The sequence below is a fragment of the Salmo salar genome, chromosome ssa24 (genome assembly GCF_905237065.1).
Source record: "Salmo salar chromosome ssa24, Ssal_v3.1, whole genome shotgun sequence".
Lineage (NCBI taxonomy): Eukaryota > Metazoa > Chordata > Actinopteri > Salmoniformes > Salmonidae > Salmo > Salmo salar.
Genome location: NC_059465.1, coordinates 29,293,556 through 29,426,648, shown reverse-complemented (window position 1 = coordinate 29,426,648; position 133,093 = coordinate 29,293,556). Strand labels below are relative to the sequence as shown.

The 133,093-nt window shown below is 44.1% G+C and overlaps 4 protein-coding genes, 1 long non-coding RNA gene and 2 other non-coding genes across 14 annotated transcripts in view; 3 read left to right on the top strand and 4 right to left on the bottom strand.

The window, feature by feature from the left end:
• The window catches only part of rfk (riboflavin kinase), a 17,698-nt gene extending 12,913 nt beyond the window's left edge, over positions 1-4,785 (top strand). Inside the window, exons 2-4 of the mRNA NM_001140512.1 lie at positions 297-448; positions 1,585-1,687; positions 3,388-4,785. Of these exons, the coding sequence (NP_001133984.1) occupies positions 297-448; positions 1,585-1,687; positions 3,388-3,539 (407 nt within the window). The 3' untranslated portion in view covers positions 3,540-4,785. The remainder of the gene's footprint in view (positions 1-296; positions 449-1,584; positions 1,688-3,387) is intronic.
• Positions 4,786-11,424: 6,639 nt separating this feature from the next.
• Positions 11,425-78,567, bottom strand: pcsk5b (proprotein convertase subtilisin/kexin type 5b). Of its 7 annotated transcripts, XM_045706948.1 has the most exons (38): positions 77,993-78,567; positions 69,566-69,670; positions 64,403-64,549; positions 62,688-62,831; positions 62,478-62,554; positions 59,957-60,045; positions 59,663-59,835; positions 58,126-58,338; positions 55,371-55,471; positions 53,683-53,786; positions 52,629-52,746; positions 51,319-51,507; positions 50,874-51,010; positions 50,545-50,670; positions 45,017-45,119; positions 43,779-43,972; positions 43,418-43,502; positions 39,251-39,354; positions 38,995-39,133; positions 36,669-36,755; positions 33,256-33,371; positions 28,992-29,094; positions 27,758-27,894; positions 24,978-25,178; positions 24,353-24,421; positions 16,909-16,951; positions 16,671-16,816; positions 16,357-16,560; positions 16,123-16,206; positions 15,661-15,856; positions 15,208-15,422; positions 14,746-14,988; positions 14,371-14,604; positions 13,997-14,174; positions 13,585-13,802; positions 13,087-13,193; positions 12,773-12,968; positions 11,425-12,492 (listed from the first exon to the last, which is right to left on the bottom strand). In XM_045706948.1, exons 1-38 carry the CDS (start codon positions 78,170-78,172, stop codon positions 12,077-12,079), a joined length of 5,721 nt encoding a protein of 1,906 aa, XP_045562904.1. In that variant the 5' UTR covers positions 78,173-78,567; the 3' UTR covers positions 11,425-12,076. The 7 variants fall into 7 exon arrangements, with proteins under 7 accessions (XP_045562904.1, XP_014027662.1, XP_045562905.1 ...); XM_014172187.2 differs by lacking the exon at positions 36,669-36,755 and having other exon boundaries at positions 77,993-78,566; XM_045706949.1 differs by lacking the exons at positions 64,403-64,549; positions 69,566-69,670; positions 77,993-78,567 and having other exon boundaries at positions 62,678-62,831.
• Positions 78,568-89,357: 10,790 nt separating this feature from the next.
• LOC106585693 (ubiquitin-associated protein 2) lies at positions 89,358-117,638 on the bottom strand. The gene is made up of 27 exons (XM_045706627.1): positions 117,501-117,638; positions 117,253-117,330; positions 116,984-117,094; positions 116,286-116,439; positions 116,076-116,162; positions 112,425-112,488; positions 112,074-112,165; positions 111,499-111,554; positions 111,337-111,398; positions 110,690-110,882; positions 110,342-110,588; positions 109,847-109,986; positions 109,729-109,803; positions 109,261-109,454; positions 108,933-109,155; positions 108,625-108,664; positions 108,407-108,536; positions 108,091-108,178; positions 107,790-107,976; positions 107,560-107,651; positions 107,282-107,329; positions 106,938-107,016; positions 93,739-94,089; positions 93,391-93,495; positions 93,043-93,116; positions 92,326-92,517; positions 89,358-90,055 (listed from the first exon to the last, which is right to left on the bottom strand). The coding sequence occupies exons 1-27, from the start codon at positions 117,594-117,596 to the stop codon at positions 89,963-89,965; spliced, it is 3,351 nt and encodes a 1,116-aa protein (XP_045562583.1). The 5' UTR covers positions 117,597-117,638; the 3' UTR covers positions 89,358-89,962.
• Positions 108,778-108,855, bottom strand: LOC123730465 (small nucleolar RNA SNORD121A). Its single transcript, XR_006761909.1, has one exon. It is a non-coding gene; the product is annotated as a small nucleolar RNA SNORD121A (small nucleolar RNA).
• On the bottom strand, positions 110,186-110,264 carry LOC123730464 (small nucleolar RNA SNORD121A). The gene has a single exon (XR_006761908.1). It is a non-coding gene; the product is annotated as a small nucleolar RNA SNORD121A (small nucleolar RNA).
• A 1,738-nt stretch (positions 117,639-119,376) lies between the features above and the next one.
• On the top strand, positions 119,377-121,700 carry LOC106585694 (uncharacterized). 2 transcript variants are annotated; one of them, XR_001324008.2, is made up of 3 exons: positions 119,377-119,943; positions 120,865-120,954; positions 121,038-121,700. It is a non-coding gene; the product is annotated as an uncharacterized lncRNA (long non-coding RNA). The 2 variants fall into 2 exon arrangements; XR_006761731.1 differs by lacking the exon at positions 119,377-119,943 and adding an exon at positions 119,977-120,510.
• Positions 121,701-130,668: 8,968 nt separating this feature from the next.
• The window catches only part of LOC106585695 (ubiquitin-conjugating enzyme E2 R2), a 7,854-nt gene continuing 5,429 nt past the window's right edge, over positions 130,669-133,093 (top strand). The window contains exon 1 of the mRNA XM_014172202.2: positions 130,669-131,664. Within this exon, the coding sequence (XP_014027677.1) occupies positions 131,488-131,664 (177 nt within the window). The 5' untranslated portion in view covers positions 130,669-131,487. The remainder of the gene's footprint in view (positions 131,665-133,093) is intronic.

Here is a 133,093-nt window from a genome sequence, read left to right as displayed (position 1 = left end):
ATTGCTTCGTTTTCAATGTCATTCATGGAATCCTAAAGGGATTCTGCTTCCAACATGAAAGATAAAAGCGTCCTTACAAGGTCAGGCAGAAATGCATTTGATGGAATGCGACTACTTGGTCAATAAGAATACTGTCAAGTTAAGACTATTGCCAGTGAAGTCAACCTTTACCCTTTTCAGACAAACATGGAAATACCTTTGTCCTTTTTTGAGTGAGTTAGTGATCAAATGGACACTCACTGCAGACACATTGGATTGATTGACTTAAATGTCCTTTTAATGTCTCTTCTGAACAGCCAACTTCCCAGACTCAGTGGTGGAGCACCTCCCTGGCGACATCAGCACAGGGATCTACTATGGCTGGGCATGCGTGGGCAGCGGAGACGTCCACAAGATGGTGATGAGCATCGGCTGGAACCCCTACTACAAAAACACCAAGAAATCCATGGCAAGTCCAGCTCGCCCACCCATGTAGTCTATATAAAAGTATTTAAGCCTATATACACTGGGTATACCAAACATTAGGAACACCTTCCTAATATTGAGTTACACCCCCTTTTGCCCTCAGAACAGCCTCAATTAGTTTTGTCATGGACTCTACAAGGTGTTGGACGCTATTCAGATTGTCATACTACCTTATACCGTACTACCTTATATGGTATTATCCCGGTATGATGTCATACTACCTTATATGGTATTATCCTGGTATACGTTATAGCCATCTCCACACACATTGCCATAGGGGTCGTCACTAGTTAACACAGCCACAAAGTCAAAATTGGCTAGCTTTTTAGACGTAATTTAAGGTTAGGGTTTAGACATAGGGTTAACAGTGTGGTGTTGGTTAGGTTTAAAATACATTTTTAAGAGCTACTGTAGAAATGAGCAGGGTTTAGCCATAATTATGACTGTGGCTTTGTTAACTAGTGATGACCCTGCCATAGACATTTTAGCGGAAGTAGTGCTGTGACTATGGCTTGTCAAAGACCTATGTCAATACATAGGTTTACAATACATAGGTTTACAATACATAGGTTTACAATACATAGGTTCGCGGACATTGACATAAGATGACACACACTGCGTTGGGGAGCCTTCCCTGTAGCTCAGTTGGTAGAGCATGGTGTGTGCAACGCCAGGGTTGTGGGTTCGATTCCCACGGGGGGCCAGCACAAAAAAAAAAGAAATGTATGCATTCACTACTGTAAGTCGCTCTGGATAAGAGCGTCTGCTAAATGACTAAAATGTCATAAGTAAAATGTAAGTAGCTTTATCTTTCAACCAGTGCACACATTGATTGCAGGTATTTGTTTAAAAAGTGCAAACATTGACATTTATTATCATACCTCCGGTATTTCAAAATGATTGTATACCTGCCCAACCCTAGTGTAAACATGCTTATTTGACTTGTATTGTTAGTGTTTTTTTGTGGTGTATATGAAGACTGTGATTTCTGAAGAGAATCAGACTTGGTGGTAGTGGTGACTGCTTTGTTTTCCTTAGTATATATGTTTATTGGGACTTGTAGTGGTCACATGCTGATGGTTATTGATTCAGATGTTTATTGATTGATGTGTATTGCAGGAGACTCATGTGATACACACGTTTAAAGAAGATTTCTATGGACAGATCCTCAGTGTAGTCATGGTGGGCTACATCCGTCCAGAGAGGAGCTATGACTCGCTTGGTAAGAGTGAGTACTGGTGTACGTGTGTGAGATACAGTACCAGTCAAAAGTTTGGACACACCACCTCATTCAAGGGTTTTTCTTTATTTTTACTGTTATTCTACATTGTAGAATAATAGTGGAGACATCAAATCTATGAAATAACACATTAAATCATGTAGTAACCAAAAAAGTGTTATTTAAGATTCTTCAAAGTAGCCACCCTTTGCCTTGATGATAGCTTTGCACACTCTTGGCATTCTCTCAACCAGCTTCATGAGGTAGTCACCTGGAATGCTTTTCTAACAGTCTTGAAGGAGTTCCCACATATGCTGAGCTCTTGTTGGCTCCATTTCCTTCACTTTGTGGTCGAACTCATCCCAAACCATCTCAATTGGGTGATTGTGGAGGCCAGGTCATCTGATGCAGCACCCCAACACTCCTTCTTGGTCAAAAAAGCCCTTACACTGCCTGGAGGTGTGTTGTGTTATTTTCCTGTGGAAAAACAAATGATAGTCCCACTAAGCGCAAACCAGATGGGAGGGCGTATCGCTGCAGAATGCTGTGGTAGCCATGCTGGTTGTGTGCCTTGAATTCTAAATAAATCACTGACGGTGTCACCAGCAAAGCACTCCCACACATCACACCTCCATGCTTCACGATGGGAACCACACATGCAGAGATCATCCATTCACCTACTCTGTGTCTCACAAAGACACTGCGGTTGGAACCAAAAATCTAAAATTTGGTCTCATCAAATGAAAGGACAGATTTCCACCAGTCTAATGTCCATTGCTCATGTTTCTTGGCCCAGTCTCTTCTTCTTATTGGTGTCCTTCAGTAGTGGTTTCTTTGCAGCAATTTGATCATGAAGGCCTGATTCACGCAGTCTCCTCTGAACAGCTGATGTTGAGATGTCTGTTACTTGAACTCTGTGAAGCATTTATTTGGGCTGCAATTTGAGGTTGGTACCTCTGCCGCAGAGGATAAGTTCATTAGTTAACTCTGGGTCTTCCTTTCCTGTGGCGGTCCTCATGAGAGCCACTCATCATAATGCTTTTATTTTTATTTAACCTTTGTTTAACTAGGCAAGTCAGTGCTTGATGGTTTTTGCAAAGTTCTTAATTTTCTGCATTGACTGACCTTCGTCTTAAAGTAATGATACTGTCGTTTCTCTTTGCTTATTTGAGCTGTTCTTGCCATAATATGGACTTGGTCTTTTACCAAATAGGGCTTCTGTATACCAACCCTACCACAACACAACTGATTGGCTCAAACGCATGAAGAAGGAAAGAAATTCCACAAATGAACTTTTACAAGGCACACCTGTTTTAATTGAAATGTGTTCCAGGTGACTACCTCATGAAGCTGGTTGAGAGAATGCCAAGAGTGTGCAAAGCTGTCATCAAGGCAAAGGGTGGCTACTTTGAAGAATCTCAAATATAAAATATATTTTGATTTGTTAAACACTTTTTTTTTTGGTTTACATGACTTCATATGTGTTATTTCATAGTTTTGATATCTTCACTATTATTCTACAATGTAGAAAATAGTCAAAATAAAGAAAAACCCTTGGAATGAGTAGGTGTCCAAACTTTTGACTGGTACTGTATATATCTATATCATACACACATACTCTCCCCCCCCCCATCCTTGTACACACACTGTAATCCTCAGAGACCTAAGGCAACACATTCTCACACCTGTCTCTGTTTTTGCAGACGCCCTCATAGCAGCAATCAACCATGACATCGAGGAGGCCAAGAGAAACCTGGATCTCCCAGAACACCTCAAACTCAAAGAGGACAACTTCTTTAGAGCCACCGCCAGCACGTCCACGACAACATCCAACAAGATCATGAATGGCCACTGACCTCTGAGCACATCACAACCCTGTCTGTTGTTCGACAACTAATGGGCTCTCCTGTACGTTATCCTCTGCTCTGCCTTTCTCTCTGTAATCACTACCACACCAATGGCCAATATGCCACTTATTCAGTCCTCTGTAGAGATTTTGTTTTGAGGATCAAATCTTCGTATCTGACCTGAAGCTACATTTAGACCATGGTTGTGTTCATTAGGGCACACAACCAAAAAAACGTTAAACGTTTTCTAATGGAGAATGAGTTTCTTTGTTGGACAAGTTTGGTGCCTAATGAACACGACCCAGTTAATGCAAGATAATGTGCAACTCCAGGAAGTGAATGTGATCTTTGTGTGTTGAGGGGGAACAAGTTGTCTCTCGTCACAAGCCCTGTACCATCAAACCACTGCTAATAGAAATGAATGCTCATTTTGTATTGGTTTAGAATTGGAGTTTAGTCTCAGCTTTGCCGTCAAGGTTTATTCATCCTTTTCGTATTCAGATGTATTAAAAATGTCTGCCTTGAAGCAGAGAAGTCCTCAACGTATCTTGCATGTAATCTAGGATAAATAATTGCATTATATACTTTGCTGAATTTATGTGCTTTATTTTGTTTGATGTACAGTATGGCTCGTTTTTTAAAATAATATTTTACTGTTTTTGTATACCAAATCTGTGGATGAGAGTATCTATTCCCTGTCCCTACCCCCTCAGATTTTGAGCTACATGGTTGGAGAAAATGTCAATGCAGCTTCAGCTTTCCGATGTCCTTCATTTGTATAGTCCCTCATTGGTCAAATCCAGCATTTTACCTCCCCAGAAATGAGGGACATTTTATTTAAGTTTTGTGAGGGAGAAAATAACCAAATGGGCCCACTTAAGTGTCTGACAGTTTCAACAATGTAGTTTTTACTGACTTAACCATGTTTGGACCCTAATTCCACTGATATAAGCAATGATATGGTACAAGAGGAGTAAGTCCAGGCCTCTGATTCTCTACAGATAGATGTGGTGGGCATTTATATTTTTTTTCTTTGTCATTTTCTCAGAGGACAGTATCGAGAGCATACATATGTAGTGCTTTATAGCAGCTGAAATAGCCTAGTTGTTTAAAATGAATTGTGAGTTAATGTGATTTGAGATGTACTGTATTTAAGAGTCTAATATTGGCAGAGGGGAAAATATGGCTATTCATAATATATTACTGTTTTCGTAGACAGAATCTGTAAATAAGAGACTATATTCCTCTCAAAAAGATATCCTTGTCTTTTTATTGCATCTGACCTTAAATTCCCCTTCATCCATACCATGCAGAAAATGTACTGTATGTAGTAAGCAGTTGATAGATGCATATGTAAATTGATACAATGTCATATTGAACGCTATGCAAATGACTGAGATAAGCATCTAGTCTCTAGCACCTAAAAGTCCATAGGGAAGGTTTCTGGTTAGAATAGTGACTCGGAGCACCAGTTATAGAAGAGGGGACTAATTATTTTGTTCCCCAGACCTATACACCTGACGGGTTGGCAGTACTGTGCCTTAATACCATAGAGGGACGCATTCACACACATATTGTCATAGCCCAACATATACATACATTTTCTCACAAACAAGCGCAGCAGAATCTGTGCTAATTGAAACCCAGGGCACTTCATTGTCTGTGACTAATCTGACTTTCCCTATCATCAGTTTGTTGTGTACAAGCACCAGGGAAGAGGTTTGGTAAAACGTGGCTTCTACTACATGTATTATCTTAGCATCCAACCATATAAAGATATTATAAGCAGTTATTCCATTAAACCAGTATACTTTTATCTTGTAACGCTAGCTATCACCATACTAATGTAGTAAAACATACAGTAAGCAAACACAACTCAAGAAGGGACATTTTAATGTTTCTCTGTTTTTCCCAGCTTCAGTTTTCAGTCTAATGGCATTACTCTGAAGGCCAAGGTCTGGTTAATGAGGTCAGTGTACTCTGTGGTAATTGTATAAATAATACAAACCTCCCCAGACCAAGAAGCAGCTTGTTTTGTAGCTTGTGTTTTGATCCTTGTGCCCTTTATATACATACTGTTCAGAGATGTTCTATAAATCAGTGTAGCTAGAAGCTCTCATTGAACTATCCAAAAACATGGCTCAAATTTATGATCAAGTAGGCTATGCATTAGTGTTGGATTAGGTAACTGTACTCCTCGAAGGCATCTGGTAGTAATAGTGTTGTAGGGTTGTTGCTCTCCAGTTTGGCACTGAACCACCACCCTCAGCCAACATATGATCTCATCACTAAACAAGGAAAACATCTAGCTCAGTTGAGACTGTGCTTAGAATCAGACAATGTCATGAACCAGTGTCACCTGATTCTTCTCCACTTTTGTTCTTCCATTTGTATTCTGCTTTTGTTTGTTCCTTTATAAAGTGTGTAATGGCAGAATGTTAATTGTTCCCAAAATGTGTTTTAGCTGGATAGGCCTCCTTGTAAATCATTCAAATTCTTTCCAAGTAACTCTTGGATTTTCCAGACCTCCAGTACAAGCTATTCTTTGTTATTTCAACTGTGATGACATACAGATTTGACAGTTCTTTTGTATGTAACAAAATCAGACCATGCAATACTGTAATTGTTGACGAAGTAACATGTCCTGAGATATAGTTTTGAATTAAAAAAATATGAGAAAGCGTAACTGTGTATTTTTGTCATCACAGTTAACCATGGGTCTGTGTTCAGGGACCCATTGTGTATGTTGGGCTCATCATTTTCAGAACCCTGCTGTATGATCCTGCTTGAAGTTTTATGGCTCTATTCAATCTATAAAGCTGAAGCGATGCGGCTTGAATAGAGCCCTTTTTCTTAATAAACATACAAACATGCATGTCTCGTTCTCTCCCTCTCGTTGCTCAAACTCGATCAGCTTTCAGTGCTATTGTAGATTTTATGGTGGGGTAGGACATTTCTGCTTCCTTGGAAATTGGGTTGTTGTAAGTAGTTTCTTTCCAGGAATTACACTACGTCCATTGATATTGAATATTGTTCCTTCAAATGCATAAAATATCACAACACAAGTAAATGTCTGGTTACATATGTAGCCTCGAAGGAGGGCCATGAGACAACACACTGTATGTTTGGGATAGCTTACTCTGTCAATAACAAGGGACAAGAAGTATCAAAGCTGTGTCTGAAAATGTTATTAGCCATCAAATCCTTGTTTTCTTAGTCCTGGTTTCCTCAATTCCTCTTTGGAGGAGGTCTGAGGGACAGGCTGGATTTTCTCATCCAATGCACTTTGGCCCGATTCCAACCCGAGTTAAGTGTGCATAAATGGAATGTTAATCCCTTTTATGCACTTTTCTTTCTGTGTATTCTGACCTTGAACTCAAGCATGAGAAAATCATGCTATTCACCTGCTTATTGTTGTGGGTGGAGATTGAATAAATGGAGGTGTGTTACAGCTACGCCGTATTCTGTCTGCCTTTGACTTAATTCCACCAATTCCGTGAGTAAACCATGAATAAGGTCTAGTGGAAAAAGCATCTACTTAATTTTTTTTTCGATATAAATAACAGCATTCTCCATGCACTTAACTTCTTTGAGGAAAAGATCATGATCATTAGAAAGCAAATTACGGACTCCTCTTTAAATCTGCGTATTCCTCCAAAGCTACGTTGTCCTGAGTCTGCACAACTCTTCCAGGACCTAGGATCAAGGGAGACACTAAAGTGTTTTAGTACTATATCTCTTGACACAATGATGAAAATAATCATGGCCTCTAAACCTTCATACTGGACCCTATTCCAACTAAACTACTGAAAGAGCTGCTTCCTGTGCTTGGCCCTCCTATGTTGAACATAATAAACGACTCTCTATCCACCGGATGTGTACCAAACTCCCTAAAAGTGGCAGTAATAAAGCCTCTCTTGAAAAAGCCAAACCTTGACCCATATCGAATCTTCCATTCCTCTCAAAAATGTTAGAAAAAGCTGTTGCGCAGCAGCTCACTGCCTTACTGAAGACAAACAATGTATACGAAATGTTTGAGTCTGGTTTTAGACCCCATCATAGCACTGAGACTGCACTTGTGAAGGTGGTAAATTACCTTTTAATGATGTCAGACCGAGGCTCTGCATCTGTCCTCGTGCTCCTAGATCTTAGTGCTGCTTTTGATACCATCAATCACATTCTTTTGGAGAGATTGGAAACCCAAATTGGTCTACACGGACAAGTTCTGGCCTGGTTTAGAGATGATCTGTCGGAAAGATATCAGTTTGTCTCTGTGAATGTTTTTCCTCTGACAAATCAACTGTCAATTTTGGTGTTCCTCAAGGTTCCGTTTCAGGACCACTATTGTTTTCACAATATATTTGACCTCTTGGGGATGTCATTCGAAAACATAATGTTACATTTCACTGCTATGCAGATGACACACAGCTGTACATTTCAATTAAACATGGTGAAGCCCCAAAATTGCCCTCGCAAGAAGCCTGTGTTTCGGACATAAGGAAGTGGATGGCTGCAAACTTTTTACTTTTAAACTCGGACAAAACAGAGATGCTTGTTCTAGGTCCCAAGAAACAAAGAGATCTTCTGTTAAATCTGACAATTAATCTTGATGGTTGTACAGTCGTCTCAAATAAAACTGTGAAGGACCTCGGCATTACTCTGGACCCTGATCTCTCTTTTGAAGAACATTTAAAAACTGTTTCAAGAGCAGCATTTTTCCATCTACGTAACATTGCAAAAATCAGAAACTTTCTGTCCACAAATGATGCAGAAAAATTTATCCATGCTTTTGTTACTTCTAGGTTGGACTACTGCAATGCTCTACTTTCCGGCTACCCGGATAAAGCACTAAATAAACTTCAGTTAGTGCTAAATACGGCAGCTAGAATCCTGACTAGAACCAAAATATTTGATCATATTACTCCAGTGCTAGCCTCCCTACACTGGCTTCCTGTTAAGGCAAGGGCTGATTTCAAGGTTTTACTGCTAACCTACAAAGCATTACATGGGCTTGCTCCTACCTATCTTTCCGATTTGGTCCTGCCGTACATACCTACATGTGCGCTACGGTCACAAGACGCAGGCCTCCTAATTGTCCCTAGAATTTCTAAGCAAACAGCTGGAGGCAGGGCTTTCTCCTATAGAGCTACATTTTTATGGAATGGTCTGCCTACCCATGTGAGAGATGCAGACTCGGTCTCAACCTTTAAGTCTTTACTGAAGACTCATCTCTTCATCTCTCCTATGATTGAGTGTAGTCTGGCCCAGGAGTGTGAAGGTGAACGGAAAGGCTCTGGAGCAACGAACCGCCCTTGCTGTCTCTGCCTGGCCGGTTCCCCTCTCTCCACTGGGATTCTCTGCCTCTAACCCTATTACAGAGTCACTGGCTTATTGGTGTTCTTCCATGCCGTCCCTATGAGGGGTGCGTCACTTGAGTGGGTTGAGTCACTGACGTGGTCTTCCTGTCTGGGTTGGCGCGCCCCCTTGGGTTGTGCCGTGGCGGAGATCTTTGTGGGCTATACTCGGCCTTGTCTCAGGATGGTAAGTTGATGGTTGAAGATATCCCTCTAGTGGTGTGGGGGCTGTGCTTTGGCAAAGTGGGTGGGGTTATATCCTTCCTGTTTGGCCCTGTCCGGGGGTATCGTCGGATGGGACCACAGTGTCTCCTGACCCCTCCTGTCTCAGCCTCCAGTATTTATGCTGCACTAGGTTATGTGTCGGGGGCTAGGGTCAGTCTGTTGTATCTGGAGTATTTCTCCTGTCTTATCCGGTGTCCTGTGTGAATTTAAGTATGCTCTCTCTAATTCTCTCTTTCTCTCTTTCTTTCTTTCTCTCTCTCGGAGGACCTGAGTCCTAGGACCATGCCTCAGGACTACCTGACATGATGACTCCTTGCTGTCCCCAGTCCACCTGGCCGTGCTGCTGCTCCAGTTTCAACTGTTCTGCCTGCGGCTATGGAACCCTGACCTGTTCACCAGACATGCTACCTGTCCCAGACCTGCTGTTTTCAACTCTCTAGAGACAGCAGGAGCGGTAGAGATGCTCTCAATGATCGGCTATGAAAAGCCAACTGACATTTACTCTTGAGGTGCTGACTTGTTGCACCCTCGACAACTGTGATTATTATTATTTGACCATGCTGGTCATTTATGAACATTTGAACATCTTGGCCATGTTCTGTTATAATCTCCACCCGGCACAGCCAGAAGAGGACTGGCCACCCCTCATAGCCTGATTCCTCTCTAGGTTTCTTCCTAGGTGTTGGCCTTTCTAGGGAGTTTTTCCTAGCCACCGTGCTTCTACACCTGCATTGCTTGCCGTTTGGGGTTTTAGGCTGGGTTTCTGTACAGCACTTTGAGATATCAGCTGATGTAAGAAGGGCTATATAAATACATTTGATTTGAAATTTGATTTGATTTGATTTACAAATTGATAGGATCTATTGATAAGAGCTAGATAAATGAGTAATCCATTTGGATAAAGGAATTGTAAATATAAATGACACTTGTTTTAGATATATTTTACCTTATAATCACAGGAGACATGAAACCAGTCATATGACAACCAATTAAAGCACACCAACTTTCCCATATGTCCCACATTAAAGTTTATATGCTGTGCCATTATGCAGAATAAAAATTGTACTGCCTTTTAGCTTGCAGGGATGGGCACTCTCGAATGTCTTAATTATAGGTAACTCCGACTTTCTCTGTTTCCTATTTCTATCATGTTAAATACCCCAATCAGTATTTACTGTCAGTAGGCCAAATAACATATTCAACTGCCAATTTACTGTAAGTTCCCTTCAGTTGGTATATAGGCTACATTTTTATATTTTATTATTTTCCCCTAACCCTACCACCCCTTCCCTAATTGGAGTAAACGAATGGACAACAATGGAATAGCCTACATTATCATTCCATTTAATTACATTGTTTTGTTTACCTTAATTTGCTTCCTCTGTAAACGCTGTCATGGCAAGTATGTTGTTGTTGCTGAGGATCATTAGTAACAGTTGATAATATAAAAAAAAAAAGAGGTTATGGAGCGGAGCTCAGACAAAGGCGTAACAGTTTGAACTTGACACGTGACACAATGCTTGGGTGTGTCATCACCCAGTTCCATAGTTAGTGCAGGTAATGTACACTAGTTAGTGCAGGTAATGTACTAATGTACACTATTCTCCCTATTATAATTCTATGTACACTAATCTTCCAACATTACGATGGGTTAAAGAACTGAATGTGGCAATTTTCAGAATTCATCAATATATTTCATGTGGAAAGACTCCAAACTAGTTTTTTCATGATTCATACGTAGTTTCCTAACCCTAAAATTTGCCAAAATAATCTACAAAATCAGATAATTTTTTTATCTACCAGTTGGTGTTAAAATGTGTTTCTTTTATTGAACCCGTTCTCTTACTGAACCCTTTCTTGATTGATTCTAGTCTGTGGACAAAATTCTAATTTAAGTTACACTGTATTTAACAGGGATGGTTTAAGATAAATGTATTGAAAACCCTATTGAATAACTTCACAGGAAAACACGTTGGCCAGCAAGTGGGAGGGTTTTCAGTGGTTGAATGACATTTATACAACACGCAACCAAGCCTGTTATACCTACCTCTAAGGTAAGTCTGAATACCAACTACTGAGAAGTCTGTAGGAAAGGTGTGCCTAAGAAAGGCGTAATTTCCTACAGTAAAGCGGGAATTGGGCCCTATGGGAAGAATTGAGGAAACAAGTAAGGAGGAAGCAAGGTTTAAACAGCTAGTAAAGTTTTCAGCCACAGCCCATGTTATGTTGAAGTGACCCAACTGAAATGCCTCAGTACATTTTGTGTGTGTTAATCATTTATGACAATGACTCAGCAGAATTCCAGAAAACATTCTCACAGTAACTCCAACTTTATTCAAGTAAACATTGATTCACCTCAACAAAGAGACAATTATCTTTCTGATTATTATAAATCAACACTACTCTTTCACATGCATGGGATGCAAAAACTCAGGGAGATGAAGTATTTTTATGAGCTCCAATTCTATAATCAAAATAAGTTACATAAAAATATGTTCACATCTATCTTACTGTCCCTTTAGCAGTGCATGGGTGAAACTGGATGAATCTCTCAGTGATGCGATCAGCCTCTGTCTCATTTGTCTCACAATATTGATAACAAAGTGCTTGGACTTCAAATGTGAACTAAAACAACAAACTAACCCTTAGAAGTCCAAATAAAAACACTAAAATGTCAAACCAACCTGCATGTCTAAAATAAATGTTGGAAATTCTGTGATTCATAGACGCAAATTTAAGGACTGACAAAAATCACAATGCATTACTTAAGAAATTCCCTCAAAGACCCTCATATTAAGTCATACTACTGTGCCAAATATTTAGATCTTCACTATTGAGGTCAGTAAACATTTTAGAGGTGTTTGTGTGTAAACATCTTGGGATACATCACTACTACAGAAGGTAATAAATATTGTATAAAAGTAGTGGGCCAGCCTGAGGGTATCTGGTTGTGTTTACATTCCTCTTCATCTGAAGGAATAGCTCTCGTCGTCATAATCCATCTCAATGTCCTCGTCTTCCTCCAGGAGTCCATACTTAAACTTCCGATACACTGTACCATCCTGACCCATATACACAATATCTTCATCATCCTCTTCCTCCTCGTCATCCTCAATGATGCGGTCACTGTAGTTGCCAAAGGAGGTAGTGGGGTCTAAGTCTGACCCAGCCCAGCCCCCATTGGCATCCAGCTTCTTGTAGCCATTGGCCTTCATCTGGGGTAAACCGGCGCCCGCTTTGGAGCGCAAGTGGAGGAACAGGAAGACAGCGGCACCCAGGGCTGACACCAGGAGCACGATAGCCAGGATGAAGACCTTGAGATGTCCCTCTGGCAGCTCCTCGATGCCCAGGAACACAAAGTTCACCCCAAAGACGCACTCCACTGGGGACGATACAGTGGGAGGTAAAGGGTCAAGGTTAGGGGTCAGTGAATAGTCACCACAGAAAGTATAGTGCTTTGATATTTATGTTGTAACTTGCAATATACATTTTGTTGCCAAGAGCACATTTGTATGCAATATACAACCACACAATACAGCATGGCTCAGACCTAGAGTCCAATTCAATCAAACCTGCATGGTGGTATTTAACCAGTAGCTTGCGTTCCCATGGTCAAATAAACCATGGGAACGTGCGGAGCGGAGGGGGGGGGCTTCGCTTACTTTGTGATGCCTGGCAGTCACAACACTCCCGGGGGAGGGGGCTGCCGTCGTGTCTGGTCTCGTTGCCGCAACAGGACAGACAGCGGCCGTCGTCAGCCAGGAGCTGGCTGGCTGGGCACACAGTGCAGTTCCACTGACCAGGACCCTTACAGTCCAGACAGGACGGGTCACACTTCTCACACTGTGGATCCGAGCCCTGGGAACACACATACATGCACAGATGATCAGACTGGGATGTTGAGTATTCCCAGTTATTGGGATAATTCCTGATTTTTAGCACCAGAACTGGAGAAGGAGGCCATAGAGGGAGTTACCCAAATAGCTGAAGCAGCGTAAAGTCCTACGAGACAGGGAGAGTCACATATCCCTCCAAAAAACCTGAAGCCCTCGAAGCACGACTTACAGAACAGGGCTCCCTCATCTGCAAACAGAGAACAGAGGGAGGAAGTCAACATTGTCATACTCACTAAGAAGTCAGTAGTGCAGCATTCAATATGGCACACCGTTTGTAATGCTACATTTAGTGAAAAACAGGAATTCTGTGCCACAAATTCAACATGCTTTTGTGGACGATCAAATGACCTTCCTACTCAACAAAGTCAATGGTGCTCGGCTCATATTACCATCACTACATCCTAGTAACTTTCAAGTCTGAGCTTTTACTAGATTTCAGTGATATCCATGCAAACCAGTGTAGCAGTTGACATTGCTATTCAGGTGATGCAGGTAGAGTGAGTTGATCTTTGCTACTTGTGTCTCTAGGTTGTCTCTCCCCTATTGCAGGTTGAGCGCGAGTTCCATTTGGCCTTTACCTTCGCAGGTCTTGCAGGTGGGGTGGCACTTGCGGCAGATTTTGGCTCTGGTGTCAGGGAAGTAGTTTGTGGGGCACGTCTGGAGGCATTGGCCCGACTGCTTCAGGTAGAGGTACCCATCACGGCAGTTCAGGCAGTCCCCACTGCCCCTACCCCTGCACTTGCTACACAACGGGTCACACCGGTCGCACGTCCAGGTGATGGTATTACCGAAGTGACTTACAGAAAGGGAGAGAAGTAAAGAACTTGTAACGGTTCATCACAAACGGTGAAGATGCCTGTTTCTGCTCATCTGCCAACTCCTTTTCCCACAAAAAAGCAGAAACGGACTGGCACCCTGGATTAAACTTGTCTGTAACTTATAAGTGATGATTGGCTCTTCAGACTTCACTGATGTGTGTGCGTCTCCTACCTGTCACCACAGGTCTCGACACAGCTGCGTCCCTGTTTGAACAGGCTGGGTTTACACGCTGCACACTGGACACTGTGGCGTCCCACACACGACACACAGCTGAAGTGACATCGCTCGCACACACGCTCGTCCCCATCACCATAGAAACCCACCGGACACTCATTCACACAGGTGTTGTCTGACGAGCACAGAAAAACCAACACGGTTAGAGGAAGAACACACGTCATATCATCTAACCACAGAACAACTGGTCATGTTCATTACGAACCAAACCATAAGAAAACAGACAGAAACAGGGAGAGACTACTTGGACTTGGTCCAATAAGAAACGCACGTTTTCATTCATTGTAACTCAGTGCTGACGGGTGACTCACTGAGCAGGAAGGTCTGTGGGTTGCAGCTGAGACAGTGCTCCTTGGTGGGCCCTGAGCAGCGGTGGCAGAGGGAGTGGCAGGTCTGGCAGTCGCCCTCCTCATCTTTGTAGGAGCGCAGGGAGCACTGACTGTAGAAAACACAGTGACCACTGGTGTCCTTTCGCATGTTGGGCCCACAGCTGAGGCAGGACGAGGGCTCGGGACCTGAGCAGGTGTGACACGACCTGTCGCAGTCTGAGAGACAGACGTCACATCTGTTAGACACAGCCTATCCGTTAGACACAGCACTATAGCTTCACAAAATAAATGCCTCCTATGGTAGGTTATGAGACCATCCAATGATGGTAAAATTAGTTGTGTGTATAACCCCAGTACCCTGGCACTCGGAGGTGGCTACGTTGTGGTAAGTGTCTGAGGGACACTGGGACAGGCACTCCCCGTTGTAGCGCACGGCCGCGGGGTGCCTGCACATATGACAGTCGTCTGAGTCAGGCCCGTCACACGATGCGCAGTCGGTGTGACAACGCACACACTCCTTCTGCTCCTCGCTGGGGAAGAAGCCCTCTGGGCAGTCATCTACACACTGGTCCTTATGTAGGAAGTAGTATTCCTCACACTCTGGTGCAGAGACACAGGGGGAAAGAGAACGCTAAATACAGATATAAAATGACTCCTATCGGTTCACTTAATATGGCCGCCATATTGAGTGTCATTATTTTTAATGACTGAATAGAGGAGATTAGAAAGAAAGTGGATCTTTTCGTACTGTGGCTGACGTCCCCGCCACCCCCTTTTACCCTGACCCCTCCACCTCTGCTCCCCGTGCAGCGGCCTTACCCTTACACAGGCCGTCCTGGCTACACTCTATGCAGTCGGGTGGGCAGCGTAGACACTCTCGCTCATTGGGGTAGTGCCCGTCGGGACAGTGCCCTCTGCAAGAGTGCTCCAGGAGCAAGTACTGGGTCTCACAGCTCAGGCAGTGGGTGGCGTTCCCCAAGCAGGAGGCACACTCTGGGGCACAGGGCTGGCACTCGCCCCCCTTAGGGTAACCCCTGCACAGAGGACAGGAGGGGAGAGGTGAATGGAGTTTTACGGAACGGAACTTGACTGCAAGTGGGGAGAAAACTATTCTAATGACATGATACAACAACAGAAAAGACACCTACAGCATTCTAGTTGGAGAGTGTGTGTAAGAGTGTACTGTGTGTGTATATGCATATGTGAAAGTCACAGATCAGTGTCAGGAGGAAGGGATGGAAAAATGGGGAAAGATTGATGAGTAGATCTGACCTCTGGCACTCGGGAACACACTGGTCGCCCTGCAGGTAGAGGTGTGTGTGTCCAGTCCGGCACCTCTGGCACCGATGGGCATCCTGGCACAGAACACAGCCTGGCAGACAGTCGTCACAGTGGCCCGACGTGGCATTGCCGAAAGTACCAGACGGGCACTTTGCCACACACACCTGGCGGGCCGTCAGAAAGCGCTCTACAGAGCCAGACAAGCATGCAGCTGTCACCGTATGCCACGTTTTGATTATTCTTCAATAAAGTCTGGTATTTTCTAAATGGAAAGTGTCACACTTCACCTTCACAATGGAAGCACACCATCAAACTACAGTAAAGATGACTTAAGAATGACTAAAACAGGTGAAAGCAGATAAATGACACAAGCAAACTCTGGCAACTACCCCCTGCCGAGGATAGAGGAGAACACAGCACTCAGATACTAAATACCATGCATTCAACTCTTACCTGTGTCACAGGTGTTACACTGTTCCCTCCCAGAGCCTGTGCATGTCTTACAGCTGGAGTGGCACTGCTCACATTCCCCCTGACCTGAGCAAATATTTATTCAAATAGTGAGACTATATTGCACTGGACAACCTTGGCAGGGGCCAGATTTGGCCCATGGGCCCACCAGTTGCAGACCCCTGAACTTATATGAAATGTTAGTTAAGTAAGTATGAAGGTCAGATGAGGTCTTACTGTTGAGGAAATGTTTGTCAGGGCAGGAAGCGGAGTGGTTGTCCACACACTCTCCGTTCATGTGAGTGAAGTCATCCTCACATGAGTCACAGTCGTCATAGTTGGGCCCGCCGCACGTCCGACACAGACGATGACACAGTTCGCATTCCTGACTCTCCTCGTCGACAAAGAACCCCTCCTTACACTGCTCCACACACTCTCCATCTGGAGACACACACACTCGTTTAATAATCAACCACATAAAGTGTGTGTTTTACTAACTGACCCAGTGGCACAACCCAGAGTTGAAATATCAACTGAATGAAAGGTCCTACCTGAGACGTAGAAGCCCTCCTCACACCAGTAGCACTGGGACTGATCACAGTTGGCACAGTGGCTGTCTTCACACTTGGCACATGTCATGGTATCAATAACACTGTAGGTCCTGTCTGGGCAGCTCGTGTGGCAATCAGGCCCCAACCTCCACAAAGACAGAGAGGTGAGCCACAGCACAATATCTCTACAGGCTGCAGTGGAACTGTCTGAAAGATGATTCAACAAGAATGAACTTACTGGTAGTACTCCTTTGCACAGGTGACACATTGCTTGGGGTTTTCTGTATGGAGGAAAGGATTGGTGTCAATCATTCATCCAAAAGTCAGTTTCACTGTCCATCTCATTCCTCACCCTGGCAGTTACTGGGTGCATCTCAATCATGTGGTGGATTCCACTATCAGTCTTCTCTTCATAATCTGCACTGAGCCAAAAACATTAGGCCAGGTGAAGGCAATATGGTGGATAAGAAACTTCCTGTGAATTTGCTCTCACCAGTTTTTCACATCAGTGAATGTGAAGGCAAGAAAACGAGGTGAGGAAGCCACTCCACACTATTAAGACATAACCAACAGCTATCATTTGAAATGTTCTCTTTTCATGCCAGCAGATGGCAGCCTAGCATCACAACAGACCAGGCAGTCGCCAGTCCTACACCTATCTGCCCACTGTGGGGATGAATGGGATCCACTTGAACATATCAATGCAGCCTAATCCTAAGGACCATGCCTTAGGACTACCTGACATGATGGCTCCTTGCTGTCCCCAGTCCACCTGGCCGTGCTGCTGCTCCAGTTTCAACTGTTCTGCCTGCGACTATGGAACCCTGACCTGTTCACCGGACGTGCTACCTGACCCAGACCTGCTGTTTTTAACTCTCTAGAGACAGCAGGAGCGGTAGAGATACTCTCAATGATCGGCTATGAAAAGCCAACTGACATTTACTCTTGAGGTGCTGACTTGTTGCACCCTCGACAACTGTGATTATTATTATTTGACCATGCTGGTCATTTATGAACATTTGAACATCTTGGCCATGTTCTGTTATAATCTCCACCCGGCACAGCCAGAAGAGGACTGGCCACCCCTCATAGCCTGGTTCCTCTCTAGGTTTCTTCCTAGGTGTTGGCCTTTCTAGGGAGTTTTTCCTAGCCACCGTGCTTCTACACCTGCATTGCTTGCTGTTTGGGGTTTTAGGCTGGGTTTCTGTACAGCACTTTGAGGTATCAGCTGATGTAAGAAGGGCTATATAAATACATTTGATTTGATTTGATAATCCAATCCAAACTATTCTCTCCACATTTCATATGCGGAGTTCACCAAGTTCAAACTAATCACAACCAGCTCAGCCCACAGATATCACAATAAAAGCAGAGACCACTTAATGAGTTCATCTGTCTCAGGACAATTAAAAGGTGTGTGACTAGATGGGGACATGTAAGAACAGGGCGCACAGTCATATTTACTGACCCTAACCAAGACTTTTAATGATAACCACTAACCAAAACCACCCAACCTAATTCCCCTCCCAACCATCAAAGTTGTCCAGGAAACACCGATCCCTGTCATCTCCTCAGCTCTCAGCAGCCAAAACATCCCAGGAGGAAAGACAGGAGCAACAAAAGCTCATTCTTCAGCTGTGCCCCATGGGGCATTCCTGGGAGACTCTTCCCCCAGCGCAGCACCACGCAGCTACACGGCTAGGCTAGCCCAGCCCAGGCCTCCCAGCACCCACAAGCCTCTACCTGCGAGAACAATTACTAAGAGAGAGCGGAGGAGAGAGAGAGAGAGAAAGACAGGAGAGCAAAGAGCCAGAAATCAGGCCTTCTGGCCCTGTCTATTTCACATCAGGGAAAAAAACACCTCATATAAATATTCATGGAGCATGCCAAGATGAAAACTTCCACAGCTTTTCAAAACATTACACACGCACACACACACACACACACACACACACACACACACACGCATCCGCACACACACGCATCCACACACACACACACACGCATCCACACACACACGTGATATGGCACATTCAGTAAAAGTCACACAAACACAAGCTACATAATCAAAGTCTCTGTGGGGTTGGTTAGTCGATCCCTCTGGGGAATAAGGGAGATGAAGTTTACAAGAGACCCAAAAGACTTCATTATGTGACTCCCGGTTCAGGTGCTATCGCCCCTTACAGAGCAGGCTGGGAATAGACTACAGAAATAGACTACAGAAATAGACTACAGTACCGTGCGCTCTGCTCTACGAGGTGTATGGAGTGTTTTTTAAGTCATGAAGAAAACTGTGGCCTGAGGGAAGGAGTTAGTGACAGACATCGGGGAGAGAAATTGTGTGGAGATTTAAGTACAGAGAGAGTGAGAAGTGATCTTTCACTCCCCCTTCTACTCTCAGCATCCGTACAGTTTGGAGAAGTTTCAGTTCCAATTGAGAAATGCACATAATCAGAACCTGCATGTGAAAAGTAGTGGGGGGGACAGGGGGGGCTGCTGCTGCTATCTCTTATCATGCTCAGTCAGGCTGTAAGGGGTCTTATCATGCTCAGTCAGGCTGTAAGGGGTCTTATCATGCTCAGTCAGGCTGTAAGGGGTCTTATCATGCTCAGTCAGGCTGTAAGGGGTCTTATCATGCTCAGTCAGGCTGTAGGGGGTCTTATCATGCTCAGTCAGGCTGTAAGGGGTCTTATCATGCTCAGTCAGGCTGTAAGGGGTCTTATCATGCTCAGTAAGGCTGTAGGGGGTCTTATCATGCTCAGTCAGGCTGTAGGGGGGTCTTATCATGCTCAGTCAGGCTGTAGGGGGTCTTATCATGCTCAGTCAGGCTGTAAGGGGTCTTATCATGCTCAGTCAGGCTGTAAGGGGTCTTATCATGCTCAGTCAGGCTGTAAGGGGTCTTATCATGCTCAGTCAGGCTGTAAGGGGTCTTATCATGCTCAGTCAGGCTGTAAGGGGTCTTATCATGCTCAGTCAGGCTGTAAGGGGTCTTATCATGCTCAGTCAGGCTGTAAGGGGTCTTATCATGCTCAGTCAGGCTGTAAGGGGTCTTATCATGCTCAGTCAGGCTGTAAGGGGTCTTATCATGCTCAGTCAGGCTGTAAGGGGTCTTATCATGCTCAGTCAGGCTGTAAGGGGTCTTATCATGCTCAGTCAGGCTGTAAGGGGTCTTATCAAATCAAATCAAATTTATTTTTATATGGCCCTTCGTACATCAGCTGATATTCTCAAAGTGCTGTACAGAAACCCAGCCTAAAACCCCAAACAGCAAGCAAAGCATGTGAAAGAAGCACGGTGGCTAGGAAAAACTCCCTAGGAAAAACTCCCTAGAAAGGCCAAAAACCTAGGAAGAAACCTAGATAGGAACCAGGCTATGAGGGGTGGCCAGTCCTCTTCTGGCTGTGCAGGGTGGATATTATAACAGAACATGGTCAAGATGTTAAAATGTTAAAATGTTCATAAATGACCAGCATGGTCAAATAATAATAATCATAGTAGTTGTCGAGGGTGCAACAAGCACGTCCGGTGAACAGGTCAGGGTTCCATAGCGGCAGGCAGAACAGTTGAAACTGGAGCAGCAGCACGGCCAGGTGGACTGGGGACAGCAAGGAGTCATCATACCAGGTAGTCCTGAGGCATGGTCCTAGGGCTCAGGTCCTCCGAGAGAAAGACAGAAAGAGAGAAAGAGAGAATTAGAGAGAGCATATTTAAATACACACAGGACACCGGATAAGACAAGAGAAATACTCCAGATGTAACAGACTGACCCTAGCCCCCCGACACATAAACTACTGCAGCATAAATACTGGAGGCTGAGACAGGAGGGATCAGAAGACACTGTGGCCCCATCCGATGATACCCCGGACAGGGCCAAACAGGCAGGATATAACCCCACCCACTTTGCCAAAGCACAGCCCCCACACCACTAGAGGGATGTCTCCAACCACCAACTTACCGTCCTAAGACAAGGCCGAGTATAGCCCACAACGATCTCCGCCATGGCACAACCCAAGGGGGGGCGCCAACCCAGACAGGAAGACCACGTCAGTGACTCAACCCACTCAAGTGACGCACCCCTCCCATGGACGACATGGAAGAACACCAGTAGGCCAGTGACTCAGCCCCTGTAAAAGGGTTAGAGGCAGAGAATCCCAGTGGAAAGAGGGGAACCGGCAAGGCAGAGACAGCAAGGGCGGTTCGTTGCTCCAGCCTTTCCGTTCACCTTCACACTCCTGGGCCAGACTATACTTAATCATAGGACCTACTGAAGAGATAAGTCTTCAGTAAAGACTTAAAGGTTGAGACTGAGTCTGCGTCTCTCACATTGGTAGGCAGACCATTCCATAAAAATGGAGCTCTATAGGAGAAAGCCCTACCTCCAGCCGTTTGCTTAGAAATTCTAGGGACAATTAGGAGGCCTGCGTCTTGTGACCGTAGCGTACGTGTAGGTATGTACGGCAGGACCAAATCGGAAAGATAGGTAGGAGCAAGCCCATGTAATGCTTTGTAGGTTAGCAGTAAAACCTTGAAATCAGCCCTTGCCTTAACAGGAAGCCAGTGTAGGGAGGCTAGCACTGGAGTAATATGATCACATTTTTTGGTTCTAGTCAGGATTCTAGCAGCCGTATTTAGCACTAACTGAAGTTTATTTAGTGCTTTATCCGGGTAGCCGGAAAGTAGAGCATTGCAGTAGTCCAGCCTAGAAGTAACAAAAGCATGGATTAATTTTTCTGCGTCATTTTTGGACAGGAAATTTCTGATTTTTGCAATGTTACGTAGATGGAAAAAAGCTGTCCTTGAAACAGTCTTGATATGTTCTTCAAAAGAGAGATCAGGGTCCAGAGTAACGCCGAGGTCCTTCACAGTTTTATTTGAGACGACTGTACAACCATCCAGATTAATTGTCAGATTCAACAGAAGATCTCTTTGTTTCTTGGGACATAGAACAAGCATCTCTGTTTTGTCCGAGTTTAAAAGTAGAAAGTTTGCAGCCATCCACTTCTTTATGTCTGAAACACAGGCTTCTAGCGAGGGCAATTTTGGGGCTTCACCATGTTTCATTGAAATGTACAGCTGTGTGTCGTCCGCATAGCAGTGAAATTTAACATTATGTTTTCGAATGACATCCCCAAGAGGTAAAATATATAGTGAAAACAATAGTGGTCCTAAAACGGAACCTTGAGGAACACCGAAATTTACAATTGATTTGTCAGAGGACAAACCATTCACAGAGACAGACTGATATCTTTCCGACAGATAAGATCTAAACCAGGCCAGAACTTTTCCATGTAGACCAATTTGGGTTTCCAATCTCTCCAAAAGAATGTGGTGATCGATGGTATCAAAAGCGGCACTAAGATCTAGGAGCACGAGGACAGATGCAGAGCCTCGGTCTGACATCATTAAAAGGTCATTTACCACCTTCACAAGTGCAGTCTCAGTGCTATGATGGGGTCTAAAACCAGACTGAAGCGTTTCTGATACATTGTTTGTCTTCAGGAAGGCAGTGAGTTGCTGTGCAACAGCTTTTTCTAAAATTTTTGAGAGGAATGGAAGATTCGATATAGGCCGATAGTTTTTTATAATTTCTGGATCAAGATTCGGCTTTTTCAAGAGAGGCTTTATTACTGCCACTTTTAGTGAGCTTGGTACACATCCGGTGGATAGAGAGCCGTTTATTATGTTCAACATAGGAGGGCCAAGCACAGGAAGCAGCTCTTTCAGTAGTTTAGTTGGAATAGGGTCCAGTAATCAGCTTGAGGGGTTGGAGGCCATGATTATTTTCATCATTGCGTCAAGAGATATAGTACTAAAACACTTTAGTATCTCCCTTGATCCTAGGTCCTGGCAGAGTTGTGTAGACTCAGGACAATGGAGCTTTGGAGGAATACCCAGATTTAAAGAGGAGTCTGTAATTTGCTTTCTAATGATCATGATCTTTTCCTCAAAGAAGTTCATAAATTTATTACTGCTGAAGTGAAAGCCATCCTCCATTTGCGAAGGCTGCTTTTTAGTTAGCTTTGCGACAGTATCAAAAAGAAATTTCGGATTGTTCTTATTTTCCTCAATTAAGTTGGAAAAATAGGATGATCGAGCAGCAGTGAGGGCTCTTCGATACTGCACGGTACTGTCTTTCCAAGCTAGTCGGAAGACTTCCAGTTTGGTGTGGCGCCATTTCCATTCCAATTTTCTGGAAGCTTGCTTCAGAGCTCGTGTATTTTCTGTATACCAGGGAGCTAGTTTCTTATGACAGATGTTTTTAGTTTTTAGGGGTGCAACTGCATCTAGGGTATTGCGCAAGGTTAAATTGAGTTCCTCGGTTAGGTGGTTAACTGATTTTTGTCCTCTGACGTCCTTGGGTAGGCAGAGGCAGTCTGGAAGGGCATCAAGGAATCTTTGGGTTGTCTGAGAATTTATAGCACGACTTTTAATGCTCCTTGGTTGGGGTCTGAGCAGATTATTTGTTGCAATTGCAAACGTAATAAAATGGTGGTCCGATAGTCCAGGATTATGAGGAAAAACATTTAGATCCACAACATTTATTCCATGGGACAAAACTAGGTCCAGAGTATGACTGTGGCAGTGAGTAGGTCCAGAGACATGTTGGACAAAACCCACTGAGTCGATGATGGCTCCGAAAGCCTTTTGGAGTGGGTCTGTGGACTTTTCCATGTGAATGTTAAAGTCACCAAAAATTTGAATATTATCTGCTATGACTACAAGATCCGATAGGAATTCAGGGAACTCGGTGAGGAACACTGCATATGGCCCAGGAGGCCTGTAAACAGTAGCTATAAAATGTGAGTGAGTAGGCTGCATAGATTTCATGACTAGAAGCTCAAAAGACGAAAACGTCATTGTTTTTTTTTTTGTAAATTGAAATTTGCTATCGTAAATGTTAGCAACACCTCCGTAAATGTTAGCAACACCTCCACCTCCGTCTTATCATGCTCAGTCAGGCTGTAAGGGGTCTTATCATGCTCAGTCAGGCTGTAAGGGGTCTTATCATGCTCAGTCAGGCTGTAAGGGGTCTTATCATGCTCAGTCAGGCTGTAAGGGGTCTTATCATGCTCAGTCAGGCTGTAAGGGGTCTTATCATGCTCAGTCAGGCTGTAAGGGGTCTTATCATGCTCAGTCAGGCTGTAAGGGGTCTTATCATGCTCAGTCAGGCTGTAAGGGGTCTTATCATGCTCAGTCAGGCTGTAAGGGGTCTACATGCACTTGGTTTTTAGCGCCACACTGATTGCTCACTTAATCTCCGACATTTTAGCCGATGGCATCGCGTTCCCGGAACAATAATCTCAAAGTCTGCTGCTTGTCTTTTAATTCTGAGGATTATAATTACCAGAAGTGGGGAGGCGGGCAGGGGGATGGTGAGGAAAGACATTCCACCCATGATTAACAACATCTTGCGTGGGCCTGTTTAAGATTTGACTGAACAAAACAGAATAATGCTGATGATGCATACCTGGTGTTCAGTTAGGGTACAGGAAATGAACATAAACTGCAGGTTCCCATAGGAAGGTTTTAGCAGTGTGAAAGGATCTAAGATGATCAGTATTATTGTAAAACTTCTAAGTATTAGTCTAAGGACTTGGGGGGGATCTGAGGCAGTCTAGTGGAGTCTGTAGTGGGGTTCGAAAGTAGATTGACTTGGACTTTCGTGACAAGTGTATACTTACTCTGCAGACATTTCTTACAGCCCTCCTCACAGTGCAGACAATCCTCATACTCTGGGTCCTCCACCTCACCTGTAGGATAGGTACATCATACATATATCACACACATCAAAGACTAATGGATCTATCAACACCGGCACCACCGCAGCCATTCAATACATTGCTTTAAACTTAGCTAGTGTGGATATTGGAGTCATTACACACTCATTGGACTATCAGACGCATAGTTACATTCATACCAATGCTATTTATGACCATCGCTGGATGGGAGACAGGTGAGATCGGGGTGTGGCGGCTTTACAGCAGCACTGAGAGGGTAAGGTGTTAAATGCAAAGTATTCTGAGGCGTGAGCTGTGGCAGGCTGCAGGGCCGTGCAGGGGATCAGTTTGGACATGTCTGACACATATGATAAGACTTTCCTTTCATCCTCCCCCCTCTCCCTTTCTCTCGTTTTAGCAGTTTTCAATCATGTCTCCCTCTCAAACATTCTCTGTCTCAGACTCAATCTTTGAAATAAAATAAAAAAACGGTAGAGTGGTAGAGCACAGAGGACAGAGGGAGATGAAAAGTGGGGGGGGGGGGGGGGGAGAAGAGAACAAGTTGTGTGTGCTTGGTGGGGTGTCTCACCTTCGCCACACTCCAGCGGGACACAGAGTCCGTCTTGGAGGTAGTGGGGGGGACTGCAGTGGAGGCAGCGGTCGAAGTCGGTGCACACAGTGCAGTTGACGGAGCACACCTCACACCGCTTCCGCCAGGAATGGAAGAAGCCCTCTGGACACACTTCACGACACTCCCCTCTATAGTAGTACCTGTCTGTCTGGAACTTGTCTAGGCCAGGCAGAGAGACAGACAGTCAGTTTCATTGGCAAAAACACCAGTACAAACACACAGACAGTGAGTCAGTGGATCAGACAGACAAAGACCTACTAAGGTCGTAATGTTGCTGCATTGAACTTTGTCATTTCCTTTATCTTCAAACGATTCAGACAGGAAAAACACAGCTTCATAGCAGTACATCCTACAACAGCTCCCTGGGCGCCTAGTGTGGCAGCCCCCTGCAACTCTCTAAAACCTGTATACTGTATGTGTGTCTTTCATAACACCGGCGTTATGTATGTGTGTCTTTCATAACACCGGCGTTATGTATGTGTGTCTTTCATAACGCCGGCGTTTTGGACTTCTAATCCCTTTTAAACATTGTGAGCTACAGACTCCTGGGTTGTACCATTGAATTTGTCTATATATTCTGCATCTGTAGAAACCAACCATTAGTCTGTGTATTATGAACGGGGGCTGAACTAGAGCTGTGTTTGTGAAACAAGGGCGAATCCTGAAGGAGCCTGGGCCCGGTCTTTTAACAAAAACATCTCTAGAGTCCTAATGGTTCGAGTTACAAACTATTGAAAGCAATCTATTAAAGCTGAGACTCTCACGAAGACGCTCATGTGACATGTTTTGCTCTATGACATAGTGTATATAACACTGTAATAAACTCACACAGGCCTCCCGAGTGGCATCGCAGTGCTAGAGGCGTCCCTACAGACCCGGGTTCGATCCCGAGCTGTATCACAACCAGCCTTGACCGGGAGTCCCATGGGGCGGCACACAATTGGCCCAGTGTCGTCGGGTTAGGGGAGGGTTTGGCCGGGGGACTTTACTTAGCTCCTCACACTCCAGCGACTCCTTGTGGCGGGCAGGGCGCCTGCAGTGTGTTTCCTCCGGCACCTTGGTGCGGCTGGATTCCGTGTTAAGTGGGCGGTTGTTAAGAAGCATGGTTTGGCGGGTCATGTTTCGTAGGACACGACTCGACTATCGTCTCCCGAGCCTGTTGGGGAGTTTCAGCGATGAGACAAGATCAAAATTGGGGAGAAAAAGAGGGTAAAACACCTACTTTTTCAAGGGTTGAGTAGGTGTGTCCAAACTTTTGACTGGTACTGGATATATATAACACTTAAAAAAAAAAATCACATAGTTGCTTTTACAAACTCCATACAGTTGTCACTAACTAGTTAGATATATATTTCTCAGTGAGCAAACTATTTCTGTACTTACAGCATTCATATCAATTCATTTTTGCTGGGGTCTCAGGACAGGCAGGGTTAAAAGCGGCTGTCAAATTTTGGTTGGACCTTGTGTGCAATTGACCAATAAAGTGATCTTAATATATTCCAATCAACAGTAACAACAGGAGGTTGAAAAGTAGAGATCTTTCTCAATTACTTCAGCATTTCTCTTTCTAAGATTTATCCCACTTCCTTTATGCACTCTTCCCCCCCTATTCCCCCCCTTCCTTTCTTTACATCTCTACCCTAGTATCACGACACCTTTACTTCTTTCTCGGAGAGCAATCATATCAAACTCTAGCCTATATTAGTCAATTATGTGATATTTCATTTAAAACATTCATTACTCCATCAGGAGTGAGATCATGTCAGTATTCTGAGGCAGTGGTTCCCAAACTGTGGGGCGCGCGAGGGGTCAACATGGGGGCACAGGGGTCCGGCTTTAGACTTACTCTTGAAAGTTGTAATAGTAGAATGCACAAGGTGAAAATTAGAAATTGGGTAGAGCATCATCAGTTCCTCTTGTCATGTCAGTCATTGCATACCTTCAAAAGCTATTTATAACTTGTAAATGTCCAGATCAACTAGCCCATGCCAGCTAACAATTGTTATAGCCCATTTTTAATAGTTTTTTTAGCCCATAGATATTGCTGTAATTTGTTTGTCACTCAAATATCACATGAATACACATTAGACGTGGCAAAATGTATAGAACTGCAAGAAAATTGCCATTAAAACTGGAACATTTTCTTTGCACCCAATGACAACATCTGTAGAATTGCAGAAAATAAGCTCTAAATCTGCAAAATCCTCTCCACCAACAAGAGGGGTGTAAACAGTTTGTGTCATGAACAGTGCTTGTGCCTGTAGAAACAGTTGTGGCGCGTGCGCAGAGGGGGCGCGGGATGTTCCCCAATGCAGGAAAGCCCCCACCCCCAGAGTGAAAAAGTTTGGGAACCCCTGTTCTGAGGTACTATGAATATAAGAGAACATCTTTGGAAAGCACATGAAATAGACACTGGGCCGTGGAGTTATTGTTTTGTCTCCTCAAATTCCAGACAGACTGGTTTTAAACGGAACCACATTTCTAACTAATTGAATGTGTCTGTGTGCATGTATTGATAGGGTGCCAGCTGCATAGAAATCTGGTGTTCATCTGCTCTCTATGCAGTCTGGCATGTGTGTCTTTCAGTAAGCCCTTTGTGTGGCTAGAGTCAGTATTACAGTGTTGACAGAGATAATACTTTCTGTCACACACTGTAAAAACAAAGCTATTACTATCGATATCATATTCTCCATTGATATTGTGGGTGCTTTATTATGGCTAAGAACTGATGATTGTACCTTTGTCACAGCTTGTGCAGTTGTCAGGTCCTCCATCATCACACTCCTGGCAGGTGTGGTGGCACAGGTGGCACTGCCTCTCCATGGCATAGCGCCCCCCCTGGCACCGGATTACACACTGCCCATCTTCAAAATACCTGGGGGATTATGGTTGAGAACACACATCACTTATGCACTGGATTTCATGACTTTATTACATCAGTATATAACATAATACATGTTAACAATTAACATTTCATGTATAATTAATGTACACTATAGACAATATACACACATTATCTATGAGAACACTGCAAACAGGGCATTATTGCTACATAGAGCATTATAAAGGGTTAATGAATGTATCAATTGTAATACATAGTATGAAGGTGTTCCATAAAAACTTTGAGGGTTTTGATTGAAGGAGAAGCAGAGTGGAAGAGTTAGTTGGACTTGATAAGGCAATGGCATAAAATCAGCACAGGTTATACATCCAGTTAGCGTTTCTAACAGCTGTGAACCGATTTCTTCATTCATTCATAATAAGCTTGAATAATTCTGGTTGTAATAACACTCCATGTAGCTATAATGTTTATGATGAGGTTATAGATGTGTGATGTATGCTGCATAATAGTTATCGTTACTCATTGTGTATCTACTATTACGTGTTTTACTTTTCTATTATTTATCCATTTTCATTCTCTCTGGATTGCTGGGAAGTGCCCGTAACTAAGAATTTCACTCTTAGTCCACACCTGTTGTTTCTGAAGCATGTTGACGAATAAAATCAGATTTTTGGATTAAAATAATATACACAATTAACATAAATGGTCAATAATATTGACATGGAAAGTATTTTGTATCTACAAGGCATGATCATCATTCATTAATATGTTTATTTCATTTCGTTTTGTCATGGCTTAATCTCGGTTACCCAGAAGTAAAATAATCGCGAAAATTGTCACTTCCCATTTACACGTGAATCTGTCCACGAGAGATTAGTCATGGCTGAACTTCCAAAGCAAAGTTTAATCAAAGAACATTGTGATGATAAATATCATCTCACTGACATTCAGTGGATCAAACGGTGCTCCAGGGTCGTATTCATTAGGCACCTAACAGAAGAAAACTGAAATGGAGAGGGACTGTCCAAACTTGTCCAATTCAAGACCCTTTTTCTGTTTTAGTTGCCATTTTGTGACAATGTGCACTAATGAATACGACCCATTCTAATACCCTTGTATGTCTGTCTTACCTATTGGATGGGCAGCTTATGCAGTCCTCCTTCTCAGGACCTACGCACTTATAGCAGGTGGCGTAACACAGGTGGCATTTCCCATGCCTGCTCAGGTACTCACCTGAAAACAGAGGGAGAATATACTTACACAACCCTACTAGGACTCAGGTCTCACACAACTGACACATACTCCACAGCAGTGGCCTGACAAATGTCCTTTTTATACTACTGAGCTCAGCAGAGCCGAGCTGCACTGCGCTGGCCTGGTTATGCATCCACCATAGTTGAAGCCACCTTCAACATAGGCACCAGGACAACATATCAAATGATACCATTCTTTAGGTCAGGTGAGGTCAACACTACTACTACTTCTTCTCATGCAGCTTTAAAAAAAAAAACGATTCTGCTGGTGAGTTTCTTTTCAGCATTGAAAAGAGATTTGAGGAATTAACATTACCTACCCCCTCCCCCACCTTAATTTCTATCAACACCCCCCACCCCACCTACATGTACTAGGACATGACTGACAGAGGGTGGGGGTGTCACAGCCCTCCGAGGGTAGCAGTGCGAGGTCGCTGACTGTGGGCTCTGGCTTTCTGTGAAAAGCCAAATTGTTTTCGCGGGCAAAACAAAAGCATCTCTTTGTGCTATCAACACAACGGGCAGATGCTCCCATTCAGACGAGCCTGGGCTGCAGCCATTCAAATAGCCCCCCTCTCCCCAAAACACAGAACGCAGGGAGAGAAACTAAACTCGACAAAAGACAAACGACTTCTGAATAGAACAGCTCAAAGAATAGAGTGAGGAAAGAATGTGTCACTTGGAGAGAGCCGGAGTTGTTGCAGTGATGGAGTTGGCTGACCTTGAGGGCAAACTGACAGCAGGAAAAGCATTTTGCACTGCCTGATATGAACCCTCGATACCAGACCTGGTTCATATTCATTAGTGCAGCATTTCCCAACGGTATACATTTTTTGTTGTAGCCCCTGATGATCAGTTGACAAGTTGAATCAGGTGTGCTTGTCTGGGGCTACAATAAAAATGTGTATGGTTTGGGGTAATCGAGGACCGGAGTTGGGAAATACTGCATTAGTGCATGCCTTAGCAAAACATTTTGCAATAGAAAACAAAAATTAGCATTTCTGGTAATCAGGTATTCTCTCCCCGTTTCAGTCCATTTTCTTCCATTTGGTGCCTAATGAACATTACCCTGGGTTCAAATAGTATCCATTTTCTTTCAAATACCACAGTGGTGCTGTGGTATTTGACCAAATACTAAATGACCAAATACTATCATTATATTACGTAAATTCTTGCAGGAACAATGTTGGGTGAGGAATAGGCAGAGGTTTATCATGTAACCAGGGTTGTGTTCATTAGGGCTCGCAACAGAAAACATTTCATAACTTTTTGCAATGGAAAACAAAAATGAGCATTTCTTATTGAAAAAGTCCAGGAAGTCTCTCCCTGTTTCAATCTGTTATTTTTCCATGTTCTGCCTAATGAACACGACCCAAATAAACAGTGTGGGACAATGAGGATGTTCACAATGACCAACAGAACTTAGCAGAAAATAAACAAAAATATTAACAGATTAACCATTTTAATTAGTAATAACATTGATATGTATAACATTGACACTGGTTTACAATATAAATGTGTGTGTGTGTGGGGGGGGTCTGACAAGACATGATATAAATCAACAAACTACTGACACTAATCAAATCTAAAGTCATCTTCAACAATGACCAAGAAAACGTTTCTGTTAACCAAAAGGATCAATCAATCTTTATTTCAATTAAACCACAATCAACAGTACAACACGACTACAGTAATACTGTAATTGTTCAAAAGGTATAAACCCACATTGAGAATAAAATTTGACACATTCTTTATTGGAATACAGTGTCGTATTCACCTCAGTACTCATTCTATAATGGGTTTCATGAACAGGGTTTTCAACCATTACAAAGTTGACTCCCATAGCCTGCGTGTTACAGAGAGACAGACTGTGGTCCAATTTTGCAGCACCAACCATTGTCTTGGATTCTCAGTCTCTGATGTTCTTTCAACCTGGGTCGTGTTCACCAGGGCAAGCAACAGAAAAATGTTTCAATACATTAATAAGTAACAGTCTTTTCTTCCATTGAGGAGCCAAATGAACACAATCTTAATGAAATGCACGCCCTTTGCTATAGTGTCATGGACATGTCTTGAATGTGTGGCAGCTAGCAAGGATAGATTAACATTTAAATGAAGTTCACCGAAAACATCGACCATATCAAAATTGTTTGATGATCAAGAAGATACAGTACCACCTCTGCTTGAATGCAATGACATAACCGTGCAATGTTGTGGAATAAAGCCCTACTAGTGCTGTTTGTCAGTGCGATGGCCCCATGGTCTCGTGTAGCAGTAAGATGAGTCTTGTTCATTAGAGCACGCAACCAAAACTTAAAGCATTTTGTCATATTAAGTGTTTCTTATTGGGCGAGACTAGGTCGTCATCCCCGTTTGTCAATTTTCATATGTTTTGTGCCTAATAAATACGACCCTGATTTATCTAATGTGGTCTTTGATAAACAGATCTGATCTTAGTGCCTGTCAAGGGCACCTGTAATACTTTCTCTCTCACAGACAACCTGAAAAATAGATGACAGTTTAGCAGTCAGGATTCCCTGTGGCACACAATGGATTCCCTGCGGCATTTAGAATGGGGACATGATTTTCCCACCTATCAATTCAAGTGTTTGCACAATCCTGCTGTGTGTGTGTGCGCGCGCGCATCCTGACTTGGCAGATAGCAAACGCAACCCAGACAGTTTTCACATTATTGAGTGAGCTTTAACGTTTATTTACAAACACAGCCGGGGGTTGGTACGTTCATCAGCTTTCACCTTCACATCGTTACTCTTGAGGAGGAGCAAAAAAACTGAAGTAAACACAGATTGGCAGGTCCCTCCTGCAAGCTACACATCCTATACTGGAAAATGGTACAATTATTTTGGCATCGATGCTTTGGTCACAAAATACCGACACATTATTTGTTTGTTTTTTTAGTAAGTCCCAGTTGCTACTGTCGCCCTGACCACATGTCCCAGTACAGAAAAAAGGTAGGTTTGTTGTAGTTCTGTCCTCACACCTCTGACGCAGTCCCTTAAGAGGCACAGATTTTCTTATAAATTATGTGACTGAGTGAGTGGGCTTGGGTAGAGGGGTGCCCCCCCCCGGCTCCCTGCGGGACCTCCCATCACCCTTTTAGCGAGCATGTTCTGCAGCACAGTTGCTGCAGCACTTTTCTCTGGCACAGATTGTTCTTTTTTACAAGCACACAGAAACTGCCTTCCGCCCATGATTCTTCATTTGCTTTCCACATACCAGGAAGAGATAAAGGGGGGGGGACGGACGGACAACAACAACAACAGGCATAGCCATGGGATTGGTCAGGACAGGTGGAGAGAGCCAAGTGATTGGTCAGGAGGGGTCAGGTGACAGAAAGTTTGGTTTTGATCCATCAGAGGTGTGATGTTCATCGGAGGGGAAAGATTGTAGTCCAGCAGGAATGATTGGATCCATGTCGGAAAGTAAAACAGAAATTTGGGGAAAAAGAGAAAAAACGTCAATTTCAAAGAGGGTCAATTTCAAAAGTCAAAACATGAAGTCATTTTTCATCAGAGATGACTTTGCACAGAAAAAGTGGATCACCAGTCTGTCATAACCTCAATTTGAAATGTTTTTTTTTTACTTGCAGTGCACTCTAAAACTAAGAGTCCGTTTTCTACAAGCAGAAGTAATTCATTTGTTTTGTAGTCAATAAAACACTATTGGTCTCAGTGGGTCATGGACAGACTGGGGATGACAATTTGAAGACAAAATCAGATCAAAAACCTTCATCATATCTCACAGACAAATGGGCCCTATAGGATAGGGCTGAAAAGGTTAGCCATATCAATGGAATACCAACAAGAGCATGGATATTTTCTATCCTAGGTTACAGTCTGAGGCCACAAGATCAACCTTCCATCTAGTGTGAGATATTGGGAAGGCATTGCAGAATCAGACAGAAGTTGCCTAATTTTAAACATGCACAATTTAGACAAGATGTAAAGGGAGATTGGTATAGATTAGTTAGGGGTGAATACATGAGCAAAGATCGTGACAAAAAGAAAGAGAGCACTGAAAGTTTAAACCCGCTGTTACCTGTGCAGTGACTGAGCAGACACTTCTAGAATGAGGTCCTTAAAGAGTCTATAATATAAATAAGAGGGTTTCTAGTACTCACCATCTTTGCAGATGGTGCTGACCACACACACTCCTGCCTCCAGGTTATAGCCATTCACACACGTGCTGCAGTTCGTCTCACCGGGCCCTGTGCAGGCATAGCAGCTGTGGTCACACCTGGGGTGGGGGGGTGGGGGGGTTAAAGCTATAGTTTAGGTCATAGTTGGATAGAGGCCGCACTTTCCACAAAGCGTGCTTGTCCCCTTTTCCAACTTTATGATTTTGGTACATCAAACAGGAGGGCTGACACGCAGATATCCTCCAGACCACATAGCGAGTAGCGTTAGATTAAAAAGGAGGAAGCGGCAGGTTTAAGGGACCGTAGGTATATGACAGATGTTGGAACCCTTTTGAAGATTATAGTCCAGTTTGAGGCAGTTTGACAGGATAAACATGCCAGGTTGTAGGGAGGAGGAAGTAAGGTGTGGAGTTTGTCCCAGACTTGTTTACATGCTGCTGTGCGTTTTGTTGCTAACCTTACTTGCTACCTGACAACGTTACGGTTTTTACTTTTAAATTACCGTTTATATTTTTAGTTTTTCCCCCTCACTCAACTTTTTCCACTCTGGACGCTTTATCTGGACATGGTTCGTCAAGCCCTCCAACAGCCGAAGCTAAGTAGTAACATTAACACGATGCCTTCTAATTGCAGTCGCTGTACTCATAATATACAGGAGAACGATCGCCTTACGGGCGAGGATAGCTATGCTGCAAACCCAGCTTCAGACACAATCATTAGGCAAGGGCAATTTCAGTGTAGGACAGGATGAAACAGCGTCTGTGCCACAAGTAAGTACAGATAGTAGTATACATCCACTCGCACGGTCCCCGCAGCCGGACAACTTTCTCATGGCTTCTGGAGGGAAATGCTGTAGGAATGCTCAACCGGTGTCGCTCATTCAGCCGACAGAAACTTTCAACCGGTTCTCCCCATTAAGCAGCGAGTCGGAGTCTGAGGCCGAGCCTTCTCTGGTCTCTACTCCTCCCGTTACGGGGTCTGAGACGCCAAAGGCTCCCACCATTAGCTCTGACAAACTGAAAACCCGATCATACACTGTTTACCAGGGGGCAGGGCTACCGACGTTAAGGCTAATCTGAAGATGGTGTTGGCTGAGCCCAAAACTGGCGAGTGTAGAGAGTCGAGAGATATTGTTATCCACGTTGGCGTCAACGATGTTAGGATGAAACAGTCAGAGGTCACCAAGCGCAACATAGCTTCAAAGTGTAAATCAGCTAGAAAGATGTGTCGGCATCAAGTAATTGTCTCTAGCCCCCTTCCAGTTAGGGGGAGTTATGAGCTCTACAGCAGTCTCACAACTCAATCGCTGGTTGAAAACTGTTTTCTGCACCTCCCAAAAGATAGAATTTGTAGATAATTGGCCCTCTTTCTGGTACTCACCCACAAACAGGACCAAGCCTGGCCTGTTGAGGAGTGACGACTCCATCCTAGCTGGAACCGTGCTCTCATCTTATCTACGAACATAGACAGTGCTCTAACTCCCTTAGCTCCACAATGAAATAGGGCGCAGGCCAGGCAGCAGGCTGTTAGCCAGCCTGCCAGCTTAGTGGAGTCTGCCACTAGCGTAGTGAGCTCAGCTATCCCCATTGAGACCGTGTCTGTGCCTCGACCTAGGTTGGGCAAAACTAAACATGGCGGTGTTCGCCTTAGCAATCTCACTAGAATAAAGACCTCCTCCATTCCTGCCATTATTGAAAGAGATAGTGATACCTCACATCTCAAAATAGGGCTACTTAATGTTAGATCCCTCACTTCCAAGGCAGTTATAGTCAATGAACTAATCACTGATCATAATCTTGATGTGATTGGCCTGACTGAAACATGGCTTAAGCCTGATGAATTTACTGTGTTAAATGAGGCCTCACCTCCTGGTTACACTAGTGACCATATCCCCCGCGCATCCCGCAAAGGCGGTGGTGTTGCTAACATTTACGATAGCAAATTTCAATTTACATAAAAATAACGACGTTTTCGTCTTTTGACATGAAATCTATGCAGCCTACTCAATCACTTTTTATAGCTACTGTTTACAGGCCTCCTGGGCCATATGCAGCGTTCCTCACTGAGTTACCCGAATTCCTATCGGACCATGTAGTCATCGCAGATAATATTCTAATTTTTGGTGACTTTAATATTCACATGGAAAAGTCCACAGACCCATTCCAAAAGGCTTTCGGAGCCATCATCAACTCAGTGGGTTTTGTCCAACATGTCTCCGGACCTACTCACTGCCACAGTCATACTCTGGACCTAGTTTTGTCCCATGGAATAAATGTTGTGGATCTTAATGTTTTTCCTCATAATCCTGGACTATCGGACCACCATTTTATTACGTTTGCAATCGCAACAAATAATCTGCTCCGACCCCAACCAAGGAGCATCAGAAGTCGTGCTATAAATTCTCAGACAACACAAAGATTCCTTGACGCCCTTCCAGACTCCCTCTGCCTGCCCAAGGACATCAGAGGACAAAAATCAGTTAACCATCTAACTGAGGAACTCAATTTAACCTTGCACAATACCCTAGATGCAGTTGCACCCCTAAAAACATTTGTCATAAGAAACTAGCTCCCTGGTATACAGAAAATACCCGAGCTCTGAAGCAAGCTTCCAGAAAATTGGAACGGAAAAGCCGCCACACCAAACTGGAAGTCTTCCGACGAGCTTGGAAAGACAGTACCGTGCAGTATCGAAGAGCCCTCACTGCTGCTCGATCATCCTATTTTTTTCAACCTAATTGAGGAAAATAAGAACAATTCCACATTTCCTTTTGATACTGTCGCAAAGCTAACTAAAAAGCAGCAATCCCCAAGAGAGGATGGCTTTCACTTTAGCAGTAATAAATTCAAGAACTTCTTTGAGGAAAAGATCATGATCATTAGAAAGCAAATTACGGACTCCTCTTTAAATCTGTGTATTCCTCCAAAGCTCATCCTGAGTCTGCACAACTGTCCCAGGATCAAGGGAGACACTCAAGCGTTTTAGTACTATATATATATCTCTTTACACAATGATGAAAATAATCATGGCCTCTAAACCATCAAGCTGCATACTAGACCCTATTCCAACTAAAACTACTGAAAGAGCCGCTTCCTGTGCTTGGCCCTCCTATGTTGAACATAATAAACGGCTCCACCGGATGTGTACCAAACTCACTAAAAGTGGCAGTAATAAAGCCTCTCTTGAAAAAGCCAAACCATGACCCAGAAAATAAAAAATAAACTAAATCTGCCTATATCGAATCTCCAATTCCTCTCCAAAAAATAAATAAAAAATAAAAAAGCTGTTACGCAGCAATTCACTGCCTTCCTGAAGACAATGTATACGAAATGCTTCAGTCTGGTTTTAGACCCCATCATAGCACGGAGACTGCACTTGTGAAGGTGGTAAATTACCTTTTAATAGCGTCAGACCGAGGCTCTGCATCTGTCCTCGTGCTCCTAGACCTTAGTGCTGCTTTTGATACCATCGATCGCCACATTCTATTGGAGAGATTGGAAACCCAAATTGGTCTACACAGACAAGTTCTGGCCTGGTTTAGAGCTTATCTGTCGGAAAGATAACAGTTTGTCTCTGTGATGGTCAACTGTACATTTCGGTGTTCCTCAAGGTTCCGTTTCAGGACCACTATTGTTTTCACTATATATTTTACCTCTTGGGGATGTCATTCGAAAACATGATGTAACTTGCAATGCTATGCGGATGACACACAGGTGTACATTTCAATGAAACATGGTGAAGCCCCAAAATTGCCCTCGCTAGAAGCCTGTGATGTTCATCGGAGGGGAAAGATTGTAGTCCAGCATAAGGAAGTGGATGGCTGCAAACATTCTACTTTTAAACTCGGACAAAACAGAGATGCTTGTTCTAGGTCCCAAGAAACAAAGAGATCTTCTGTTGAATCTGACAATTAATCTTGATGGTTGTACAGTCGTCTCAAATAAAACTGTGAAGGACCTCGGCGTTACTCTGAACCCTGATCTCTCTTGACGAACATATCAAGATTGTTTCAAGGACAGCTTTTTTACCATCTGCATAACATTGCAAAGATCAGAAATGTTCTGTCAAAAATGTATGCAGAAAAATGAATCCATGCTTTTGTTACTTCTAGGTTAGACAACTGCAATGCTCTACTTCCCGGCTACCCGGATAAAGCACTAAAACTTCAGTTAGTGCTAAATACGGCTGCTAGAATCCTAACTAGAACCCCAAAATTTGATCATATTACTCCAGTACTAGCCTCCCTACACTGGCTTCCTGTTAAGGCAAGGGCTGATTTCAAGGTTTTACTGCTAACCTACAAAGCATTAGGTGGGAGCAAGCCCATGCATCTTTCCGATTTGATTCTGCCGTACATATCTACACGTACAAGACGCAGGCCTCCTAATTGTCCCTAGAATTTCTAAGCAAACAGCTGGAGGCAGGGCTTTCTCCTATAGAGCTATATTTCTATGGAATGGTCTGCCTACCCATGTGAGAGACGCAGACTCGGTCTCAACCTTTAAGTCTTTATTGAAGACGCATCTCTTCAGTAGGTCCTGTGATTGAGTGTAGTCTGGCCCAGGAGTGTGAATGTGAACGGAAAGGCACTGGAGCAACGAACCGCCCTTGCTGTCTCTGCCTAGCCGGTTCCACTCTCTCCACTGGGATTCTCTGCCTCTAACCCTATTACAGGGGCCGAGTCACTGGCTTACTGGTGCTCTTCCTTGCCGTCCCTAGGAGGGGTGCGTCACTTGAGTGGGTTGAGTCACTGACGTGGTCTTCCTGTCTGGGTTGGCGCCCCCCCTTGGGTTGTGCCGTGGCGGAGATCTTTGTGGGCTATACTCGGCCTTGTCTCAGGATGGTAAGTTGGTGGTTGAAGGTATCCCTCTAGTGGTGTGGGGGCTGTGCTTTGGCAAAATGGGTGGGGTTATATCCTGCCTGTTTGGCCCTGTCCGGGGGTATCATCGGATGGGGCCACAGTGTCTCCTGACCCCTCCTGTCTCAGAATCCAGTTTTTACGTTGCAGTAGTTTGTGTCGGGGGGCTAGGGTCAGTCTGTTAAATCTGGAGTATTTCTCCAGTGTCCTGTGTGAATTTAAGTATGCTCTCTCTAATTCTCTCTCTCGGAGGACCTGAGCCCTAGGACCATGCCTCAGGACTACCTGGCATGATGACTCCTTGCTGTCCCCAGTCCACCTGGCCGTGCTGCTGCTCCAGTTTCAACTGTTCTGCCTGCGGCTATGGAACCCTGACCTGTTCACCGGTCGTGCTACCTGTCCCAGACCTGCTGTTTTCAACTCTCTAGAGACAGCAGGAGCGGTAGAGATACTCTCAATGATCGGCTATGAAAAGCCAACTGACATTTACTCCTGAGGTGCTGACCTGTTGCACCCTCGACAACTACTGTGATTATTATTATTATTATTATTATTATTATTATTTGACCATGCTGGTCATTTATGAACATTTGAACATCTTGGCCATGTGCTGTTATAATCTCCACCCGGCACAGCCAGAAGAGGACTGGCCACCCCTCATAGCCTGGTTTCTCTCTAGGTTTCTTCCTAGGTGTTGGCCTTTCTAGGGAGTTTTTCCTAGCTACCGTGCTTCTTCACCTGCATTGCTTGCTGTTTGGGGTTTTAGGCTGGGTTTCTGTACAGCACTTTGTGACATCAGCTGATGTAAGAAGGGCTATATAAATAAATTTGATTTGGAGTTTGTATGCGTCAAGCAGACTCACTTCCTGCAGGACTTGTTGACGTCGCCGTTGTCCGAGGTCTGTTCAGACATGTAGTATCCCACGCTGCAGGTGGACACACAGCGCCACTCCTCCAAGAAGTAGCCCTCTGCACACTTGTTACACGCCTCCATCCCCGTGCCTGCAGACAGAGGGAGACTGTGAGCAGTGCACAAACTTCACTTTGGGCAAAATATAGATTTTTACTTTGGTCAACTGACTGGGAGGGACCATCTTTACTTTATGAAGGGAGCTTTACCTGCACAGGTGGCACACGCTCGGTGGCACTGCTCGCAGGTCCTCCTGTGGCCATTATAGTAGGTCCCGGGGTCACAGGTCATCTGACATTTATTCCCCTGAAGACTGGAGAGAGCAATACACTGAATTACAAAGGCACACGTTAGTACACAACACACTTCACTAGCAACCGGTCCCTTTTTTCATACATTTGTCTCATACATCAAATTAAAATCATAAACTATACATTAGTCCAGTGGTCTTCAAACCTCTCCTCGGATGTCCTCCCCAGACATTTCCCAATTTTTTTGTAACCCTGAACTAGCTCACCTTGATTGACCTATTCAAGGGCTTGATTAGTGAACAAGTCGAATCAGGTGTGCTACCTGTGGAATAGTTCAAATACTTGGAACGGCTTGGGATCCCAGAGGAGAGGTATGAAAAAATATATATAATGTTTAAGAACAGCACTAAAGGTTCTAAACTAGGAGGTCTTCACGGATATATCCTAACCCGATTACCAGAGATCCAACCCAGTATCCGAACAGGTCCAAAATTATGTAATTGACCCTTGGATCCCAGGTCGGCTCACGCTCGGTGGACACTGACCTCGAATCGGTGTGAAAATATCCAAAATACCAACCAGATCCGAAATTATATTAGAAGAAAATATACAAAAAATAAGAATAAATCACCTCTATGCATGGCAATTTGTTCAGTCTAAAGCATTAATCTCTACTCCACCTGTCTGCCTCTTACCTTCGCTGGCTTCATCTCTTGCTATAGCGAACTTGCAACATTGTTTCAACTGGGCCCTCATGGTTTCCCGTGCCAATGAGCTCGGAACAGACAGACTATTTTATGACGTTTCCACTGGAGATATGGGATCAGCAACATGTTGCTATGTCACACCAGGGCAAGGAGGTTAAGCATATCGAGAAGGTGAGAATTGTGTCCTTTGTGAAGATAATCCTTCCACCTGACAGATGTGACATATCACACAGGTGCACCTTGTGCTGGGGACAATAAAAGGCCACTAAAATGTGCAGTTGTGTCACAACACAATGCCACAGATGTCTCAAGTTGAGTGTGCAATTGGCATGATGACTGCAGGAATGTTCACCAGAGCTTTTTCCAGATAATTGAATGTTAATTTCTCTACCAAACGCCACCTCCAACGTTATTTTAGAAAATTTGGTAGTATGTCCAACCGGCCCCACAACCACATGTAACCAAGACAGCCCAGTTTTCCGCCACACACGGCTTCTTCACCTGCGGGATCGTCGGGGGGAGGAGTATTTCTGTCTGTAATAAAGCCTTTTTGTGGGGAAAAACTCCTAATTGGCTGGGCCTAGCTTCCAAGTTGGTGGGCCTATGCCTTCCTACGCCCACCCACGCCTGCGCCCCTGCCCAGTCATGTGAAATCCATAGATTAGGGCCTAATGAATATATTTCAATTGACGGATTTCCTTATATGAACTGTAACATGTTGCGTTTATATTTTTGTTCAGTATATATCAAAAATAAAGATTAACAAAGGGAAAACTCAACGAATGCACACAAATCTGTGGGAGAAAGAAAACTTCTTTGCCACACACCTTTTTGTGTCAACATTTTAAATTAGGGATGCATTTATGAAAATACTAAGCTGTAGTGTAGATCAACTCTATTTTAGATAGGCCAACAACCAGAAAATGCATGTGAAACATTAACATTCACTGCCTGCCAGACAAGTCAATTCTGCTGGCATGCACAGCAATAAAGCTGCAATTTTAATCTTTCAAATCCATTTGAGTCCGATACAGACCCGACCCAATTTGGATCCGATTCACACTCATCTGACATATTCTGGGTCGGATCTGGTCCACCTCGGAACCGAATCGGATATACAGTGCATTGGGAAAGTATTCAGACTCCGACTTTTCACATTTTGTTACATTACAGCCTTATTCTACACACAATACCCCATAATGACAAAGCGAAAACATTTCTAAAAACCTGTTTTTGCTTTGTCATTATGGGGTATTGTGTGTGTGTTATATACATACATACATACATAGCTCCAAAAAATAAAGGGAACACTTATACAACACATCCTAGATCTGAATGAAAGAAATAATCTTATTAAATACTTTTTTCTTTACATAGTTGAATGTGCTGACAACAAAATCACACAAAAATCAATGGAAATCCAATTTATCAACCCATGGAGGTCTGGATTTGGAGTCACACTCAAAATTAAAGTGGAAAACCACACTACAGGCTGATCCAACTTTGATGTAATGTCATTAAAATGAGGCTCAGTAGTGTGTGTGGCCTCCACGTGCCTATATGACCTCTCTACAACGCCTGGGCATGCTCCTGATGAGGTGGCAGATGGTCTCCTGAGGGATCTCCTCCCAGACCTGGACTAAAGCATCCACCAACTCCTGGACAGTCTGTGGTGCAACGTGGCGTTGGTGGATGGAGCGAGACATGATGTCCCAGATGTGCTCAATTGGATTCAGGTCTGGGGAACGGGCAGGCCAGTCCATAGCACCAATGCCTTCCTCTTGCAGGAACTGCTGACACACTCCAGCCACATGAGGTCTAGCATTGTCTTGCATTAGGAGGAACCCAGGGCCAACCGCACCAGCATATGGTCTCACAAGGGGTCTGAGGATCTCATCTCGGTACCTAATTGCAGTCAGGCTACCTCTGGCGAGCACATGGAGGGCTGTGCGGCCCCCCAAAGAAATGCCACACCACACCATGACTGACCCACCGCCAAACCGGTCATGCTGGAGGATGTTGCAGGCAGCAGAACGTTCTCCACGGCGTCTCCAGACTCTGTCACATGTGCTCAGTGTGAACCTGCTTTCATCTGTGAAGAGCACAGGGCGCCAGTGGCGAATTTGCCAATCTTGGTGTTCTCTGGCAAATGCCAAACGTCCTGCACGGTGTTGGGCTGTAAGCACAACCCCCACCTGTGGACGTCGGGCCCTCATACCACCCTCATGGAGTCTTTTTCTGACCGTTTGAGCAGACACATGCACATTTGTGGCCTGCTGGAGGTCATTTTGCAGGGCTCTGGCAGTGCTCCTCCTTGCACAAAGGCGGAGGTAGCGGTCCTGCTGCTGGGTTGTTGCCCTCCTACGGCCTCCTCCACGTCTCCTGATGTACTGGCCTGTCTCCTGGTAGCGCCTCCATGCTCTGGACACTACGCTGACAGACACAGCAAACCTTCTTGCCACAGCTCGCATTGATGTGCCATCCTGGATGAGCTGCACTACCTGAGCCACTTGTGTGGGTTGTAGACTCCGTCTCATGCTACCACTAGAGTGAAAGCACCGCCAGCATTCAAAAGTGACCAAAACATCAGCCAGGAAGCATAGGAACTGAGAAGTGGTCTGTGGTTACCACCTGCAGAACCACTCCTTTATTGGGGGTGTCTTGCTAATTGCCTATAATTTCCACCTGTTGTCTATTCCATTTGCACAACAGCATGTGACAGCATTGTCAATCAGTGTTGCTTCCTAAGTGGACAGTTTGATTTCACAGAAATGTGATTGACTTGGAGTTACATTGTGTTGTTTAAGTGTTCCCTTTATTTTTTTGAGCAGTAATATATTTATTTATTTTTAATTTTTTTATTACTGGGTCCTGTTGGTGTATGATGGGAATTTCACTTAGGTTTGGATCTCAATTTTAGGATCAGAGAAGACCTCTATTCTAAACCTCATTCTGAGAAGTTGCTGCGAGGACAGGTTTCTGTGGTGAGCGGAGCTGAAAAACAACTGGACTGGGTTATATTGGCTCTGTTTCCCAGAAAGGATTTGTGTTTCTGTCCTCCCTCTCCTGTGAATGGTGAACAAGAGTGACTGTCTGTGGTCTTGCAGGCGTTCGGAAGGATTACTGCACGTGTTACCACACGCTGTCTCAGACAGCACTGAAAACTAGCAGGAGTAAGTCAGGCTGGATTCAAGACAATGTTTTGAAACACTTCAAAGTGTTTGGTTCTCATTAACTGACGCGCTTTGGAACTGCCCCTCCGAGGGCAAGTGTGGTGGCGGTGATAATCAAAAACTCCAGGGACACATGAAAATGTCACTGGACCGTTTAGTGATTCAACTACTACTACAGACCAGCAGTGTGGTTGTGTGTAGGGGGGCTAGAGGTGATGGGTTCAGAGAGAACGTGTTTGGCTTACCTCATCCCTGGTTTGCATTCTGTGCAGATATTAGACGTGGTGCACTTCTTGCAGTTCTCGTTGCATCTCCTGCACATGTTGGAATCTGTAACACGAAAGAAGACGTCTAGTCACATAGGGGCCAAAGAGGCATTGGAAGTGTTAGGGGGGATTGGTGTTGGGGTCGGTGTCAGCGGTGGGTAAGGGAGAAGAGGCGGAGTTTGAGGATGGTGGAGGGGAAGGGCGGATTCAAATCTGTGCCTCAAGGTTTCATACCTGGGACACCAGGTCATTGGTTGGTTTTCTAGCCAAATCAATCAACCAATTGCCTTCAAGGCACGTCAAGGCCCATATTAGAATATTCCTTGTGTGTGCGACTTGCCGTGGTCCAGATAGAAGCCGTCCACACAGCTGGCCACACAGTTGTTGGAGCCCTCGTTAAGGTGGAAGCCCGGTCTGCAGGTGGAGCACTGGTCGCTACGGCTACCAACACACATCTCACACAGAGATGAACACTTCTTACAGCGCTTCCTGTCGTCGCGGAAAAACCCGGATGGGCACTCCGACACGCACGTCCTGCAGCGGAGTGGAGAAAGAGGGAGAAGGACGGGACAGAGAGAGAGGAGAAATATGTTATCGGCTATTCAGGAACAGGCTAAAGGAAAGGAACGGAATGCTAGATTTTTGCACTCTGACCGCTGACTCTGTTTGAACAAGGTGATAAACCAAAATCCACTAGATTATAGAATAACAACCCCTCTCCCCTCATGGGAGCAAACAAAGTTCATGGCCTGAAATTATACGCCGCGTATATTTCCGTGCGTATCAGATTTGTGACTGCATAAGCGTGGGAGTGTTTGTGCGTTTCTGGACGGTGAACAGGTGCCTTCTTTTAAAGCACATCTGTTAGATAACTTCATAAACCGCCTTTGCCCCGTCGATCTCACGCTGTTTTTTAATAAATGTAAAACTGTGTGCTCCAAAACTTCTCCCACTTCAGAGCCCCCTCCCCCTCCACTCACATCCCCACCCGTTAGGCGAGGTCATCAAAGAGAAACATAGGGATATAATTATGAGCATTAGCGTCAGTACCCCCCCTTTCCTTCCACCACTCCCAAACCAGCTACATTAAGCACTCAGGGGTTGGAAGTAGTGGAAAAACATTGTATTCTTAAGATGGCTTTTACAACATAAGACAGAGGCACCTGCACACCCCTCTTGTTTATTAGTGTACTGTGTAATGTGCTCGCAGACATACGCAATTACAGTGGACTTAGATCTCCACTGCACACATTCACAGGTCAACCACCCCCTTTACACACACACACACACACACACACACACACACACACACATTTTGGAAAACGATTTGTTTATGGTACGCCTTACTCTACGGAGCATGGCCTTGTAAGAATGAATGGTTCTCACCGTGTGGCAATTGTCGGGTCACCACCGACTTCAATCAGAGCAAACGAGTGAGACAAGAGAGGCGCAATGTCCCTGACACTGCAGTCTTTTGACCAATCAGATCATCTGCCAATAACTGGGAAAAAGATCAGAATTGAGCTGCCTGTGTAAACACAGCCTATGACTAGGCAGCCAGAACACTGACATTCTAACCTGGTGTTGTTCTTGAACTTGAGGAAGTAATGGAGGCAGTTGATGCACTGGTGAGGTCCGGGGCCTTCACAGCCGTTCTCGTTGCACTCACTGTTACAGAGCCCTGGTGAAGAGGATATGTTATACAGAGCATTATGGGTACTGTAATACACCATGCTACGGGGGGTGGGGAGGTTAGTTGACTTTATGAATGAGAAAACTGGGTGCGACTAGAGGGAGGTGACTGGCATTCCAACCCATAATTCTACGTTCTGAAGAAACAACCATGTAGTGTGATGTTAGGGTGCATTGTCTGATGTGTACTACAGCGAATCACATTACCGTTAGAGAAGTAGAAAGTCTTCAGTGTCTTGTGTAATATTCTCCTATTGCTAGGTCTGTTTGAGTGAGTGAGAGTGTGGAAGGTGTTCCTGTTGTGCAGAAGGCAGGAGAGTGTTATGTCTAACGAGTGTAAAAAAGTTGGGGGTGTTTATGTTCTGCTATCATGGCTGTGGCTGATCACACTGGCTAATGACTATCAGCTGCCTGCTCACAACCCTGCAGGAGAAACCCAGAGGTAGAGAAAGGGGGAGAATAGAAAGAAAATGTGTACTTTTCCTACTAGCACAGACTTTGCTGATAAAGAAGTTATGGAGAGAGCTATAGCTATAAAAGGAAAATGGTTCAAGGTAGTGCGAGATAGTAACCATAGGAGGTACAGTGCACTTGGAAAGTATTCAGTCCCTGTTACAACCATTTAGTCACGGTAATTAGGCTTCTCCAAGCTCTGATGCTGCTGATGGTCATTAGTAGCCTACCAAACTTGCTAGCTGCCTGGTACTCGAAAATCTAATCAAACACTTCATGAGAGCCCATGAGCTCATATTGTGCAACACTTCTATAGGTTACGCAATTGTGTGAGAAAACTGATCTGGGGAAGGGTAACAAAAAAATAAAATCTGCAGCATCGAAGGTCTCAAGAACAGTGGCATCCATCATTTTTAAATGGAAGAAGTTTGAGATCTGTCTACAGTTGAAGTCGGAAGTTTACATACACTTAGGTTGGAGTCATTAAAACTTGTTTTTCAACCACTCCACAAATTTCTTGTTAACAAACTATAGTTTTGGCAAGTCGGTTAGGTCATCTACTTTGTGCATGACACAAGTAATTTTTTTCCAACAATTGTTTACAGACAAATTATTGCACTGTATCATAATTCCAGTGGGTCAGAAGTTTACATACACTAAGCTGACTGTGCCTTTAAACAGCTGGGAAAATTCCAGAAAATTATGTCATGGCTTTAGAAGCTACTGATAGACTAATTGACATCATTTGAGTCAATTGGAGGTGTACCTGTGGATGTATTTCAAGGCCTACCTTCAAACTCAGTGCCTCTTCGCTTGACATCATGGGAAAATCAAAAGAAATCAGCCAAGACCTCAGAAAATAAATTGTAGACCTCCACAAGCCTGGTTCATCCTTGGGAGCCATTTCCAAATGCCTGAACGTACCATGTTCATCTGTACAAACAATAGCACACAAGTATAAACACCATAGGAACACACTGCCGTCATACCGAGCTCGTGCTACTAGGTGACCTAAACTGGGACATCCTTAACACCCCAGCCATCCTACAATCCAAGCTTGATGCCCTCAATCTCACACAAATTATTAATGAACCCACCAGGTACCACCCCAAAGCCGTAAACACTGGCACCCTCATAGATATTATCCTAACAAACTTGCCCTCTAAATACACCTCTGCTGTTTTCAACCAAGATCTCAGCGATCACTGCCTCATTGCCTGCATCCGTAATGGGTCAGCGGCCAAACGACCTCCACTCATCACTGTCAAACGCTCCCTGAAACATTTCAGCGAGCAAGCCTTTCTAATCGACCTGGCCCTGGTATCCTGGAAGGATATTGACCTCATCTCGTCATGTAGAGGATGCCTGGTTATTTTTTTTAAATGCCTTCCTCACCATCTTAAATAAGCATGCCCCTTTCAAGAAATTTAGAACCAGGAACAGATAGATCTGGGGAGAACCAAGGGCTAACTGCCCTTAACGAACACAAAAACATCCTGTGGTGTTCTGCATTAGCATCGAACAGCCCCGTGATACCAAACTTTTCAGGGAAGTTAGAAACCAATATACACAGGCAGTTAGAAAAGCCAAGGCTAGCTTTTTCAAGCAGAAATTTGCTTCCTGCAACACAAATTAAAAAAAGTTCTGGGACATTGTAAAGTCCATGGAGAATAAGAACACCACCTCCCAACTGCACTGAGGATAGGAAACTCTGTCACCACCGATAAACCCACTATAATTGAGAATTTCAATAAGCATTTTTCTACAGCTGGCCATGCTTTCCACCTGGCTACCCCTACTGCAGTCAACAGCACTGCACCCCCCACAGCTACTCGCCCAAGCCTTCCCCATTTCTCCTTCTCCCAAATCCATTCAGCTGATGTTCTGAAAGAGCTGCAAAATCTGGACCCCTACAAATCAGCCGGGCTAGACAATCTGGACCCTTTCTTGCTAAAATGATCTGCCGAAATTATTGCAACCCCTATCACTAGCCTGTTCAACCTCTCGTGTCGCCTGAGATTCCCATAGATTGGAAAGCAGCTGCTGTCATCCCCCTCTTCAAAAGGAGGGGACACTCTTGACCCAAATTGCTACGGACCTATATCCATCCTACCCTGCCTTTCTAAGGTCTTCGAAAGCCAAGTCAACAAACAGATTACCGACCATTTCGAATCCCACCGCACCTTCTACGCTATGCAATCTGGTTTCAGAGCTGGTCATGGGTGCACCTCAGCCATGCTCAAGGTCCTAAACGATATCGTAACCGCCATCGATAAGAAACAATACTGTGCTGCCGTATTCATTGACCTGGCCAAAGCTTTCGACTCTGTCAATCACCACATCCTCATCGGCAGACTCAATAGCCTTGGTTTCTCAAATGATTGCGTCGCCTGGTTCACCAACTACTTCTGTGATAGAGTTCAGTGTGTCAAATCGGAGGGCCTGTTGTCCGGACCTCTGGCAGTCTATGGGGGTGCCACAGGGTTAAATTCTTGGGCCAACTCTTTTCTCTGTATACATCAATGATGTCGCTCTTGCTGCTGGTGAGTCTCTGATCCACCTCTACGCAGACACCATTCTGTATACTTCTGGCGCTTCTTTGGACATTGTGTTAACAACCCTCCAGACGAGCTTCAATGCCATACAACTCTCCTTCCGTGGCCTCCAACTGCTCCTAAATACAAGTAAAACTAAATGCATGCTCTTCAACCGATCGCTGCCCGCACCTGCCCGCCTGTCCAGCATCACTACTCTGGACGGTTCTGACTTAGAATATGTCGACAACTACAAATACCTAGGTGTCTGGTTAGACTGTAAACTCTCCTTCCAGATTCACATCAAACATCTCCAATCCAAAGTTAAATCTAGAATTGGCTTCCTATTTCGCAACAAAGCATCCTTCACTCATGTTGCCAAACATACCCTCGTAAAACTGACCATCCTACCGATCCTCGACTTCGGCGATGTCATTTACAAAATAGCCTCCAATACCCTACTCAACAAACTGGATGCAGTCTATCACAGTGCCATCCGTTTTGTCACCAAAGCCCCATATACTACCCACCACTGCGACCTGTACACTCTCGTTGGCTGGCCTTCGCTTCATAATCGTCGCCAAACCCACTGGCTCCAGGTCATCTACAAGACCCTGCTAGGTAAAGTCCCCCCTTATCTCCGCTCACTGGTCACCATAGCAGCACCCACCCGTAGCACTCGCTCCAGCAGGTATATCTCTCTCTAGTCACCCCGAAAGCCAATTCCTCCTTTGGCCGTCTCTCCTTCCAGTTCTCTGCAGAACTGAAAAAGCATGTGCGAGCAAGGAGGCCTACAAACCTGAATTAATTACACCAGCGCTGTCAGGAGGAATGGACCAAAATTCACCCAACTTATTGTGGGAAGCTTGTGGAAGGCTACCCGAAACGTTTGACCCACGTTAAACAATTTAAAGGCAATGCTACCAAACACTAATTGAGTGCATGTAAACTTCTGACCCACTGGGAATGTGATGAAAGAAATAAAAGCTGAAATAAAATCAATCACTCTATTATTCTGACATTTCACATTCTTAAAATAAAGTGGTGATCCTAACTGACCTAAAACAGGGAATTTTTACTAGGATTAAATGTCAGGAATTGTGAAAAACTGAGTTTAAATGCATTTGGCTAAGGCGTATGTAAACTTCCGACTTCAACTGTATCCATCTATGTGATGGGATGTATAGACATTTTGGAAAGTACGTGGATAGAATATTTTGTATATCTGTAGAATATATAGGATAGAATAGTACATATACAGTACAGCAATAGTTTAATAGGATGGCATTGACTAGAAGACAGACTCTTCCTAGAGCTGGCCGCCCGGCCAAACTAAGCAATCGGGGAAGAAGGGCCTTGGTCAGGGAGGTGACCAAGAACCTGATGTCGCGCTGACAGAGCTCCTCTGTGGAGATGGGAGAACCTTCCAGAAGGACAACCATCTCTGCAGCACTCCACCAATCAGGCCTTTATGGTCGAGTGGCCAGACCAAAGCCACTCCTCTGTAAAAAGGAACATGACAGCCCGCTTGGAGTTTGCCAAAAGGCACCTAAAGACTCAGACCATGAGAAACAAGATTCTCTGGTCTGATGAAACCAAGATTGAACTCTTTGGCCTGAATGCCAAGCGTCACGCCTGGGGGAAACCTGGCACCATCCCTATGGTGAAGCCTGGTGGTGGCAGAATCATGCTGTGGGGATGTCTTTCAGTGGCAGGGACTGGGAGACTAGTCAGGATTGAGGCAAAGATCAACGGAACAAAGTACAGAAAGATCCTTGATGAAAACCTGCTTCAGAGCGCTCAGGACCTCAGACTGGGGCGAAGGTTCACCTTCCAACAGGACAACAACCCTAAGCACACAGCCAAGACAATGCAGGAGTGGCATCGGGACAAGTCTCCGAATGTTCGAGTGTCCCAGCCAGAGCCCGGACTTGAACCCGATCGAACATCTCTGGAAAGACCTGAAAATAGCTGTGCAGCGTGAGAGGATCTGCAGAGAAAAATGGGAGAAACTTCCCAAATACAGGTGTGCCAAGATTGTAGCACCATACCCAAGACAACTTGAGGCTGTAATTGCTGCCAAAGGTGCTTCAACAAAGTACTGAGTAAAGGGTATTAATACTTATGTAAATGTAATGTTTTTTATTTTTTTATAAACTTACAAACATTTCTAAAAACCTGTTTTTGCGTGTCATTATGGAGTATTGTGTGTAGATTGATGAGGGGAAAAAAACGATTTAATACATTTTAGAATAAGGCTGTAAATTAAGAAAATGTGGAAAAAGGGGTCTGAATACTTTCCAAATGCACTGTAACAAGGTTGCAAACAGATAGGTAAAGAACAGAGAGCGGTAGGGAGAGAGAACTCCTGTATTCTGTCCTCCACCTCTTTCTTTAGTCCCTCCCTCTGTCATATTCTCCACTCACCATTGTACTCCTCAGTGAATTCTTCGTCTGCAGGGGGCTCGGCCGAACGGGGCTTGTCGCTGCGCAGGGAGGAGTACGGGTGCACGGAGGTGCCATATAGAACCAGGGACCACTCCTTCAGCTTACCTGGGGGGTTATGCCGCCCAGCATAGCATCAGCAAAGACAGACGAGAGAAAGGGTGAAAAATTACACATCATTGGTAAAGGTTTACTGCTACACAATATAACTCTGGTTGGTGAGTATCTTTAAGGGGATAGTTCACTTTTTTAAGCATATTTTCCACTGGTGCCGTCGCTTCTTTAGACAGGGCTTCTCTAGTCTACTGTACCTGGGACTTTCTGGCTGCGGAGCTGCGAGGGGGAGTCATGGATCTCCAGGATCCAGTCCCCGGCCGCTTTCTCCCCCCAGCAGTGAGTGGTCATGAACTCCCAGTTCTTAAAGCCCTCCATGGAGTGGTCAAACAACCTAGAGGAGACCACAAGTCAACCACACTTTTTCCTACAAGGGAGAAACCACACGGTTCGACCACAGTAGTAGAAACATGTAGACCAGTGATCTTCATGCCTGGTCCTGGGGAGCCACAGGGATGTGCAGGTTCTTCATATTCCGGTCCAGTACCAACACATCTGGTTAAACTATTTAACGGCTTAATGATTCGTCGAAACAAGTGTGTTAGTGCTGGGATGGAACAAGCCTTCATGCCAGGAGTGAAGAAACCCTGGTGCGTAGTGTAAGAGCGAGCGTAGAAGAGTAGAATTGAAGGGGAGGTTCACCTGTTGCCGAGCAGCTGGGACTTGGTTCCCGAGGGGGACGTGAGGTTGATTGACAGGTCACCGCGGCGCGGGTGTGTGATGGTGATGCGTACGACCACGTGCTCCAGGTAGATGACATGGTGGTTGGAGTTGTCAATGCAGCCAGTGGCCTTGTACACAGAGCGCACCACATGCTCCGGGCGGATCGTCCTGCAGGCAGAGGGAAGCAACCAATCAGGTGTCAGTGTCAGAGCAGTCACCCAATCAGAACCTTAATCTGACGTGTGAGAGGAATTGGAACCCACAGACACAGAGTAGGCGAGCCATGTGCTAGCCAGCTATTATGGATTATTGATGAATCTGAACCGTGGTTTTTTGAGAGCAGCGGGGACGAGTGATATCACAGCTTGGCTCCCAAACACTATGCCAGAATCCACGCCAGCATGCGTGTGGTTTGAGGTGTAGATCTGCATTTAAGTGTGCTTGGGACAGGGGGGACGGGACGGGGGATTGGGAGGACAAGACAAACCCAGATTACGACTTCCCTGGCAGTCTACAGATCTCATGGTTCTCTCCAATACTCCAAGGAGGAGATGGCCCAGACGTTACCAAATGCAATGGAGAGGCCAGCCAAGGGGTGTCTCAGTGCAGAGCCCAGCGGCTGGAAGATGACGTCCGGAGGACAGCTCCAGAGCAAAAATACAGTGTTGCCAAAACACACCCGGTGCTGCCTCACTTCACATACTACAAACACTCCCTCAAAACACACAAACATGATATGCTTCCCATAAGATTCCTATCATCCAGCCATCATGGGGCTGATAGATAGGGAGATCGACTGGGGAACTAGCATGAGGCTAATTGGTTCCATTCAAAGCCAGTAAACTAAACTGTGATTGGCTCGTCAATGTGTTCAACAAGGGCCCAATTAAGCGTCCAGCTGCACAGAAAAAAAAAACAAGCAGATCAAATTGAAAGGGCCTGTAAGTCATCTGGGATGTATGTGCGTGCATGTTTTTTGTGTGTGCGCGCGCACATTAGACCCTCCAGAACTAATGCTTGGCTGGCTCGCAGTGTGCAGGAGCTTGCACAATCCCATACATGTAGGTGCATGAAAACCTCTGGACAAAAACACACACCCAGGGAGAGAGTCAGTAGGCACGAAATGGGAAAATATTCTCCAAAACGGAGTGAAACAACTTTTTGCCCTGATGAACACTACCCTTGGTTGTTGTTTAATATAGTGTTGTAATGTATTTGTCAATAGCTTTGAACAGGTTGGTTGATTGGGTAAGGACAGGAAAGCTAGAGAGGCGTTGGTTGTGTAGTACCTGATCTGGCGGTCGGCACTCTCCACACAGATGTGCTGGGCGGGGACCTGCTTCCATCGCTCCGCCTCCTTTACCATAGCCTCCGCGTCCATCAGACCAAAGCCATACAGGTGGCTGACTGCAAGACACACCCACTCATCAGTCAATCCGAACCATTCAAAACATCAAGTCAATACATACCCCGACCCATATACATATCTATACAGTGTCTGTAGGAAGGCTGCACCACAATTACCACAAATGTGTTGCCTTACAACCTGGGTTGTTATTGAATTCAGATGTAAACATATCCCACCCCCAAAATATCTAGACAGTTTTAACATGTATAACAGCCTGAAATGTTTTCATTCGATAAGCATCTGACTTTCCTATGGCAGAGCTGGAGTCATTTCAACCAGAGGAATGGATAACGACTACAGGATTCTAGTTGACACAGGAGTGGATATTTTTACCTCATTTGAAACATAAGAACATTTTTTAAAGTAAAAATTGTGCAAGGGAATGGGTTCTATGTCACTGTATATGGCTCTGAGTCTATAGTTATTGATGTCATAGAACAAACAATTAAAACAGTATCACAGTTACATATCAATGTCAACCCAATCAACACAGCCAATCAAATATTGTTCCCTCACCCGCTGTTTCATTACGCTGTCACCCTTTTTCTAAACCTCCCCTCTCCATTTTCCTCTGGGTGACATGCTCCCCCCACTTCTCTCTCTCTCTCTCAATTTCCCATTGCTCTTTGAAACAGCCGCTTGGAAAAAGCCCAGACAGACTGGGACTGCAGCCTGGCTGACCCTCAATTCACATACTACAAACACACAAACCTCAAGCACACACTCTCTCTCTCTCTCTCTAATACACACACACACTACAAACACACGTATGAAACAAAGTGCACCACATGGAATGCCTGACAGGTAGTTGGCAGGCAGTGGGATGTTTTATGGTGAGCGACTGGGACAGTCAGGGGTATGAAAGAAAGGGGGGGGGGGGGGAGAGGAGAGTAGCTGAGGTGAAGGCAGGAGAGGAGGCAAGCAGTGTTAAGCACCGTTGTATCCAGCGGCATTGGTCTTCCAGTCAGGGGCATTGAGGTGGCCGGCTCGAGACGTCTTGACGATGATGTGCTGAACATCCCTCCACGACAACAGAGGACTGGGGGATAAATCACAAACACACATTGGTGACCAAATATACACAGACTTAACAGTGTGTGTGTGTGTGTGTGTGTGTGTGTGTACACACACATTTAAAGGTGAATGGATGTGTGTGCGAGAAAAAGAACGCGAGAGAGAGGGGGAGAAGAGAGCGAGATATGTCCATCCATCTCCCCTGTCTGATCTCATGTAAAACTATTACAAGATGGTAGCCATGTGTCCTTTGATGCAAAAACACATATTTAAAAAATTAAATATGTGGGTCACCAAGTTTCCCGGGAATCCCCTCATATGCCGACCAGATGCCTAATTTTTTTTCTCCGTCTCTCATCTCTCCTTCATCCTCTGGGCACAGCATTCCGGAACATTCTAGAAAAGTACTACTCCGCATGGATATATATTTTGTGGAATGGGGAAAACCTTCACAGCTACCCAACGGCAACAAACTCTTGAACACTAGTAGGACAGTATGTGGATGTGTTTCCCTTCCCAGGAGTCATCTGTCCGGACATCTGCCCAACACTCACTCTGGTCAAAGTAAAAAATAAAATAAAAAAAAGAATTCAAGTGAAAACTAGAAGTTGTTAGCCTGGGCGCCATTAATGGTGTAACAGTGTTGCTTCCTTCCCACTCTTTGCCCCAACCTTCGAAGCTTCATCACCCATTGTTCCACAAAAGCCATGGCCCTTGCAGAGCAAGGGATACAACTACTCAGAGCGAGTAACATCACCAATTGAAACGCTTCCAGCGTGCCCCACTAACTAGCTAGCCATTTCACACCGGTTACAATGGCATGTCAATTCCATAAGGACAGAGAGAGGTCTTCTGGAGGGGGAAAGCAGGAGAGTCCCAACTCCAATACCTATCCATAAAAACAGATTCATTGACAAACAAAACCAATCAATCAATAGTTTAACTCCACAACTCCATCCATAATTCAAGTTCTATAAATGTTTCATCATCATTGCCGTGGTGCACTAACTAGGCCATGGCACAGGCATCCTAACATCATTTGAACGCTGCCAGAGTGCGCATACACACAAACTGTTTCAACAGCTCGTTCGGTCCCCACAGACCCGACATCAAACCCAGCTGAATTCCTCAGCGAGCAGAGCGTCTCCTCTGGTGTTCTGACTGAAGTGTAATTATGGTATAAACATACAGGCATAATCTGAGGCGGAGGGAGGAAAGATAAGCTGGATTTCAAATGACAGAGCAGGCCTGCTGGCAGCCCCAGCTCCAGCTCCTCTCGGGTATGTTTATCAAAGTCGACTCCACTCTCTTTCATTCACCAGATAACCACTGATACCATCAGCAGCGCTCGAAGAGAAGTTTGTGTGTGTGTGTGTGTGTGTGTGTGTGTGTGTGTGTGTGTGTGTGTGTGTGTGTAAGTAAGTAAAAGGCAGAGGGGGGGGCAGCAGAGGACAAAAAGAGAAAGTGAAGAAAGGCAAACAGTCAGGAGAGAGAGAACAGTGTGACTGTGATAATGCAGGAAAGCGATGTGTTTGACTGGCTGAGTAAACTGACTGAACTAACTGCAGTGCAGTAGTGTGAGTCCCTGCATTAAGGTTAAGGAGCTTACTTAGCCTCCAGGGCCAGCGCGATGATCCCAGCTGCCATAGGAGCAGAGGCCGAGGTCCCTGTGTGGCTGTCGGTGCAGCGCTGACGCAGATCTGTGGTGATCTACAGAGGGAGGGAGGGATGGAAAGGAGGGGGGTTAAGTCCTGTGGATCAGGGTGAGTTTGAGGCACACCTGAGACTGCATACATTCCAGCTTTGATACTCTAACCTGCTAGAGATGACACGCACACACAAACCTGCTGTTCCCAAAGGTACCCAGGAAATAATTTCCTAGCAAAGAGGACCAAAGGGATTGGGAAATAAAAAAAATATAGCAAAATATATTTTAAACATTTGCATGTAGTCTATCTAGGTCTTTAATGTCCTCGTTTTAAAATAACAATCCTGTATATTTTTCTTAATATCTAAAATATATTCAGTCAGTCCCTCAATGACAGGAGAGAAAAGCTTGGTGTTGTGTGCCAAATCCAGTCAGTCAAAATAAAAGCCATCATTCAAACGGGATCCCTGGCTGACTGACAGGTCACTGTAGAGCTGGATAGGCCACAATTGTGGGCAACTGGGCATTTTTATACATAATAATTGCTCAATTAACTCAGGAACAACACCGGTGTAGAAGCACCTGCTTTCAAAATACATTGTGTCGCTCATTTGCTCAAGTGTTTCTTTTATTTTGGCAGTTAGTCGTATACAGCGTCTTCAGAAAGTATTTACACCCCTTGACTTTGTGTTGTGTTACAGCCTGAATTCAAAATGGATTACATTTAGATTTTTTGGGTCACTGGCCCATAATGTCGAAGTGGAATTAGGTTTTTCAAAACTGTAAAAAATGAGAAGCTGAAATGTTTTCAGTCAATAAGTATTCAACCCCTTTTATGTAAAGCCTAAATAAGTTCAGGAGTAAACATCTGCTTATCAAGTGATAATGATTTGCATGGACTTACTGTTTTTAACATATTTGAATGACTACATCATCTCGGTACCCCACACATACAATTATCTAAGGTCGAGCAGTGAATTTCAAACAGATTCAACCAAAGACCAGGGAGGTTTTCCAAGACCTCGCAAAGGGAACCTATAGGTAGATGGGTAAAAAAACAAAAAACGTTTTAATTGAATATCCCTTTGAGCATGGTGAAGTTAAACTTGGGATGCTGTATCAATACACCCAATCATTACAAAGACACAGGCGTCCTTACTAACTCAGTTGCTGGAGAGGAAGGAAACCACTCAGGGATTTCAACATGAGGCCAACGGTGACTAACAGTTAGTCATTAAACTCTGATAGAAAACTGAGATTGGATCAACATTGTAGTTACTCCACAATACTAACCTAATTGACAAGAGTGTACAGAATACAAATATTCTAAAACTTGGCAAAATAAAGTTAACACTTTGTATTGAGGACATACATTATGTTGTTTGGGACAAAGCCAATGCGACTCCCCATATTTTCAAGCATAGTGGTGGCTGCATCATGTTATGGGTATGGTTGTAATCGTTAAGGACTGGAGAGCTTTTCAGGATAAATTGTTATTTTTTATGGAATAGCACTAAGCCCAGGCGAAACCCTAGAGGAAAACCTGGTTCAGTCTGCTTTCCACCAAACACTGGGAGATTAATTCACCTTTCAGCAGGTCAATAACCTAAAACACAAGGCCAAATCTACACAAGTTGCTTACCAAGAAAACATTGAATGTTTCCAAGTGGCCAAGTTATAGTTTTGACTTAAATCTACTTGAAAATATATGGCAAAACCTGAAAATGGCTGTCTAGCAATGATCAACAAATAATTTGACAGAGCTTGATGAATTTTGAAAAGAATAATGGGTAAATGTTGCACAATCCAGGTGTGGAAAGCTCTTAGAGTTATCCAGAAAGATTCACAGCTGTAGTCGCTGCCAAAGGTGCTTCTACAAAGTATTGACTCAGGGATGTGAATACTTATGTAAATGAGATATTTCTGTATTTCATTTTCAATAAATTAGCAAAAAATCATTACGTGGTATTGTGTGTAAAATCTATTTAAATCAATGTTGAATTCAGGCTGTACCATAACCAAAAAGTGGAATAAGTCAAGGGGTATGGATACATACTGAAGGCACTGTATATGTACAGGGGGGACCGGATCCTAGATCAGCACTCCTACTCTGAGATGCTTAATGAATACGGGCCCTGGAGTGGTTCTGGGACATGAGGTACCTCCTGGTATGGTTGGATTGGGATTGAATGGGTGGTTTTTGGTTGTGTGTGCGCATGTGTGTGACTGTACGTGTTGAGTACTGGTCATGGTTCTGTGTGAGTCTATATGGCAGCGTAGGCCTGGCTGGATATTAGTCTCCCCCTGCTTAGTCTTCCGACCCTCTATGGGGAATGTGACAAGACACTGCCAGACAAGCTGGGACAGAAGGGCCAACTGTCACTGTGTCTGTCCGACTGTCTGTCCCAATGCACCCTGGGCCAGGGTGTCAGCCCAGGACACAGCTTGACCCCAACACACTGACCTCTTTTACCCAGCCTTGGGTTCAAAGGTCACTGGCTTTACAACTAAAGCCTGTTTGTCTGACTTTGCCCACACAGGAATTAGTTACATGTTAGTATGCCATCTAGTCGGCCTAAATAACACCACATAGCGGCATTAGCACACTTTCTCGCTCATACACACACACACTAGTTCTGTCCTCTCTCTGTTGTTGTGGTAAGAGTGGAGGAACATCCACATACACTTTATCCCTCCCCCTCAGAGACAGACTTACTATCTTCCGGTCATAGTTTTCTCCGCTGCTGTAGGTGGTGGTGAGGGTGGAGGAGCACTCCTCCAGGTACCAGGGCTTGCGTCCGCTCTCAGCGGTGCTGGAGATGGAGATGGTGTAGATGCTGTTGGTGTAGCCATCACAGGAGCAGTGGTCCCGGCTCCGCCCGCCGTTCCCTGACGCCCACACAAAAATGGAGCCACGCCCCTTCCTTCCCTGGCAGGAAATCAAATCAATATAAATTAGATCAGAGGTGGGACTTCCTGCGCCCGGCAACAAAGAAAGTTCTCCCCAAAGAAAGGGGGAATTCTAAAATGCTGTGTTCTATTTCTGTGAGTGTTTCTCTAATGTAACCTACTTGTTGTGTCTATGTACTGACATGTATGTGTAACTGATAAATGAACACACGTTAATGGATGTAAAAAGTATTTTGTCTGTAACATCTTTCTCGTTACGTGTCGGACCCAAGTAAGACTAGCTGTCGCCATTGGCATCGGCTAATGGGGATCCTAAAAAAAAGTCCAAATCTCTGATTGGCAGGGACACGGGAGGAAGCCTACCGCTCTGTGAGCTCTGACCATCACACACACAGAGAGGGGATAAAAGGTGGAGGGTAGCATTTCAAAAGGCCTCTGTCAGCCAGTGATAAGAGAGAGAAGCCCCTCTGAATGAAGAGTGGCTCAGACGGGAGAAACCGCTGACGGACAACTTGGACCAGCTATGAAGGGAGGCGAGGGAGAGAGCGCAGGAAGGGAGAAGGTGACTTCTTAAAGAAAGAGGGAGGCAGAAAAGATCGACAAAAAAAAAATAATAATACAGCCATGTCTTACTATACTTTTGAGGACTTTTTGGGGACCAACAAGTGATTCCCATTCAAGTCTATTTTCCCTAACCCTAATTCTAAACCTAAAATAGCCTTTTCACAAGTGAGTACTGGCAAAAATGTCCTTACTTCTCTGAATTTTATTTGGTTTACTATTCTTGTGAGGACTTCAGGTACTTCAGGAAAATATGGCCACACACACACACACACACACACACACACACACACACACACACACACACACACACACACACACACACACACACACACACACACACACACACACACACACACACACACACACACACACACACACACACACACACACACACACACACACACACACGTCATAATAGCCCAATATACCTCTGCAGCTTCGATGCCAAACAGATGTACATAACCCACCAAACTCTACCCATTGTTTTACTTTCTCCACAATCAAAATGACAGCAGCATTTCTGACTCAGCAAGGAGAGAGGGTGCTCTGACATCACCGCAAGTGGACTTTGTGAACTCCACTCCCCTCCACTTAACCCTAGGCTAAGCTCCTCCTTTGAGCCATCTCCACAACATACTTATGAATATGGATACCATGCATGAATATGCTAATGAGACACAGCTCTTTAATCCAAATGTCTTGAAGGAAGCATTGATAACACTGGCCGCGGGTGTGAGTGTGTGTGTACACAACGTAGAGTGTGTGCGCGCGAGACGCACCATGCGGATGCCGTTCTCGAAGGCTTGCCTGGCCAGAGAGGCGGGGCCGTCCACCGTCTTGCCGTCATCGTCGGGACCCCAGCTGGCACTGTAGATGTCAATATGCTGCGGCTGCAGACTCAGAGACTTGGCCTCAACCATGTCCGTCACGTCGCCGTCCAGCATCCGCACCCCTGAGACACACACACACACACACACACACACACACAGAGTGAACACACACCCAAGCCCTCACACACTCACCACTGTTGAATAAGATTTAAAATAACCTTGAAACGTAAACCACACACTCACCCCCTATCCGTGCATTGTAGGCGATTCCCACAGTGCAATGGGAGTTGTTAGCAGATGCAGCCACTTCCCCAGCACAGCGAGTTCCATGCCTAAAGAGGGAGGGACACACAGACACACATTTAAAATCTCTCACACACGCATATTAACAAACTCACAAATATGTAAACAGATATACTGGGGCCTCCCGAGTGGCGCAGTGGTCAAAGGCACTGCATTGCAGTACTAGCTGTGCCACTAGAGATCCTGGTTAGAGTCCAGGCTGTGTTGCAGCCGACCACGACCAAGAGACCCATGGGGCGGCGCACAATTGGCCCAGCGTCGTCCAGGTTAGGAGAGGGTTTGGCCATTAGGAATGTCCTTGTCCCATCGCGCTCTAGCGACTCCTGTTGCAGGCCGGGCACAGTGCACGCTGACACGGTCGCCAGGTGCTTCCTCCAACACATTGGTGCGGCTGGCTTCCGGGTTAAGCGGGAATTGTGTCAAGAAGCAGTGCAGCTTGGTTGAGTTGTGTTTCAGAGGACGCACGGCTCTCGACCTTTGCCTCTCCAGAGTCCGTATGGGAGTTGCAGCGATGAGACAAGACTGTAACTACCAATTGGATACCACGAAATTGGGGAGGAAAAAGGGGAAAAAAATATATAAAAATAAAAACAAATAATAAAAACTGAAGAATGCACAAACAGTTGGTCGACCATCTGACAACATGCATGTTTGAGACGTATGGAGAAAAATAAGTGGAGAGAAGCGAGTGGAGTTAGACTTAGTTCAAGCTATGGGCTGGAGGAACAGGTCTCCACATGGCCAGTAGCAGGGGATGGGTCTTGTTCATAAGGCCACGCAATTTAAAACGTCTTCTTCCCTTTGGTGCCCAATGACGTGGATTCAGAGGCAGCAGCAGCTGCACTGGGATACATACAGCCCTCAAATATTTTCAGTGTGAAAGAGACAATGATTTGTGTGTTACCGAGCCCTCAACAAGCAAGGGTAACATTCTGCCAGACTGTAGCCACGTCAACAATCGGCCAGGTTCAGTGACGAGCGCAAACAAACAAGAGTGGGTTTTAGGAGAGGAGAAAGAGGCAAAGACGCTCTCTCGCTCGGCACGACCAGCCCTCCTGCCGAGAACATCTGGAACAAGCAGTCAAGAGAGTCACCACTGACCGCTGTCATGGCAACCCAGCATCTACCCATTGGCAGGCAGGGTGCACACACACAATCCCATGCTCAAACACACACACGCCCTCGCTAGCCTAAAGGTTCTACTGTAGTGTATTCCATCACCTGGCTGGAACCTCTACACTTATGGCAGCCGTATGGACAATTTGTTGAGCCAACATTCAAATCCTTCAGTCCTGTTTGGCTTCACACATCGCCAGTCTTCCTGAGTTTCCTCTACATGTGTGTGTTGTTTGCTCTCAGCCCATCTCCATGCCATGCCTGCTCCAAGTCAGTCTGAACCAGACCATCTGTGGGATGAATAAAGGGCAATGTGAATAACACACTGTCTGGATCAATCCTGGAGGTCAATCCTTTGTTTAGCTCACGGAAGTGGAGTTTTACATTATAGCAGAGATTCTACCACATGGAAATGCCCAAATTCACCAGCAGATGTGTTCCTCATAAGCAGAAAGAACAGCTTGTTCTCCTCTAGAAACACACGCACTCAGAATAGGTAACAAAAACAGTGGATGCAGTTTCTTTGAAAATCGGAGAAAGTGCTGGTTTATAGAAAGGGACTTAGTCGGTAGAGGGGACCATTCTGGTCTCTTTGTTTGGTCTGGATCAGAAGTGGCAAGTCCTCCCGCTTAAAATCAGTACCATGTCATAAAGCTAGAGCCGAGAAATTGGATCACCTACCACCACCACACTCGTGTCTCTAACCAAACATATTGAATAGGGACATAGCAAGTGTATCAACAGTGTGGGGCAGCTTTCATAGAACCTCTCATAAATGGTGTTCCCTCAATGTTTATATGATCACTTAGAATACGTCCTCCAAGACAAGTTGGGACGATGGAAAGATACAAGTCTGTCTGAAAATGCGTGTAGTGTGTAAGCTTTAGGTAGCTAGCAAAAACACACTAATGGCTGTGTTCCAACAGCCTCGCTAGCAGCATACTACCTAGAATAAAGTAATGAGTTGGGCCATGCATTCTAAGCAGTATGCTAGTATGGACATTGGAACGTACCCATTATTGTGACAGACTTGTCAACGAGCCCCACTCAGAGGGAGAGGTGGAAAGAGAGAGAGAGAAAAAGAAAGAGAGGGAAGGGCAAAGTGAGAGAGCGAGGGAGAGAGCAGACCATGATCCGTCTAAAGCAGTGGGCTAGTTAACCTCCTGTCTCTTTAAGAAAACAAACTACCACAGAGTGCTGAGCGTTTGCCAAGGCATTTGGGCTAGAGCGTCCAAAACCACTGACAGCCAAACTGGCACAGGACACAGGGCTCCCAGGCAGAGAAGAGCCACACACACACACACACACACACACGAGAGAGTGATGCTGTGACCTGGTATCTTACTTGTTTTCGTTGCTGGCATCATAACGGGGCATGGGGTCCATGTCGTTCCCGTTGACATCATAACTGGCCTGGTTGTCCTGGAAACAGAGGGAAAAGCCTTCACCATCATGGTCTTATGGCCGAGCAGCATAAATCCACCAATGGCTAAACACGCCACACACACTCCTACTACAACACACATACCCCATTCCAAAACGCACCCACACTCACGTAGTTCTGAATGAGGTCGGGGTGGTTCCTCTCGATGCCGTCGTCTAGGATGGTGATCACCACGTCCTTCCCTGTGTAGCCCCTCTTCCACGCCCCCACTATATTCATGTCCGACTGGCAGTTATGGATGTCATCGTTACAGTGCTGGCACACACGCACATACACATGTCACTGGAATAGTGCTGAAATAAAACTAGCAACCCACTTAAGTGGTCATTACAGTTCTGGAACAGTGAGACATCTGTGTTGTGGCAACAGTGTGATCACATAGATATAGGCCCTGCTTGAATACTTTTGAAATGCAGCTTTCCACCCTCCGTTCCTTGAAGTAGTCACTGATCTGACATGTCTGGATTGGTGAAAGATATGAAGTGGGGTTCTTGCTTTAACCTATCAAATCATTCTAGATCATCAGTGAATAGTCCAATGAGAAAAGAAACAAAGCATTTGAACAGCTGTCAAGCAGGTCCAGAGATGGCAGGAGAAAGTCAGTTGTAGGCTAATGCCCAGGTTAACAAATGCCAATGGACATGAACATGGACAAAGACTACTAAACAAGTACTGCCTAAAATCATAAACCGTAAACACTCATGATTGATTATTTATGACAAAGTCCAAGCTCTATCCTCTGTCCAAAAACACTGGACTGATAAGAACTAAGGTCAAAGTATTGGTGTTATCTTTGCCAAGTTAACCATTGACAGAACCCAGAAGAAGAGCAAAAGACCAGAGAGCGTACAAATAGCGCACTCACACACAAAATGGAAGGGGAGTAATGGTTTGTACGTGGATGTGACTAGCGGCCACAAGCGAGTGAAGTATTCTTTCTGTGTAGAGCTACATATCTTGTGCAGTCTGGACGGAGTCATTTGACACTGCTGTGGGCATTTAAAATCCTCTCAATGTCAGATCAGCTTTAATATTGCAGATAGTTTTTTTTGCATGTATGCACTACAGTTCAAACATTTGGGGTCACTTAGAAATTCTTGTTTTTGAAATAAAAGCATTTTTGTCCAGTAAAACTGAAGATCTCGTACAACACTGTGTACCACTCTCTTTACAGAACAGAGCAAACTGGCTCTAACCAGAATAGAAAGGAGTGGGAGGCCCCGGTGCACAACTGAGCAAGAGGACAAGTAAATTAGAGTGTCTAGTTTGAGAAACAGACACCTCCCAAGTCCTCAACTGGCAGCTTTATTAAATAGTCCCTGCAAAACACCAGTCTCAACGTCATCAGTGAAGAGGCGACTCCGGGATGCTGGCCTTCTAGGCAGAGTTGCAAAGAAAAAGCAATTTCTCAGACTAGCCAATAAAAGATTAAGATGGACAAAAGAACACATACACTGGACAGAGGAACTCTGCCTAGAAGGCCAGCATCCCGGAGTCGCCTCTTCACTGATGACGTTGAGACTGGTGTTTTTCAGGGACTATTTAATAAAGCTGCCAGTTGAGGACTTGTAAGGTGTCTGTTTCTCAAACTAGACACTAATGTACTTGTCCTCTCGCTCAGTTGTGCACCGGGCCTCCCACTCCTCTTTCTATTCTGGTTAGTGCCAGTTTGCGCTGTTCTGTGAAGGGAGTAGTACACAGCGTTGTACGAGATCTTCAGTTTTACTAGACAAAAATGTGCTTTTATTTCAAAAGCAAGAATTTCTAAGTGACCCCAAACTTTTGAACTGTAGTGTATATATGCAATATGTGGTCCGCATACTCACTATGTACCACATACTGCTCCACTTGGCGTCATTGAAGAATATGGACTGGGCGGGACTGGTCTGGGCGGGGCTGGTGAGGGGGGGAGGGGCCGCCTTGTAATCCCTCTTGATCCGCCTCTTTACCACCTGCTGCTGAATCCACTCCACCTATAGCAGAGGCCACACCATTGCACAGTGAAGAAAAGAAAAAAGCATCAAAACATATCCAATGGTTGAACAGGAAAATGCAGGGTTGTTGGGCAGGCATGTTCAGAGTGGACAATGGGTGAGTTAGTTTTAAATAGGCGGTGGAATCTCCACCCACCTGGGGCACCAGGCCATGCAAAACGAACTTGACCAATGGAAGATGGAGGGGTGTTTGTGGATAACTACACAAAATAAAACGCGCATACAATTTTCTTATGTGAACACGCATACAAATTTATCAGGTCACAATCTCTCAAACCTAATGGATTCGTTTCAAGGAATTCCTTGGCAAGCTCATCTCAGAAATTTGGGAGCGTTGGGTAGGATTCTTTTTGTAACGACTGCTGCCTTTCACTTTTACCCAAGGTAGGCTAATCGTTCAGGTAAAACAATAACAAATCAGAGACGGAGGTGATCAACTTTAACATTCATAGAAAGCTAAGAAGAAAGAGGGTGAAAGAAAAAATCCTATCAGAGTGAAGTATGACCTACTAAAACAATCTGTCAGTTTCTCCAGAGAGCGGAGGAGGGAAAAGAGATGAGGAATGGACACAGAAAAACACTGGCAGAAAGAGAGAGTGAGTGTGATTGAGAGATAGAGGAGAGGGTGTAAAAAAAGGGGGGGATAGAATGACAAAACACAGGCAAAAGGGGGGGACTGATGGAGAAAGATTTCATAAGCCAGAATGTAATTAAATAAAAAATAAAACATTTGTAACAGTGATGGATGGCGATGATCATGTGAAGACAGAGCAGGCACAAGTCTCTTCTCATTTCACCAAGTCTGTCATCAGTTTCAAAGCAACCATTTACACACCTCATTAAGCTCAGAACAGCAGAGCCATCATTATACGTGTGTGTGTGTGTCTGTCTCGAGCTCCCTGTGTCTGTCTGTCCACCCAATGTCCATGTGTGTTTGTGTAACGGATGATAAGCGGTAAGCCTAATGCAGCGGTCCTCAGACCGTCACCTAGACAGGAAGTCCGACCGCCGGCAGCCAGTCCTCCATTAGTTCCACCACTGACCTGCGAGTCCAGTGAGACGGAGAGAAGACGGATCCTCCCTCTCCAGATGGTGAAATGGACTCCTGAAATACAACTGCTTCTGCATTCCCCTTCTTAAGGATTTGGAGGTGTCTCTCTCTTGCAGTCTCTCCCGCTGACTTGGTCTGTAACCAAGGGCAACCAGGATCCCAAAAAAATAAAATCCAGCTATACTGTAGAAGTGTCAGCTGAAATGGCACTTTAGAAATGCTTCCTTCCTTGATGCGATCACTGATCTGACATGAAAGTATAGATAGAAGCAAAGTGATAGGGTCCTTGCCTATACCTATCCAAATCTGTTAAAATCAGTGACGACACTGAACAAAAATATTAGACGCAACAATTTCAAAGATTTTACTAAGTTACAGTTCATACAAGAAAATTAGTCAATTGAAATAAACGAATTAGGCCCTAATCTATGGATTTCACATGACTGGAAATAGAGATGCATTTGTTGGTCACAGATACCTTTAAAAACAAAAAGTACGGGCGTGGATCATCAAACCAGTCAGTATCTGGTGTGACCACCATTTGCCTCAAGCAGCACAATACATCTCCTCATATAGTTGATCAGACTGTTGATTGTGGCCTGTGGAATGTTGTCCCACTCCTCTTTAATGGCTGGGTGAAGTTGCTGGATATTGGCGTGAACTGGAACGCGCTGTCGTACACGTTGATCCATAGCATCCCGAACATGCTCAGTGGGTGACATGTCTGGTGAGTATGCAGGCCATGGAAGAACTGGAACATTTTCAGCTTGAAGGAATTGAGTACAGATCCTTGCGACATGGGGCTGTGCATTATGCTGAAACATGACGGCGACGGTTGAATGGCACGACAATGGGCCTCAGGATCGTGCCGGTATCTCTGTGCATTCAAATTGATAAAACGCAATTGTGTTCATAGTCTGTAGTTTATGCCTGCCCATACCATAACCCCACCATGGGGCACTCTGTTCACAACGTTGACATTAGTAAACCGCTCACCCACATGACGCCATACACACTCTGCCATCTGCCCGATACAGTTGAAACTAGAGGTCGACCGATTATGATTTTTTTTCAACGCCGATACCGATTATTGGATGACCAAAAAAAGCCGATACCAGTTCTCTTTTACATTTTTTTTATTTTAAAATCTGCTGATTTTTTAAATACATTTGTAATAATGACAATTACAACAATACTGAATGAACCCTTTTATTTTAACTTAATACATAAAATCTATTTAGTCTCAAATAAATCATGAAACGTGTTCAATTTGGTTTAAATAATGCAAAAACAGTGTTGGAGAAGTACAAGTGCAATATGTGCCATGTAAAAAAGCTAACGTTTAAGTTCCTTGCTCAGAACATATGAAAGCTGATGGTTCAATATTCCCAGTTAAGAAGTTTTAGGTTGTAGTTATAGGAATTATGACGCGATGACTATTTATTTCTCTTTAATATACCTTTGACTATTGGATGTTCTTATAGGCACTTTAGTATTGCCAGCCTAATCTCGGGAGTTGATAGGCTTGAAGTCAAACAGTGCTGTGCATCAAGCATTGCTAAGAGCTGCTCGCAAACACAGTAAAGTGCTGTTTGAATGAATGCTTACGAGCGTACTGCTGCCTACCACCGCTCAGTCAGAGACTGCTCTATCAAATCATAGACTTACCATATAAAACACACAAATACGAGCCAAAACGTTTATTCTTTCAGTGAAATACGGAACCATTCTGTATTTTGTCGAACGGTTGGCAACCCTCAGTCTAAATATTGCTGTTACATTGCACAACCTTCAATGTTATGTCATAATTATGTACAATTCTGGCAAAATAATTACGGTCTTTGTTAGGAAGAAAAACAGTTGGCAACGAGCCAGGCGGCCCAAACTGTTGCATATACCCTGACTCTGCTTGCATTGAACGCAAAAGGAGTGACAATTTCCCTAGTTAATATTGCCTGCTAACATGAATTTATTTTAACTAAATATGCAGGTTTAAAAAGAACATACTTCTGTGTACTGATTTTAAGCAAGGCACTGATGTTTATGGTTAGGTACATTTGTGCAACGAATGTGCTTTTCTCGAATGCGCTTTTGTTAAATCATCACCCGTTTGGCGAAGTTGAATTAGACTGATTCGATGATAAATTAACAGGCACCGCATTGATTATATGCAACGCAAGACAAGCTAGTTAACCTAGTAATATCACCAACCATATGTAGTTAACTAGTGATTATGTGAAGATTGATTGTTTTTTAAAAGATAAGTTTAATGCTAGCTAGCAACTTATCTTTGCTCATTGCAGCCACAAGGTCCTTTTGACGCTGCACTTGCGTAACAAGTGGGTAGCCTGCCACGTAGTCTCCTCATGGATTGCAATGTAATTGGCCATAATCGGCATCTAAAAAAGCCGATTACCAATTGTTGTGAAAACTTGAAATCAGCCCTGATTAAATCGGCCATGCCGATTAGTCGGTCGACCTCTAGTTGAAACTGGGATTCATCCATGAAAAACACAATTCTCCAATGTGCCAATGGCCATCAAAGGTGAGCATTTGCCCACTGAAGTCAGTTACGACGCCTAACTGCAGACAGGTCAAAACTCTGGTGAGGACAACGAGCATGCAGATGAGCTTCCCTGAGACGGTTTCTGACAGTTTGAGCAGAAATCATTCAGTTGTGCAAACCCACAGTTTCATCAGCTGTCCAGGTGGCTGGTCTCAGACAATTCCGCAGGTGAAGAAGCCAGATGTGGTGTTCCTGGGCTGGTGTGGTTACACGTGGTCTGCAGTTGTGAGGCCATTTGGACATGGTGCCAAATTGTCTAAAACGTTGGAGGCAGCATTTGGTAGAGAAATGAACATAACATTACCTGGCAACAGCTCTGGTGGACATTCTTGCAGTCAGCATGCCAATTGCACGCTCCCTCAAAACTTGAGACATCTGTGGCATTGTGTTGTGTGGCAACTGCACATTTTAGAGTGGCCTTTTATTGTCCCCAGCACAAGTTGCACCTTTGTAATGATCATACTGTTTAGTCAGTTTAATCAAATTGCTGGGATGTTTTATTTCAGCTCATGAAACCAAAAACTTTACATTTCACTTTACATTTTTGTTCAGTGTACTTTGAGTGTTTGAAAACGGGGCCTAATGTCACTCGGGTGAGGTCAGTCACACACCCGCTCTCCAAGCCGACGACCTTGGGCTGGTAACTTACTGACAGCCATGACCTTTGTGTCCCACATGCGCCAGGCGGCACGTCAGCAAGCCATAAAGCCATTAATCACTGCCTTGTCACCATGGAGACCTGCGTGCCAACAGGTAGATCGCAGCGCGCACACACACACAAGGTGTGTCCGCTACACCCATCTGACTCACACACATAGATGACTGTCATTAGACAACTAAACATAACAACGTGATTATTTCTATAACTGGCTACACGGACTGACCCCAGTGCCTCCATGATAGAGAGCAGCCCGAAAACAGCAGTGAAACGATACTGGCATCAGAATGGTAATGATATGACACTGATCCCTGAACAGTAGTGATGGGAGCAGAAAGACTCCCAGCTAAGACTGCAGACCCAGCTGACATTTAAACATGTCCTCCCTGTCAACCCTTCACACAGGAGAGAAACTAGAGGGGAAGAAGGGAGAAAGGGGGAGTCTTGTGTAATAAACAGAGTCAAAGCTGAAAAGGGCCAACATATCCAGCAACAGTATATAATACATAATTCATCAAAGAACTCTCATTGAATGACAACTATGCTCAGCAGTGCTATGGCTGGTAGACTTTCCATCGGTGTGCTGAACTACAGTTGTGCCCTGTAATATACGCATCATCAGGGCGAGACCAAGGGTGGTGTTCTGTGACTCATCAATAATGCAGGCGTGTGTCGATGACCTGGTGGGGTGGCCCGCCAGCACGGTGAGGCGAGGCTTACCTTGGACTCCATCGAGATGAAGCTGTGGCCACCGCGACTGGAGAGAGTTGACCTTTTGATGGTCCTGCTGTGAAAGAAGTGATAGTGGTCCTTCAGGTCGCCAATCTACCGAATAAAAACACACCACGATCAGTCTACAGTAAAAACACTGGTTGCATTCAAATGTCAACCATGTCAGAGAGGAATTAAACAGCATAACCCATAAACCACAAACCTCCAAAATAAGAAAGACCGAGACAGACATGAGGCAGGCGAAGTGTGATTAACTTTAATAATTCAGAGGCAGATTATCAAACCGTAATGGCTGCCAGGTGTCATATACCCTTCCCATTGACCCAGGGCTTTAAAGGAGCCACCCAAGGGACTGTATGAAGCCCCTATATCCTTTCAGGCAACTCACAATGTTTCACTCCAAACCAGGGTTGTATTCATTAGGGTACACGGTAGCAAAACAACAAAAGGAAAACAGAGTTTCTTATTAGACAGGTAGGTCCAGGTATTTCTTTCAGTAGAATATGCCCAGGGGGCATGCTTTCATCGCGTCACTGTCAGAACGTGAAAGCCACAAGGCAACAGCAGGTATAGTCACACTCAATAGCGTCAGGACTGCAAAGACATGAAGCCCAAAATTGTCATGTTAAATTTCCAAATCAAGACATACGACATCTTTAGTCTCAAACCCCACACAGAAAGATATAAAACGGTGCGTTCAGAAGCCGTCTGAAAATTGGAGGTACAAGTTCCTGACTCGGAAACAAATACACTTCCTGCTAACTTGGATGGAATTCTATGATCCTTGCTTAACCCATAGCAAGGGTTTGGTGTCCCAACATGCACCGCGATATGTTTTGGAGTTTGCACAATTTTATAAAACAGAATCGAAAGCCGTGCTTAATGATATGGCATGTGCCTTTGTGTCTGATTGAGGCGTGACACATCGATTGATGTTTTACTGTTAATAGGTTATCTTCTAAAATAAAAACAGGTAATTTGTCCATTTGGATTTCATGCTCGTTTTATCGTTACATTTTTTTTAACAAATTGGATCACTCAAGTCATAAGCATGTCCCGAAGTTGATCGGGGATGATCCCCTCACCGTGCTTGAAGTCACCCTCAGTTACATCAACAAGTCTGACAATGGAGGGGCCTCAGTGAGTTGGTAGGGATGAGGGCCTGGTTTGAGATTCAGCTACAACCAGTTGACTACCTACTTCAAAATGGTGAAAGCCCTCAATGGCAATGACAATGCTAAAACAGGCTTTGGGGCAAGTATGAACTTTATCCAACTCTGGGCTAGAATGATGATACGTTACAACTCGTAAACTATCACTGACTGTTCACCTTTCTACCCAAAAGATGATAAAGCGAAGACATTTTCATCTTAATGTGTATAACGTGGCTAGTTTTACCCAGTCTATGGTTTGTCAACATAAGCAGTGGAATTACATTTACATTTTAGTCATTTAGCAGACGCTCTTATCCAGAGCGACTTACAGTAGTGAATGCATACATTTCATACATTTTTTGTTCCCGTACTGGTACCCCGTGGGGATCGAACCCACAACCCTGGCGTTGCAAACACCATGCTCTACCAACTGAGCCACACGGGACCATTACGCTGAGACTCAGAAAATTCACATCTCCAAAAACACCTTTACTGAAAGAACTGTACAGAAGCAAAATTTGGTAACAAAATTACAGTAAAATCCTCAAATGTAAATATCTGCACCGAATTAAGATTCAAAAGATGTCTGCAGAAAGAATGCAGAAATGACATTATTTAATAAACTGTGGATGTTGAAATCAAGACCCGGTCCAGACCGTCCCCCAAAAAATGACGTCTGTGGACATTGAAATCAAGGCCAGGGCGAATGGACCCAATTTCAACGTCCATTGACGTCCGGTCAGTGGAGATGCTGGTTACAGCAAATGGAAAGAGGGGGCTCATGGGTAGCTGTCAGTAAGAGCCGGGAGAGGTAACATTATCTGGAGAGGGAGAGAGAGGGGTTGTCCAGACAGTTCACACTCGCTTTGACCACCAGACGACAGAAAGAACGGAACAGTTATGAGCTGAACGTAACGGTATGCCAGTAGAAGGGAGGACAGTAACAGGTGACTACTATTATTTGGTATTGTAGCCAATGCAGTAAGTCCGGTACTGAGCACGAAGTCCGTTACTGAGTTTTAAATCACTTAGTAATTCAAACAAAAATGTATATCAGTAAAAACACTAAATAATTGGTAGGTCTACCTTTACTTGTTACTTCCATGAACTTAGAATTATCCTCCAATAGAAAATATGTGGGTTTTTGGTAACAGATTTACAAGGCAATGTTCCTTAAACATATAGAAGGCAAATCATTTCCCCAAAACTAAATATAAGCATTGATATTAGTTGGTGGGGTCATTACGTCAACATTGTGTATTTCTAATACCTTTTAAAGACTGTCTGGTAGATGTTTTCCAAAATCCCTTTTCCATCTGTTTGACCAGAAGTCAAATCCATTACCTATGCCTAATTTTGAAGATGGAAAATGTATCTATGCCTTAATTTCCCAAAAAGAGACTCTTGGCTGTCATTTGACACCCAATTTGACATGCTCCTACAAACTTCACATAAAGGACCCATGAGCACCTAACATGGAAATCACCCTAACACACTTGTTAGCTAGCTTTAACCATCTAGCTAAAATATAATTGGTTTAAGAGTTGTTCCGACTTCAACTTCATCTAGATCAATGGATAACACACCAGATGTTAAAGGACCATTCTCTTGCAATACACTTCATGTACAAACCATAGCCCTGTGTCTTTAAAACTGCTCTCAGATCAGTGCTTGGCCCAGAGTCTGGGAAATGGACAGGGGGCTCCATAAGTAACAGGATTATTGGTTGGTTCCATACAGAATGCCTGATAGAGGTGCTCTCCCAATAGCCAACTATTCCTTTACATTGGAGTCATTAAGCAGACGCTCTTATCTAGAAGGATTTACAGTAGTGTGTGCAAACATTTTCACATTTGTTCGTACCGTTCCTCCATGGGAATCAAACCCACAACCCTAGCATTGCAAGTGAAATGATCTACCAACTGCCTTACTCCCTCTCCATCCATCAGTGTGTTTCTGTATCATTGCATGTTCTCATCCCTCTATCCCTGTCAACTGAATGACACTGTCCTTCTCAGGTCACCCGCTCTGTACACATCCCCTCTCCCCTACCGTTTTGTTTTTCTCTGACAATCTCTTTGCATGTGTCCACAACAGTATTTATGTACACATTGCCATTTCCCTGTTTTGCCAAGTCGCCCTCGCAAAATAGGTTATTAACCTCAATGGGTCTTACCTGGTTAAATAAAGGTCTTCCTCAACTTCATTATTGCATGAATGTCCCTAAATAAACAACCTACTTCCATCCTGAAAATAATTATAATCATGGGAACTTATTGAGTGTCAAGAACTTTATTTCATACACCCACACATGTATGCCTTTAGTACCTCAATGTTCTCAAGATCTGAATGTGTGGGGTCCCCATGAGTGAGAGAGCGAGAGAGTGTGTGCCTGTATGTGACTGTGCACTTAAGACATTAGTGTCAAAGTTCAGGTTAGGAGACTGGTGCAATATTGCCACCTGGGAGTGTCTTATAGAGCTTTAAGGCATCAACATGCTTCGGTTCAGCTGGCGCTTTAAAAGATCTATATAGCTGCAATAGTACCGTTTGTCCACCTTGAGACACCGTAGCCAGTAGTCTGAATTAATCTCAGATAAATCAAGAACCATTTAATTTGACATCTAAGATGTTCGGTGCAGCATGAAAACAGTGTCTCCTGTAGAATGACAAACACCTTGAAGAATCCCTACTGGTGACCAATCACTGGTCAAAGGGCGAACTTCGGCTTGCCTCAAGACAAAATGCTGTGCGCTCCAACAGCCGAAAAACGCCTAGCAAAAGCTGCCTAACACCTAAAACGTCAGAAAATATGCACTAACTGTCAACTGGGAAGCATATGGTAAGCTTAAAAAGGGGAATGGGGGGGGTATAAGACTCTCAGTTCCATAAAGGGGGTGGCTGGTATAATTATGGAGAAAGAGGGGCGGGAGGTGTGAGGGCAGGATGTCCCTGTGATTATCCTAGTCCACAACAGAAACTTTCCACCTGTCAGAATATCTGTGGAGAGAGAGCGCTTTGGATTGCCTGGTTTTGTCGTTGCTAGATATTTCTCCCATATAGACCACCCTCTTAAATGTGTGTCGCTAAGCAACCAAATGTTGCCTACTCTGAACTTGCATGGGCCTCTCTGATTACAAGGAGAATTGTTGAACAAAATGACATCACAATTAAATCCAGTAAGTGTGCCCATATCTCCTCTTGGCTATAGCATTTTGTTTCCAGTGTTGTACCTGACAGCAGTTATGGATTGGAGTGGGGAGGGTTGGTGGTGACAGTAGACGTTCCTTAGGAATGACATCAACAGGCACACCATAACAGATACGCAGAATGGATTGGTACTTTCAGAGCAATTCACATTATCAAACCCTTGGCAATGTCAAAGCATGCGTTCCATTCTTCCTTTACTGTGGCCACTTATAATCTCAAGCGCTTGTAATTTTATAAGGTTATTCAAATATTAATTTTGCAACTCATTTGGTTAAAGTATGCATTAAAGCTAGAATCCTTAATTGAAACAAAGTGCTGTCCCCGCCCCTGTTTTGCTAAAAAGCTAAGGATGGGGCTGAAGAAATGCAACCACTCAAATGCACAGACAGAGCTATAGATGCAAGGACTGACCATCCAGGATATCAAATGTATAGTTTTGAAGCTATACCATGTGTTTACATTTGTTGTTTACAAACATTTGAGGAAAACAATGTATATGTTGGGTTCCGATGTGGTACGACAGTTTAACTAAACTGATGAGGCATTTAAGTTATATTTTTCAGTAATCAAATGGGTATTATATATCACACATACGCCAGTCAAAAGTTGACACCTACTCATTCAAGGCTATTTTCTTAATTTTTACTATTTTCTACATTGTAGAATAATAGTGAAGACATCAAAACTATGAAGTAACATATGGAATCATGTAGTAACCAAAAAAGCATTAAATCAAAATATGTTTTATATTTGAGATTCTTCAAAGTAGCAATCCTTTGCCTTGACAGCTTGCACACTCTTGGCATTCTCAACCAGCTTCATGAGGTAGTCACCTGGAATATATTTCAATTAACAGGTGTGCTTTGTTAAATGACTCAATAGCCTTGACTTCTCAAATGACTGCCTCGCCTGGTTTACCAACTACTTCTGATAGAGTTCAGTGTCAAATCGGAAGGCCTGTTGTCCGGACCTCTGGCAGTCTGTGGGGGTGCCGCAGGGTTAAATTCTCAGGCCGACTCTCTTCTCTGTATATATCAACGATATCGCTCTTGCTGCTGGTGATTCCCTGATCCACCTCTACGCAGACGACACCATTCTGTATACCTCTGGCCCATCTTTGAACACTGTGCTAACAAACCACCAAACGAGCTTCAACGCCATACAACACACCTTCGTGGCCTCCAACTGATTTTAAATGCTAGTAAAACTAAATGCATGCTCTTCAACCGATTGCACCCGTACCCTCCTGCCCAACTAGCATCACTACTCTGGACGGTTCTGACCTAGAATATGTGGACAACTACAAATACCTAGGTGTCTGGTTAGACTGTAAACTCTTCTTCCAGACTCACATTAAGCATATCCAATCCAAAATTAAATCTAGAATCGGCTTCTTATTTCGCAACAAAGCCTCCTTCACTCATGCCGCCAAACATACCCTTGTAAACCTGACTATCCTACCGATACTTGACTTCAGCGATGTCATTTACAAAATAGCCCCAACACTCTACTCAACAAATTGGATGCAGTCTATCACAGTGCCATCCGTTTTGTCACCAAAGCCCCATAAACTACCCACCACTGCGACCTGTACGCTCTTGTTGGCTGGCCCTCACTACACATCCGTAGCCAAACCCACTGGCTCCAGGTCATCTATAAGTCTTTGCTAGGTAAAGCCCCACCTTATCTCAGCTCACTGGTCACCATAGCAACACCCACCCGTAGCACAAGCTCCAGCAGGTATATTGCACTGGTCATCCCCAAAGCCAACACTTCCTTTGGCCGCCTTTCCTTCCAGTTCTCCGCTGCCAATGACTGGAACAAATTGCAAAAATCTCTGAAGCCTTATATCTCCCTCTAACTTTAAGCATCAGCGGTCAAATCAGCTTACCAATCACTGTACACAGCCAATCTGTAAATAGCACAGCCGACTACCTCATTCCCATATTATTACTTACCCTCTTGCACACCAGTATCTCTACTTGCACATCATCATCTGCACATCTATCACTCCAGTATTAATGCTAAATTGTAATTATTTTAACCTCTAGGGCCTATTTATTGCCTACCTCCCTACATTTGCACACACGGTACATAGATTCTTCCATTTTTATTTTGTGTTATTGACTGTATGTTTATGTATAACTCTTGTTTTTGTCATACTGCTTTGCTTTATCTTGGCCAGGTCACAGTTGTAAACGGGAACTTGTTCTCAACTGGCCAACTTGGTTAAATAAAGGTGAAATAAAAAAATTTAAACGTTAATTTGTGGAATTTCTTTCCTTCTTAATGTGTTCGAGCCAATCAGTTGTGTTGTGACAAGGTAAGGGTGGTATACAGAATGTAGCCCTATTTGGTAAAAGACCAAGTCCATATAAATGGCGAGAACAGTTCAAATAAGCAAAGACAAACAGTCCATCATTACTTTAAGACATGAAGTTCAGTCAATCCGGAAAATGTCAAGAACTTTGAAAGTTTCTTCAAGTGCAATAGCAAAAAACGTCAAGTGCTATGATGAAACTGGCTCTCAAAGGGAACCACCACAGGAAAGGAAGACCCAGAGTTAACTCTGCTGCAGAGGATAAGTTAAGAGTTACCAGCCTCAGAAATTGCAGCCCAAATAAATGCTACAGAGTTCAAGTAACAAACATCTCAACATCAACTATTCAGAGGAGACTGCGTGAATCTGGCCTTCATGGTCAAATTGCTGCAAAGAAACCACTACTAAAGGACACCAATAAGAAGAAGAGACTTGCTTGGGCCAAGAAACAAAAGCAACGGATATTAAACCGGTAGAAATCTGTCCTTTGGTATGATGAGTCCAAATTTGAGATTTTTGGTTCCAACCGCCGTGTCTTTGAGACAGAGTAGGTGAACGGATGATCGCCGCATGTGTGGTTTCCACAGTGAAGCATGGAGGTGTGATGGTGTGTGGGTGCTTTGCTGGTGACACTGTCAGTGATTTATTTTGAATTCAAGGCACACTTAACCAGCATGGTTACCACAGCATTCTGCAGTGATATGCCATCCCATCTGGTTTGCTCTTAGCGGGACTATCATTTGTTTTTCAACAGGACAATGACAAGACACCTCCAGGCTTTATATGGGCTATTTGACCAACAAGGAGAGTGATGGAGTGCTGCATCAGATGACCTGGCCTCCACAATCACCCAACCTCAAACCAATTGAGATGGTTTGGGATGAGTTGGACCGCAGAGTGAAGGAAAAGCAACCAACAAGTGCACAGCCATATGTGGGAACTCTTTCAAGACTGTTGGAAAAGCATTCCAAGTGAAGCTGGTTGGGAGAATGCCAAGAGTGTGCAAAGCTGTCAAGGCAAAAATAAGCTCTAATATATATATATATAGATTTGTTAAACACTTTTTTGGTTACTACATGATTCCGTGTGTTATTTCATAGTTTTGATGTCTTCACTATTATTCTAAAATGTAGAAAATAAAAACCCTTCACTGAGTAGGTGTATCCAAACTTGACTGGTACTGTAAATAATTAATTTATAAATCCCAAAATGTATGCAGCAACTAAGGATTCTAGGTTTAAGAGGCCCATATTGGTCTGAGCCATGAAATACGAGACATTAAACTGTTGGTAAAATTCTCCAATCCTAACAGCCCAATAAAACTGCTCTGCGGAACTGTGGGGCACCTGTTGTCCCACCGGTGTGGAGCCTAATCACTGCACCCCTGCCCCCTCTCTCGCTTTGTTCATGTCATAGTCAGTCCCGTGTGTGCCAGGCTGATCCCCGCCACACACACGCCAGAGAGACTATCCTGGGTTCAAGGTACATTATTTTGAGTGGAGGTAGCGTGTTCAGGCTGGCCCGGGATGTGAACTATCCAGTGTGGGCCCGGGTGACTATGACGTGTGAACTTCAATCGGACTGACAACAAAACACCACCGTTCAAAAGCAAAGTAAGTTTTAATTTATGAAAGAAAAAACACCAACGCTGTGCAGGATTTGACTTTGAAACTCTTTCGAATAAAAATGTAAAAAGGAACGAAAAGATAAGAGGAACAGTTTAAAACATACCTGTCCCATATTCTTATAGCCATATTTGTCTGCTATCCGATCAGCGAACACAGGTCCCCCGTTTATCCGTACAGCCCAATGGTTAGTGTAAATCCGAGCTTTGCACGGGGCAGACGTAAAACCGAGCCAGAGCGCCAGAACGCACATCAAGCCTCTTCTCAAAGCGGCGTTCCAAACCATCTTCCCCCACTTTTTCCCCGAACCTCCCGCGTCTCCCTCCGACTAAGAAAACAGCCAAACTTCTCTTCTCACCGCAGAGCAAGCAAGATTCTCATAAACTGTTCGATCCACATACACCGTAAATAAAATAGGAAAAAACGGAAACCGAAAAAAATTCTCAAAAGCCCGTTAGATGGTCCTGGTCTGTTCTCCGCGTGCTCTGCATGGAGAGTTCGAAGTTTGCGTTCAGTCTTGCTCCTTCGCAGCGGTGGGGGTAGTTTGTCTGAATGCAGTGCTTCGGGATAATTTATTTTCCCCAGAACTCGGATGTTGGTTCTCCTTCTCTCTTTAAAGTGGCGAAATGGCTACAGCGCCTCCCACCAAATAACTAGCGACAATTCGGAGTAGAAACAACTGATGCTGCGTTTATAACCAAGTGGGAAGGTGGTAAATACCGGTTTTGAAGTTGTAAAGACCAGTTGGATGCATTAACGTGCTTTGATCTCATTGAGAAACGCCGATTGGCTAATGGCCAACAAAATGCGTTAACCATGAACTAAAAGTGCCGCTATCATGCTTTTAAACAAACTATAGTGTTCAAAAACCATGTTAATAGATCTTTATAAATAAGGTTTTGTTGCTACATTTAACTGCCGAAAATGCTGTTATCGAGGTAATTTCCTTTGTAGGTGACGTCAGAGGTCTGACTGTGGGAAAAGTGGTAGCTCAGGGGTGATAGACGAGTTTCCCACGAGTAATTACGAGTTGGATAGGCGTTCAAACAGATTGTGCCCAGTCGTATATAATAATTACCACCTTCCCAGTTGGTTATCAATGCAGCATAATCCGCCCGGCTGGGCTGCCTGCACTGCGCTGGGTCTTAAAGCCACACTGTAAAAGATCTCAAACTGGTCTCTCAGATACAGTGCATTCGGAAAGTATTCAGAGCCATTGACTTTTCCCACATTTGTTACAGCCTTTTTTTTTAATCAGAATTTTTTTCTCATCAATCTACGCACACTACTCCATAATGACAAAGCGAAAACAGGTTTTTATATTTTTTGGGGTGAAAATTCATACAAAAAAATCATAATAATACCTTATTTACATAAGTATTCATAAGTATTCAGACCCTTTTTATGAGACTCGAAATTGAGCTCAGGTGCATCCTGTTTCCATTGATCATCCTTGAGATGTTTCTGTAACTTTATGGGAGTCCACCTGTAGTAAATTAAATTGATTGGACATGATTTGGAAAGGCACACACCTGTCTATATAAGGTCCCACAGTTGACAGTGCATGTCAGAGCAAAAACCAAGCCACGAGGTTGAAGGAATTGTCCGTAGAGCTCCGAGACAGGATTGTGTCGAGGCACAGATCTGGGGAAGGGTACCAAAACATTTCTGCAGCATTGAAGGTCCCCAAGAACACAGTGGCCTCATCATTCTTAAATGGAAGAAGTTTGGAACCACCAAGACTCTTCCTAGAGCTGGCCACCCGGCCAAACTGAGAAATCGGGGGAGAAGGGCCTTGATCAGGGAGGTGACCAAGAACCCGATGGTCACTCTGACAGAGCTCCAGAGTTCCTCTGTGAAGATGGGAGAATCTTCCAGAAGGACAACCATCTCTGCAGCACTCCACCAATCAGGCCTTCATGATAGAGTGGCCAGACGAACGCCACTCCTCAGTAAAACAGACAGACGCTTGTAGTTTGCCAAAAGGCACTTAAAGGACTCTCAGACCATGAGAAACAAGATTCTCTGGTCTGATGAAACCAAGATTGAATTCTTTGGCCTGAATGCCAAGTGTCACGTCTGGACACAACCTGGCACCATCCCTACGGTGAAGCATGGTGGTGGCAGCATCATGCTGTGGGGATTTTTTCAGCGGCAGGGACTGGGAGACTAGTCAGGATCGAGGGAAAGATGAACGGAGCAAAGTACAGAGAGATCCTTGATGAAAACCTGCTCAGGACATCAGACAGGACAACGACCCTAAGCACACAGCCAAGACAACACAGGAGTCTATTCTGGACAAGTCTCTGAATGTCCTTGAGTGGCCCAGCCAGAGCCCGGACTTGAACCCGGCCTAACATCTCTGGAGAGACCTAAAAATAGCTGTGCAGCGACGCTCCCCATCCAACCTGACAGAGCTTGAGAGGATCGGCAGAGAAGAATGGGAGAAACTCCTCAAATACAGGTGTGCCAAGCTTGTAGCGTCATACCCAAGAAGACTCGAGGCTGTAATCACTGCCAAAGGTGCTTCAACAAAGTACTGAGTAAAGGGTCTGAATACTTATGTAAATGTAATATTTAAGTATTTTATTTTAATGTGTACACATTTGTAAAACCTACATTTTATAATAAGGCTGTAACGTAACAAAATGTGGGAAAAGTCAAGGGGTCTGAATACTTCCCGAATGCACTATCTCTCACAGAGACAGTGTTAGCCCATTTGAATAGGCCTACTATATTGTTATCTATTAAGAATGTGTTTATAACACAATAGTGTCAGGTGAGGTTAGTGTGATTTGGAACAACGTTACAGACTTTTTTACTTTATAGGCCTAACTAGGCTTATTTACATTTCTTACAAATTATTTCCATTATTATTGCAACAGTAGCTAGGTTTCCATATAATTGGCAACAGATTTTCATGTGAATATTCTAAAATCTTTATAAAAACAATATGCAGATTTTCACACCAGAGATGTGTTTCTATCAAATTGGCTTGTTGCAGATAAAAGGCTGTGCGTGTTGGCATAGTGCACATTAAACAAACTTTTGCATTTAAATTCCCATGTACCGAATCGAAAAATACAAGTCACAGTGCCTTCAGAAAGTATTCACACCCCTTAACTTTTTCCACATTTTGTTGTGTTACAGCCGGAATTTAAAATGGATTAAATTCAGATTTTGTGTCACTGGTCTATACACAATACCCCAAAATGTCAAAGTGGAATTATGTTTTTAGACATTTCTACAAATTATTAAAAAATGAAAAGGTGAAATGTCATGAGTCAGGCAATCCTAAATAAGTTTAGGAGTAAAAATGTGCTTAACAAGTCACATAGTAAGTTGCATGGACTCTGTGTACAATTATTAAAAATAACACTTTGTTTCACCAGGCAAGTCAGTTAACCTCACTAGTTGGTGTGGGACGCTAAACTTCTTGTTAATCCAACCACGGTGTCAGATTTCAAAAAGGCTTTAAGGCGAAAGCATACCATGCGATTATCTGAGAACAGCGCACAGCAGACAAATCATTACAAACAGTAACAAGCCAAGAAGAGGAGTAACAAAAGTCAGAAATAGTGATAAAATTAATCACTTATATTTGATGATCTTCATATGGTTGCACTCCGAAGACTCTATGTTACACAATAAATGTTTGTTTTGTTCGATAATGTCCCTCTTTATGTCCAAAAACCTCCGTTTTGTTGGTGCGTTTTGTTCAGCAATCCATTGGAACAAAGCGCGGTCACAACAGACAGATGAAAAATCAAAAAAGTACAATAGAAGTTCGTAGAAACATGTCAAACGATGTTTAAAATCAATCCTCAGGTTGTTTTTGTCATAAATAATCAATAATATTTCAACCGGACAAAAGCTTCGTCAATAGAAAAGGAGAAACAAGAAAGGCGCGCTCCTGATCGCTCGCGCTGGACTCATGTCTGGAAATTTCCACTGTCCACTCATTGAAAGTGCTGTATCTCCCTCATTTTTCAGAGTAAAAGCCTGAAACAATGCCTAAAGACTGGCCACATGTAGAAAAAGCCATAGAGATCGTGAACTGGGTCCTAAGTCTTTGTATGGTGGATAGGCTTTCAATGGAAAAACAGCCTTTCAAAATAATAGTACTTCCTGGATGGATTTTCCTCAGGTTTTCGCCTGCCATATCAGTTCTGTTGTACTCACAGACATTATTTTAACAGTTTTGGAAACTTTAGAGTGTTTTCTATGCATATCCTAGCTTCTGGGACTGAGTAGCAGGCAGTTTACTATGAGCACGCTTTTCATCCAAAATTCCGAATGCTGCCCCCTACCCTAGTGAAGTTAAGAACAAATTCTTATTTACAATGACGGCCTACTGAGGAACAGATGTTAACTGCCTTGTTCAGGGGCAGAACGACAGATTTTTACAGTGTCATTTTACCTTGTCAGCTCTGGGATTCGATCCAGCAACCTTTTAGTTACTGGCCCAACGCTCTAACCACTAGGCTACCTGCCACCCAATAATTGTGTGTAACATTATTTTTTTATGACTACCTCATCTCCGTACCCCACACATACAATTATCTGTAAGGTCCCTGAGTCGAGCAGTGAATTTCAGACACAGATTCAACCACAAAGACCAGGGAGGTTCTCCAATGCCTCGCAAAGTAGGGCACCAATTGGTAGATGGGTAAAAATAAAACAAACAGACATTGGAATATCCCTTTGAGCATAGTGAAGTTATTAATTACACTTTGGATGGTGTATCAATACACCCAGTCACTACAAAGATGCAGGCATCCTTCCTAACTCAGTTGCCGGAGAGGCAGGAAACCGCTCAGGGCTTTCAACATGAGGCCAATGGTGACTTTAAAACAGTTAGAGTTTAATAGATGTGATAGGAGAAAACTCAACAACATTGTAGTTACTAAATGACAGAGTGCAAAGAAGGAAGCCTGTACAGACTACAAATATTCTAAAACAACCTATTTGCATTGCAATAAGGCACAAAAGTAAAACTGCAAAAAATGTGGCAAAGAAATTAACTTTATGTCTTGAATACAAAGTGTTGTGTTTGGGGAAAATCCAACACAACACATCACTGAGTACCACTTCATATTTTCAAGCATGGTGGTGGCACCATCATGTTATGTGTGGGCTTGTCATCGGCAATGAGTAGGGAGTTTTTTTTAAGATGACAAGAAATGGAATAGAGCTATGCACAGGCAAAATCCTAGAGGAAACCTGGTTTAGTCTGCTTTCCAACAGACAAATTCACCTTTCAGCAGGACAATAACCTTATGTAATCAATATATATTTGTTTATTTATTATTATGAATCTTTTTTGTTGTTGTTGCAAATGTTAGGTTTTTTATTCCAATGGCATTACAGAGTATTTTGTGTAGATCGCTGACAAAGAAATGACAATTAACACCCAACTTGTAACACAACAAAATGTGGAAAAAGTCAAGGGGTGTGAATACTTTATAAAGTCACTGTAAATGGGTTTCCATTGCATTTTAAACTCTACTGATAAATGTTCTAAATGTGGCATTATGTATTGAATGTGCCCACTGGTATTGGCACGTGCGCTCTAGCCAACAGCTTGCAGAAACAGTGTCGTTATGGCCTACATGATGAGATTAGGTCAGGGTTTCCCAAACTCGGTCCTGGGGACCCCAAGGGGTGCACGTTTTGGTTTTTGCCATAGCACTACACAGCTGATTCAAATAATCAAAGCTTGATGATGAGTTCCTTATGTGCCCACTTTGTGTAGCATATTTTGTTTTGTCGACATTTGGAAAGTTTACCAACAAATTAGCTGTTTCAATTAGGCCTGTCTTGACATGTTTTATCCAACATGTAGACTACTTTACGTGCATAAATATGGAAACCTAGTTATAGTTTCACAAATAGGGAAAACAACATTTTACGCACTGGGCTGGGCTTATTTTAGCTTAAAAGGCTACATGAAAATCCCTTGTGATTGCTAGGTTTTTGTTTTCATAGCAGTTGCAAGCCAGGGACAGCGCCAGAGAGGAAGAAGTGAAGCGAGAGGTTTCACTCTCGCCAAAATCTGTCCAAAATAAGCCCAAAGTATTTCTACAGTCTTATTTTGGACCTAAGCTTGTCGCTTGCCTTCCCACCTTTGGAACAACTACATATATTGTTAGGGCGGAGACATGAGTATCCAATCATTATATAAGCTACATATCTCTGACTGCACACACAGCAAAAACTCTATTCCGCCTCGAACAGAAGTAGCGAATCAGCATAATTTCTTTAATTGCATCCAATTTCTCAGTGAATGGACACCACTGTCAAATCTAACAACAAGCAGGGGACAATAATATCTCACGGCCCTCCAAATGAGATGAAAGAAACCAAAACACCCTGTGACTAAAAGCATTCAGCGCAAGGACAGGCTTGTAATTTAAAGCATTGAAAGGAGGAAAAACAGGCAATGATTTGAGAACGAAATCAACTACCCAGCTCACGAGCAAGCGAGCCCTCCATTCACTGTGCGACCTCACTGCTGGGGGGCTAAATGAGTGAACCAAGTGAACCCCCACAAAACGTCTTTGTCGAAAGCATCTGAAAGAGCAGTAACGAGTGACAACAAACATCAGCATTCCTGCATACATTCCTGCTCGAGTTCATTGAAATATTAGAGATCGAGCTTAGACATCCACCATTGCGCCGCCACTATTAGCCTATTTTGAGCCATTGTGTAAGATGAGCTGGATAGAAACATCAAGTATGAGGCAACAGACTTATAACAGCCTATATAACATAAATATATTATCTGCACATTAGGGGGTCTTTAGTGGGGCTCTATTATGGGGCTGTCCCTGTAGTGGAAAGGCCTCCTCAGTTTTATCCACCTGTATGTGGAAAATATTGACGATATGGTGGAAGATAAAAAGTGCCCTCTCAAAAATAAATAGGTGGGTGACGCCTCTGGCGAGGGCCAATCATATAAAGTAGCTAGCTATACAGGGACTATCTATGGCATAACACATTACACACTAGTCCTCCTACTACAGCAGCATACAGGGCCAGAGAGATTCATTCCTGAGAAGCAGTAGCCTCCTATGACCATCCTGATCTTGCGAGCTTAGATTCTATTTTGCTACACAGATTCAGTGACTGATTGATATAGTAAAAAAAAGAGTGCAGCAGTAAGGATGGTATTGGACAGTGTTTGTGGAGTAGTGAACTACATGTAGTTCAACTAGTAATTCAATTACATTTGGTAGTTGCTTGGTGGTAGTTGAACGAAATTCAAATCAATATGTAGTCTGTGTCATTTCAGATTTAGATATTATCATTTTTCCAGAAGTACAGTAGCTTGGATGTGCAGTAGTGAACTACTTTTTCAAAGTAGTTTTAGTTAAATAAACTATATTTCTCTTAAGGGTAGCTTTAGTGTAGCTTAACTTCTTCCAGTGTAAAGTAATGGGTAAACCCAGATTTCAGAGTAGCTTCCCCAACACTGGTTGTGGATCAGGCTAGAGAAGCAGAACCCTGCTGGAAACCAAAAGCATGGGTTAATTTACAAGTGGCCAAGGTTATACTCATTCATAATGATCGAGACAAATCAGGAATGGCGATAACCAGTCATGGATTTTTAAGGACTATTCAAACTGTCCTTCTCACGTTAAAACTCTCTCTAGCCGGACCTTTGTTTTTCCTTTCCTATGGCTTTCACCCCCTTCCCCACTCTCTCCCTGGGTGGCCTTCCAGAGAGGGAGATTTGACCTATTCAACTTCACTTTGACCTCTGACCCAAGTGCCGTGTAGACTTCTGCAGTTGAGCACAATGGACCAAGCCACTCACCCTCCTTGTCCGGTCTCATTTGGTAGGAATACGGAGCTCTATTCTGTGGGCCACAATATTTTTGGGGGTCAAAAATGTCTATCACGTAGCTCAGAGAACGCCATCTGTGCCTACACATAATTAGGGTATACGGTAAGACAGTTATATACATTTAATAAGGCATTATTAAGTTATATTCAATGGGTATATCCAACAGCAGCCAATCTTACATGGCTTGAATGTTACCTCCAAAGGTGTAATGATATCACATAAAAGCTCAGCTTTACCCTTTCAATCATTAAAAAAAGATTAGCAGTAGCATTAGAATTTTGTTGAGCAATTTTAAGTTGAGTATGGTGCATATCAGGTGTAAACTCCCTCTAGTCTTACCAATATAAATGCTTAATGACTAGAAAGAAATGTTCAAGTGCACATTTTATAGAACGCAAGCCTAGGACAGGAAGTCCTAACTCCAGGACTGCGTACGCCCTCCAGTGGTGAATAACATAATGGCGAGGGGATATGTTGCTGTGAGTTTTGGGTAGGATTCTGCTGTTAAAAGCCTATGCAGTGCACCACCTGTGTATTCCCATCATGAGTGGTGCTCAATAGCCCTGTGTGCGTTGCTCTCATGTTGAGCCGCCATATGTCATGGGAACAAACCACTAGGCAGAAACGAGTGAGTCTGCAACAGCAGGAGAGAATATATAGGCATATGCTTACACAATTTATAACAGCCTACAATCCAATGTATTATGAATGTTCTATAATGTTCCTGGCTTTGTGTATAATACACTGCTCCAAAAAATTAAGGGAGCACTTAAACAACACAATGTAACTCCAAGTCAATCACACTTCTGTGAAAAAAAAACTGTCCACTTAAAAAGCAACACTGATTGACAATACATTTCACATGCTGTTGTGCAAATGGAATAGACAACAGGTGGAAATTATAGGCAATTAGCAAGACACCCCCAATAAAGGAGTGGTTCTGCAGGTGGTGACCACAGACCACTTCTCAGTTCCTATGCTTCCTGGCTGATGTTTTGGTCACTTTTGAATGCTGGCGGTGCTTTCACTCTAGTGGTAGCATGAGACGGAGTCTACAACCCACACAAGTGGCTCAGGTAGTGCAGCTCATCCAGGATGGCACATCAATGCGAGCTGTGGCAAGAAGGTTTGCTGTGTCTGTCAGCGTAGTGTCCAGAGCATTGAGGCGCTACCAGGAGACAGACCAGTACATCAGGAGACGTGGAGGAGGTCGTAGGAGGGCAACAACCCAGCAGCAGGACCGCTACCTCCGCCTTTGTGCAAGGAGGAGCAGGAGGAGCACTGCCAGAGCCCTGCAAAATGACCTCCAGCAGGCCACAAATGTGCATGTGTCTGCTCAAACGGTCAGAAACAGACTCCATGAGGGTGGTATGAGGGCCCGACGTCCACAGGTGGGGGTTGTGCTTACAGCCCAACACCGTGCAGGACGTTTGGCATTTGCCAGAGAACACCAACATTGGCAAATTCGCCACTGGCGCCCTGTGCTCTTCACAGATGAAAGCAGGTTCACACTGAGCACATGTGACAGACGTGACAGAGTCTGGAGACGCCGTGGAGAACGTTCTGCTGCCTGCAACATCCTCCAGCATGACCGGTTTGGCGGTGGGTCAGTCATGGTGTGGGGTGGCATTTCTTTGGGGGGCCGCACAGCCCTCCATGTGCTCGCCAGAGGTAGCCTGACTGCCATTAGGTACCGAGATGAGATCCTCAGACCCCTTGTGAGACCATATGCTGGTGCGGTTGGCCCTGGGTTCCTCCTAATGCAAGACAATACTAGACCTCATGTGGCTGGAGTGTCAGCAGTTCCTGCAAGAGGAAGGCATTGATGCTATGGACTGGCCCGCCCGTTCCCCAGACCTGAATCCAATTGAGCACATCTGGGACACCATGTCTCGCTCCATCCACCAACGCCACGTTGCACCACAGACTGTCCAGGAGTTGGCGGATGCTTTAGTCCAGGTCTGGGAGAAGATCCCTCAGGAGACCATCCGCCACCTCATCAGGAGCATGCCCAGGCGTGGTAGGGAGGTCATACAGGCACGTGGAGGCCACACACACTACTGAGCCTCATTTTGACTTGTTTTAAGGACATTACATCAATGTTGGATCAGCCTGTAGTGTGGTTTTCCACTTTAATTTTAAGTGTGACTCCAAATCCAGACCTCCATGGGTTGATAAATTGGATTTCCATTGATTATTTTTGTGTGATTTTGTCAGCACATTCAACTATGTAAAGAAAAAAGTATTTAATAAGGTTATTTCATTCATTCAGATCTAGGATGTGTTATTTTAGTGTTCCCTTTATTTTTTTGAGCAGATATATATATATATATATACACATACTGAACACAAATATAAAATGCAACATGCAACAATTTCCAAGATTTTACTGGGTCACAGTTCATATAAGGAAATCAGTCAATTGAAATAAATTCATTAGACCCTAATCTATGGAAGTCACATGATGGCAGGAGTGCAGCCATGGGTGGGCCTTGGCGGGCATAGGCCCAGCCAATCAGAATGACTTTTTCCCCACAAAAGGGCTTTATTACAGACATACTCCTCAACATCCCAACGATCCTGCAGGTGAAGAAGCCAGATGTGGTTATGGGTGGTCTGCAGTTTGAGGCCGGTTGAACGCAGTTTATGGTAGAGAAATTAACATTAAATTCTCTGGCAATAGCTCTGGTGGACATTCCTGCAGTCAGCATCCCAATTGCCCGCTCCCTCAAAACTTGAGACATCCATGGCATTCTGTTGTGACAAAACAGCACATTTCAAGTGGCCTTTTGTCCCAAGCACAAGGTGCACCTGAGTAATGATCATGCTGTTTAATCAGTTTATTGATATGCCACACCTGTCAGGTGAATGAATTGTCTTGGCAAAGGAGAAACGCTCAAACATGGATGTTAACAAATTTGGGCACAATTTTAGAAATAAGCTTTTTGTGGACAATTTCTGGGATTTTTTTCCCCCCAGCTCATTTAACATGGGACCAACACTTCATGTGATGCATTTATATTTCTGTTCAGTTACATTTCTTAAGATTAAGGCTGCTTATACAGTTTTGGCCATTCTTTCAATAGGAATTTGAGATATAGCTGAAACTGGTACAACTTTAGCATTTCCAGAGATTTTGCTAGGGTTTCTGATGAGTATTGTGAATGAATAACCAATGCCAAATTAAAATTGCTTGCCAAGTTAGCCATTGTGCAATAGAAAAAGAGAGCCTCTCACTCTAGGAGCTCAGATGGAATAATTTAATAACCAACGATTATCCAGATTATCCAATCTGTCGAAGCATTTATTAAATTATTGCATCTGAGCTCCTAGAGTGTGAGGATCTCCTTTTATTTTTCAAGTGTTCTACTCCTCTAACCAGAACCTCGCCTAAAGAAGTGGGCGTTTCTTTAGCCTCCAGATTAGCCATTGTACAATAAGCATCTCTACGTCAGCGGTATGGATGGCGCTCAAGAACGAAGGAGTTGTTGTGCAGTGGTAGCCCTGGTCAGTTCAGGGTCAACAACAAATCACACATTCAATCACAACATCTAAGTCCAGTCTGCCCTCACAATCAGTACCTCACAAACTAAAATGACAAGAAAGAACTTCGGCAAGATGATTACTGCTCAGAACTTTTATTCAGATGGAAACGGTTAAAATGAAATTAAAATATACAATTTAAGTGGGCAGGTCTTTGAGGCGTATCGATGCGGCGGAAGGCACAGAGGCAGCCCCCCTTGCCAGAGCCACCCAATCAGAAACAGAAAACGGAGTAAAAGGAGGGAGGAGACCTACGGCTGAAGTTTTAAAAAGGTGAAAATGAAGGGGATAACTCAAGAGTTGTGTATAAAAAAAAAGAGACAAATGTAGTTTGTTAATGTGGAAACCCCCCATCTGAGATGTCCTCATTTCGCTCAGTGCTAAAGCTCTCTCCTTTTCCATTTTCCTCTATAGGAGTTCTCAGATGTATTTTTGTAATGTCTTCCTGCAGTTTTGAAAAAGCAAACAAAAACGTCTTTCAAAAATAAAATGCAGCAACCACATTTCATGTTCTACTATTACATATACAGTATATATATATATATAAATACATACATAAATATCTTACATGTACAACCAATTTTGAAAAAGGAAAAGAGAAAGAAAAATGAATGGGGGAGTTGGAGAAGGGACACACACAGCCTTTAGGATGGGGGGCCAGGACAGACTCCCCAGGTGTACCCTTCAGTTGGCCCAGTAAGGGCTTCCATAACTGGACTTGTTGCCCTGGCTCTTCTGCTGCATGCTGCTGGACTGGTTGCGCTGACCCGGACCACCCTACAGGGGGAGACAGAATGCACACACACCCCACAGTCAATTATTGGCTATTGGGTCAAACTAGGGAGAGGGGTATTTACTAGAGGGTAGAAAAGTTGTTTGAGCAAGATGGGAATATACAGAAACGGCGCTTCCTAGTCAAAACTCATTGGAACCCATCCCAGAACCCCATCTCCACTTTTTATTTATATACTCAGGGCTCCTGAGTGGCGCAACGGTCTAAGGCACTGCATCTCAGTGCAAGAGGCAGTCCCTGGTTCGAATCCAGAAACATAACTGGTTCGATTCCAGGGACTGTAGTGTTTATCAGCTGAATCACATCCGGCCGTGATTGGGAGTCCCATAAGGCGGCGCACAATTGGCCCGGCGTCGTCCGGGTTTGGCCCGGGGTAGGCAGTCATTGTAAAAAATAATTTGTTCTTAATGACTTGCCTAGTTAAAGGTGAAAAAAATATATATATACTGCTCAAAAAAATAAAGGGAACACTTAAACAACACATCCTAGATCTGAATGAAAGAAATAATCTTATGAAATACTTTTTTCTTTACATAGTTGAATGTGCTGACAACAAAAATCACACAAAAACAATCAATGGAAATCCAATTTATCAACCCAAGGAGGTCTGGATTTGGAGTCACACTCAAAATTAAAGTGGAAAACCACACTACAGGCTGATCCAACTTTGATGTAATGTCCATAAAACAAGTCAAAATGAGGCTCAGTAGTGTGTGTGGCCTCCACGTGCCTGTATGACCTCCCTACAACGCCTGGGCATGCTCCTGATGAGGTGGCAGATGGTCTCCTGAGGGATCTCCTCCCAGACCTGGACTAAAGCATCTGCCAACTCCTGGACAGTCTGTGGTGCAACGTAGCGTTGGTGGATGGAGCGAGACATGATGTCCCAGATGTGCTCAATTGGATTCAGGTCTGGGGAACGGGCGGGCCAGTCCATAGCATCAATGCCTTCCTCTTGCAGGAACTGCTGACACACTCCAGCCACATGAGGTCTAGCATTGTCTTGCATTAGGAGGAACCCAGGGACAACCGCACCAGCATATGGTCTCACAAAGGGTCTGAGGATCTCATCTCAGTACCTAATGGCAGTCAGGCTACCTCTGGCGAGCACATGGAGGGCTGTGCGGCCCCCCCAAAGAAATGCCACCCCACACCATGACTGACCCACCGCCAAACCGGTCATGCTGGAGGATGTTGCAGGCAGCAGAACGTTCTCCACGGCGTCTCCAGACTCTGTCACGTCTGTCACGTGCTCAGTGTGAACCTGCTTTCATCTGTGAAGACCACAGGGCGCCAGTGGCGAATTTGCCAATCTTGGTGTTCTCTGGCAAATGCCAAACGTACTGCACGGTGTTGGGCTGTAAGCATAACCCCCACCTGTGGACGTCGGGCCCTCATACCACCCTCATGGAGTCTGTTTCTGACCGCTTGAGCAGACACATGCACATTTGTGGCCTGCTGGAGGTCATTTTGCAGGGCTCTGGCAGTGCTCCTCCTGCTCCTCCTTGCACAAAGGCGGAGGTAGCGGTCCTGCTGCTGGGTTGTTGCCCTCCTACGACCTCCTCCACATCTCCTGATGTACTGGCCTGTCTCCTGGTAGCGCCTCCATGCTCTGGACACTACGCTGACAGACACAGCAAACCTTCTTGCCACAGCTCGCATTGATGTGCCATCCTGGATGAGCTGCACTACCTGAGCCACTTGTGTGGGTTGTAGACTCCGTCTCATGCTACCACTAGAGTGAAAGCACCGCCAGCATTCAAAAGTGACCAAAACATCAGCCAGGAAGCATAGGAACTGAGAAGTGGTCTGTGGTCCCCACCAGCAGAACCACTCATTTATTGGGGGTGTCTTGCTAATTGCCTATAATTTCCACCTGTTGTCTATTCCATTTGCACAACAGCATGTGAAATTTATTGTCAATCAGTGTTGCTTCCTAAGTGGACAGTTTGATTTCACAGAAGTGGGATTGACTTGGAGTTACATTGTGTTGTTTAAGTGTTCCCTTTATTTTTTTGAGCAGTGTATATGTTAATGATATGTTAACCGTAACATCAGTCTTACGCCTTATCTTGACAGACTGCATTAAAACCTTTGTGATCCGGCGGAAGTCATTCATTTTCAATGGAGGCAGTCTGCACCACTGCAGTTCAGCTCCGACACTAAGTCCATGTATGTCTATGGTGTTTATCAACAACAGGAGGAGAATGTTAAGTGTATGGTGTTTATCAACAACAGGTTGAAGGGATGTTACCTGTCCGTCTTGGGTGAGGTGGTGGTGTAGCAGCTGGGAGTGTGGCTGCTGGTGGGCAGGCAGAATGTGGAGGAAGGGTGGTGGGGCGTAACCGGGGGCACCGCCGGGGTTCAGAGGGCCCGTGCCCCCCAGCGCAGACGGCAGGCTGAAGGGAGGGGGCGTTCCCGCGTGGAAGCCCTGCTTATCAAAAGACTGGGGTTGGTTTGGGGGGGGCAGTGAACAGAGTGTGGAGAGGACCATTATATTATGTATGATCCTGAATTTATCCTCATTCATATTTCAATCCTGTGGAACTGAGGTGGTCTGCTCCTTAAAATCAATTAATCCAACCAGCCGTATCAATCGAAGCCGCTTATTCTCAGACATGACTGAAACCAATGATTTGTATACACATCATTGGCTGAAACTCTAAAACGATACAATTTTCTTTGGCAAAAAAGAAAACATGAAACAGACTAAACTATCTTCTTTTAAAACCTACTTTTGTAAAATATTGTGTGCTATAGCTTGGAAATGAAACACGTGACTCTGGGTGAAAACATAAGGCTGTTTTTTTCCCCAAAATTAGGATAGTTTTCCCCTCAAGAAATGAAATCTGCTTCATGTTTTGTTTCCCTTGCTTCCTGGTATCGTGACAACACTAACAGCAACAACTATAAACCAGGTGTTGACTGAATTCAGCATAGGCCACAGTACACAGAATGTTACTAAGCTCACCTGTGTCTTGCTGTACATTGACGCGCCAATATCGGGCACCCCTCCACTGCTGCCTGAGCTGGACAAACCTGGAGCTGTGAGCGAGAGGACACAAACATGTCAGTTTGCCACCACGAGGCGGCACGATGTCAGTAGGCAATGTTCAACATTTCTAGTGAGGAAGTTCACCATTTCAAGAGTTAGTAGTGACTGAGGGAGTATTTCTTAGTTAGTAGTGAGGGGGGTGTTTCAGAACAGTAGTATGTTATATATATATATATCACGGCTGATAACAAGTGAAGGGGGCGGGGAGGGGAAGGGAAGGGAAAGGGGGGTGCGTCCTGGGGCAGCTGAGTTCAGTGAGTGTACCTTTCCCTGGGCCGCTGCCAGCTGATTTGGCCTGTGACTGGGCAGAGCCTCCGTACCCTCCCTTAGTGTACTCCCCCGCGTGGCCCTGAGACAGGTCGTCAAAAGCTGAGAGGAGGAATGGAAGAGGACCAGGAGGAACGAGTAAAGTGGATGGGGAGAGTAAAAAGGACAGCAGAGGAAGGGGGAGGGGTAAGGGGGAGAAGAAGAACCGAGAGAGAAGCAATAAGGCAACTGGCTAGAATAGCATGTGAACAGCGACTATATCCGGCAGGGGGGTGGGGCCATGCTCGCTAAGCAAGAACTCTCCCTCTCAGCCAGTGATTTCAGTTCACTCACTGACACACTCACCTGTTCCATACGCGTGCTGGCCGTAGCTAGGCTGATGGTGGTACTGGCTGGAGGGGTTCCCCAAGCCCATGTTGGGCTGCTTGGCCGAGGCCGGAGGCACAAAAACGGTGGGGCCGTACTGAAAGGCGCTGGGCACCCCGGGCATGCCGGCGTAGTAAGGAAGGCCGGTGTAGCCGTAGCCTGGGGGCAGAGGTGGATTGAGGAAGGCCTGGTTCTGCTGGCCCTGGCTCTGTCCTAGACCTTGGTTCTGAGCCTGGGGGGGCTGCTGGGGCTGAGCGGAGGGGCCTTGCGACAGGCTGGTGGGGGGAGCTGGGGAAGACGAGTCCCCTCTGCCAAACTTGGTCGCTTCACCTAAAAGAGGGGAGATGGTGATCAATATGGGCCCGATTCATAGTTTTTTAATGCTTTTCCTACACACTTCTCAGTAGTTGGTATTCAGACTTGCCTTATGAATGTGCGTTACAGGCTTTGCAGGTGCGGTTCCCCTGCACTGCTGAATACATATAATTAAATTGCTGAAAACTCCCACTTGCTGGCTAACAGGTTTTCTTGTCGAGTTCACTCAATAGGGTTTGTACATTTATCTAAATCCATCCCTTTAAATTTGGTGTTCCTTTAATTAGAATTCAGACTCAATAGAATATATAGAGAGTTCAGAATATTAGGCTCAAAATGTTAAGGATCAATAACAGAAGGCCATGTACATACACCCATGTTTCTTTCTGCACCAATTGGTAGATACAAAAAAAAACTGATATTATATATTATTTAGGGTTAGGAAAGTATTTATGAATAATAAACAGGTTTGGAGAGCCTTTATGCACTAAATACATTGGTAAATCATAAATAGTTGTTTGATTCATCCCGAATGTTGCCATAGTCAATTGTTCAATCCATGAAATGTCGGGAAGGGGAGGAGTGTACAAAAGGTGTTGAACAATAGTCCTAAAAATCTTCACAAATAATTATTCATGGCACTGATGACAACGGTCCAGTAGTCATGTGCCATGTTTAAACTGCTACGTATAGTCTGCGGTCCATAATGATTCAAATAGGCTACATGTCCCAAATTACTGCATAACTTGTAATACGTTTGTCTAATATGATCTACTATTGCTAGCGATCCTCAGGAACAACCACACGAACGTGACAGAGAAAATAAAGGTAAACGAACACTAACGTCAGTAACAGTTAAATGTGGGTATAACTGACAGTGGGTACCAATAGTGGCTAATATTTAACACAATACAAATTATTTAAAAAATAGTGAGAAGTCTGGGCATGTATACTGAACAAAAACAAATGCAACATGTTGGTCCCATGTTTCATGAGCAGAAATAAAAGCGTATCTCTAAAATTTTGTGAACCAATTTATTTACATCCCTGTTAGTGAGCATTTCTCTTTTGCCAAGATAATACCTGACAAGTGTGGCATATCAAGAAGCTGATTAAACAGTATGATCATTACAAAGGTGCACTTTGTGCTGAGGACAATAAAAGGCCACTAAAATGTGCAATTGTCACAACATAATGCCACAGATGTCTCAAGTTGGGGGGAAGCTCATCTGCATGCTAATCGTCCTCACCGGGGTCTTGACTTGACTGCAGTTTGCAGACCTGCTAACCCTGTCCAACGTTTTGAGAGTATCAGAAGCGCACAGCAAATTGGAGATAAGTAATGTTTTTCTTAGCACATGCCCCTAAGTTTAGTCTCTATAGTAGACTAAACTTGGGCCAATCAAACAGGGCCAATCACTAGGGCCAGCGCACAAGTGTTGGCTTTTAGACACGGTTCCTAATCAACACTAAAAGCAAAATCATTTGGGAAACATAAAAACAAAACAAATGATCGCGTCGACAGACCGCAAACTGGCTACACAAACTGGCTACACTAAATAGGCTAACGCAAAAATAATCTGACAGCTGTTCACTAGAAAAGTCAGGTGTTTAAAGCCTACGTAAAGGTGCCAATTGTATTTCTTTGCAGCGCATACATAATTTCAGATTTTCAAATTGATAGAATCTCAAATCTAGTGCCAAGGCATTTTAGGAGCATTGCCTCTATAGCTAACACCCATTCATTCTTCATCGCTCAGTCTTCTAAACTCCCCACTCCATTTAATCCCAAGATGTTTGTTTCAATATGCTTTGTGTTGTAGTCACAACAGACAAAGATATAGTAAAGCAAACTTTACTAGGCATGTTGTCAATCAGCACATTAATTAAGTAACAACTGGTTTCCGTTTCCTGTGTAACATCAATATTGCTACATGTTCTCGTTTTTTTTTTTTTAGAACAAAAGGCAGACTCCACCTAACACTGGCTTGTAGTTCATGTCTGCGATAAACTGGAATGTGAACTGAATGTTTGTTTACCGTCTGACTGTCCATTAATTATTATTATTTTTTTACCTTCACACAAATTCTTTCAGGTGTATAGGTCTTCGTATGGCCCTACCAGACCTTGTGTGGGGAGTGTTTATTACATCAGGAGGTGCTTGACCTGAGATGTTTGGATCTTCATGTTGAGGTGCATCGTTCACCTCTAGGTTGTGTTCAGCACCCTGCTGGGCATCAGCTGGTGCTCTGTTTACTGACTCTGTGCCAGGCTCCTCAACAGTGGGGAAATCCTCCTCCATTTCTCTGCTCTTCCTCAGGTGTCGCCTGTTCCTCCTGAAGACGTGTCCCTGTTCTGTCTTCACCTCGTATGACCTTTGCTCCACAGATCTGACTACTCTGGCCCTCTGCCACCACTGTTTCTGTCCTGTGAGTGGCTGAACTCTCACCCCGTCATCTCGTTGCAGCTCTGTGAGATCCTTAGCAGAGGTGTCGTAGTACTTTGCCTGTTTCTGTTGTCTGATTGGACTTCTCCAGCTGACAGTTTGCCATCCCCGGTCTCAGAAGATTTTCACTCATTATAAGTAGTGTCTTTGTACGTCTTCCCATGAGCACCATTGCAGGGCTGCTCTGTTCCTTGTGATGGGGTATTTCTGTGATCCAGCATGGCCAGGTATGGGTCAGCACCTGCTCTCTTTGCTTTTGCCAGTTTTCACTGCCGATTCCACTTTCCCATTACTTTGCAGATATCCTGGAGACAATGTTGTGTGTAAAGTCCCAAGCCTTGCTGAAACTTCAGAACTCGTCTGAAGAGTACTGGGGACCATGGTCTGAGTAAAGGATGTCAGGTATGCCATAGCGTGCAGACCGTTTAACTGTGTGTTCTCCAAATGGTCCACTTCCCAGAAGTTGGAGAGAATCAACTGTGACCATGTAGTCTGTCGTTGAACTGGAACAGGTCAGTCCCTATATTTTCCCAGGGACGCTTTGGTGCTTCGTGTGGCCTCAACGTTTCTTTCTGCTGCTTTATACCCCATGCAGTGCAGGTGCTATATTGTGCCATGTATGTTCTCAGCTGTGCATTCATGCCTGGCCAGTAGACACACTCGCGAGCTCTTCTCAGACATCCCTCTGTTCCTGTTTGATGAATGGATTCTCTGCATTATCTCTGACCTGAGGGCAGTAGGCACAACGACTTGCTCACCTCTGAAGATAATTCCATTTTGCACACTCAGCTCATCTCTGTTGTGAAAATACATGGCTACTTCCAAGGGTACATGTCCTTTCACTTCAGGCCACCCCTGCAGGATCCCATTTTTCAGTGTCTGGAGCTCCCGGTCCAGCTCAGTGTCTCTCTGGATGTGCTTTAGTCTCTCGCTTGACACAGGGAGGTAGTGTATCATATTGATTGATTCCACTTGGACCTCCACAGGGCCTCTGTTGTCTTGTTCTGTGAGGTACGCCCTGCTCAGGGTGTCGGCCAGCACCACGTTTTCCCGGAACGTATCGGAGACTGACCTCGTAGTTATAGAGTCTCATGAGCATGCGCTGTAGTCTTTTGGTGCGCAGAGGAGAGGCTTTGTCATGATGCTCTCTAGAGGCTTGTGATCTGACTGCACTTCCACAGTTCATCCATATGTGAATTGGTGGAACCTCTCCATGCCAAACACCACTGCAAGCAGCTCCTTCTCTATCTGTGCATACCCTTTTCAGTCTCTGTCAGGGCTCTGCTGGCGTATGCTGTTGGTTGTCCTCCCTGCATCAAGGCTGCTCCTAACCCACTCTGAAGCATCACACTGTAGTACAAGCTGCTCTGTTGGGTTGTAGTATTTCAGCACAGGGGTCTGTGCAATGGTATCCCTGATTTTATTGAAAGTCTGCTCATGTTTCTCTGACCACTCCCACAGTGAGTCCTTGTGTGTTAGCTATTGCAGTGGCTTGCAGAGCTCCGTGGCGTGGCTGCAGAACTTGGCTAGGTAGTTTACCATGCCCAGGAAGCACTGCACCCCCTGCACATCTGTAGGCCTAGGCATCTGTTTGATGGCTGTCACTTTTCCTGGGTCCACTCAACCCCTCTGATGTTAGCAGGCGACCAATATAGGGCACTTCCTTCAGCCGGAGCTGCAGCTTTTCCGGATTCAGCTTGATATTGAGCTTCCTGCATCTGTCCAGGAGCATTTTCAGGTTGTCGTAATGGTCCAGAGTCGACGCTTCATCATTGTCTCTTTCTCCCACAATCAGGATGTCATCTGCAATGACTTTGACTACTGGAAGTCCTTCCATTGCCTGGTTCAACTTCCTCTGAAAGATCTCTGGGGCTGGACTGATTCCCATTGGCAAGCGCAGCCACCTGTAGCGTTCCATGGGAGTAGAGAACGTGGTGAGAAAGCTGGATTCCTCTTCCAGTTCCACATGCCAAAATCAGTTTTTTACATCACAGAGAACACACGTGCTCTATTCAGATCTGGCAGCACATCTTCAACAGTGGGAAGTGGGTAATGGCTCCTCTTGAGCGCCTTGAGAGGTTTCGGATCAATGCACACTTAGTTGTCCAGACGGTTTCTTCACTACGATCAGGCTGCTAATCCAATCTGTGCTTTTTTTCAACTGCTTTTATCATCCTTTTCTCTAGAACACTGAGCTCCTCTTTGAGTGGTTTATATAGTGCTACTGGCACTCTCTTTGGCAGCTGGACGGGCTCCACTCGCTCATCCACTTCCAGCTTCAGTTTGCCAGGTAAGCATCCATCTCCCTGGAATACATCAGAGTACTCCTGTTTAATTTGCTCTTTAGTCCAGGATCCTGTTTTCTTGATTGCCAGGATGTTGTGATGCTGCACAGTAATTAACTCCATTGCCTGGATAGCCTTACTGCCTAGAATGGGCCTGTGCACATTCTCGTTGACTCCGATGAACTCAACTCGGTAGGTTTTCTTAATGCGTGGATTGATCACTTTAAGTGTGCACTTCCCCAGTGGCGTCAGAGTACTCGTTATACATCACCAACACCTGACTGCAGGGCTCTAGGTGACTGGCGTTTATGAGGTTTGCAGGGATAACATTACAACTAGCACCACAATCTAGCTGAAATCTGACTGACTTTTTGTTGACCACACATGGTTGCAAAGAGAGCTGCATTGGGGTCTGTGGTTTTCTCCTGCACCACATCGATGCTCTCTGACTTTGGCCCTAGTGTGACGCACAGAACATCCTCACCACTGAGTCAGCTGACGCATTTTCCATTGCCAGGACTGTTTTTCTTGCTGGTCCCTGCACTTTTGCAAACTGTAGAGAAGTGATTGTTTTTTCCACAGGATTTACATTTTTCTCCATATGCAGGGCATTTTTCCTTTTTTCTCTCATGTGTCCGTCCACAGTATCTGCATTGTATAATGCACTGTCCCTCTGTAGGGTCTCCTCTCCCTCTCGATCTCTCTTTTTGTGTTACTACATGCACTGCTACAGGGCCCTGCACATTTGACTTTAGCTCTCTGTCTGGACAGTTCTGCAGCTCTTCCAATCTGTATGCATTTCTCTAAACTGAGAGATCAGCCTCTGAGTAAGCGCTCTCTTAAGTGTGGGTCACACATGCCACACAATCCACCCAAGAAAAATGAAACAATTGAGAGAATTTTTTCATGCCAAGTCAGGGCCAAGATGAGAGTTTAGACAAATATCTCACTGAATTGGGGACTCTAGTGGCCACCTGCAACGTTGGAGTAATCACAGACTCTCTTGTCCCTAATAAGAGAGTCTGTGAATAGCCAGTTAGCTTTTAGCATAGAGTCACTAACGTAGACGTTCGGCGCGATGACAAGGCTGTAAACGCAGCACTTTGCCGCCTGGGATGTATTCTTCATTTACATCGATGAGATCCAGGTTCTTTTGAGTACCACTGCCACCATGTTGCAATATGCTTTGTGTTGTAGTCACGACAGACAAAGATGTATAGTAAAGCACACTTTACTAGGTATGTTGTCAACCAGCACATTAATAAAAGTAAGTAACAACTGGTTTCCGTTTCCTGTGTAACATCAATAAGAGTAACATCAATATTGCTACATTTATATTTAATTATACTTTTGTAATGGTTTTTGTGACGTGGATCATAATTACAGTTAGTCTACCAGTTTGCGTGATCCTCGTAATGTTACGTGGAAAATACAACTAATGGGACGCATAATTAAATGTATATCACACTCGCACAAATGCGACCAGGTATTTTTTTGTATTCGCATTTAATTTCTTTCACTAGCAAATGCAAGTGAACTGCTGTCACTATAGAGGCCACTGAATTCCCATCTTTGGTTCGCTAACGTTAGCTTGAAACAATGAGTGTTTACCTTTCCACAACACACGGATTCTAAAAGGGATTTGAACATGTGTTTACCTACAGCTGACAGTGGACAAACTCATCACAACAAACAGGAGGGTCAGACATCGGGTAGCTACGTTGAATAATGTATTAATCTATATGTCCGTTGACAAACATTTACAGATCTACAGCCACTTATCAGTATCTGCTTCCCGAAGAGAAGAACTGCGTGCATTATTTTGCCTTTGTTGACACTGAGTGGCGTGAAATTCTGCGACATGTTTGCACATGATGGCTCTCTCTTCATCCAGCTGTCGATCGTCTCCAGCAAAGCTGGCCAGCTCTTACACATCATACTTCAGGTCCCTTGGGGAGATAGGGAGACCTGTCCTGTGGCACTGAATAGTATTTTTGAGTATGAAGAAAAAAACGGAAGCTGCTGAGATGTATCTGTGCTTTTTCCACAAAGTGGGTGTGTTTTTGACCAACTCGTAAAAATGCTGAATGAAACAATGCTCTGCATCACAGATGTTTATGAGGAAGTCCAAAATGTAAGATGCTTCAGCTGAAACAGGACAGTTTTTTCCTGAGTAGACCAAGCAGCTGATGGACAAACAATTGTCAGCACAAAGGTCCAAGCAGCAACAGGACTTTGAAGTCCTATGACACTGTCATTACATAAATTGATAAGTGGTTTGATTTCTCACCAGAAAATGTAATGGTGAAACTGATTGGCCTCTATGAGGAGCTCTCCTTCACTGACCTGGAGCAAGTGGTGGCTGCCCTCAAAATGACAGACAGTCAGTATGGACCAACTCTATGAAGAGTTTTGTGCTAGCCGGGAGGAAATACAGAAAGCCAGACAGGATACCACAAAATCCACCAGTGAGAAATAGGTGGAAAGCCAACTTGATCAACATGTTCAGGATTGTCTCATTTGTCCTCAGTAGCCAGACTCAAATGCCTTTGTAGAGAGGATTTTTCTGACTGATGACCATTAAATGGTCAGACTCAAGAAACCGATGTAGCACAGAGCTGATCAAAAATGAACTTCAAATATCTGTGAACTGTGATTTGTCATGTAATGACTTCTCTCTGGCTATGCATGAGGAGAAAGGACTGCTTGAATCAGTCAAAAGCAGCAAAAAATATGTAGACTTGGTGAGTGACTCATGCCCCTCTTTTCCTCTTTTGCATTTGAAAAGTAGTTTTTTTGCTGTAAAGGTCCAAATTGTGATTTCTTTGATAATTTATTTTGAGGTTTATTCACATAATGATACAGTTTTAGTAAAGCTAAAGGCTAAATGGAATATACAAATGTTTTGCCTTTCCAATTGAATATACACTGTATAGTCATTCACACAACACCATACCGCCGTAGCACCGTGCACTGGCACGCCACCTCTTGTCCCTTATTTGGTAGTGAAAAAGTTGGCAAACCTATGGACAACTAACACAATTGCATTTTATTGATGGCAATTTGAATGCACAGAGATGCCATGAGATCCTGAGGCCCATAGTCGTGTCATTCATCCACAGCCATCACCTCATGTCACAGCATGATAATGCATGGCCCCATGTAGTAAGGCTATGTACACAATTCCTGGAAGCTGAAAATGCCCCAGTCCTGCCATGGCCTGCATACTAACCAGACATGTCATCACCCATTGAGCATGTTTGGGATTCTCTGGATCGACATAAAAAATAAGAGTACACTACATAGCCAAAAGTATGTGGACACCTGTTCAACGAACATCTCGTTCCAAAATCATGACCATTAATATGGAGTTGGTCCCCCTTTGCTGCTATAACAGCCTCCACTCTTCTGGGAAGGCTTTCCACTAGATGTTAGAACATTGCTGTAGGAACTTGCTTCCATTCAGCCACAAGATAATTAGTGAGGTCGGGCACTGATGTTAGGCGAATAGACCTGGCTCGCAGTCGGCATTGCAATTCATCCCAAAGGTGTTTGATGGGGTTGAGGTCAGGGCTCTGTGGAGGCCAGTCAAGTTCTTCCATACCGACCTCGACAAACCATTTCTGTATGGACCTTGCTTTGTACACAGGGGCATTGTCATGTTGAAACAGGAAAGGGCCTTCCCCGAACTATTGCCAGAAAGTTGGAAGCACAGAATTGTCTAGATCACCATTGTATGCTGTTGCGTTAAGATCTCCCTTTAATGGAACTGAGGGGCCTAGCCCGAACCATGAAAAACAGCCCCAGACCATTATTACTCATGGGGCAGGTAGCGTTCTCCTGGCATCCGCCAAACCCAGATTCAGCTGTTGGACTGCCAAATGGTGAAGCGTGATTCATCACTCCAGAGAACACGTTTCTACTACTCAATTTTATAGACGTCAGCAACGGGTGTGGATGAAATAGCCAAATCCACTCATTTGAAGGCAACATGCATCTGTGACCAACAGATGCATATCTCTACTCCCAGTCATGTGAAAACCATAGTTTTCTAATTTATTTATTTCAATTGACTGATTTCCTTATATGAACTGTAAATCAGTAAAATCTTTGAAGTTGTTGCATTCATATTTTTGTTCAGTGTAATTAAAACAGAAATCAAATCAAAATAAATTGACTCTGTAGGTTTGCCTTTACACTGTTATTTGCGCATGGCTACAGAAGCCTATAGTTTGGACCTCAATTTTATCCCAAGTTACAAGGCCAGCACTTCAACTTCACTGTGGAAAAGGTGACATGTTGGCATGCTTCAGTTTGCTGCCATATGACTGGTTTCACATTAATCTCCAGTAGAGGTCGACCGATTAATCGGAATGGCCGATTTCAAGTTTTCATAACAATCGGTAATCGGCATTTTTGGACACCGATTGTGGCTGATTTTTAAAAACTTTTTTTTAACCATTATTTAACTAGGCAAGTCAGTTAAGAACACATTCTTATTTTCAATGACGGCCTAGGAACGGTGGGTTAACTGCCTTGTTCAGGGGCAGAACAACAGATTTTTACCTTGTCAGCTCGGGAATTCAATCTTGCAACCTTCCGGTTACTAGGCCAACACTCTAACCACCTGCCTTACATTGCACTCCACGAGGAGCCTGTGTGGCAGGCTGACTACCTGTTACGCGAGTGCAACAAGAAGCCAAGGTAAGTTGCTAGCTAGCATTAAACTTATCTTATAAAAAAAAACAATCAACCATAACATAATCACTAGTTAAGTACACATGGTTGATGATATTACTAGTTTATCTAGCGTGTCCTGCGTTGCATATAATCGATGCGGTGCCTGTTAATTTCTCATTGAGTCACAGCCTACTTCTCCAAACAGGTGATTTAACAAGCGCATTCGCGAAAAAAGCACTGTCGTTGCACCAATGTGTACCTAACCATAAACATCAATGCCTTTCTTTAAAATCAATACACAAGTATATATTTTGAAACCTGCATATTTAGTTAATATTGCCTGCTAACATGACTTTCTTTTAACTAGGGAAATTGTGTCACTTCTCTTGCATTCCGTGCAAGCAGAGTCAGGGTATATGCAGCAGTTTGGGCCGCCTGGCTCGTTGCGAACTGTGTGAAGACCATTTATTCCTAACAAAGACCGTAATTAATTTTCCAGAATTGTACATAATATGACATAACATTGAAGGTTGTGCAATGTAACAGCAATATTTTGACTTAGGGATGCCACCCATTAGATAAAATACGAAACGGTTCCGTATTTCACTGAAAGAATAAAAGTTTTGTTTTCGAAATGATAGTTTCCGGATTTGACCATATTAATGACCCAAGGCTCATATTTCTGTGTGTTATTATAATTAAGTCTATGATTTGATAGAGCAGTCTGACTGAGCGGTGGTAGGCAGCAGCAGGCTCGTAAGCATTCATTCAAACAGCACTTTCGTGCGTTTGCCAGCAGCTCTTCGTTGTGCTTCAAGCATTGAGCTGTTTATGACTTCAAGCCTATCAACTCCTGAGATTAGGCTGGTGTAACTGATGTGAAATGGCTAGCTAGTTAGCGGGGTGCGCGCTAATAGCGTTTCAATCGGTGACAGCACTCGCTCTGAGACCTTGAAGTAGTTGTTCCCCTTGCTCTGCAAGGGAGCAATGTGGAGCAATGGATAACGATGCTTCGAGGGTGGCTGTTTTCTATGTGACCCTGGTTCGAGCCCAGGTAGGGGCGAGGAGATTCCTACAACCTAAAACTTCTTACCTGGGAATATTGAAGACTCATGTTAAAAGGAACCACCAGCTTTCATATGTTCTCATGTTCTGAGCAAGGAACTTAAACGTTAGCTTTTTTACATGGCACATATTGCACTTTTACTTTCTTCTCCAACACTTTGTTTTTGCATTATTTAAACCAAATTGAACATGTTTCATTATTTATTTGAGGCTAAATTGATTTTATTGATGTATTATATTAAGTTAAAATAAGTTCATTCAGTATTGTTGCAATTGTTATTATGAGAAATAAATAGGCTGACTAATCGGTATCGTCTTTTTTTGGTTCTCCAATAATCGGTATCTGTGTTGAAAAATCATAATCGGTCGACCTCTAGTCTCCAGCGATCACATGGTCAAATAGATCTAAAACAACTGTCATTAATATTTACAATCCCCTTATCTAAACAGATGACTCATTTACCTAGCTCTTATCAATTTGTAAATTACAGTGCATGGAGAATGGTGTTATATAGGAAATAATTAAGTAGATGTACCACTTGGAACCGACAGGTTGCTCGACCTTAATCTTTTGTGCTTAAAGGTGGTGGAATTGAGGGAATTAACAAGGTCCGAAGATGGTGTATCTGTAGACACCTCCGCCACACATTCATTTCTTTGATCTCCCCCCCAACGAATAGCATGCTATTCTTATGCTTAAATTGAAAGTCAGAATATGGGTAGAGAAGTGCATAAAAAGGAATTACGTTCCATTTACGTGTGCTTAACCCGGGTCGGAATTCCCCCTCTGAGAACAGGCAAATGCATAAGAGGGAATGAGAGAGAGTATTCATACCCCTTGACTTACTCCACATTTTGTGGTCGAACCTGAACTCAAAACAAATCAAATGTATTTCTCCCCCCCCACACACACACCCCATAATGACAGTGAAAACTTGTTTTTAGAAATGTTTGCAAATGTATTGAAAATTAAATACAGAAATCTAACTTCCATAAGTACTCAGACCCCTTTGCTATGACACTCCAAAATGTAGGCATATATCTGGGGAAGGGTATAAAACCATTTATAGTGTTGAAAGTTTCCAAGAGCCCAGTGATTTCCAACATTGTGAAATTGGAAAAAATATTGAAGTACTCAGACTGCCTGGAGCTGGTCGTCCGACCAAACTGAGCAACCGGGCAAAAAGGACCTTGGTCAGGGAGGTAACCAAGAACCCAATGACCACTGTCAGAACTACAGAGTTCCTTGGCTGAGATGAGAAACTACCAGAAGTCTTTATGGGCGAATGGCCAGATGGACGCCACTCCTGAAAAAAAGCACATGACCAACTGGCGTTTGCAAAAAGGCACGTGAAAGACAGATCATAAGGCAAAAGTTTGTAGTCATATGAAACAAATATAGCGCTTTGCATTCAGGCCAAAGAGTTATGTCTAGAGAAAACCAGACACAGCTAATAACCCGTCTAACACCATCCCTACCGTAAAGCATGGTGGCGGCAGCATCATGCTATGGGGATGCTTTTCAGCAGCAGGGACTGGGAGACTGATAAGGATAGAGGGAACAATGAATGGAGCCAAATACAAGCAAATCTTGGATGAGAACCTGCTTTAGAGTGCAAACGACCTTAGACTGGGGCGAAGATTTGCGTTCCAACAGGTCAATGACCAAAAGCAATGCTGGAATGGCTTCAGAACAAGAATATGAAAGTCCTTGAGTGACCCAGCCAAAGCTCAGACTTGAATCGCATTGAAAATCTGTGGAAAGACTTGATTGCTCTTCACCGCCACTCCCCATCTAACTTAACAGACCCTGAGAGAATCTGCAAGAAAGAATGGGAGAAAATCCCCAAATCCAGGTGTGCAAGGCTGATCGACATACCCAAGACAACTCAAAGCTGTAATCGCCGTCCAAGGTGCTTCGACAAACTATTGACTCGGGTATGAATACTTATTTAAAAAGATATTGCTGCATTTCATTTTTAAGAAATTAGCAAAACGTGCTTTCACTGTCATCACAGGGTGTTGCTTGTAGATGGATTATCAATAAACTTAATCCATTTTGTATTCAGGCTGTAACAACAATATGTGGAATAAGCCAAAGTGTATGAATACTTTCTGAAGGCACTGTGAGAGTATGAGTAGTAGGGAGGAGCTGAATTAGCTAGTTCTGTTCAATTCAGCCACCTCCACCCCCCCAGAAGTAAATCAAGCTTTAATTGTAGTGTTAGTCAGAGGAGATGGAGATTCAGTCATTGAGGTAGTCCACAAATTAAGATTCAGCTATGTGCTTGTAACCATCATTATCTCCATATTATGGTGCGCACCCAAGATCTGGTTCTGGCCACCGAAAAGAGTGCATTTGTAAATGAGTGTGGAACAAGCATTACCTGAGTATGGATTGTTGGCTAGCCCATCTCTGCCAGGCATTGCTGCGGTTGTACCAGGGAATGCAACTCCATAGTAGTCCTACAGAGAAATAGACACCAGGAGAAACCAAACATCAGATTCAACAGTCATTGAGGAAGTCCACATATTAGGATTCAGCCATGTGCTTGTAATCATCTCCATATTATGACAGGGACACATATGCAATATTAATCATTAACATTTATTTTTGTTTGGGTCATCTAAACCAGAGACCGTGCAAGAGTCCGTCTGGGCAAACAAATGTGTGCTGCATTGCTCTTCATCGACGTAGTAAGTGATGATCCATGTGTGAAAAGTGACTCACCATAGGCAGACGAGACTGCAGCATCTGTAGGTCCTCATATCCATAGATCTGCTTTAGAGTGGGACAATGACCAAATGAAACAGGTCAACCAAAAGAATCCACATATTCAACCGAGAACCAAAAAGGTATGAAAGGGAAGAGAGCGCGAGAAAGGGTGCGATGGCAGGCCAGTGAGAGAAAGACTTGGGGAAAACGAGACTCGTAAAGAGAAATGGATGGGAATTCATGGAAACAAAGATTGAGAGCATGCAAGAGAAAAAGAGGGCTAGCGTAGTTACCGGGTATGCAGGGAGCAGGCCTCCAGGGCCCATAATGTACTGATTAGCCAGCAGAGGGGGCACTCCTTGGGCCAAGTTAGGGGGGGCTTTGCCTGTGGAACAAGAATGAGAGACAAAGAGGGAAGTCAAAATCACACAGGTCTACAGTCAAATAATACAGACGGCAGAGTAGGACCGTTAAGTGCCAATAAAAAAACCTGTGTGTGACAGCATGGTTCTCCTGAGCTCACCAGAGGTGGTGTTCAGCAGGGGTTGGGCAGTGCGTCCGGCAGCTGAGAGGGCGGTGTTGCCATTGGCGGATAGACCAGGTGCTCCGGGGACATGCATCATGCCATTGGAGCAGCTAACCGCAGCATTGATGGAAGGGCCAGATGAGGAAGAGAAGGCATGGAGACTACTGCTCTCCTCACTGGTCATCTGTAGGGCAGAGGGAGGGAGAGAGTGTGACTGACAGCAGTTTAGCTTTTTGGTAGCATTTTTCCTCTTCACATTTTCAGTGCTTATTTTAGATGAGTTTCAGACATGATTTACATTAACCCCAAAAGAAGACGCCGTGCTGACCGTAAGGGAGGAGCTAGTGGAGAGGGCAGATCCTGACGAGTATGTACTGGTCACATGACTGGGGAGACCGTGGAGAGAAAACAGGTAACGTTACCAAATCATCCGATGAGTCTTAAAGTTTGAACCAACTCATTACAACAAGGACTTCTATTATTTTGTCAGTCAATAGAGGAGATGGGAGATTCAGTCATTGAGGTAGTCCACATATTAAGATTCATCTATGTGCTTGTAACCATCATCATCTCCATGATAAGAATGACTGGGAGAAGGGGAGTGATGGGCTTACCTGCTGACAGATGGCAGAGGGGCAGAGTGGGAAGGTGTGGGGGCTGGGGAGGGAACATGGTGGACGGGGCCACTGTCACTGCTCATGGGAGGTGATTCAGGCTTAGGGGTTCGAGAAGCCAACGACATCGCTGAAAGAGAAGAAACAGATAAGCAAGCATGCTGGACTTAACCATGAAATAACACTTTCGGCAATCACAAATTCTCCTGAGTACTTACAGTCCTGTGGGACCTGTGTCCTCACGCCACCATAGCCATTCTGTGAAAGACATTGACATTCTCAGTCGGCCATCTTGATTTCACTATACAGTGCTGATATAGTAGAGCTCCAGTAATCTTAAATAATGCCTGAGGGTCTTAAGTGTCCATTGACCATAGGAGATTCAGTCATTGAGGTATTCCTCATAGTAAGAATCAGATATGTGCTTGTAACCATCATTATCTCCATATTTATGAGAGACAGGAGGAGTAGTCTTAATCGAGAGAGTGTCTGACCACACCTGACAAGTGCAGTGTGAATGACTCACAGTGAGAGGGGCGGAGGGGGCGTCTTTGCTCTGGGGGTAGCCCAGGTGGGGGGGCATGCTCTGCGGGGGGCCGTTGTCCACTCTGCTAGCTGAGGGGGTGGATGGTGGGGCGGCGCTGGGGAGACCCAGGGAGGGGGATGGTGTGGCACTGGGTAAACCCAGAGACGGGAAACTGGGGTCTGATATTGACGGAGGCACGGACGACAAGCTGCCAAGGGGCTCACTGCAACAACAACGTAAAGGGATGAGTTAGTGTAAAGCAAGTTCACTGTGGCCTCTACAACACAATGATACTAATTAAGCCAAAGAAAATGCAATAAATAAACACCTGACTGGTCCAGGTTTGGAAAACAAGCTGCTTTGGGGCTGTGGTACAGATGTGGGGACCGGCTCCCTGGCAGGCTCGGCCTGGTGGCCCATGTCAATCACACTGGGCTCCGAGCCAAAGTCCAAGGCCCCAAACTGCACGTTGAGACCAGACACATCTGCTGAGCCTGGCATCTCCACTGCAGATGAGGGGATCTGAGGAGACCGAGCAAGAGGGATTAGGAAATAGGATGAGAGGGACATTAACACATGAAATCCCACCGCAGCACATAAACTATTCAAAGTTTGATACATAAATCGCACTCAGTCACACGCTCTAAGACATTTCAGACCGAATGTGTGACAGTGTGCAAAGTTGCACTTACCTACAGTACTTTTAGATAGGTTTACAAATGGTTCAAAAACAAACTCATTGTTATGTACCCTCTGAGTGAGCAGACAGCCTCTACTTCCACACACGTTTGCTAACCTTTGAGGGAGGAGGTACTCTGCGTCTCTGGGTCTTGATCTGCCTCTGTGGGGGTTCAGCCATGGGAGCCTGATGGTCCAGGGAGGGTCCGTCTCTGGGAGGCGGGGGCCCGGCATCATAGTGGCCTGGGGGAGTAGGGACCTGGGGGGGGGAGAGACAGAGGCTCTGCTTGGGGCAGGGAGCTATGCTGGGCCTGCTGCTGCCGCTGGGCCAGCTGGCTGAGGACAGCAGACGGCTCCGGCAGAATCTTTAGATCTACTGGAGAAGACAGAGAGAAGAGTTACTGGTGGCATTAGCAGTCCAGTAAATACAGATCTGACTCATCAAATTTGCATGTACCATGAGTCTGCTCCCACCACTGTCACCATTACATCTCTATACATTTGACTTTTTGGGGGGATAGAATGAGAAGTTGAGCAGAGTGATAATGTATTGGGGAAAGAATGCAATTTGAGGATGGAAGGAGATTCAGTCATTGAGGTAGTCCACACATTAAGATTCAGCTATGTGCTTGTAACCATCATTATCTCCTCCTATTCGACACAGACAAACAATGACATGTACCCACACCTCACTTGAAGCTTTTCCATATGATAGCACCCGTATGTCTTACAGTGAGAGGTTGGAACAGGGCCCTTCTCCACTCTCGGGGCCCTGGTTTCGCTGGCAGAAATGGGGGCGGAGCCTTGAACTGCAGGTGGACCTGATTCTTTGGCGACACTGCTGTTGCCCGCGGTGACCAGCTGCTGATGGGTCCGCGGGGTGAGCTGGGGCCCGTTGAGCTGCTCTGGTATCATAACCTCAGCCGGGGTCGGCTTGGGCCCACTCAGAGTCCCAAAACCAGAGCCATGGACTGAGGACTAACGGACAGAGCAAGAGAGTTGATAGTGTGTCTGTGTGAAAGCCTGTACAGATACGTATAACCATGAAAAGGAAGTGTGTGTGTGGCTGGCTGCCTCACCAGGGCACCGTGGGTGTAGTTAGTGCCAGAGGCGGCGCTGGCATAGCTGTGTGTGGCGGTGCGAGCGCAGTTGTGGTGTGAGTTGGTGAACACCAGGCTCTGGCCCCCCACGCACACAGCGGCAGGGGGCTCCATGCCACCCAGATCCGCCTCCACACCGCCCGTCTTGGGCAGCAGCGAGCCCATGTCCACACTGGAGAGGAAAGAGGACGACCAGTACATTTACGATGGGACACTGAATGGATAGTTTAGTGTTGTACCCTGATACTGCTTCTTTGCCACAATGAAATATCACTTCTATTTATTTATAATACCTCTCATTCTCTCTCCATGAGAAGTTGAGCAGAGTGAATGCAATGGAAAAATAATTCAGTAACCGGACGAAAGGAGATTCAGAGATTGAGGTATTGCACACAACGGGTTCAGCTATGTGCTTGTAACCATCATTTGACAAGCCGATACAGAGAAACGATTACATACACCCACAACTCATATCATTACTATGAAACCTTCGCATTCCAACCCAAAGCCATTTTACTGTTATTTTGTGAGAATTCGTGCTATAAGACTGGAGGAAAGACAGAGATATGAGAGTATTTCATGGGGTTAAGGGTGCGTTCCTGTGAGCATTAGATTGGAGCCCATACTTGTGTCCAGATGTGATGTGGTTCGCAGGAGCAGAGGCAGTGAACACTTTGGTTTCAGACAGCTGTTGATAAAAACAGAATATCAGGAAGAGAACCTTTGTTATGTGTGTGTGCTTGTGTAGCCACTGTAATATAAAGTCGAAAGTGGCAACCATCACTCACATCCTCATTCCAGTCTTCTGCAGCCCAGTCTTCCAAGTTGCCTCTCCATGTTCCTCCTATGATGGTAGGGGACAGTAGGGGTACGTGAGTTAGTCATCATGCCCGGGGGGTACCCCTCTGTCCAACAGAGCTCAGTCAGCAGCACAATCAGAGTTGTGTTCATTAGGGACGCACAGAGAAAACACTATAATGTATCACAAAGGAAAACAAAATACTTTCTTATTGGACAAACCCAGGTAGTCCCTTCCTGTTTTAAAATCGGGTCTCTTCCTTTTCGGTGCCTAATGAACACGGTCCTGGTTGAGGCCAAACCGCACTGCTCCAACTGTGTCCAGGACTATACTACTACAACCATGCTTTAAAGCTCTAAAACCTACACCTCGAAAAGGAGTGGGTTTATTGGTTACAGCAGAGACATTTAATCCCCTCCAGGATCAAGATCACTGTTGCCTAAAATGTTTTGCGAGTTTCTTATTTTTAAATAGCACCCCTTGTGTACACATTCAGTAATACCGTATACCCCGTAGTTGTACAGAAACGGTATGAAAATCCTGATACCGCCCAACCCTACTCACCTATTCCATCTCCACCTTCGTTCCCCTCTGCTTCCCAAGTTTCCTGACGAGACCCGCTAGAGTTAGCGTTGTAGTCGGCGGGGTTGAAGATCCTTAGGTGGGGAGAGGGTTAGGGGTTCATCTATGTGCTTGTAATCATTAAGCAACACTATGATACAGTGAAACAGCCACGTCTACACACACTTGTTAGATATTACTGCACTGTCGGAACTAGAAGCACAAGCATTTCGCTACACTGGCATTAACATCTGCTAACCACGTGTATGTGACCAATAAATTTGATACACACACACACACACGGCTGAATAAACATGAACAGCAGGAGATCTCCAGTGTGGATCTTCAACTCACCCCATCCCCTGAGAGGAGAACCTGTTACCACCAGCTGCTCTTCCCCTTCCGCGACCCCCCAACCCTAAAGACACACAGAAACACTACGTCTGACCTCTGCTGCAAGACACAAACCAGTCTATTAAATTACACCTAATGCCTGTGTTCTAAAACAGACATGTTTTCAGCACAAATGTCTGATATGTGTTGCTTCAAAACAGGTTAGCGGGGGGCATGGTACAGTATGTTGGGCATGCTGCTATGGGTTTAGATTTCAGGCTGACAGCATTTGATAGGTCTTAGATCAGTATACGAGGATTGGCTTAGCCTAGACAGCTTAGGACATATGATAAATACATTTACCGACAGCAACTGCCATCACTGGCACTCCTGACTCCACTCCCTCACTCTGCATGCCTGTCTGACTTTACCCCAACCAAAACAACCTCCCTGGCTTGTCCACCACCCCTCCCCGCTCTATAGCAGCTGCAGGACAGTAGTGCATTCAGAAAGTATTCGTACCTCATGACTTATTCCACATTGTTGTGTTACAGCTCGAATACAAAATGGATTTAATATATATTTCTCACCAATCTACACACAACACCCCATAATGACAAAGTGAAAACCTGTTCATGTTGTAAATGCATTCAAAATAAAATTATAATTCAAACCCCTTTGCTATGACACTCCAAATTGTGCACAGGTGTATCTAACTTATTTCCAATGTCACTACAACTTGGAGTCCACCTGTGGCCAATTCAATTGTTTGGACATGATTTGGAAAGAAACACACCTATATGCTTCTACACCTGCATTACTTGCCGTTTGGGGTTTTAGGCTGGGGTTCTGTACAGCACTTTGAGATATCAGCTGATGTAAGAAGGGCTATATAAATACATTTGATTATATAATGGTCCCACAGTTGACAGTGCATGCCAGAGCAGAAACTATAACATAAACCCCAAGGAACGGTCTCCAGAGCTCCGAGATAGAATTGTGATGAGGCAAATATCTGAGGAAGGGTATAACACTATTTCTATAGTGTTGAAAGTTTCCAAGAGCGAAGTGGTCTCCATCCTTGAGAAATTGAAAAAAATATGGAGCTACCCAGACTCAGCCTAGAGCTGGCCGTCCAACCAAATTGAGCAACCGGGCAAGAAGCACTCTGACAGAACTAGAGTTCCTTGGCTGAGATGGAAGAACCTGCCAGAAGAACAACACACATGCATACCCATGCCATACACACACACGCAGTCTCTACAGTGGCCAGACGGAAGCCACTCCTGAGAAAAAGTTACATTCCAGCATGCCTGAAGTTTGCAAAAAGGCATGTGAAAGACATAAGGGAAAGGTCTGTGGTCAGATGAAACAAAACTTGAACTCTTTGGCCTGAACGCAAAGTGCTATGTCTGGAGAAAACCAGGCACAGCTCATCCCCCATCTAACACCATCCCTACCGTGAAGCATGGTGGGGGCAGCATCATGCATGGGGATGCTTTTTAGCAGCAGGGAATGGAAGACTGATAAGCATAAAGTGAACAATGAATGGAGCCAAATACAGTCAAATCCTTGAGGAGAACCTGCTTCAGAGTGCAAACGAGAGACTGAGGCTAAGATTTACATTCCAACAGGAAAATGACCCTAAGCATAAAGCCATGCTGGAATGGCTTCAGAACAAGAATGTGAAAGTCCTTGAGTGACCCAGCCAGTCTGTGGAAAGACTTGCAGATTATTGCTTTTCACCACCACTCGTCATCTAACTTAAAAGCACTTGAGAAAATCTGCAAGCAAGCATGAGAGAAAATCCCCAAATCCAGATGTGCAAGGCTGATATACATACCAAAGACAACTCAATGCTGTTATCACCGCCCAAGGTGCTAAGACAAAGTATTGACTTAGTAGTGTGAATACTTAAGTTAATTAGATATTTATGCATCTCATTTTCAATACATTTCCTAACATCTCTAAAAACATGTTTTCACTGTCATTATGGGGTATTGTGTGTAGATGGATGAGAAATTAGATATCATTTTAAATTCAGGCTGTAACAAAATGTGGAATAAGTCAAAGGGTATGAATACTTTGAAGACTGTATATTTCACACGTAATGGCACTTACAATAATTGCTGGGCGATACAAATGGACACATCGCCAACTAAAACCCTCCAACTAGATAGCCAAATTATATGCCATTTTAGGGAGGATTATTGTAGAGGCTGTTTTATAGCATGACAAAGTGGAATCTTGTGGGACAGGGTGTGGCAAGGTACAATATGGCTCAGTGGGACATTAGTTCAGGTTGGCCAGTACCAGTAACATAGTATAATGGGCAAAAAAACAACTGATTTGACAAGGTGCAGGTAGACAGAACAGAGCACTTAGAAAAAAATATGTATCTGCAAACTGTAGAGCTCCCGATGCAATGGATTCATCAAATAACCAACACTTAATAATATCAGAGCTATAGAATTCAGATACACTACATGGCCAAAAGTATGTGTACACACCCTTCAAATGAGTGGTTTCGGCTATTTCAGCCATTCACATTGCAGACAGGTGTATAAAATCGAAGCACACAGCCATGCCATCTCCACAGACAAGCCATGGCAGTAGAATGGCCCGGCACCGTCATAGGATGCCACCTTTCCAAGTCAGTTTGTTAAATTTCTGCCCGGCTAGAGCTGCCCCGGTCAACTTTAAGTGCTGTTATTGCAACGTGGAAATATCTAGGAGAAACAACAGCTCAGCTGCAAGGTAATAGGTCACACAAGCTCAAAGGAACAATCCCGCCGAGTGCTGAAGCGCGTAAACATCGCGTCCTTGTTTGCAACACTCACTACCGAGTTCCAAACTGCCTCTGGAAGCAACGTCAGCACCAGAACCATTCGTCGGGAGCTTCTGAAATAGGTTTCCATGGCCAAGCAGCCGTACACAACCTTACGATCACCATGCACAACGCCAAGCGTTTGGCTGGATTGGTGTAAAGCTCGTCACCAATGGACTCTGGAGCAGTGGAAAAGCATTCGGTGGAGTGATGAATCACGCTTCACCATCGCGCAGTCCAATGGACGAATTTGGGTTTGGCGGATGCCAGGTGAAAGCTACCTGCCCCAATGCAGTGCCAACTGTAAAGTTTGGTGGAGGAGGAATAATGGTTTGGGCTAGGCCCCTTAGTTCCAGTGAAGGGAAATCGTAATGATACAGCATACAATGACATCCTAGATGATTCTGTGATTCAACTTTGTGGCAACAGTTCGGGGAATGGCCTTTCCTGTTTCAGCATGACAATTCCCCCATGCACAAAGAAAGGTGCATACAGAAATGGTTTGATATCAGTGTGGAAGAACTTGACTGGCCTGCACAGAGCCCTGACCTCAACACCATCAAACACCTTTGGGATGAATTGGAACGCCGACTGAGAGCCAGGCCTAATCGCCCAACATCAGTGGCCGAGCTCACTAATGCTCTCGTGACTGAATGGTAGCAAGTCCCCACAGCAGTGTTCCAACATCTAGTGGAAAGCCTTCCCAGAAGAGTGGAGGCTGTTATAGCAGCAAAGCGGGACCAACTCCATATTAATGGCTAAGATTTTGGAATGAGATGTTTGACAAGCAGGTGTCCACCTACTTTTGGCTTTGTAGTGTACATAATTTTCTTAGTAGCATTCACCTCTGCCAGCAACGCCCCTCCCCCTGCGACCACGGTCGGCCACTTTATCCCCAGAACACATTTCAAACCCATTCTCTTCTGGCCGCACTAAAAAGGAGAGGCAAAGGGAGAAACAATTACATATAAGTCAACACACTAGCAAAAACAAAAAGATAGGATTTATGTAATACACTTCCTATCATATCTCCCCTTTGGGAGTGTTCCCCTCACCCTCTCTGCTGCGGTTGGTTCCACGGCCCCTCCTGTTGGGGACCCCGCGGCTCCGGCTTGCCTCGCGCTCTCCTCTCTTCTCTCGGTTGTCCTTTATCTCCGAGGGACCTCCCTCCTTCCCTCGCGCCTTTTTCCCAACTGTCTCCCAGGTGGTCTGACAGACAAAGATACCTTATTGCAAACACGAAGACACTCAACACTAAATAAGCACACTTGGAAAATGGGTACTAGATTTGGTTATGAGAATATATTGAGGGCAAACTTGGTACTGACTAGTCAAGTAGTTGAAGGGGCTATCTGCAATTGGTACATAAATTATTTTTCTTTAACTTGATGATATATACTCATGGATTCTTAAAGAATATAACTTAAAATGCCACATTAGCTTGCATCCCACCAGAAGCCAAAATACAACCGTGTTTTACACCTTTGTTTGTGTAAAAATGTAAACAAACACTATAGCCACAAAACATGGTTAAAAAACGATCATTTTTATTTCATGGATGGTCAGTCCATAAGTTAGACTGAATTTGAGAGTGGCTACATTTCTTCAGCCTTATCACTCAGCTGTTTACCAAAACAGTAGCTAGGAGGCCGCTTGTTGTTGTTGGAACTACAGATTACCCCTTTAATGAGAGTTAGTGACACTGGATGTGTCAGAGCATGGGTGAGGGTGTGCGCCTTTTGGGGACCCTCACTGTGTCAGAGGTGCTTTCCAGCAGGAAATTGATGGCTCTGTTGACATCCTCATTGCAGTCATGGAGGGCCACCATGCACTCATCTTGGGTCTTCCCAGTCACCTCAATCAGCTGTGGGAACACAATCAGCACGTGTGTACATAAACAACTCAGCTTTACTGACACAAGCCGACAGATACATGTGGGACTAGTGTGCATTGGTACTGAACTTAATCATACACATATTAGGCTACATAAATATTCCACAACTTGTTTCACACTGTACTTACCTGTTTGACCTTATCCTCAAAGTCTGCATCATTTTTGTCATAGATCATCTGGGCAAGCCGAATCTGTTCTGCTGTGGCCTGCATTCAAAGAGGGCAGTTACACACACATGGCAACTCTATTGTTGGTTTGTGTAATGAGACTAATAGGTGAGATACTCTTTTTTTGCTGTAATGGCAGGAATTACATGAGAACCAAAGGTACACCGTGTACATAGTGTTGCTAATCTGAAAGTGTGTATGAAACTCACTTGTATCTGTTTCTGTGGCTGTGTGGTTTGTGTGGTAGTGGGCAGCGCTCTGTCCCGAGTTCCTCGAGCTGGATTGCTGACCACTGAAGTCATCATATACAGTATATACAAAACAATGTATGTACAAAATAGAAAAATCTGAAACAGATTAAGAGGGGGGAAATCATCAATCAGTCAAAGGGACATCAATCATTTCAACCTGCTAGACAAGCCTTGGATCTCTGTAGTGTATACAGTACGGAGTCTTGCTTTTGTTAACTTTTCTATGTAAGACTAACGCCATCCATTTCCCCTCATGTTTAAATTTAGACATCGAGACCAGGGGGAGGCTTTTCTGGTGTCAGTTTACATCTCTCATGCACACAGTCAAAAACAGTTTCACAAACATAGCTAGATGTACAGGTCAAACAAGCGTCACACATACATCTGACTAAGGTTAGAACATAACCTCAAGTTTATTAAATGGCACCTGTGAGTATTGACTACTTATAAAACAGGGCAATTATGTTGCTCTGTATTGACATGGCCAAGTAGTTTGGTATGGCTGTGAATATGAAGCTAACGTAGCTTAGTCAACTATTTTGAAAGTTCTAACGAGGGCCTTTGTGCAAACCACAGCGCCTAGTCCAAATCATGGGCAGCCATTGCAAAAAACGAATTTGCGACGTGCCAGGGGTTCATGTGCCCGTGAAGTTAATAAAATCAGTAACGTTAGCTAAATTAGGCCTCACTACCGGACTGGCAAGCGGCTATAGTAGATTGCCTAGGTAGTTAGCGGAAAAATCAACTGATTAATGTAATAATGATAGTGCGTAGCTGGCTTGTTAGCACTCGTCTCGCTAACATTAAACAGATGCCATTATTAGTTATTGTGACAGCTGCGTTCTCTAATCCGGGTGGGAACACATGAACAAACTAGTTGATTGTATGAACTACTGTTAAATTAACTAGTAAATTAGGCTAAGATAGTTAGCCAATTTAGACGAGCGTGCTCGTTATTGAACGAAAACCTTACTAAAATATTTCTGAGCAGGATTAACGTTACGTTATCTATTTCCAACAATCAGTGCGTCCCTAAAGTATAGCTTCAGAGTTTGTTTATTTCGATGATCTACATGTCAAGAGGATGACCAACGTTGACTTGCTAACGTTAGTTAGCTAAAACATTGCCAAGAAAAAGTAACAGTATTTGTTCAAACGTACAAATTGAGCCTGGACAAAGCCCAAATGTAGTAACTGCCTCAACGTTAAATGTCCAAGTGTTTTAGGTATTAAATAACGCCACATAGATAAGCATGCTTACGACGTTACAGCAGATCACCTTCGACAAAAAAATAAACAATGTTGAGGACGGAACTCTTTGTGTAACCGGCTAATATTAGCCAGTTAGCTACCTACTAAGTAGCTAGCTAAGCTACTGATTGCTCCCATTGGACCAGAAACATTAGTTACCCACACAGGTCCTCTTATGTTAAATTAGCTAATAAAATGTAGTAACGTTAGTACTTTACAAGTTGTACATAGCTATGATGTAACCTGAAACGATTTGCTAGCAAGAAGCGTATGAACATGGCTAGTTAGCCAGTAGTTAGCTACTTGACCCGTGGGTTAGCTGATAGCATGCTAGCAAATCTTCCTAGCTTTTGAAAACGTTCGCACAATGCAATTGCTACGGCAGGGCTAGCATCTCCTAGCTCCATCCGCACCTCGTCGTCACTTTAGCGCTTAAGTGGCTAACTGGTAACGTCAAATGATGGCCCGGTCTGTCTCTTCGCGAAGAGTATTACTGAAGTGAATCAAACCCATACAACAACTGCCCGAACTGTATTTTTCGTTTATGTTATCATAACAAACCTTTTTATTTCTTTACCTGCTAACACGCTTCGCTCAGCCAGCAGCAGATGCCGTCACGTGACCCACTGCACAGTTGTTCAACCCTAAATAACTGAACCAGCCACTCACAACAGGCCTAGCAGATCAGATGGTTTTACGCACTCTGCTCTTGTGTACGTGCTTGCTCCCTCTCCCCCGGGAACGCGCAGTCAGACAGAAAGAACCCCATACAGAATCAGTCGATATAATCGAGAGCAATCATCAGAAAACACGCGATATGAAGTGGGGCGTCGCCTGACCCACTAGTTTGTCAGAAGGTTCAAATGAGGCAGTTTCATATCGTAATTTGGCTCCCGAGTGGCGCAGCGGTCTAAGGCACTGTATCTCAGTGCATGAGACGTCACAACAGACACCCTGGTTCGATTCCAGGCTGTATCGCAACCGGCCGTGATTGGGAGTCCCAAATAATAGTTTGTTCTTAACTGACTTGCCTTGTTAAGTAAAGGTTAATTTAAAAAAATGAAAGTATTATGTTGGTGGCGGTAATGATCATTTGTATTGTGCTAAAACTAGAAGATCTTCTGACGTCCTTCTTTTCCCCTGTTCAAAGGTAGTCAATCGCTTTATTTTTTAAACTGTGATTTACAAAGCCAATGTAATGTATATTTTTTTTTAATTACCCCGGGATAGCCCGCTAAAATACCCCATAGTAGCGAAGAACAGTTCTTGAGTGCAATTCGATCTGAATATATAAAACATTTAAAATGATTTGCAATTTTGCATTAGCAGTTCATTCGGCTTAAATTTCCCGGGAACCATGGCATGGTGTCATTTCCTGTTTTCGGTGCTAGGCTGCGTCTCCTGTCTGTCTTTAATCTCCATATTTTTCCAGAAGTGTGCACTAGTACACTTTCTCACATGGATTTAAACTCTCAAGCCAATGCTTACATATCCAAAGTGGGTACTTAGAAAGACTAATTTCATATGATATGCCTACATTTAAAATGTATATGAGGGGGTACTTTTGGGGCACTATGTGGGTACTTAGAAAGACTAATTTCATATGATATGCCTACATTTAAAATGTATATGAGGGGGTACTTTTGGGGCACTATGGGCAGAGCAAGATGTGATTGGGCCTTCAATGACCAAAAAAGGTTGAGAACTACTGGACTAGGTAAGTATCAGATGGTACATTATAACAATTCCAGCAATAATCATCCATTAGCCAAGATGCCCAAAATATTCCTGTCCTGTGCTTGTTAAAGCCGAAAGATGTGTCATCACCTGTCTCAGGAGGCATTTCAGACTACTTAATGTCCATATGAAGCACAACTTCCTACCCATAACTGTCTATAGATTCCCTATAAGAAAATAATTGAGTGTAAGCAAAGCAACTCCACTAGTCATTCATTATGATACAGTAGATAATTATGTGTCCTATGTATCAGATAGTTTAAATGTAATTAATATAATATCTTCATTTAGGATAAATCAAACTTAGTTGTTATTGTCTTGTTTTTCTTTACAGATGCCATCTTTTCGCAGAAAAAGAGCTACGCTGGTTTACAGAGACCTGACTAGAGGCGTGACAGCACACCCCTGCCTTTAACTTGGATCGGTGAGAACGTTGCTCTGTTCAGTTCTGTTCAACTTAATTTAACCAGGATAATCCACTCAGTAACAATTGTCACTACTCTCTAGGTCTAGGGAGTACTCGGAGAACAGAGCCGGTTCCCTCTGCAGCAGAAGTTGTGCCCAGCTGCAGTGATGCACCTCCTCCACCAGCATAAAAAAAAAGAAAGGCAGAGGATGTTGAGGCCTGGAAGGGGTTGAGGGAGCTACTCCACACTACAAATCAGCCGGCTAGACAATCTAGACCCTCTCTTTCTAAAATGATCCGCTGAAATTGTTGCAACCCCTATTACTAGCCTGTTCAACCTCTCTTTCTTATCGTCTGAGATCCCCAAAGATTAGAAAGCTGCCGCGGTCATCCCCCTCTTCAAAGGGGGAGACACTCTAGACCCAAACTGCTACAGACCTATATCTATCCTACCCTGCCTTTCTAAGGTCTTCGAAAGCCAAGTTAACAAACAGATCACCTACCATTTTGAATCCCACCGTACCTTCTCTGCTATGCAATCTGGTTTCCGAGCTGGTCATGGATGCACCTCAGCCACGCTCAAGGTCCTGAATGTTATCATAACCGCCATAGATAAGAGATAATACTGTGCAGCCTTATTCATCGACCTGGCCAAGGCTTTCGACTCTGTCAATCACCACATTCTTATCGGCAGACTCAAAAGCCTTGGTTTCTAAAATGACTGCCTCGCCTGGTTCACCAACTACTTCTCAGACAGAATTCAGTGTGTCAAATCGGAGGGCCTGTTGTCCGGACCTCTGGCAGTCTCTATGGGGGTGCCACAGGGTTCAATTATCGGGCCGACTATCTTCTCTGTATACATCAATGATGTCGCTCTTGCTGATGGTGATTCTCTGATGCACCTCTACGCAGACGACACCATTTTGTCTACTTCTAGCCCTTCTTTGGACACTGTGTTAACTAACCTCCAGACGAGCTTCAATGCCATACAACTCTCCTTCCGTGGCCTCCAACTGCTCTTAAATGCAAGTAAAACTAAATGCATGCTCTTCAACCGATCGCTGCCCACACCTGCCCGCCCGTCCAGCATCACCACTCTGGACGGTTCTGACTTAGAATATGTGGACAACTACAAATACCTAGGTGTCTGGTTAGACTGTAAACTCTCCTTCCAGACTCACATTAAGCATCTCCAATCCAAAATTAAATCTAGAATCGGCTTCCTATATCGCAACAAAGCATCCTTCACTCATGCTGCCAAACATACCCTTGTAGAACTGACCATCCTACCGATCCTCGACTTCGGTGATGTCATCTATAAAATAGCCTCAAACACTCTACTCAACAAATTGGATGCAGTCTATCACAGTGCCATCCGTTTTGTCACCAAAGCCCCATATACTACCCACCACTGCGACCTGTATGCTCTCGTTGGCTGGCCCTCATTTCTTATTCGTCGCCAAACCCACTGGCTCAAAGTCATCTATAAGTCTTCGCTAGGTAAAGCCCCGCCTTATCTCAGCTCACTGGTCACCATAGCAGCACCCACCCGTAGCACGCGCCCCAGCAGGTATATCTCACTGGTCACCCCCAAAGCCAATTCCTCCTTTGGTCGTCTTTCCTTCCAGTTCTCTGCTGCCAATGACTGGAACGAACTGCAAAAATCACTGAAGCTGGAGACTCATATTTCCCTCACTAACTTTAAGCACCAGCTGTCAGAGCAGCTCACAGATCACTGAACCTGTACATAGCCCATCTGTAAATAGCCCATCCAACTACCTCACCCCCCATACTGTATTTATTTTACTTATTTTGCTCCTTTGCACCCCAGTACCCCAGTATCTCTACTTGCACACTAATCTTCTGCACATCTATCACTCCAGTGTTTAATTACAATATTGTAATTATTTCACCACTATGGCTTATTTATTGCCTTACCTCCCTTACTCTACCTCATTTGCAAACACTGTATATAGACTTTTTCTATTGTATTATTGACTGCATGTTTGTTTATTCCATGTGTAACTGTGTTGTTGTTTGTGTCGCACTGCTTTGCTTTATCTTGGCCAGGTTGCAGTTGTAAATGAGAACTTGTTCTCAACTAGCCTACCTGGTTAAATAAAGGTGAAATAAAAAATAAATAAACATGCCTGCAGTGGAGCTGGAATGTCCTCCACCCAACGCCATCTGCAGTGTGTGTAGAGTTTTGGAGGAGGCTGAGCTATGGCGCTGTGGGGATTGTGGCTCAGATAAATATTTCTGTGCCACCTGTGCTGTGAGAACACAGCACTCCCAACATTGTACACCAGTTGGAGTTATGGAAGGTAATGTGTTTTATGTTATGTCAACAAACCTGTCAACTTCTGGCTTAAAAAAATTGCTTCCCAGTCCAAAATGTTGATCATGTACATACAGTTCAGTTTCTATAAAAGTTATAGTTCCCTGCAGCGATAAGGTAAATGTGGCAAAATCTGTCATGCCAAGCACAGAGTTGATTTGGAGTTTTCTAACAACTTGTGCAATGACATATCCCCCTGATGGTGTAGTTTCAAATCTGCAGCTACTGTAGTCTGTTCTACAACAAGTTTGTGTCTGTCTGTCTTAGTCAGGGCAGTTCATCCCATGTGTCCCGGTGGGAATGGGAGTGGAAGAGACAAGGTGACCATGACTGTCAAAGCCAGTACAACCATCTTTTGACAGTTGTTGACGTTAGAGGTAGGCCTTACATCAAAATGGGAAACTATGACATCTGTCTCTTTTACCATCTTGCAAATTGTATCAGAGAAAGTTTCTTCCTCCAAGCCATAAGACTGTTGATGAAAACTGAACTGACTCTTTGCTTCTATGGCAACTACTGTACTGAACTTAATATACTGTAGTTATCTACTTATTTCATTGTATTGTGCACACTATTCTGTATTCCTGCACAAATAACAACTTTGACTTTGATTTAATTGTATCTAGTTTACCATAACCCTGTTCACTCGGTTGTTATGATAAAAATATGGAGTCATTTCGAAAGTTCTTAAGAGGAATGCATCTCACCAACATCGGAAGTAATCTTTAGTAATGCAATCTAAGAAACGTAATGTCCTCATTTCAGGACGAGCTCATGATGTCTGTCTGCAGCTGTGAGCTGGAACCTGTCACCCTGATCTGATACAGACTCTACCACCACCACCCCCCCCGAGAGACTGTCAGGAAGTTGGTGCCACTGACCTCGGACGGAACAAAGTGTCCTCTCTGTCCACAGGTATGTCAATGATAACAATTAAGGAACAACTATAAAGTCTCAGTAAGCTAGGATTCTTATTTACATTGTGTTGTTCATAATTTATAAGAGGAAATATATCCAACCTCAGTCATCTTTCTTATATATAGTCTATCATTGCCTTGCCAAACAGTAGTAATGTTATGCGGCAATACCATTTCAAGCCTCTCAAAAACCCAATCCTTCGTCCAACTCGTGGGAGGTGTAAACGGGTCAAGTATGGGATTGCCAGACAGGGCAAAGTTTTGTGGGTGGCCGCTACGGTTGCCATGAAGGCCTGTCTGGATCCACAACACGCTGGATAACGGGGCTCTAGTAAAGCTAGGTGGACCAATCATCTGCTTAGTGTATACTACCGATTGCAGATACATTCACGAAGAAACTACATGGTAAATTTCTTATGTTTCCCAAAGAGCAAAAGGGTTTAAGTAATACCCTTGCAAATTTCCATTCCCTGTATCCCTAATAGTTTTGTATAATTCATTATTTGCATTATTGTTTTAAAGGAAAACGGTCATCAAATTATTGCAGCTGATGCCCTATTTGGGCTTCCCAGAAAAATATTGTCTGGGACCAGCATTGAGGGTCCCAAACATGCTGTGTGGTTCTTTTGTGACCAAGACAAAGTCGACTGCTTTGTAGGAGGTGCATCAGACACACCAACTGAGGTATACTGGATTTTGAAGAATGGGATGTATCTCACAATCAGTTTAGTTTCACTAGCCCTCTTCTGTGTGACGTGTGTTTGTGTGTATAACCAACAGCTGGGCTAATGTTGAAAAAGTTAAAATGTTTGATTGAAATCAGGAGAAGCCATTTATCCTTGGTGATGCGACTCTAGCATTGGAATATTCTGTCCATACAAATATTTTTTAAGTTGAACAGGTTAGATGAAACATGAACTGCTTATTGAATGTGACTTTTTTCACTCATGCTTATTCACTTCATTTTACAGGGGTGGGCGGGGATGCGCTGTGATCCAAACCCAAAACTGGACATAACTGGTGGGTTTAGGATGGCGTGCAGGCACGAGCATCTGCTGAAGTTCCTGAACCTGAAGAGTATGTTGATTGATGCATGTGGGTGGGTGGATGGATGGATGCTTCAGATGTGTAGCTGATGTATTTTAGTTATATATAACATTGGCTACGATGACTGATGTTGAAGAGTCATTGCAAATGCTGTGTTCCTGCTGGGGGACCTGAAAGCAGTGCAGGGACCAGACATCACAATGTTTCTTCACTATGACATTGCATGCCAGCTGAAGCCTCATCTACAGGTAAAATGGATAAATCAATATATGTTAGCTACTATAATGTATTTAATATTTAGCCACTATGCTGTAGTAAGAGTTTCATGAATCGCTTGATACGCTTTTATGAATGGCTTGAAACGGATTGCTCCATACCGACTTTGTAACCATAGGTCATATTCTACACACAAATGCACAAAATAACTGCTCCACACAAAATAACGGCTCCTTCACTCAATTATAAAAAAGTATTATCTGATGATGGACACCACATTTGCAGTGCCAGCCTTTCATGCCTCTGCTCATGATGTTGACGGTCAGGTAATGAATACATTTTTTTCTTCATCATTTATTCTGTTAAACACCAATTCTTTGTAGTTGCAGACAGTTGCCCTAACAGTAATAAGAAACAGCTAGTTGTAATTTGTCCTAGTCCCTTAATTAATCATCATCACCCATTGTAATGCTCATTATGGTTTCTGATTGTACTTTACATTTCAGGTCACTGATGGTACCAGGTATGTGACTGTGGGCTTGCTGACTGAGAACAAATGGAGAGGTTGTGGTCCTACCTTCAAAAATTTGGGAAAATCACAAAAGAGATGACACCTTCTCAGTGTGTTGACACCCTCACCGATGCCCTCCTACTACGCAGCCAGGGAGAAGCAAGGTATAAATGTATAACTGGAAATCAGTTAAGTATTGAAACGACCCATTGTTCAGGATTGTGCTGATATCATTTAGCAACAAAAAAAAACACTGATGTATTTTAAACAATTTAGGAAATGTATGTTCACCTTCATATGTTATAGTACCAACAATACAACTCTGTCGGCAGAAGGTCCTGAAGGAGGAAACCGAGGCAAAGAAGTAGTTGAGGGTGCTGCTAAACAGCATTCCAGGTTAGATTCCATGTGTTTTGCTCATATGTAATGATCCTTTTCTGCTAATTCACTCTGATGAATTGGAAGCAGGGCTTCAGTAGCTGGAGGCTTTCTCCTACAGAGACCCTCACAGACAAGAGGACGTTGTTCCTTACCTGGCAGGAGAGATACGTGGAAACTCTGGCAGAGCAACATCGAGTCGCTTAAGTAGTTGCTATATCTCTGACCTAAGGTTCTTATCCCATCTCTAAACACCACTTTCTGTCTGGTTTAGCCCTACCAGTCATGACTGCCATGTTCCTATACCCTACTGTGTGCTGTATCCTGGTCCCACAAACTCTTGGATCTGCATAGCTACTTCCTGTTACTTTATACTCTTATCATCACCTCCTGCTCTCACCTGCTCCTTTCCACTACATATCCCAGAAACATGAGTTCCCCCTTCCCCTGCTTAATCTATTCTACATGAAGTCTTCTGACCTGTGTGCTAACACTTCACACTGCATAATCCACTCTACACTCAAATCTACACTCAAATGGATTTGGCCTTCCTAACTGGTTAGTTCTATGTTGAGATGCTTTCATACTGTTATATTTTCACGTATATATTCATATAATATTTTCTAGGTCTGACATGATGTCCCCGTCAATCACCGATGATAGGAACGCTCAGTTGACTAATCAGCTTGAAAAGTAAATAGCATGTTATGGCTACCCCAACAACAGACCTTTCTCAGCTCACACCCCTCCCATTACACCTCTCAGATAGGGACTGCTGGTTTACTAACAGGCAAACAACTACTGTACTTCTACAAATATGTTTGTTTATTTATCTGGATAGCATTGTATTTACACCAAATTGATACCAAATATATTTTTGTAATATCTCCTTACATCTTACCTAACCTAAACCCTACAGGTTAACCCCGTCGCAGCAGACTGTCCAGACAGACCTGCTGCCCCCCTTACCAGACTCTGGAGTGCAACAGGAAAGAGACGGAGGGCAAGCTGAACAAGCTGGGCCAGAAGATCTCAGCCATAGAGAAGTCCTAGCTGCAGAATAAGAAGATGAGGCGCAGTTCACCGAAGAGTACATGAAGGCCAAATGCCTGAAGGATGACCTGGGGCAGCACCTGCAGACCAGCTTTGTACCTTGGCCACCCAGCAGTCCAGACTTTAATACGGCAGACTAACCTGACAGCTCCAGCCCTGATGTGCTGAGGCTGTCTGAGGCACAGGACGACATCATGGCAGGTATGTGAGCAGTTACGGTAGAACTAAGTCTGAGCTGGATGCTAGATGTAACTCTGAGCCCGATGCTTTAGACACCTTTCTGTGTTTGCAAACATTGCTGCATGAGGGCGATGCGCACAAGTTGGTGGCAGAACACAGTGGAGTAATAGAAAGCAAGCAAAAAAAAAGCCTCTTTACATGTTACTTGTGAATGCATTTCACACTACTTGGATTATAATTGATTTTAAAGGCTTGTGTAAATGTCATCATCACAAATCAACTGCCTTATAGTTAAAAAACATTTCATCTTCAAAATGTCTCTTTGGCTAGCTTCTGCTACAGCCTATGTCAATGAGCGTTAGCATTCTAGCTAACAAATGCTGCATCCAAAATAGTTATTTTTCAAAGATCACAACCAAATACAATCTTAGCGACTGTTCAAGCAAGAATCAAAACATTGTAAACGTATGAGAACCCCCAAAAATGATTTTGTTTAGATGTAATACAAAGTTAAATCTAGGCTATGTTGAATGGGCGCAGATGGCAATGGCTTTCTTACTGCAGCCAAGAGTCACGCGCATTTGTGCGTGATGTCAGTGTGTCCGGTACTGGAAAAGGGTCTATACTGGATGTACAGAATACATTCAGCATCCAGATCAGAGTTACAGTCCCATACGGAACCATTCCATGTACACACAGCACCGCACTCACATGGTTGATGGCTGAGCTCCTTTCGTTTTATCTGCTGTTCTTTGTGCAATAATTATGAATGCTATCATATGTAGCTTGTTAGCTGGTGTGCCAAAGGCTATAGATGTCAGTTACCTCATTTTTTTTGTGGGGAAGCCAAAGTTGATTTCAAAGACAACAAATACCTAATACACACAAATCTATGTAAAGTGATGGAATAAGAATATATAAATATATGGATGAGCAATGTCAGAGCGCATAGGCTAAGATGCAATAGATAGTACAGAATATACATGAGATGAGTAATGCAAGATATGTAAACATTATTAAAGTGACTAGTGTTCCATTTATTAAAGTGGCCAATGATTTCAAGTCTATGTAGGCAGCAGCCTCTCTGTGCTAGTGATGGCTGTTTAACAGTCTGATGGCCTTGAGATAGAAGCTGTTTTTCAGTCTCTTGGTCCGAGCTTTGATGCACCTGTACTGACCTCGCCTTCTGGGTGGTGATAGCATTATAATAGCAATAAAGCTTGTGATATATGGCCAATATTTTGTATTTTTTTTACTTCACCTTTATTTAACCAGGTAGGCTAGTTGAGAACAAGTTCTCATTTGCAACTGCGACCTGGCCAAGATAAAGCATAGCAATTCGACACATACAACAACGCAGAGTTACACATGGAATAAACAAAACATAGTCAATAATACAATAGAACAAAATAAAACAAAACGTCTCTATATACAGAGAGTGCAAATGAGGTAAGATAAGGGAGTTAAGGCAATGAATAGGCCATGGTGATGAAGGAATTACAATATAGCAATTAAACACTGGAAGGGTAGATGTGCAGAAGATGAATGTGCAAGTAGGGATACTGGGGTGCAAAGGAGCAAGATAAAAATAAATACAGTATGGGGATGAGGTAGGTAGATAGATGGGCTGTTTACAGATGGGCTATGTACAGTTGCAGTGATCTGCTCTGACAGCTGGTGCTTAAAGCAAGTGAGGGAGATATGTGTCTCCAGCTTCAGAGATTTTTGCAGTTTGTTCCAGTCATTGGCAGCAGAGAACTGGAAGGAAAGATGACCAAAGGAGGAATTGGCTTTGGGGGTGACCAGTGAGATATACCTGCTGAAGCGCATGCTACGGGTGGGTGCTGCTATGGTGACCAGTGAGCTGAGATAAGGCGGGGCTTTACCTAGCAGAGACTTGTAGATAACCTGTAGCCAGTGGGTTTGGCGACGAGTATGAAGCGAGGGCCAACCAACGAGAGCGTACAGGTCGCAATGGTGGGTAGTGTATGGGGCTTTGGTGACAAAACGGATGGCACTGTGATAGACTGCATCCAATTTGTTGAGTAGAGTGTTTGAGGCTATTTTATAGATGGCATCACCGAAGTTGAGGATCGGTAGGATGGTCAGTTCTAAAAGGGTATGTTTGGCAGCATGAGTGAAGGATGCTTTGTTGCGATATAGGAAGCCGATTCTAGATTTAATTTTGGATTGGAGATGCTTAATGTGAGTCTGGAAGGAGAGTTTACAGTCTAACCAGACACCTAGGTATTTGTAGTTGTCCACGTATTCTAAGTCAGAGCCGTCCAGAGTAGTGATGCTGGACGGGCGAGCAGGTGCGGGCAGTGATCGATTGAATAGCATGCATTTAGTTTTACTCGTGTTTAAGAGCAGTTGGAGGCCACGGAAGGAGAGTTGTATGGCATTGAAGCTCGTCTGGAGGTTAGTTAAGACAGTGTCCAAAGAGGGGCCAGAAGTATACAGAATGATGTTGTCTGCGTAGAGGTGGATCAGAGAATCACCAGCAGCAAGAGCGACATCATTGATGTATACAGAGAAGAGAGTCGGCCCGAGAATTGAACCCTGTGGCACCCCCATAGAGACTGCCAGAGGTCCAGACAACAGGCCCTCCGATTTGACACACTGAACTCTATCAGAGAAGTAGTTGGTAAACCAGGTGCGGCAATATAGCAGACTAAGGGATGTGTACTACCACTCTGCGTTGCATCGTGCTTAAGAACATCCCTTAGCCGTGGTATATCGTCCATACCACACTCCCTCGGGCCTTATTGCTTAATTATACTGCACTCAGCGATTTTGTTTCATAAAGGTCGTGGGATACAGAGAAAATCTATCCTCCCGAACACAAACAAGAGGCTGAGAACAACCCGTTGGACCTGCAAAGAGTCTAGACAGGTCTACAAAGAACGGACGAATGACACAGGGAAAACAGTATAAACACCGTTTGTCATCTAATTCTACTTTTCATTCTAACATTATGAAACAAGTTAAAATGGTTGGATACTAAAGGCGCAAGCTATATTTTTTACGTTGTTTTTCACGTAAAACGTAAGTGCAAGGTGTTGCCTACGCTACGACGTAAGTGCGCGAGGCAGCAAGCGCAGTGAAATCTCCAGGAAGCAAAGGGTGGAACTTGAGAGAGAAGGAAGTTCCTACACAAATGTGGATTCATTTATAACGCTGTAGTTATTTTAAAGAGATATTGCTGGATATATGATAAAACATTTTAAAAACGAATCATTAACGTTGGCAGAGTTTGAGACTCGTGGAGCAGCTAGTGAGCTCTCAAACAAACAAATGTCAAAACAACCCGCTGGATCTGCCGAGTCTAGACAGATCGACAGAGAACGAACGAATGACACAGGAAAAACAGAAACACCGTTTGTCATCTAATTATACTTTTCATAACATTATGAAACAAGTTATAAATGGTTGGATATCAAAGACGCTAGCTATATGTTGAACGTGGGGACAGAAGATAATTTGTAAACGGCACCACCTGACCACCCCCAGAATAAAACAATAACAGATGCACAGATCGAGGAATATGCAGCGATAAAACATTTGGCTTGTCATAAAACCGTATATAAATATTTTAGTCTCTACCAAAAATACCTTCTTCATTATCCAAAGAACTGTGAACAAAGCCAGCAGAAGTTTTGTCGCTAGTTAATGCTCCCGACTTGTTTAGAGCAGGCTGCACCGTTAGATGGATAGCTAGTGCTAGCCACCTACTATCAAGACGTGGTGGTTAATGCTTGCATACCTTTTATATGACTGACAGCTGTTGCTTGTTGGGACGAGCAATTTAAATTGGTCCTGTTTTATTTGACTGGTTGTTGAGAAAGCTGCCAAAGAGCGAGAGCAAACGGGGTCGTCCGGTTTTGACACTTCATTACTCTTGGGTCACCATGGCGCAGCAGCAGATGCCAAGCTCTCATAAGGCACTGATGCTTGAACTGAAGTCTCTCCAAGAGGAACCAGTGGAGGGTTTCCGCATCACCCCAGTAGAAGAGTCAGACTTGTACAACTGGGAGGTGGCCATATTTGGACCCCCCAACACACTTTACGAGGGGGGATACTTCAAGGTGAGGGATAATTTAGTCTCAACTGGTTTTGCCTCAGGACCCAAATTGAACCAGGTTGTCTTAGTCGTGACCCAATATTTGCATCGCGAAAAAGAATAGCCAAAATACAATCAGGAAAACTATTTTTAATGCTGTATTGTTATTAAATGTTTCAATTATATGACAAGGGAACAACATTCCCACCTCTTTCATTGTCAATAATTGTATTTTGTCCATATTCTTGATGAAGAACGTTTATAAACTAACTGGTTTGAGACCACAAAATCAGCCAAAATGGCACTGCAAATAGCTCTATATTGAAAATTCTGTGATTGAAGAAAAATTGTTCAGAGATTAAATTGTACATTAATTATAATTTCTACACACGTTCTACCTGGTTTATGTTAAATTCAGACTGGAGTATTTTTTTCACATCAAATTGTTTATAAAAAAATATTAATAATGAATTTTTACTCAGACACCATCGACCCATTCAAAACCTTTGGTCACGACCCACCAGTTGAGAATTGCTGATTTAGTCTGTCTTGTCTGTGGGCAGTACACCTGATCCGGGCCTGTAGCTAACTCTAGTCTTATAGTATAGACATAAAACAACAAGAATCCAAACAGTGCTTTTAGCATAGCCTAACACAACACGCTTTTGTTGTTATATTTATATGTAGACAATCAGTGTTTGACTGGCCACCGTGAGTGCTAGCCCTTAATCATGACTCTAACCATTACATTACATATAAGAGTCCACGAAGGAAGGTTCCTTCTGTAGGGGGGAGTTTTGTTAAGAGCTGCGACGCTCGCTTGCAGTACGGTTTTGGAAACATAAGGACCTTGTATTTCATATCGGCGAGAAATACACGGAACAAAAATATAAATGCAACATGCAACAATTTAAAAGATTTTACTGAATTGGTCAATGGAAATAAATTAATTAGGCCCTCCTAATCTATGGATTTCACATGAATCGGAATACCGATATGCATCTGTTGGTCACAGATGCTGTACCTTAAATAAAATTAGGGGTGTGGATCAGACAACCAGTCAGTATCTGGTGTGACCACCATTTGCCTAATGCAGTGCAACACATCTGTTGTCCCACTCCTCTTCAATGGCTGTACGAAGTTGCTGGATATTGGAGGGAACTGGAACACGCATGCTCAATGGGTGATGACATGTCTGGTGAGTTTGCAGGCCATGGAAGAAGTGGGACATTTTCAGTTTCCAGGAATTGTGTACAGCCTTGCAACATGGGGCCATGCATTGTCATGCTGAAACATGAGGTGATGACGGCGGATGAATGGCAGGACAATGGGGCCTCAGGATCTCGTCACAGTATCTCTGTGCATTCAAATTGCCATCGATAAAATGTAATTGTGTTCGTTGTCCATAGCTTATGCCTGCTCATAACATAACCCCACCGCCACCATGGGCCACT

What these genes read in the sequence shown, in the direction of transcription:
- pcsk5b (XM_045706948.1), bottom strand. Translation starts at nt 78,172, where the DNA reads ATGGTTTGGAACGCCGCTTTGAGAAGAGGCTTGATGTGCGTTCTGGCG. An exon ending in TCCCAGCTGCTCGGCAACAG is followed by an intron (nt 51,011 to 51,318) that starts GTGAACCTCCCC and finishes GGTCTCCTCTAG; the next exon opens with GTTGTTTGACCACTCCATGG. An exon ending in GTCGAGACCTGTGGTGACAG is followed by an intron (nt 13,803 to 13,996) that starts GTAGGAGACGCA and finishes CCTTTCTGTAAG; the next exon opens with TCACTTCGGTAATACCATCA.
- LOC106585693 (XM_045706627.1), bottom strand. Translation starts at nt 117,596, where the DNA reads ATGATGACTTCAGTGGTCAGCAATCCAGCTCGAGGAACTCGGGACAGA. An exon ending in CCCTGTTCCAACCTCTCACT is followed by an intron (nt 109,987 to 110,341) that starts GTAAGACATACG and finishes TGTCTTCTCCAG; the next exon opens with TAGATCTAAAGATTCTGCCG. An exon ending in TGGCAGCGGCCCAGGGAAAG is followed by an intron (nt 93,117 to 93,390) that starts GTACACTCACTG and finishes TCTCGCTCACAG; the next exon opens with CTCCAGGTTTGTCCAGCTCA.